Source organism: Eucyclogobius newberryi, unplaced genomic scaffold (assembly GCF_026437365.1).
Source record: "Eucyclogobius newberryi isolate DKJ021-1_F unplaced genomic scaffold, fEucNew1.0.hap1 SCAF_4, whole genome shotgun sequence".
NCBI lineage: Eukaryota > Metazoa > Chordata > Actinopteri > Gobiiformes > Gobiidae > Eucyclogobius > Eucyclogobius newberryi.
This window is the reverse complement of record NW_027316056.1, coordinates 42,519,558-42,661,530: the sequence shown is the minus strand read 5'-3', so window position 1 is coordinate 42,661,530 and position 141,973 is coordinate 42,519,558. Positions and strand designations below refer to the sequence as shown.

General features: G+C 50.1%; 5 protein-coding genes across 7 annotated transcripts in view; 3 read left to right on the top strand and 2 right to left on the bottom strand.

The window, feature by feature from the left end:
* Positions 1-24,512: 24,512 nt before the first annotated feature.
* Positions 24,513-35,136, top strand: cnrip1a (cannabinoid receptor interacting protein 1a). The gene is made up of 3 exons (XM_072463509.1): positions 24,513-24,847; positions 32,971-33,115; positions 34,945-35,136. Exons 1-3 carry the CDS (start codon positions 24,663-24,665, stop codon positions 35,107-35,109), a joined length of 495 nt encoding a protein of 164 aa, XP_072319610.1. The 5' UTR covers positions 24,513-24,662; the 3' UTR covers positions 35,110-35,136.
* Positions 35,137-42,482: 7,346 nt separating this feature from the next.
* Positions 42,483-66,228, top strand: ero1b (endoplasmic reticulum oxidoreductase 1 beta). Of its 3 annotated transcripts, none has more exons than XM_072463501.1 (17): positions 42,483-42,531; positions 42,873-43,026; positions 43,105-43,124; positions 47,157-47,276; positions 51,015-51,098; positions 52,252-52,293; positions 52,495-52,568; positions 53,143-53,216; positions 54,786-54,906; positions 56,456-56,514; positions 56,599-56,625; positions 59,695-59,787; positions 60,480-60,714; positions 61,452-61,521; positions 61,590-61,676; positions 65,111-65,244; positions 65,427-66,228. In XM_072463501.1, the coding sequence occupies exons 2-17, from the start codon at positions 42,885-42,887 to the stop codon at positions 65,485-65,487; spliced, it is 1,443 nt and encodes a 480-aa protein (XP_072319602.1). In that variant the 5' UTR covers positions 42,483-42,531; positions 42,873-42,884; the 3' UTR covers positions 65,488-66,228. The 3 variants fall into 3 exon arrangements, with proteins under 3 accessions (XP_072319602.1, XP_072319600.1, XP_072319601.1); XM_072463499.1 differs by having other exon boundaries at positions 42,873-42,997; positions 43,088-43,124; positions 65,427-66,227; XM_072463500.1 differs by lacking the exons at positions 42,483-42,531; positions 42,873-43,026; positions 43,105-43,124 and adding an exon at positions 44,163-44,253 and having other exon boundaries at positions 65,427-66,224.
* Positions 66,229-67,783: 1,555 nt separating this feature from the next.
* Positions 67,784-69,035, bottom strand: gpr137bb (G protein-coupled receptor 137Bb). The gene is made up of 2 exons (XM_072463512.1): positions 68,870-69,035; positions 67,784-68,060 (listed from the first exon to the last, which is right to left on the bottom strand). The coding sequence occupies exons 1-2, from the start codon at positions 68,897-68,899 to the stop codon at positions 67,845-67,847; spliced, it is 246 nt and encodes an 81-aa protein (XP_072319613.1). The 5' UTR covers positions 68,900-69,035; the 3' UTR covers positions 67,784-67,844.
* A 19,642-nt stretch (positions 69,036-88,677) lies between these two features.
* Positions 88,678-108,489, bottom strand: LOC140377880 (uncharacterized). The gene is made up of 3 exons (XM_072463488.1): positions 108,124-108,489; positions 90,773-91,110; positions 88,678-90,403 (listed from the first exon to the last, which is right to left on the bottom strand). Exons 1-3 carry the CDS (start codon positions 108,216-108,218, stop codon positions 88,824-88,826), a joined length of 2,013 nt encoding a protein of 670 aa, XP_072319589.1. The 5' UTR covers positions 108,219-108,489; the 3' UTR covers positions 88,678-88,823.
* A 7,049-nt stretch (positions 108,490-115,538) lies between these two features.
* LOC140377869 (nidogen-1-like) overlaps positions 115,539-141,973 on the top strand; it is a 59,623-nt gene continuing 33,188 nt past the window's right edge. Inside the window, exons 1-3 of the mRNA XM_072463474.1 lie at positions 115,539-115,954; positions 137,514-137,786; positions 138,149-138,378. Of these exons, the coding sequence (XP_072319575.1) occupies positions 115,760-115,954; positions 137,514-137,786; positions 138,149-138,378 (698 nt within the window). The 5' untranslated portion in view covers positions 115,539-115,759. The remainder of the gene's footprint in view (positions 115,955-137,513; positions 137,787-138,148; positions 138,379-141,973) is intronic.

Sequence of the window (141,973 nt, the reverse complement as noted above, 5' to 3'; positions counted from 1 at the left end):
TGAAGTCTGACCCCTGGACTGTTGAAGCCTCTGACCCCTGGACTGTTGAAGTCTGACCCCTGGACTGTTGAAGCCTCTGACCCCTGGACTGTTGAAGCCTCTGACCCCTGGACTGTTGAAGCCCGACCCCTGGACTGTTGAAGCCTGACCCCTGGACTGTTGAAGTCTGACCCCTGGACTGTTGAAGTCTGACCCCTGGACTGTTGAAGCCTCTGACCCCTGGACTGTTGAAGCCTGACCCCTGGACTGTTGAAGCCTCTGACCCCTGGACTGTTGAAGCCTCTGACCCCTGAACTGTTGAAGCCTGACCCCTGGACTGTTGAAGTCTGACCCCTGGACTTTTGAAGCCTCTGTCCCCTGGACTGTTGAAGCCCGACCCCTGGACTGTTGAAGCCTGACCCCTGGACTGTTGAAGTCTGACCCCTGGACTGTTGAAGCCTGACCCCTGGACTGTTGAAGCCTCTGACCCCTGAACTGTTGAAGCCTCTGACCCCTGGACTGTTGAAGTCTGACCCCTGGACTGTTGAAGCCTGCCCCTGGACTGTTGAAGTCTGACCCCTGGACTGTTGAAGCCTGACCCCTGGACTGTTGAAGCCTCTGACCCCTGGACTGTTGAAGTCTGACCCCTGGACTGTTGAAGTCTGACCCCTGGACTGTTGAAGCCTCTGACCCCTGGACTGTTGAAGCCTCTGACCCCTGGACTGTTGAAGCCCGACCCCTGGACTGTTGAAGCCTCTGACCCCTGGACTGTTGAAGCCTGACCCCTGGACTGTTGAAGTCTGACCCCTGGACTGTTGAAGCCTCTGACCCCTGGACTGTTGAAGCCTCTGACCCCTGGACTGTTGAAGCCTCTGACCCCTGGACTGTTGAAGCCTCTGACCCCTGGACTGTTGAAGTCTGATCCCTGGACTGTTGAAGTCTGACCCCTGGACTGTTGAAGCCTCTGACCCCTGGACTGTTGAAGCCCGACCCCTGGACTGTTGAAGCCTCTGACCCCTGGACTGTTGAAGCCTGACCACTGGACTCTTGAAGCCTCTGACCCCTGGACTGTTGAAGCCCGACCCCTGGACTGTTGAAGCCTGAGCCCTGGACTGTTGAAGCCTGACCCCTGGACTGTTGAAGCCTCTGACCCCTGAACTGTTGAAGCCTGACCCCTGGACTGTTGAAGCCTCTGACCCCTGGACTGTTGAAGCCTCTGACCCCTGGACTGTTGAAGCCCGACCCCTGGACTGTTGAAGCCTGACCCCTGGACTGTTGAAGCCTGACCCCTGGACTGTTGAAGCCTCTGACCCCTGAACTGTTGAAGCCTCTGACCCCTGGACTGTTGAAGTCTGACCCCTGGACTGTTGAAGCCTCTGACCCCTGGACTGTTGAAGTCTGACCCCTGGACTGTTGAAGTCTGACCCCTGGACTGTTGAAGTCTGACCCCTGGACTGTTGAAGCCTGACCCCTGGACTGTTGAAGTCTGACCCCTGGACAGTTGAAGCCTTTGACCCCTGGACTGTTGAAGTCTGACCCCTGGACTGTTGAAGCCTGACCCCTGGACTGTTGAAGCCTCTGACCCCTGGACTGTTGAAGCCTCTGACCCCTGATCTTTTGAAGCCTGACCCCTGGACTGTTGAAGCCTCTGACCCCTGGACTGTTGAAGCCTCTGACCCCTGGACTGTTGAAGTCTGACCCCTGGACTGTTGAAGTCTGACCCCTGGACTGTTGAAGCCTCTGACCCCTGAACTGTTGAAGCCTCTGACCCCTGGACTGTTGAAGTCTGACCCCTGGACTGTTGAAGCCTGCCCCTGGACTGTTGAAGTCTGACCCCTGGACTGTTGAAGCCTGACCCCTGGACTGTTGAAGCCTGACCCCTGGACTGTTGAAGCCTCTGACCCCTGAACTGTTGAAGCCTCTGACCCCTGGACTGTTGAAGCCTCTGACCCCTGGACTGTTGAAGTCTGACCCCTGGACTGTTGAAGTCTGACCCCTGGACTGTTGAAGCCTCTGACCCCTGGACTGTTGAAGCCTCTGACCCCTGGACTGTTGAAGCCCGACCCCTGGACTGTTGAAGCCTCTGACCCCTGGACTGTTGAAGTCTGACCCCTGGACTGTTGAAGCCTGACCCCTGGACTGTTGAAGTCTGACCCCTGGACTGTTGAAGCCTCTGACCCCTGGACTGTTGAAGTCTGACCCCTGGACTGTTGAAGCCTGACCCCTGGACTGTTGAAGCCTCTGACCCCTGGACTGTTGAAGCCTCTGACCCCTGGACTGTTGAAGCCTCTGACCCCTGGACTGTTTAAGTCTGACCCCTGGACTGTTGAAGCCCGACCCCTGGACTGTTGAAGCCTCTGACCCCTGGACTGTTGAAGCCTGACCACTGGACTGTTGAAGCCTCTGACCCCTGGACTGTTGAAGTCTGACCCCTGGACTGTTGAAGCCCGACCCCTGGACTGTTGAAGCCTGACCCCTGGACTGTTGAAGCCTGACCTCTGGACTGTTGAAGCCTCTGACCCCTGGACTGTTGAAACCTCTGACCCCTGGACTGTTGAAACCTCTGACCCCTGGACTGTTGAAGTCTGACCCCTGGACTGTTGAAGTCTGACCCCTGGACTGTTGAAGCCTCTGACCCCTGGACTGTTGAAGCCCGACCCCTGGACTGTTGAAGCCTCTGACCCCTGGACTGTTGAAGCCTCTGACCCCTGAACTGTTGAAGCCTGACCCCTGGACTGTTGAAGCCTCTGACCCCTGGACTGTTGAAGCCTCTGACCCCTGAACTGTTGAAGCCTCTGACCCCTGGACTGTTGAAGCCTCTGACCCCTGGACTGTTGAAGCCTCTGACCCCTGGACTGTTGAAGCCTCTGACCCCTGGACTGTTGAAGCCTCTGACCCCTGAACTGTTGAAGCCTCTGACCCCTGGACTGTTGAAGTCTGACCCCTGGACTGTTGAAGCCTGACCCCTGGACTGTTGAAGCCTCTGACCCCTGGACTGTTGAAGCCTGACCCCTGGACTGTTGAAGCCCGACCCCTGGACTGTTGAAGCCTGACCCCTGGACTGTTGAAGCCTCTGACCCCTGGACTGTTGAAGCCCGACCCCTGGACTGTTGAAGCCCGACCCCTGGACTGTTGAAGCCTGACCCCTGGACTGTTGAAGCCTGACCCCTGGACTGTTGAAGTCTGACCCCTGGACTGTTGAAGTCTGACCCCTGGACTGTTGAAGCCTCTGACCCCTGGACTGTTGAAGTCTGACCCCTGGACTGTTGAAGCCTCTGACCCCTGGACTGTTGAAGCCTCTGACCCCTGGACTGTTGAAGCCTCTGACCCCTGGACTGTTGAAGTCTGATCCCTGGACTGTTTAAGTCTGACCCCTGGACTGTTGAAGCCCGACCCCTGGACTGTTGAAGCCTCTGACCCCTGGACTGTTGAAGCCTCTGACCCCTGGACTGTTGAAGTCTGACCCCTGGACTGTTGAAGCCCGACCCCTGGACTGTTGAAGCCTGACCCCTGGACTGTTGAAGCCTGACCTCTGGACTGTTGAAGCCCGACCCCTGGACTGTTGAAGCCTCTGACCCCTGGACTGTTGAAGCCTCTGACCCCTGGACTGTTGAAGCCTGACCCCTGGACTGTTGAAGCCCGACCCCTGGACTGTTGAAGCCTGACCCCTGGACTGTTGAAGCCCGACCTCTGGACTGTTGAAGCCTCTGACCCCTGGACTGTTGAAACCTCTGACCCCTGGACTGTTGAAGCCTCTGACCCCTGGACTGTTGAAGTCTGACCCCTGGACTGTTGAAGCCCGACCCCTGGACTGTTGAAGCCTCTGACCCCTGGACTGTTGAAGCCTCTGACCCCTGAACTGTTGAAGCTTGACCCCTGGACTGTTGAAGCCTCTGACCCCTGGACTGTTGAAGCCTCTGACCCCTGGACTGTTGAAGCCTCTGACCCCTGGACTGTTGAAGCCTCTGACTCCTGGACTGTTGAAGCCTCTGACCCCTGGACTGTTGAAGCCTCTGACTCCTGGACTGTTGAAGCCCGACCCCTGGACTGTTGAAGCCTCTGACCCCTGGACTGCTGAAGCCTCTGACCCCTGAACTGTTGAAGCCTCTGACCCCTGGACTGTTGAAGTCTGACCCCTGGACTGTTGAAGCCCGACCCCTGGACTGTTGAAGCCCGACCCCTGGACTGTTGAAGCCTCTGACCCCTGGACTGTTGAAGCCTGACCCCTGGACTGTTGAAGCCCGACCCCTGGACTGTTGAAGCCTGACCCCTGGACTGTTGAAGCCTCTGACCCCTGGACTGTTGAAGCCCGACCCCTGGACTGTTGAAGCCTGACCCCTGGACTGTTGAAGCCTCTGACCCCTGGACTGTTGAAGTCTGACCCCTGGACTGTTGAAGTCTGACCCCTGGACTGTTGAAGCCTGACCCCTGGACTGTTGAAGCCTCTGACCCCTGGACTGTTGAAGCCTCTGACCCCTGGACTGTTGAAGCCTGACCCCTGGACTGTTGAAGCCTCTGACCCCTGGACTGTTGAAGCCTCTGACCCCTGGACTGTTGAAGCCTGACCCCTGGACTGTTGAAGCCTGACCCCTGGACTGTTGAAGTCTGACCCCTGGACTGTTGAAGCCTCTGACCCCTGGACTGTTGAAGCCTCTGACCCCTGGACTGTTGAAGTCTGACCCCTGGACTGTTGAAGCCTCTTACCCCTGGACTGTTGAAGCCTCTGACCCCTGGACTGTTGAAGCCCGACCCCTGGACTGTTGATGCCTGACCCCTGGACTGTTGAAGCCCGACCCCTGGACTGTTGAAGCCTGACCCCTGGACTGTTGAACACTGACCCCTGGACTGTTGAAGTCCTACCCCTGGACTGTTGAAGCCTCTGACCCCTGGACTGTTGAAGTCTGACCCCTTGACTGTTGAAGCCTCTGACCCCTGGACTGTTGAAGTCTGACCCCTGGACTGTTGAAGCCTCTGACCCCTGGACTGTTGAAGCCTGACCCCTGGACTGTTGAAGCCTCTGACCCCTGGACTGTTGAAGCCCGACCCCTGGACTGTTGAAGCCTGACCCCTGGACTGTTGAAGCCTCTGACCCCTGGACTGTTGAAGCCTCTGACCCCTGGACTGTTGAAGTCTGACCCCTGGACTGTTGAAGCCCGACCCCTGGACTGTTGAAGCCCGACCCCTGGACTGTTGAAGCCTCTGACCCCTGGACTGTTGAAGTCTGACCCCTGGACTGTTGAAGTCTGACCCCTGGACTGTTGAAGCCTGACCCCTGGACTGTTGAAGCCTCTGACCCCTGGACTGTTGAAGCCTCTGACCCCTGGACTGTTGAAGCCTGACCCCTGGACTGTTGAAGCCTCTGACCCCTGGACTGTTGAAGCCTCTGACCCCTGGACTGTTGAAGCCTGACCCCTGGACTGTTGAAGCCTGACCCCTGGACTGTTGAAGTCTGACCCCTGGACTGTTGAAGCCTCTGACCCCTGGACTGTTGAAGCCTCTGACCCCTGGACTGTTGAAGTCTGACCCCTGGACTGTTGAAGCCTCTTACCCCTGGACTGTTGAAGCCTCTGACCCCTGGACTGTTGAAGCCCGACCCCTGGACTGTTGATGCCTGACCCCTGGACTGTTGAAGCCCGACCCCTGGACTGTTGAAGCCTGACCCCTGGACTGTTGAACACTGACCCCTGGACTGTTGAAGTCCTACCCCTGGACTGTTGAAGCCTCTGACCCCTGGACTGTTGAAGTCTGACCCCTTGACTGTTGAAGCCTCTGACCCCTGGACTGTTGAAGTCTGACCCCTGGACTGTTGAAGCCTCTGACCCCTGGACTGTTGAAGCCTCTGACCCCTGGACTGTTGAAGCCCGACCCCTGGACTGTTGAAGCCTGACCCCTGGACTGTTGAAGCCCGACCCCTGGACTGTTGAAGCCTCTGACACCTGGACTGTTGAGGTCTAACCCCTGGACTGTTGAAGCCTGACCCCTGGACTGTTGAAGCCTCTGACCCCTGGACTGTTGAAGCCTCTGACCCCTGAACTGTTGAAGCCTGACCCCTGGACTGTTGAAGTCTGACCCCTGGACTGTTGAAGCCTCTGACCCCTGGCTGTTGAAACCCGACCCCTGGACTGTTGAAGCCTCTGACCCCTGGACTGTTGAAGTCTGACCCCTGGACTGTTGAAGCCTCTGACCCCTGGACTGTTGAAGCCCGACCCCTGGACTGTTGAAGCCCGACCCCTGGACTGTTGAAGTCTGACCCCTGGACTGTTGAAGCCTCTGACCCCTGGACTGTTGAAGCCTGACCCCTGTGGTCACTCCGAGTCAAAAAATGACAAAATAAGAATTTGCCTACCGTCCGAGCCACTTGAAAAATTTTGACTTGGGTTACAGCAAACAGACAATTTATTTGGGGCAGCCTGAAGAGGCAACGTTTCGGCAAATGGGCCTTCTTGGGCATTTGCCTGATGAAGGCCCAGTTGCCTCTTCACTATTAAACTTTTATTTTGCAAGTAAGACAGTGTGCGGGATTTCTTTCCCCATTACTGATACATAAAGGTCAAAGCACCAAAATGCTTCTGTTCCCAGAGATCTGAAACTTGACACAGATGTTGTCATGACAACAGCATGTGCAGTGAACAGCATAAACACACAATGAAGTATGTCCTGCTCAGGACCATTACACACGGACAATATTCAGGCGAGACTAAAAAAAGGATGTTTTGTTTATGTTTGTGCTTCTGTAGTGTGAGTTCTGAAGCCCTGACAGTGTGACATGTGCACATCTGCAGAAACTAGAAGGCCTAAGCTTTCCCATGATGCATCACACTCACATGTGGAACATAAGATCCTCTTTTAATAAGCAATGACATGTGGGTCTGACCAGTGTGCGCAGGTCTGACCAGTGTGCGCAGGTCTGACCAGTGTGCGCAGGTCTGACCAGTGTGCGCAGGTCTGACCAATGTGCGAAGGTCTGACCAGTGTGCACAGGTCTGACCAGTGTGCGCAGGTCTGACCAATGTGCGAAGGTCTGACCAGTGTGCGCAGGTCTGACCAGTGTGCGCAGGTCTGACCAATGTGCGAAGGTCTGACCAGTGTGCGCAGGTCTGACCAGTGTGCGCAGGTCTGACCAGTGTGCGCAGGTCTGACCAATGTGCGAAGGTCTGACCAGTGTGCGCAGGTCTGACCAATGTGCGCAGGTCTGACCAGTGTGCGCAGGTCTGACCAATGTGCGAAGGTCTGACCAGTGTGCACAGGTCTGACCAGTGTGCGCAGGTCTGACCAATGTGCGCAGGTCTGACCAGTGTGCGCAGGTCTGACCAGTGTGCGCAGGTCTGACCAGTGTGCGCAGGTCTGACCAGTGTGCGCAGGTCTGACCAATGTGCGCAGGTCAAATAGGCGGATGGAAACAGGTCTGTATTGTTTATTTTAAAGGATTTAAAGACATTTTTATTTCCTTGTAATAAAACAACTTCAAATAAAATACCTGAACTCTTGTGTTTGGAGGGATTATTGTGATTATTATAATGTTTTACGTCTTATCACCGAGTTCAAGAGAAAACCTAAAAATGTATCAGACTTTCACTTTTACCTGAACAAACCACGTCCAGACCTTGAGGAGAGGAAGAGTCTGTGTCTATGTCACACAGTCAGAGCTGATCTTCCACACACGACTCTGTGGAAAATCACCTCTTCTTTCTACAGAAACCGCAGAGCCACAGTCCAGGTCTCGACACACAGCAGCTGTGGCCCCCAGGTCCCAGAGGTCAAAGGTCGCCTCTCGTCTCCACTCTCCTCTGTGTTTCACCTGCACAGTCCCAGCACAGCGACTGGCTCCTCCCACCAGCCTGAGCGGCTCTGAACAGACAAGAGACAGAGTGAGCCCCGCCCCTTTACCTGAGCAGCTGAGGCCCCGCCCCTTTATCTGAGCAGCTGAGGCCCCGCCCCTTTATCTGAGCAGCTGAAGCCCCGCCCCTTTACCTGAGCAGCTGAGGTTGACAGCGGCTCTAGAGGAGCAGGTCCTTGAGCTGGAGCGGGGACAGTCCCTCAGAGCAGACTCATGGCCCTCACAGTAGAACGTCTGCAGTCCCAGAGGAGAGACCGCCCCCTGGAGGAGAGAAGGAGCCCCACAGCCCAGCTCCCTGCACAGCACCTCTGCACCCTGAAGGTCCAAGGCCTCTTCACAGAGCCAGGTCCAGGACTGATCCCAGATCTGCACTGATCCTGAGCACAGGCCGGACCCCGAGACCAGCCGCACCCAGTCTGTGGACACATGTGACATCACCGCTCTGAGCCAATAGGACACACACATGTGTGACATCACCGCTCTGAGCCAATAGGACACACACATGTGTGACATCACCGCTCTGAGCCAATAGGACACACACATGTGTGACATCACCGCTCTGAGCCAATAGGACACACACATGTGTGACATCACCGCTCTGAGCCAATAGGACACACACATGTGTGACATCATCACTCTGAGCCAATAGGACACACACATGTGTGACATCATCACTCTGAGCCAATAGGACACACACATGTGTGACATCACTGCTCTGAGCCAATAGGACACACACATGTGTGACATCATCACTCTGAGCCAATAGGACACACACATGTGTGACATCATCACTCTGAGCCAATAGGGCACACACATGTGTGACATCATCACTCTGAGCCAATAGGACACACACATGTGTGACATCATCACTCTGAGCCAATAGGACACACACATGTGTGACATCACCGCTCTGAGCCAATAGGACACACACATGTGTGACATCACCGCTCTGAGCCAATAGGACACACACATGTGTGACATCACCGCTCTGAGCCAATAGGACACACACATGTGTGACATCACCGCTCTGAGCCAATAGGACACACACACATGTGTGACATCATCGCTCTGAGCCAATAGGACACACACATGTGTGACATCACCGCTCTGAGCCAATAGGACACACACATGTGTGACATCATCGCTCTGAGCCAATAGGACACACACATGTGTGACATCACCGCTCTGAGCCAATAGGACACACACATGTGTGACATCATCACTCTGAGCCAATAGGACACACACATGTGTGACATCATCACTCTGAGCCAATAGGACACACACATGTGTGACATCATCACTCTGAGCCAATAGGGCACACACATGTGTGACATCACCGCTCTGAGCCAATAGGACACACACATGTGTGACATCACCGCTCTGAGCCAATAGGACACACACATGTGTGACATCATCGCTCTGAGCCAATAGGGCACACACATGTGTGACATCATCGCTCTGAGCCAATAGGACACACACATGTGTGACATCATCGCTCTGAGCCAATAGGACACACACATGTGTGACATCATCACTCTGAGCCAATAGGACACACACATGTGTGACATCATCGCTCTGAGCCAATAGGACACACACATGTGTGACATCATCGCTCTGAGCCAATAGGACACACACATGTGTGACATCACCGCTCTGAGCCAATAGGACACACACATGTGGGACATCATCACTCTGAGCCAATAGGACACACACATGTGTGACATCACCGCTCTGAGCCAATAGGACACACACATGTGTGACATCATCACTCTGAGCCAATAGGACACACACATGTGTGACATCATCACTCTGAGCCAATAGGACACACACATGTGTGACATCACTGCTCTGAGCCAATAGGACACACACATGTGTGACATCATCACTCTGAGCCAATAGGACACACACATGTGTGACATCATCACTCTGAGCCAATAGGGCACACACATGTGTGACATCATCACTCTGAGCCAATAGGACACACACATGTGTGACATCACCGCTCTGAGCCAATAGGACACACACATGTGTGACATCACCGCTCTGAGCCAATAGGACACACACATGTGTGACATCACCGCTCTGAGCCAATAGGACACACACATGTGTGACATCATCACTCTGAGCCAATAGGACACACACATGTGTGACATCACCGCTCTGAGCCAATAGGACACACACATGTGTGACATCATCGCTCTGAGCCAATAGGACACACACATGTGTGACATCACCGCTCTGAGCCAATAGGACACACACATGTGTGACATCATCGCTCTGAGCCAATAGGGCACACACATGTGTGACATCATCGCTCTGAGCCAATAGGACACACACATGTGTGACATCATCGCTCTGAGCCAATAGGACACACACATGTGTGACATCATCACTCTGAGCCAATAGGACACACACATGTGTGACATCACCGCTCTGAGCCAATAGGACACACACATGTGTGACATCATCGCTCTGAGCCAATAGGGCACACACATGTGTGACATCATCGCTCTGAGCCAATAGGACACACACATGTGTGACATCATCGCTCTGAGCCAATAGGACACACACATGTGTGACATCATCGCTCTGAGCCAATAGGACACACACATGTGTGACATCACCGCTCTGAGCCAATAGGACACACACATGTGTGACATCACCGCTCTGAGCCAATAGGACACACACATGTGTGACATCACCGCTCTGAGCCAATAGGACACACACATGTGTGACATCATCACTCTGAGCCAATAGGACACACACATGTGTGACATCATCACTCTGAGCCAATAGGGCACACACATGTGTGACATCACCGCTCTGAGCCAATAGGACACACACATGTGTGACATCACCGCTCTGAGCCAATAGGACACACACATGTGTGACATCATCGCTCTGAGCCAATAGGGCACACACATGTGTGACATCATCGCTCTGAGCCAATAGGACACACACATGTGTGACATCATCGCTCTGAGCCAATAGGACACACACATGTGTGACATCATCACTCTGAGCCAATAGGACACACACATGTGTGACATCATCGCTCTGAGCCAATAGGACACACACATGTGTGACATCATCGCTCTGAGCCAATAGGACACACACATGTGTGACATCATCGCTCTGAGCCAATAGGACACACACATGTGTGACATCATCGCTCTGAGCCAATAGGACACACACATGTGGGACATGGAGGATGTGAGTGACAGAACGTGGATGAAGAGGGGAAAGAAGAGTAAAGCTCTCAGCTGTAAACTTAGAAAGGTTCACAGCTGTTGATCAAGCAGAGATAACTTCAGCCATTATGTCCTCTAAAAGCTCAACTTGTGTCCTAGACCCCATTCCAAGCTCCTCAAAGACATTCTTCCCCTAATTATAGACCCTATTCTTAATATAATAAATACTTCACTCCAAAGTGGCTATGTTCCACAGTCCTTCAAACATGCAGTCATTAAACCTCTTCTGAAAAAGCCTAATCTAGATCCCGACCTATTGGTAAACTACAGACCTATTTCAAATCTTCCCTTCGTCTCTAAAATCCTTGAAAAAGTTGTAGTAAAACAGCTTTGTCGCCACCTGCAGGACAATAACTTATTTGAAGTTTTCCAGTCAGGGTTCAGAGCCCACCACAGCACTGAAACTGCACTAGTTAAAGTCACAAATGATTTGTTATTAGCCGCTGACGATGGACTGGTCTCAGTCCTGGTTCTGTTGGACCTCAGCGCAGCGTTTGACACCATCGACCACAACATTCTACTGCAGAGGTTAGAATGTGATGTAGGTGTTGGAGGAACAGCCCTCAGCTGGTTTAAATCCTATCTATCTGATAGGTTCCAATTTGTTAATGTAAACCAGAGCTCCTCACCAAGCTCTAAAGTAATTTACGGTGTGCCACAGGGTTCAGTACTCGGTCCAATTCTGTTTACTCTTTATATGCTGCCATTAGGCAACATTATCAGAAAGCATGACATTAACTTCCACTGCTATGCAGACGACACTCAGCTGTATTTATCAATGAAACCTGATCAGAGCGATCAAGTAGACAGACTTAGTACTTGTGTGAAGGAGATAAAAACCTGGATGACACTAAACTACCTGCTTCTTAACCCTGAAAAAACCGAGGTCATTGTGCTTGGCCCTAAGCATCTACGAGACGCTCTATCTGAGCAGATAGTCACACTGGACAATGTCAGTGTAGCCTCCAGTTCTACTGTAAGAAACCTCAGAGTCTTATTTGACCAGGAGCTCTCATTTAAAGCTCATATAAATCAAGCTTGTAAAACAGCCTATTTCCATTTGCGCAACAAGAGCCAAAATAAGAAGAATCCTGCCTAAAAGTGATGCCGAAAAACTTATCCATGCATTTGTAACGACTAGATTAGACTACTGTAACTCCCTGCTTGCAGCGTGTCCTAAAAGCTCCATAAAAAGCTTTCAACTGGTTCAAAATGCAGCAGCAAGATTACTAACAGGAACAAAAAGAAGAGAGCACATTACTCCAGTGCTGAAGTCTCTTCACTGGCTCCCCGTCGAGTCCAGAATCAAATTCAAAATTCTACTCTTGACCTACAAAGCCATAAATGACATGGCCCCATCCTACCTCAAAGATGCTATAGAACCATATCATCCAAACAGAGCTCTTCGCTCTCAGAATGCTGGCCTTCTGGTGGTGCCAAGAGTCTCTAAAAGTACTGTAGGAGGTAGAGCGTTTAGCTACCAAGCTCCTGTGTTATGGAATCAGCTCCCGACCCATGTTAAATATGCTGACACAGTCTCTTCATTTAAGTCCAGGCTTAAAACGTTCCTCTTCGAAATCGCTTATGGTCAGAGTAGTTAGGAACAGAAACATAAACCCACAGCTTCAGCTACGCTGCCCTAGGAGTAACTGTGCTGGGGGAAGTATGACAACTTGAGCACTATCCTCTTCTTCTGACTACTTATGCTATCAAACAATATTTATTTTTTGATTCCACTTGCAAACTGTTCACCGCCTTCTTTTTCTTTCTCTCACTCCTGAGGACCTGTGGACCCAGATGTCCCTCCCCTGGTGAAGTGGTCCCTGCCCTGTGTGGACGGTCCCTCATCTGCCTGAAGAGTGGGTCCAGCTCGACTCAGACGGTCCCTCTTCTGCCTGAAGAGTGGGTCCAGCTCGACTCAGACGGTCCCTCTTCTGCCTGAAGAGTGGGTCCAGTTCGCCTCAGTCGGTCCCTCTTCTGCCTGAAGAGTGGGTCCAGCTCGACTCAGACAGTCCCTCTTCTGCCTGAAGAGTGGGTCCAGCTCCAGTCTCCTCGTGTCCGTCTGTCCGTCTGTGAGAGTCGGATCTCTCCTTCACTGGAACTCCTCCAGGTTTCTACGCTTTTTTCCCAAAGAGGTTTTTTTTGTAGTTTTTCCTGGCCGAGAAGGAGAGTCTAAGGACAGAGGACCCTGGGACATCGTCCCTCGCCACCACAGACATTGTCTGACTTCATCGCCACCACAGACATTGTTGATTCATTTCTCCCTGTGGCCCTCAGAGGCAACTGTTGTTGTGATTTTGGGCCTTACAAAAATAAATTGATTTGATTTGAAGAGGAGCAGAGAGCAGAGGTCAAAGGTCGCCTCTCGTCTCCACTCTCCTCTGTGTTTCACCTGCACAGTCCCAGCACAGCGACTGGCTCCTCCCACCAGCCTGAGCGGCTCTGAACAGACAAGAGACAGAGTGAGCCCCGCCCCTTTACCTGAGCAGCTGAGGCCCCGCCCCTTTATCTGAGCAGCTGAGGCCCCGCCCCTTTATCTGAGCAGCTGAAGCCCCGCCCCTTTACCTGAGCAGCTGAAGACCCGCCCCTTTATCTGAGCGGCTGAAGCCCCACCCCTTTACCTGAGCAGCTGAGGCCCCGCCCCTTTATCTGAGCAGCTGAAGCCCCGCCCCTTTACCTGAGCAGCTGAAGACCCGCCCCTTTATCTGAGCGGCTGAAGCCCCACCCCTTTACCTGAGCAGCTGAGGCCCCGCCCCTTTACCTGAGCAGCTGAAGACCCGCCCCTTTATCTGAGCAGCTGAAGCCCCACCCCTTTAACTGAGCAGCTGAGGCCCCGCCCCTTTATCTGAGCAGCTGAAGCCCCGCCCCTTTATCCGAGCAGCTGAAGGTCCGCCCCTTTACCTGAGCAGCTGTTACCTGAGCAGCTGAAGCCCCGCCCCTTTATCTGAGCAGCCGAAATCCCGCCCCTTTATCTGAGTGGCTGAAGCCCCGCCCCTTTACCTGAGAAGCTGAAACCCCGCCCCTTTACCTACATACATTTACATTTGCAGAACGCTGATTCTGTCTCATTGGATTCAGTGGAAATATGTGATAAAAGTCTGATGTTTGTTGGTGGCAAACAGCTGATAAATAAATAATTGAGACTTTTGGAAGTGCTGCGGTGGTGGAGTGTTTGAGGTGACAGCACATGTGCTAAATAAAGCCTTCCATATAAAATAAAGATACTAAAATGAGTTGTTTTGCTTCTAACTTTGACGTTTAAAAAGCTGAATTGTGTCTTGTATGTGATCCATGTGTGCAGGGCCGGCCCTTCCACTAGGCCGGATGGGCGGGTGCCTGGGGCGGCAAAAAAAAAAAAAAGTTTTTGCTTGGCGGAGTTTTTTGCGCCCCCTTCTATGTATCCAAACACTATTTTGGAATTGACAAATAAATCTAACGAATGGGGAAAATTACCCAAAAATCAAAAGCAGTCGGTGTGTTACGACGACAAAGTTATTATAATAAATGCAACACGTGCATAAAAGAGCGCATATTTTTCCGCACTTTTTTAATGGAATTGAAATGATCATTACTTTGGTTTTATTAGGTGGATTTACATGAAACAATCAGTCAAATGTAGCTTCGGCTCTCCACTTCCGCATGACGTCGTGACTACGTGACTTGGTTTTCATGCTGCAGGGTCCTAAAGCCGACCACGTTTGTATTGCTCTGCGGATCAGTGCAACACTGCCAGTAACGGTAGCCTCAGCTGAGAGGAGTTTTCCAAATTAAAACTGCTGAAGACTTACCTGAGGTCAAGCATGGCCCAAGAAGGCCTCACTGGTCTGGCTTTGATCAGTATAAACCATGAGGTTGGTAGTCAGATTTCGTACAATGATGTCATCAATGACTTTGCAGGGAGGAAGGCCAGAAAAACTGCACTGTAACCCTTGATGTAAATAGTTCATAGTTTAGTGTTAATAGTAGAAAAAGCTTCAGTTGTTTCATCTGGACTCAGTTTGAAAAAGTAGACGTTTCGACTCTCATCCAAGAGTCATTGTCAATAAAAGAATTTAGATCGAGAACTCCGATATTAATACTGTTCTGTGGTAAGCCCCGCCCATTGGGAGGAGCCTTCCTGAAGTAGAAAGAGTTGTTTGTTTCAACAGAAACTCCCCCCTTGTATCTACCGAGCCTATTCAGAATCTTAATGGGCTATTAGAGTCCTCTTTGTCTTTGTGAGACCCTGGCTCAACCACCCTGAGGACCTGTTCACCTGCATCCCGACCTCTGAGGCAGTAGCTGCAGTGAGGACCAGACTGCAGGAGGACACCACCTACAGGAAAGGACCAAACTGACTCCTGAACACATATGTAAACTGTTGGACATCTGTCTGAACACCACTTACTTTCAATTCCGGGGACAATTTTACAGATTCATGGCTGTGCCATGGGCTCGCCCGTCTCTCCCATAGTGGCCAACCTGTACATGGAGCACTTTGAGAAGAAGGCACTGGCCTCTTTCTCAGGCTCCGCCCCAAAGCTGTGGCTTCGCTATGTCGATGATACTTTTGTAACAATCAAGAAACAAGAGCTGGAAACCTTAAGGAGAACCGCTTGGCCTTTCTTGATTGTTCCACGATCAGAGGAGAGGACGGGAAACTCCAAATAGAAGTATAAAGGAAACACACACACACGGACCAGTATCTGCTCTTTGGTTCCACCCACTACAGCACAAGCTGTGATCAGAACCTTACAACACAGAGGACTCAGAGGAGCTCAGAGGGCAAGAAGAAAGAGGAAAAACATGTGTGAAACGCCCTCTCAGCCTGTGGTTACCCCGCTTGGGCTCTCAACAGAGTGAAGAGAACCAAGAAGCAGGACAAAAGGGAAACTGAACAGAGAAGGAAGGTGTTTCTATCCCTTATGTGTCTGGCCTCTCGGAAAAACTGCAGAGAATTTTTAGACAACACGAAGTCCCTGTTTATTTTAAACCAGGAAACACTTTAAGACAAAAACTGGTTCATCCTAAGGACATGTTGCCGACTCAAAAACAGAGCAATGTAGTTTATTCGATCCAATGCAGTGAAGAAAGCTGTAAAGAACGTTACATAGAGAGACTAAACAGCCTCTGCACAAGAGGCTTTATCAGCACAGAAGACACTGGAGTTCAGGACCACAGAGCGCCGTGCATCTCCATCTTGAAGCCTCTAATCACTCGTTTGAAGACGTGAGGTGAAGGTTTAAGCAGGAGAAAAGATGGTTTGAAAGAGGAGTCAAGGAAGCTATTTTTGTTAAAAAAGAAAGACCTTCTTTAAACAGAAATGGAGGGTTAAGGTTTAATCTTCCTGTTATTTATAATGGGATTCTGAACCCCTGGAAAGGTAAAGGACATTCAGATGCTAATCAGGTCCTCAGGGTGGTTGAGCCAGGGTCTCACAAAGACAAAGAGGACTCTAACAGCCCATTAAGATTCTGAATAGGCTCGGTAGATACAAGGGGGGAGTTTCTGTTGAAACAAACAACTCTTTCTACTTCAGGAAGGCTCCTCCCAATGGGCGGGGCTTACCACAGAACAGTATTAATATCGGAGTTCTCGATCTAAATTCTGTTATTGACAATGACTCTTGGATGAGAGTCGAAACGTCTATTTTTTCAAACTGAGTCCAGATGAAACAACTGAAGCTTTTTCTACTAAGGGGGGGGAGTAGCTCGCCTAGGGCACCAATTGTGCTGGGGCCGGCCCTGCGTGTGTGATATAAATCAAAGTCCTTTGTCCCAGCGCCTCATTCCGACTCGAGTTGCGCTCAAGGCCGTTTTTCCGAGTGGGATGTGGGATCTACAGAGTTTCCGAGATCACGTGAACGCAGCATCTCTGAGTGCGTGACTGTGGCAGAGTGGTTAACCTCAGTGTGGGTGTCTTTGCCTGCTGAGCTGTTGTTTTCAGACAGGACCCCTGCACAAAGAAAAGTCATGTCACAAGATGGAGGTCGCATGACACAAAATGGCTGCTTTCTCAGTCAGTGACGCACACATTTTATCAGCTTGATGGAAACAGGAAGCTCACTATCGCTCTGATCAAACTCTGAGGTTTGAGACACGTTTATTCACTTTTTCTTAAGACACATTTTCCCTCATACAACACGTGAAGAACATTTAAGGACTAATGTTCCTCGGTGTGTTTCCTCCTTCAGCTTTAGCCTGGCCCAGAATGTGCTCAGTGTTGTGCAAAAGGAGGACAGAGTTTTGGAGCAGTGTATGAAACATGAAATGTGAGTCCTGTTTATGAGAAAGGACTTCAAGCAGATGGAGTCAAGTCAACGGCAACAAGAGTTTGATCTGAGCACAAAAAGGTTCAAAGTGTTTCAGACGCTGCATGTCCCACATAAAGGATGAAACATGGTATTACTGGCCCCTTTTGCTGTTATTTAGACAAATATGCAGAAAGTCCCACTCTTCCTCTTCCGCTCATTTTAGGACCACATGGGATTTGATGAGCTCCAAACCTCCTGTGGAATCTGACTTCAAACATGTCAAACGCATCATCCCGACACATGCAAGAGAAAACAACATTTTAATGTTGGGGAACAAACAAACACATCATTTGACACATTTCATCAAGTCCAAACGCTGTGATGAAAAGAAGCTGAAAAGACAATAATGTGCAGGTCTAAAGTGAGGCTGCTTTAGACTCATGTTTGAATCAAACAGAACATTCACGATTAACGATTGTGATCGATGTGAAATATGACTCCCACAATGTCCCTCTGACAACACAAGAAAATGTCTGTGTTTTTCATCTCAAAAGTCTGAACATGATTCCACTTTTGAGGTGAAAATGTGTTCATGGAAGTCAATGTGACATAATGAGGCTTTAAGAGCGATGAGTGTGAGGATCTGTGTGTTTTTATGAACAAACACCAGGAATATATTTCATCCTCCTGACATTAGAAACAACATGTTTTAAAAATATTTCCAGGAAGTTAAAGACAGCGACTCTCACAGCCACAAACCAAGAGAAAAGACGTGTCACTTTCCCGAAAAGAAGAAGCACAAAACCAGGAGCAGCGCCAGAGCCATGTCCAGGAACCAGGACTAAAGCAGGACTAAAGCAGGACTAAAGCAGGACTAAAGCAGGACTAAAGCAGGACTAAAGCAGGACTAAAGCAGGACTAAAGCGGGACTAAACCAGGACTAAAGCAGGACTAAAGCAGGACTAAAGCAGGACTAAACCAGGAGTAAAGCAGGACTAAACCAGGACTAAAGCAGGACTAAAGCAGGACTAAAGCAGGACTAAACCAGGACTAAAGCAGGACTAAACCAGGACTAAAGCAGGACTAAACCAGGACTAAAGCAGGACTAAACCAGGACTAAAGCAGGACTAAAGCAGGACTAAACCAGGAGTAAAGCAGGACTAAACCAGGACTAAAGCAGGACTAAACCAGGACTAAAGCAGGACTAAACCAGGACTAAAGCAGGACTAAAGCAGGACTAAACCAGGAGTAAAGCAGGACTAAACCAGGACTAAAGCAGGACTAAACCAGGACTAAAGCAGGACTAAACCAGGACTAAAGCAGGAGTAAAGCAGGACTAAACCAGGACTAAAGCAGGACTAAAGCAGGAGTAAAGCAGGACTAAAGCAGGACTAAACCAGGACTAAAGCAGGAGTAAAGCAGGACTAAAGCAGGACTAAAGCAGCACTAAAGCAGGACTAAACCAGGACTAAACCAGGACTAAACCAGGACTAAACCAGGACTAAACCAGGACTAAACCAGGACAAAACCAGGACTAAACCAGGACCTAACTCAGGACTAAAACCGGTCTGAGTCTGGTCTGTGAAAGTTTCCTGTTTTTGACACATTTTTATCTCTTCATCGTTTGTGGTTTTCCTCGTTCAAACCCAGAGCTTGGCCAGAATCTGATGTTTGACAATATTTAAAGGTGCCATAACATGCCTTTTTTCACGTTTCATAGTCTATCCTAAGTGTATCATTGATAATAATAAGTGTTGTGCAACACCCTTAACATGAGAGTTCAGAAATATCACCCAGACCTTGGACCCTTCACCAACCCGGAAATGCAAAGGGCTTGCTTTGATATTCGCCCCCACCCTTGTGAAGAGCCATCTGGCTCCCCCGCCCAACCCGTGACGTAGTCCCACAGCTGGAGAGGGGGGAGGGGGGATGATGACGCGTGCTTGCCCTTATGACGCGGTCCTGTGAACACCCCCGTCAGTTTGGAGATTGGAGGGAAGGAGATAGTCTGTAATGTAGCTAAACACTTCGGGAATCAATAAAAAAACACTCTGGACATATATGAAGCACAAAAAGCAATGTAAGAAGGTTAAAAGCTCTGAAAAGTCGATTTTGCATGTTATGGGACCTTTAAGTGTTTATTGAACCTTAAGGCACGACGCAAGAGAGAACCATTTATTTATTTTATTAAACCAGTGAGGAGGCACGAGTCCAGTGTGAACTAAACCAGTGAGGAGGCACGAGTCCAGTGTGAGCTAAACCAGTGAGGAGGCACGAGTCCAGTGTGAGCTAAACCAGTGAGGAGGCACGAGTCCAGTGTGAGCTAAACCAGTGAGGAGGCACGAGTCCAGTGTGAGCTAAACCAGTGAGGAGGCACGAGTCCAGTGTGAGCTAAACCAGTGAGGAGGCACGAGTCCAGTGTGAGCTAAACCAGTGAGGAGGCGCGAGTCCAGTGTGAGTTAAACCAGTGAGGAGGCACGAGTCCAGTGTGAACTAAACCAGTGAGGAGGCACGAGTCCAGTGTGAGCTAAACCAGTGAGGAGGCACGAGTCCAGTGTGAACTAAACCAGTGAGGAGGCACGAGTCCAGTGTGAGTTAAACCAGTGAGGAGGCACGAGTCCAGTGTGAGCTAAACCAGTGAGGAGGCACGAGTCCAGTGTGAGCTAAACCAGTGAGGAGGCACGAGTCCAGTGTGAGTTAAACCAGTGAGGAGGCACGAGTCCAGTGTGAGTTAAACCAGTGAGGAGGCACGAGTCCAGTGTGAGCTAAACCAGTGAGGAGGCACGAGTCCAGTGTGAGTTAAACCAGTGAGGAGGCACGAGTCCAGTGTGAGCTAAACCAGTGAGGAGGCACGAGTCCAGTGTGAGTTAAACCAGTGAGGAGGCACGAGTCCAGTGTGAACTAAACCAGTGAGGAGGCACGAGTCCAGTGTGAGTTAAACCAGTGAGGAGGCACGAGTCCAGTGTGAGCTAAACCAGTGAGGAGGCACGAGTCCAGTGTGAGCTAAACCAGTGAGGAGGCACGAGTCCAGTGTGAGCTAAACCAGTGAGGAGGCACGAGTCCAGTGTGAGCTAAACCAGTGAGGAGGCACGAGTCCAGTGTGAACTAAACCAGTGAGGAGGCACGAGTCCAGTGTGAGCTAAACCAGTGAGGAGGCACGAGTCCAGTGTGAGCTAAACCAGTGAGGAGGCACGAGTCCAGTGTGAGCTAAACCAGTGAGGAGGCACGAGTCCAGTGTGAGTTAAACCAGTGAGGAGGCACGAGTCCAGTGTGAGCTAAACCAGTGAGGAGGCGCGAGTCCAGTGTGAGTTAAACCAGTGAGGAGGCACGAGTCCAGTGTGAGCTAAACCAGTGAGGAGGCACGAGTCCAGTGTGAGCTAAACCAGTGAGGAGGCACGAGTCCAGTGTGAACTAAACCAGTGAGGAGGCACGAGTCCAGTGTGAGTTAAACCAGTGAGGAGGCACGAGTCCAGTGTGAGTTAAACCAGTGAGGAGGCACGAGTCCAGTGTGAACTAAACCAGTGAGGAGGCACGAGTCCAGTGTGAGTTAAACCAGTGAGGAGGCACGAGTCCAGTGTGAGCTAAACCAGTGAGGAGGCACGAGTCCAGTGTGAGCTAAACCAGTGAGGAGGCGCGAGTCCAGTGTGAGCTAAACCAGTGAGGAGGCGCGAGTCCAGTGTGAGTTAAACCAGTGAGGAGGCGCGAGTCCAGTGTGAGCTAAACCAGTGAGGAGGCACGAGTCCAGTGTGAACTAAACCAGTGAGGAGGCACGAGTCCAGTGTGAGCTAAACCAGTGAGGAGGCACGAGTCCAGTGTGAGTTAAACCAGTGAGGAGGCACGAGTCCAGTGTGAGTTAAACCAGTGAGGAGGCACGAGTCCAGTGTGAGCTAAACCAGTGAGGAGGCACGAGTCCAGTGTGAGTTAAACCAGTGAGGAGGCACGAGTCCAGTGTGAGTTAAACCAGTGAGGAGGCACGAGTCCAGTGTGAGCTAAACCAGTGAGGAGGCACGAGTCCAGCGCTTTTTACAGTTAAGAAAGAGTTCTCGATCTGGTTAAATAAAGGGTTTTAATCAATTAAATAAAATAATTTTTACTCGTGCTCTTTTGTATGATTGTTGTTATTGCATCTCTGACAAATACATATCGATTGATTGATAATGTTTTTGGACATTTTCAGCGTCACTTTTAGGAAACTTATCTCGATGTCACGCACGAGTTAAAAGTCTCTTATCAAACATCAGACATCAGCCTCAGAGCGTCCGAGGACAACATGGAACCACAGGCCGGTTTGAAGCCTGGTCTTAAATGAAGAGACTGTGTCGGCCTCTTTAACATGGACAGGAGCTGATTCCAAAACACAGAAGGCTCTACCTCCTTCTGTGCTTTTAGAGACTCTTGGCACCACCAGAAGGCTCTACCTCCTTCTGTGCTTTTAGAGACTCTTGGCACCACCAGAAGGCTCTACCTCCTACTGTGCTTTTAGAGACTCTTGGCACCACCAGAAGGCTCTACCTCCTACTGTGCTTTTAGAGACTCTTGGCACCACCAGAAGGCTCTACCTCCTACTGTGCTTTTAGAGACTCTTGGCACCACCAGAAGGCTCTACCTCCTACTGTGCTTTTAGAGACTCTTGGGACCACCAGAAGGCTCTACCTAGTAATAACACCCTCTAATAACGCCCACCTGCTGGGGCTCGGGCCTAAAAACACCCACCTGCTGGTGCTAGGGCCTAATAACGTCCTCTTACTGGTAATAGGAACTAATAACACCCTCCTGCTGGTGCTAGGGCCTAATAACGCCCTCCTAATGGGGCTCGGGCCTAATAACGCCCTCCTGCTGGTGCTAGGGCCTAATAATGCCCTCCTGCTGGTGCTAAGGCCTAATAACGCCCTCCTGCTGGTGCTAAGGCCTAATAACGCCCTCCTGCTGGTGCTAAGGCCTAATAACGCCCTCCTGCTGGTGCTAAGGCCTAATAACGCCCTCCTGCTGGTGCTCTGGCGCCTAATAACGCCCTCCTGCTGGTGCTAGGGCCTAATAATGCCCTCCTGCTGGTGCTAGGGCCTAATAATGCCCTCCTGCTGGTGCTAGGGCCTAATAATGCCCTCCTGCTGGTGCTAAGGCCTAATAACGCCCTCCTGCTGGTGCTAAGGCCTAATAACGCCCTCCTGCTGGTGCTAAGGCCTAATAACGCCCTCCTGCTGGTGCTAAGGCCTAATAACGCCCTCCTGCTGGTGCTCTGGCGCCTAATAACGCCCTCCTGCTGGTGCTAGGGCCTAATAATGCCCTCCTGCTGGTGCTAAGGCCTAATAACGCCCTCCTGCTGGTGCTAAGGCCTAATAACGCCCTCCTGCTGGTGCTCTGGCGCCTAATAACGCCCTCCTGAGGGGAGTGGCCTCCTGCCTCCCACTTGAGGTCCTGGTGATGGTGGCTCCCACTTGATGAGGCTGGTGTCGTCGTGGTGATGAGGCTGGTGTCGTCGTAGCGATGAGGGTGGTGTCGTCGTGGCGATGAGGGTGGTGTCGTCGTGGTGATGAGGGTGGTGTCGTCGTGGTGATGAGGCTGGTGTCGCCGTGGTGATGAGGCTGGTGTCCTCGTGGCGATGAGGGTGGTGTCGTCGTGGCGATGAGGGTGGTGTCGTCGTGGCGATGAGGGTGGTGTCGTCGTGGCGATGAGGGTGGTGTCGTCGTGGCGATGAGGGCGGTGTCGTCGTGGTGATGAGGGTGGTGTCGTCGTGGCGATGAGGGTGGTGTCGTCGTGGCGATGAGGGCGGTGTCGTCGTGGCGATGAGGGTGGTGTCGCCGTGACGATGAGGGTGGTGTCGTCGTGGCGATGAGGGTGGTGTCGTTATGGCGATGAGGCTGGTGTCGCCGTGGTGATGAGGGTGCTGTCGCCGTGGCGATGAGGGTGGTGTCGTTATGGCGATGAGGCTGGTGTCGCCGTGGCGATGAGGGTGGTGTCGTCGTGGTGATGAGGCTGGTGTCGTCATGGTGATGAGGGTGGTGTCGCCGTGGCGATGAGGGTGGTGTCGTCATGGTGATGAGGGTGGTGTCGTTATGGCGATGAGGGTGGTGTCGTCGTGGCGATGAGGCTGGTGTCGTCATGGCGATGAGGGTGGTGTCGTCGTGGTGATGAGGGTGGTGTCGTCGTGGTGATGAGGGTGATGTCGTCGTGGTGATGAGGCTGGTGTCGTCGTGGTGATGAGGGTGGTGTCGTTATGGCGATGAGGGTGGTGTCGTTGTGGCGATGAGGCTGGTGTCGCCGTGGCGATGAGGGTGGTGTCGTCATGGTGATGAGGGTGGTGTCGTCATGACGATGAGGGTGGTGTCGTTGTGGCGATGAGGCTGGTGTCGTCGTAGCGATGAGGGTGGTGTCGTCGTGGTGATGAGGGTGGTATCGTCGTGGCGATGAGGGTGGTGTCGCCGTGGCGATGAGGGTGGTGTCGTCGTGGCGATGAGGGTGGTGTCGTCGTGGTGATGAGGGTGGTGTCGTCGTGGTTGGAGGTGCAGCAGTTTGTCACAGGGAGAAGAGCAGGGGGGAAAGTACACAGCCCTGTGGAGATCCTGTGCTGATGGTCCCAGTGTCTGAGACGTTCTTCTCCCGCCGCACACACTGACTCCATCAGGAGGCTCCACCTTTCCACCAAGTACCACCAGATCCAAACAGGTCCAAACCAGGTCTAAACCAGGACTAAACCAGGTCTAAACCAGGTCTAAACCAGGACTAAACCAGGTCTAAACCAGGTCTAAACCAGGTCTAAACCAGTTCCAAACCAGGACTAAACCAGGACTAAACCAGGTCTAAACCAGGTCTAAACCAGTTCCAAACCAGGACTAAACCAGGACTATAAGAGGACATCTTCAGGTCTAAATTAGGGCTAAACTCGTCTAAAAAGGACTGCATCATTGCTACAGTAAAGTTGAAGTAAAGAAGAACAAACATCTTCTTTCCAGAGTACCACCGAGTACAAGTTCCACAGTTTGAGAAACTCTTAAGGAAACTCTTAAGGAAACTACATAAAACATGGTTAAATGTTCATTGGACCTTTGAACGTCCCAAAAAGTCTTTAATTGACTCTGAACAAAAGTAAACGATGTGTTCTTTATCATTCGGATTCTTCCACGGCTTCTTCTGAAAACACCAGGAGACAGCTTCCGGTTTTATTTTGAAGGGCGGAAGTGCCCATTCCCAAACACGCACACTTTACGCACGCTCAGCATCCTCCATCCGCAGAGACCCGGACTAGACCCGGACTAAACCCGGACTAAACCCGGACTAAACCCGGACCAGAGCAGGCCAGACAGAGGGACGGACCCGGGACTGAAGCAGGACGGACCCGGGACTGAAGCAGGACGGACCCGGGACGATGGAAGGCGACGGCGTGCCCTCGATCCTCGACATCTCCATCGCGCTCGGGCTGCAGCCGAACGACGGCCCGGTGTACTTTAAGGTGGACGGGACGCGCTTCGGCCAGTGCCGGACCATCAAGCTCCTGACCGGCTCCAAGTACAAGGTGTCCGTGGTGATGAAGCCCGGCTGCGTCCAGGCCACGTAAGTCCCGGGGGCTGTTGTCACGGAGCCGCGCGGCTTTATGTGGGAAAAGGCTCATTTTAAATCACGTTTATTTGTCATTAACTCAACTGTTCAATGAAACGGACATTTGCTCATTTGCATAAACGGGCCCGTGCGCGTCACACGCACCCGGGCACGCGCCTCACACTTCAACTGTGGATGAAGGCTTCCCGCTGTCTCCCGATGTCTCCCGCTGTCTCCCGGTGTCTCCCGATGTCTCCCGCTGTCTCCCGCTGTCTCCCGGTGTCTCCCGATGTCTCCCGCTGTCTCCCGATGTCTCCCGATGTCTCCCGCTGTCTCCCGGTGTCTCCCGATGTCTCCCGATGTCTCCCGCTGTCTCCCGATGTCTCCCGATGTCTCCCGCTGTCTCCCGATGTCTCCCGATGTCTCCCGCTGTCTCCCGATGTCTCCCGATGTCTCCCGATGTCTCCCGCTGTCTCCCGATGTCTCCCGCTGTCTCCCGATGTCTCCCGATGTCTCCCGGTGTCTCCCGGTGTCCCTCGGTGTCCCTCGGTGACAGACGCGGAAGGAGGCGCCTCTGCTCCATGGATCTGCTCCGGTTACAGTGTCCAGGGGGCGGAGTCTGATCACACGTGACATGAGTGGATCTTCTGCTCCATGTTTAGTCCTGACTCTGGCACCAGCAGGAGGCCGGTCCATGTTTAGTCCTGACTCTGGCACCAACAGGAGGCCGGTCCATGTTTAGTCCTGACTCTGGCACCAGCAGGAGGCCGGTCCATGTTTAGTCCTGACTCTGGCACCAGCAGGAGGCCGGTCCATGTTTAGTCCTGACTCTGGCACCAGCAGGAGGCCGGTCCATGTTTAGTCCTGACTCTGGCACCAGCAGGAGGCCGGTCCATGTTTAGTCCTGACTCTGGCACCAGCAGGAGGCCGGTCCATGTTTAGTCCTGACTCTGGCACCAGCAGGAGGCCGGTCCGTGTTTAGTCCTGACTCTGGCACCAGCAGGAGGCCGCTCCATGTTTAGTCCTGACTCTGGCACCAGCAGGAGGCCGGTCCATGTTTAGTCCTGACTCTAGCACCAGCAGGAGGCCGGTCCATGTTTAGTCCTGACTCTGGCACCAGCAGGAGGCCGGTCCATGTTTAGTCCTGACTCTGGCACCAGCAGGAGGCCGCTCCATGTTTAGTCCTGACTCTGGCACCAGCAGGAGGCCGGTCCATGTTTAGTCCTGACTCTGGCACCAGCAGGAGGCCGGTCCATGTTTAGTCCTGACTCTGGCACCAGCAGGAGGCCGGTCCATGTTTAGTCCTGACTCTGGCACCAGCAGGAGGCCGGTCCATGTTTAGTCCTGACTCTGGCACCAGCAGGAGGCCGGTCCGTGTTTAGTCCTGACTCTGGCACCAGCAGGAGGCCGCTCCATGTTTAGTCCTGACTCTGGCACCAGCAGGAGGCCGGTCCATGTTTAGTCCTGACTCTAGCACCAGCAGGAGGCCGGTCCATGTTTAGTCCTGACTCTGGCACCAGCAGGAGGCCGGTCCATGTTTAGTCCTGACTCTGGCACCAGCAGGAGGCCGCTCCATGTTTAGTCCTGACTCTGGCACCAGCAGGAGGCCGGTCCATGTTTAGTCCTGACTCTGGCACCAGCAGGAGGCCGGTCCATGTTTAGTCCTGACTCTGGCACCAGCAGGAGGCCAGTCCATGTTTAGTCCTGACTCTGGCACCAGCAGGAGGCCGGTCCGTGTTTAGTCCTGACTCTGGCACCAGCAGGAGGCCGGTCCATGTTTAGTCCTGACTCTGGCACCAGCAGGAGGCCGCTCCATGTTTAGTCCTGACTCTGGCACCAGCAGGAGGCCGGTCCATGTTTAGTCCTGACTCTGGCACCAGCAGGAGGCCGGTCCATGTTTAGTCCTGACTCTGGCACCAGCAGGAGGCCGGTCCATGTTTAGTCCTGACTCTGGCACCAGCAGGAGGCCGCTCCATGTTTAGTCCTGACTCTGGCACCAACAGGAGGCCGGTCCATGTTTAGTCCTGACTCTGGCACCAGCAGGAGGCCGCTCCATGTTTTGTCCTGACTCTGGCACCAGCAGGAGGCCGGTCCATGTTTAGTCCTGACACTGGCACCAGCAGGAGGCCGGTCCATGTTTAGTCCTGACTCTGGCACCAGCAGGAGGCCGCTCCATGTTTAGTCCTGACTCTGGCACCAGCAGGAGGCCGCTCCATGTGTAGTCCTGACTCTGGCACCAGCAGGAGGCCGGTCCATGTTTAGTCCTGACTCTGGCACCAGCAGGAGGCCGGTCCATGTTTAGTCCTGACTCTGGCACCAGCAGGAGGCCGCTCCATGTTTAGTCCTGACTCTGGCACCAGCAGGAGGCCGCTCCATGTTTTGTCCTGACTCTGGCACCAGCAGGAGGCCGGTCCATGTTTAGTCCTGACACTGGCACCAGCAGGAGGCCGGTCCATGTTTAGTCCTGACTCTGGCACCAGCAGGAGGCCGCTCCATGTTTAGTCCTGACTCTGGCACCAGCAGGAGGCCGCTCCATGTGTAGTCCTGACTCTGGCACCAGCAGGAGGCCGGTCCATGTTTAGTCCTGACTCTGGCACCAGCAGGAGGCCGGTCCATGTTTAGTCCTGACTCTGGCACCAGCAGGAGGCCGCTCCATATTTAGTCCTGACTCTGGCACCAGCAGGAGGCCGGTCCATGTTTAGTCCTGACTCTGGCACCAGCAGGAGGCCGGTCCATGTTTAGTCCTGACTCTGGCACCAGCAGGAGGCCGGTCCATGTTTAGTCCTGACTCTGGCACCAGCAGAAGGCCGGTCCATGTTTAGTCCTGACTCTGGCACCAGCAGGAGGCCGCTCCATGTTTAGTCCTGACTCTGGCACAAGCAGGAGGCCGGTCCATGTTTAGTCCTGACTCTGGCACCAGCAGGAGGCCGGTCCATGTTTAGTCCTGACTCTGGCACCAGCAGGAGGCCGCTCCATGTTTAGTCCTGACTCTGGCACCAGCAGGAGGCCGCTCCATGTGTAGTCCTGACTCTGGCACCAGCAGGAGGCCGGTCCATGTTTAGTCCTGACTCTGGCACCAGCAGGAGGCCGGTCCATGTTTAGTCCTGACTCTGGCACCAGCAGGAGGCCGCTCCATGTTTAGTCCTGACTCTGGGCACCAGCAGGAGGCCGGTCCATGTTTAGTCCTGACTCTGGCACCAGCAGGAGGCCGCTCCATGTTTAGTCCTGACTCTGGCACCAGCAGGAGGCCGGTCCATGTTTAGTCCTGACTCTGGCACCAACAGGAGGCCGGTCCATGTTTAGTCCTGACTCTGGCACCAGCAGGAGGCCGCTCCATGTTTTGTCCTGACTCTGGCACCAGCAGGAGGCCGGTCCATGTTTAGTCCTGACACTGGCACCAGCAGGAGGCCGGTCCATGTTTAGTCCTGACTCTGGCACCAGCAGGAGGCCGCTCCATGTGTAGTCCTGACTCTGGCACCAGCAGGAGGCCGGTCCATGTTTAGTCCTGACTCTGGCACCAGCAGGAGGCCGGTCCATGTTTAGTCCTGACTCTGGCACCAGCAGGAGGCCGCTCCATATTTAGTCCTGACTCTGGCACCAGCAGGAGGCCGCTCCATATTTAGTCCTGACTCTGGCACCAGCAGGAGGCCGCTCCATATTTAGTCCTGACTCTGGCACCAGCAGGAGGCCGCTCCATATTTAGTCCTGACTCTGGCACCAGCAGGAGGCCGCTCCATGTTTAGTCCTGACTCTGGCACCAGCAGGAGGCCGGTCCATGTTTAGTCCTGACTCTGGCACCAGCAGGAGGCCGGTCCATGTTTAGTCCTGACTCTGGCACCAGCAGGAGGCCGGTCCATGTTTAGTCCTGACTCTGGCACCAGCAGGAGGCCGGTCCGTGTTTAGTCCTGACTCTGGCACCAGCAGGAGGCCGGTCCGTGTTTAGTCCTGACTCTGGCACCAGCAGGAGGCCGCTCCATGTTTAGTCCTGACTCTGGCACCAGCAGGAGGCCGGTCCATGTTTAGTCCTGACTCTAGCACCAGCAGGAGGCCGGTCCATGTTTAGTCCTGACTCTGGCACCAGCAGGAGGCCGGTCCATGTTTAGTCCTGACTCTGGCACCAGCAGGAGGCCGCTCCATGTTTAGTCCTGACTCTGGCACCAGCAGGAGGCCGGTCCATGTTTAGTCCTGACTCTGGCACCAGCAGGAGGCCGGTCCATGTTTAGTCCTGACTCTGGCACCAGCAGGAGGCCGGTCCATGTTTAGTCCTGACTCTGGCACCAGCAGGAGGCCGGTCCATGTTTAGTCCTGACTCTGGCACCAGCAGGAGGCCGGTCCGTGTTTAGTCCTGACTCTGGCACCAGCAGGAGGCCGCTCCATGTTTAGTCCTGACTCTGGCACCAGCAGGAGGCCGGTCCATGTTTAGTCCTGACTCTAGCACCAGCAGGAGGCCGGTCCATGTTTAGTCCTGACTCTGGCACCAGCAGGAGGCCGGTCCATGTTTAGTCCTGACTCTGGCACCAGCAGGAGGCCGGTCCATGTTTAGTCCTGACTCTGGCACCAGCAGGAGGCCGGTCCATGTTTAGTCCTGACTCTGGCACCAGCAGGAGGCCGGTCCATGTTTAGTCCTGACTCTGGCACCAGCAGGAGGCCAGTCCATGTTTAGTCCTGACTCTGGCACCAGCAGGAGGCCGGTCCGTGTTTAGTCCTGACTCTGGCACCAGCAGGAGGCCGGTCCATGTTTAGTCCTGACTCTGGCACCAGCAGGAGGCCGCTCCATGTTTAGTCCTGACTCTGGCACCAGCAGGAGGCCGGTCCATGTTTAGTCCTGACTCTGGCACCAGCAGGAGGCCGGTCCATGTTTAGTCCTGACTCTGGCACCAGCAGGAGGCCGGTCCATGTTTAGTCCTGACTCTGGCACCAGCAGGAGGCCGCTCCATGTTTAGTCCTGACTCTGGCACCAACAGGAGGCCGGTCCATGTTTAGTCCTGACTCTGGCACCAGCAGGAGGCCGCTCCATGTTTTGTCCTGACTCTGGCACCAGCAGGAGGCCGGTCCATGTTTAGTCCTGACACTGGCACCAGCAGGAGGCCGGTCCATGTTTAGTCCTGACTCTGGCACCAGCAGGAGGCCGCTCCATGTTTAGTCCTGACTCTGGCACCAGCAGGAGGCCGCTCCATGTGTAGTCCTGACTCTGGCACCAGCAGGAGGCCGGTCCATGTTTAGTCCTGACTCTGGCACCAGCAGGAGGCCGGTCCATGTTTAGTCCTGACTCTGGCACCAGCAGGAGGCCGCTCCATGTTTAGTCCTGACTCTGGCACCAGCAGGAGGCCGCTCCATGTTTTGTCCTGACTCTGGCACCAGCAGGAGGCCGGTCCATGTTTAGTCCTGACACTGGCACCAGCAGGAGGCCGGTCCATGTTTAGTCCTGACTCTGGCACCAGCAGGAGGCCGCTCCATGTTTAGTCCTGACTCTGGCACCAGCAGGAGGCCGCTCCATGTGTAGTCCTGACTCTGGCACCAGCAGGAGGCCGGTCCATGTTTAGTCCTGACTCTGGCACCAGCAGGAGGCCGGTCCATGTTTAGTCCTGACTCTGGCACCAGCAGGAGGCCGCTCCATATTTAGTCCTGACTCTGGCACCAGCAGGAGGCCGGTCCATGTTTAGTCCTGACTCTGGCACCAGCAGGAGGCCGGTCCATGTTTAGTCCTGACTCTGGCACCAGCAGGAGGCCGGTCCATGTTTAGTCCTGACTCTGGCACCAGCAGAAGGCCGGTCCATGTTTAGTCCTGACTCTGGCACCAGCAGGAGGCCGCTCCATGTTTAGTCCTGACTCTGGCACAAGCAGGAGGCCGGTCCATGTTTAGTCCTGACTCTGGCACCAGCAGGAGGCCGGTCCATGTTTAGTCCTGACTCTGGCACCAGCAGGAGGCCGCTCCATGTTTAGTCCTGACTCTGGCACCAGCAGGAGGCCGCTCCATGTGTAGTCCTGACTCTGGCACCAGCAGGAGGCCGGTCCATGTTTAGTCCTGACTCTGGCACCAGCAGGAGGCCGGTCCATGTTTAGTCCTGACTCTGGCACCAGCAGGAGGCCGCTCCATGTTTAGTCCTGACTCTGGGCACCAGCAGGAGGCCGGTCCATGTTTAGTCCTGACTCTGGCACCAGCAGGAGGCCGCTCCATGTTTAGTCCTGACTCTGGCACCAGCAGGAGGCCGGTCCATGTTTAGTCCTGACTCTGGCACCAACAGGAGGCCGGTCCATGTTTAGTCCTGACTCTGGCACCAGCAGGAGGCCGCTCCATGTTTTGTCCTGACTCTGGCACCAGCAGGAGGCCGGTCCATGTTTAGTCCTGACACTGGCACCAGCAGGAGGCCGGTCCATGTTTAGTCCTGACTCTGGCACCAGCAGGAGGCCGCTCCATGTGTAGTCCTGACTCTGGCACCAGCAGGAGGCCGGTCCATGTTTAGTCCTGACTCTGGCACCAGCAGGAGGCCGGTCCATGTTTAGTCCTGACTCTGGCACCAGCAGGAGGCCGCTCCATATTTAGTCCTGACTCTGGCACCAGCAGGAGGCCGCTCCATATTTAGTCCTGACTCTGGCACCAGCAGGAGGCCGCTCCATATTTAGTCCTGACTCTGGCACCAGCAGGAGGCCGCTCCATATTTAGTCCTGACTCTGGCACCAGCAGGAGGCCGGTCCATGTTTAGTCCTGACTCTGGCACCAGCAGGAGGCCGGTCCATGTTTAGTCCTGACTCTGGCACCAGCAGGAGGCCGCTCCATGTTTAGTCCTGACTCTGGCACAAGCAGGAGGCCGGTCCATGTTTAGTCCTGACTCTGGCACCAGCAGGAGGCCGGTCCATGTTTAGTCCTGACTCTGGCACCAGCAGGAGGCCGCTCCATGTGTAGTCCTGACTCTGGCACCAGCAGGAGGCCGGTCCATGTTTAGTCCTGACTCTGGCACCAGCAGGAGGCCGGTCCATGTTTAGTCCTGACTCTGGCACCAGCAGGAGGCCGCTCCATGTTTAGTCCTGACTCTGGGCACCAGCAGGAGGCCGGTCCATGTTTAGTCCTGACTCTGGCACCAGCAGGAGGCCGCTCCATGTTTAGTCCTGACTCTGGCACCAGCAGGAGGCCGGTCCATGTTTAGTCCTGACTCTGGCACCAACAGGAGGCCGGTCCATGTTTAGTCCTGACTCTGGCACCAGCAGGAGGCCGCTCCATGTTTTGTCCTGACTCTGGCACCAGCAGGAGGCCGGTCCATGTTTAGTCCTGACACTGGCACCAGCAGGAGGCCGGTCCATGTTTAGTCCTGACTCTGGCACCAGCAGGAGGCCGCTCCATGTGTAGTCCTGACTCTGGCACCAGCAGGAGGCCGGTCCATGTTTAGTCCTGACTCTGGCACCAGCAGGAGGCCGGTCCATGTTTAGTCCTGACTCTGGCACCAGCAGGAGGCCGCTCCATATTTAGTCCTGACTCTGGCACCAGCAGGAGGCCGCTCCATATTTAGTCCTGACTCTGGCACCAGCAGGAGGCCGCTCCATATTTAGTCCTGACTCTGGCACCAGCAGGAGGCCGCTCCATATTTAGTCCTGACTCTGGCACCAGCAGGAGGCCGCTCCATATTTAGTCCTGACTCTGGCACCAGCAGGAGGCCGCTCCATGTTTAGTCCTGACTCTGGCACCAGCAGGAGGCCGCTCCATGTTTAGTCCTGACTCTGGCACCAGCAGGAGGCCGCTCCATGTTTAGTCCTGAATGTTGTTCATGTCTGGAAAACAGATGAATTAAGCCTGTGCAAGTTCATGTTCTTTGTGCTTTTGAGTCAGTATGTGGTCAGTATGTGGTCAGTATGTGGTCAGTATGTGGTCAGTATGTGGTCAGTATGTGGTCAGTATGTGGTCAGTTGTTTGGTCAGTATGTGGTCAGTATGTGGTCAGTATGTGGTCAGTATGTGGTCAGTATGTGGTCAGTTGTTTGGTCAGTATGTGGTCAGTATTTGGTCAGTTGTTTGGTCAGTATGTGGTCAGTATGTGGTCAGTATGTGGTCAGTTGTTTGGTCAGTATGTGGTCAGTATGTGGTCAGTATGTGGTCAGTATGTGGTCAGTTGTTTGGTCAGTTGTCTGGTCTTTCTCTCTGTGCAGGAACATGAACATCGGGGGTGTGGTGTTTCCTCTGGAGGAACAGTCCAGAGACGAGCAGAGCGTCGTTTACCAAGGAAAGTACGACACCGAGGGAGTTCCACACACCAAGAGTGGAGACCGTCAACCTGTGCAAGTCAGCATCGAGGTCAGAGGGTCAGAGGGTCAGAGGGGAGTGACCTGTGCAAGTCAGTATCGAGGTGAGAGGGTCAGAGGGTCAGAGGGGAGTGACCTGTGCAAGTCAGCATCGAGGTCAGAGGGTCAGAGGGTCAGAGGGGAGTGACCTGTGCAAGTCAGCATCGAGGTCAGAGGGTCAGAGGGGAGTGACCTGTGCAAGTCAGCATCGAGGTGAGAGGGTCAGAGGGTCAGAGGGGAGTGACCTGTGCAAGTCAGCATCGAGGTGAGAGGGTCAGAGGGTCAGAGGGTCAGAGGGGAGTGACCTGTGCAAGTCAGCATCGAGGTCAGAGGGTCAGAGGGGAGTGACCTGTGCAAGTCAGCATCGAGGTGAGAGGGTCAGAGGGTCAGAGGGGAGTGACCTGTGCAAGTCAGCATCGAAGTCAGAGGGTCAGAGGGTCAGAGGGGAGTGACCTGTGCAAGTCAGCATCGAGGTCAGAGGGTCAGAGGGTCAGAGGGGAGTGACCTGTGCAAGTCAGCATCGAGGTGAGAGGGTCAGAGGGGAGTGACCTGTGCAAGTCAGCATCGAGGTCAGAGGGTCAGAGGGGAGTGACCTGTGCAAGTCAGCATCGAGGTCAGAGGGTCAGAGGGTCAGAGGGGAGTGACCTGTGCAAGTCAGTATCGAGGTCAGAGGGTCAGAGGGGAGTGACCTGTGCAAGTCAGCATCGAGGTCAGAGGGTCAGAGGGGAGTGACCTGTGCAAGTCAGCATCGAGGTCAGAGGGTCAGAGGGGAGTGACCTGTGCAAGTCAGCATCGAGGTGAGAGGGTCAGAGGGTCAGAGGGGAGTGACCTGTGCAAGTCAGCATCGAGGTCAGAGGGTCAGAGGGTCAGAGGGGAGTGACCTGTGCAAGTCAGCATCGAGGTCAGAGGGTCAGAGGGTCAGAGGGGAGTGACCTGTGCAAGTCAGCATCGAGGTCAGAGGGTCAGAGGGTCAGAGGGGAGTGACCTGTGCAAGTCAGCATCGAGGTGAGAGGGTCAGAGGGTCAGAGGGGAGTGACCTGTGCAAGTCAGCATCGAGGTGAGAGGGTCAGAGGGTCAGAGGGTCAGAGGGGAGTGACCTGTGCAAGTCAGCATCGAGGTCAGAGGGTCAGAGGGGAGTGACCTGTGCAAGTCAGCATCGAGGTGAGAGGGTCAGAGGGTCAGAGGGGAGTGACCTGTGCAAGTCAGCATCGAGGTCAGAGGGTCAGAGGGTCAGAGGGGAGTGACCTGTGCAAGTCAGCATCGAGGTCAGAGGGTCAGAGGGTCAGAGGGGAGTCACCTGTGCAAGTCAGCATCGAGGTCAGAGGGTCAGAGGGGAGTGACCTGTGCAAGTCAGCATCGAGGTGAGAGGGTCAGAGGGTCAGAGGGGAGTGACCTGTGCAAGTCAGCATCGAGGTGAGAGGGTCAGAGGGTCAGAGGGTCAGAGGGGAGTGACCTGTGCAAGTCAGCATCGAGGTCAGAGGGTCAGAGGGGAGTGACCTGTGCAAGTCAGCATCGAGGTCAGAGGGTCAGAGGGTCAGAGGGGAGTGACCTGTGCAAGTCAGCATCGAGGTGAGAGGGTCAGAGGGTCAGATCATCTTTCAAATGCATGTCCAGAAAGAAGCAGAGGCTTGAAGATGACCTGTTGTTGTTGACATTGTTGTTGTTGTTGTTGTTTTGCAGTTTGACGTTGTTGTTGTTGTTGTTTTGCAGTTTGACATTGTTGTTGTTGTTGTTTTGCAGTTTGACATGGTTGTTGTTGTTGTTTTGCAGTTTGACATAGTTGTTGTTGTTGTTGTTGTTTTGCAGTTCGACATAGTTGTTGTTGTTGTTGTTGTTTTGCAGTTCGACAGAGCCGGCACGTTCGAGACCGTGTGGCAGGCAAAGTTCTACAACTACTACAAGCGCGACCAGAGTCAGTGCGGAAACAAGTTCAGCTCCATCGACTACGAGTGCAAACCCAACGAGACCAGGACGCTCATGTGGGTCAACAAGGAGGCCTTCAACTGAGCCCGCCCCCATTTCAACTGAGCCCGCCCCCATTTCAACTGAGCCCGCCCCCATTTCAACTGAGCCCGCCCCCACAGGGACACGCCCCCGCCCTCTGTGTAAACTGAGACCTCAAATCCCACTTCTTCCTAAATCCTCCTTTAGTGAATAAACATGAGCCAAGTGTGTGTGATGTAAGGGTCTGTGGGCCTCGTCGCGGTCTGTGGGCCTTGTGGTCTGTGGGCCTCGCGGTCTGTGGGCCTCGCCGCGGTCTGTGGGCCTCGTCGCGGTCTGTGGGCCTTGTGGTCTGTGGGCCTCGCGGTCTGTGGGCCTCGCCGCGGTCTGTGGGCCTCGTCGCGGTCTGTGGGCCTCGCAGCGGTCTAAGGGCCTCGCGGTCTGTCGGTCCCACAGTCTAAGGGCCTCGCGGGCTGTGGGCCTCATCGTGGTCTGTGAGTCTCACGGTCTGTGGGCCTCGCGGTCTGTGAGTCTCACGGTCTGTGGGCCTCGAGGTCTGTGGGCCTCGTTGTGGTCTGTGGGCCTCGCGGTCTGTGAGTCTCACGGTCTAAGGGCCTCGCGGTCTGTCGGTCCCACAGTCTAAGGGCCTCATCGCGGGCTGTGGGCCTCGTGGTCTGTGGGCCTCGCTGCGTTCATAAGACTCACAATGGTCAGTTACAGAGTTACAGTCCGTTTAGACCTGGGGTGGGCAAGCTACGGCCCGCGGGCCACATACGGCCCGTTTGTCTTTATAATCCGGCCCTCCAAACATGCCAAGTAATATTTAAAAAATAAATAAATACATTAAAAAAAATTTGCCTTTAGACTCTGATAGTTCCATGTGAAGCCCCGCCTCCTTCACCTCAGTGTGGAGCGGTGCATGCTGGGATAGCGTGACCACATGTACCGAATACACGCTCCAGTTTAACGAGACGTTTCAGCCCCTCAGAGTAGTGTTCAAAAGGTCAAAGGTGAGTCATGAACACAGCAGCAGGCCTCATCCTCCAATCACAAGTGTGTATGTGAAGCGGTGGGCGGGTCTCTGATTGGACGTGTACGTTGGTGCTTTCCTGAGCCCTGATTGGCTGTTTGCTGGTTTCATGTTCGTGATTCTGTTCTTTTCGAGCAGCAGTTTTATGTGTCGTGTGTTTATGTATAATTCACACAAACTGTGGGAGTTCAGGCGCCGCTCTGGATCGTCCCTAGAGGGCGCTCTGCAGCAGCGTGTCACAAGAAGCACAACATGACAAATAAAAACACAGTTAGCCTTTAGCTCAGATCACACACTCATCAGTGACTTAAACGAGGATTTGAACGTGCTCAATAGGTTCATACCGGAGAGCTAATGCTAACAGCTAACGTCAACAGCTAATGCTAAGGGATAATGCTAACTGCTAATGCTAACTGCAAACGGAGTGAAACCTGAAGACTTCCTGGATTAGCCGAGTTGCTAAGTAAACATGAAGTTGAAATGCATTCTAAACGTGTCCGGCCCTGTCAGTGGCCCTGTCAGTGGCCCTGTCAGTGGCCCTGTCAGTGGCCTGTCAGTGGAACTCTAAGCTCAGAGTTTGGGGTCTCAGCTCTAAACTTGAACTGTGTTTCCTCTTCCTGCTGCTCGCTCTCCTCTCAACACTCACTCAATATTGTTTTGGCCAAATGTGATTTATTTCTTTATTTATTGACGGGTTTTACGAAGAATCTTCTGCCGTTTCTTTTGTGAATAAATCTCATAATCCAGAACACGTTTGTTGTTTTTATTTACCAACACAGCAAACATGCAACAACACGTGTAAGTATTTATATATGTCCCATGTCACATGTGACATGGGACTCATAACATTGGCTCTACCTCCCTAGGAGACTCAGGTCTTTTGGAGTGACAGGGCCGCTCCTGTCACTCCTGAAGACCTTCTCCTCCTCTGTGGTGCATCAGCTCCTGTAGGTGTGGTCATCACAGAGAGGGAGAAGCTGGACAAAGCTCCGTCCTGGACTGTCCTCTGGACTCGGTGCAGGAGGTGGGGGACAGAAGGGTCCTGGCTAAACTCACATCTATGCTGGACCATGAGTGTCGCCCCCTGCAGGACACACTGTCCACCGCAGGACCCTCTGTCCCCTGCAGGACACTTTGTCCACTCTGGAGAGACGCTTCAGTGACTGATCCACCCTCGCTGTGTGAACGAGACGTTTCACACTCTGTCCTTCTGCTGCTGTCACACTCTACAACAAACACTGTCATACCCATGTGCAATACTGTCATACCCATGTGCAATACTGACATACCCATGTGCAATACTGTCATACCCATGTGCAATACTGACATAGCCATGTGCAATACTGACATACCCATGTGCAATACTGTCATAGCCATGTGCAATACTGACATACCCATGTGCAATACTGTCATACCCATGTGCAATACTGTCATACCCATGTGCAATACTGACATAGCCATGTGCAATACTGACATACCCATGTGCAATACTGTCATAGCCATGTGCAATACTGACATACCCATGTGCAATACTGTCATAACCATGTGCAATTCTGATATATTCATGTGCATTACTTTCATATGCAATAGTGACAATCATGTGCAATACTGTCATAACCATGTGCAATACTGACATATTCATGCGCAATACTGACACAACCATGTGCAATACTGTCATAATCATGTACAATACTGTCATAATCATGTGCAATACTGACATATTTATGTGCAATACTAACATAATCATGTGCAAAACTGACTTAATCATGTGCAATACTGACCTAATCATGTGCAATACTGACTTAATCATGTGTAATACTGACATATTCATGTGCAATACTGACATATTCATGTGCAATACTGACATAATCCCGTGCAATACTGACTTAATCATGTGCAATACTGATATAGTAATGTGCAATACTGTCACAATCATGTGCAATACTGACCTAATCATGTGCAATACTGACATATTCATGTGCAATACTGACATATTTATGTGCAATACTAACATAATCATGTGCAATACTGACTTAATCATGTGCAATACTGACATATTCATGTGCAATACTTTCATGTGCAATACTGACATAATCATGTGCAATACTGACATAATCATGTGCAATACTGGTATTATCATGTACAATACTGATATATTCATGTGCAATACTTTCATGTGCAATACTGACATAATCATGTGCAATACTGGCATAATTATGTGCAATACTGACTTAATCATGTGCAACACTGACATATTCATGTGCAATACTGACATAATTATGTGCAATACTGACTTAATCATGTGCAACACTGACATATTCATGTGCAATACTGACTTAATCATGTGCAATACTGATATATTCATGTGCAATACTGTCATACCCATGTGCAATACTGACATAATCATGTGCAATACTGACATAATCATGTGCAATACTGGTATTATCATGTACAATACTGGCATAATTATGTGCAATACTGACTTAATCATGTGCAACACTGACATATTCATGTGCAATACTGATATATTCATGTGCAATACTGACTTAATCATGTGCAATACTGATATATTCATGTGCAATACTGACTTAATCATGTGCAATACTGATATATTCATGTGCAATACTGTCATACCCATGTGCAATACTGACATAATCATGTGCAATACTGACTTAATCATGTGCAATACTGACATATTCATGTGCAATACTTTCATGTGCAATACTGACATAATCATGTGCAATACTAACATAATCATGTGCAATACTGACTTAATCATGTGCAATACTGACATATTCATGTGCAATACTTTCATGTGCAATACTGACATAATCATGTGCAATACTGACATAATCATGTACAATACTGATATATTCATGTGCAATACTTTCATGTGCAATACTGACATATTCATGTGCAATACTGACATAATTATGTGCAATACTGACTTAATCATGTGCAACACTGACATATTCATGTGCAATACTGACTTAATCATGTGCAATACTGATATATTCATGTGCAATACTGTCATACCCATGTGCAATACTGACATAATCATGTGCAATACTGACATAATCATGTGCAATACTGGTATTATCATGTACAATACTGGCATAATTATGTGCAATACTGACTTAATCATGTGCAACACTGACATATTCATGTGCAATACTGATATATTCATGTGCAATACTGACTTAATCATGTGCAATACTGATATATTCATGTGCAATACTGACTTAATCATGTGCAATACTGATATATTCATGTGCAATACTGTCATACCCATGTGCAATACTGACATAATCATGTGCAATACTGACTTAATCATGTGCAATACTGATATATTCATGTGCAATACTGTCATACCCATGTGCAATACTGACATAATCATGTGCAATACTGACATAATCATGTGCAATACTGACAAACCCATTTGCAATACTATCATACCCATGTGCAATACTGTCATACCCATGTGCAATACTGACATACCCATGTGCAATACTGTCATACCCATGTGCAATACTGTCATACCCATGTGCAATACTGACATACCCATGTGCAATACTGTCATACCCATGTGCAATACTGACATAGCCATGTGCAATACTGACATACCCATGTGCAATACTGTCATAGCCATGTGCAATACTGACATACCCATGTGCAATACTGTCATACCCATGTGCAATACTGTCATACCCATGTGCAATACTGACATAGCCATGTGCAATACTGACATACCCATGTGCAATACTGTCATAGCCATGTGCAATACTGACATACCCATGTGCAATACTGTCATAACCATGTGCAATTCTGATATATTCATGTGCATTACTTTCATATGCAATAGTGACAATCATGTGCAATACTGTCATAACCATGTGCAATACTGACATATTCATGCGCAATACTGACACAACCATGTGCAATACTGTCATAATCATGTACAATACTGTCATAATCATGTGCAATACTGACATATTTATGTGCAATACTAACATAATCATGTGCAAAACTGACTTAATCATGTGCAATACTGACCTAATCATGTGCAATACTGACTTAATCATGTGTAATACTGACATATTCATGTGCAATACTGACATATTCATGTGCAATACTGACATAATCCCGTGCAATACTGACTTAATCATGTGCAATACTGATATAGTAATGTGCAATACTGTCACAATCATGTGCAATACTGACCTAATCATGTGCAATACTGACATATTCATGTGCAATACTGACATATTTATGTGCAATACTAACATAATCATGTGCAATACTGACTTAATCATGTGCAATACTGACATATTCATGTGCAATACTTTCATGTGCAATACTGACATAATCATGTGCAATACTGACATAATCATGTGCAATACTGGTATTATCATGTACAATACTGATATATTCATGTGCAATACTTTCATGTGCAATACTGACATAATCATGTGCAATACTGGCATAATTATGTGCAATACTGACTTAATCATGTGCAACACTGACATATTCATGTGCAATACTGACATAATTATGTGCAATACTGACTTAATCATGTGCAACACTGACATATTCATGTGCAATACTGACTTAATCATGTGCAATACTGATATATTCATGTGCAATACTGTCATACCCATGTGCAATACTGACATAATCATGTGCAATACTGACATAATCATGTGCAATACTGGTATTATCATGTACAATACTGGCATAATTATGTGCAATACTGACTTAATCATGTGCAACACTGACATATTCATGTGCAATACTGATATATTCATGTGCAATACTGACTTAATCATGTGCAATACTGATATATTCATGTGCAATACTGACTTAATCATGTGCAATACTGATATATTCATGTGCAATACTGTCATACCCATGTGCAATACTGACATAATCATGTGCAATACTGACTTAATCATGTGCAATACTGACATATTCATGTGCAATACTTTCATGTGCAATACTGACATAATCATGTGCAATACTAACATAATCATGTGCAATACTGACTTAATCATGTGCAATACTGACATATTCATGTGCAATACTTTCATGTGCAATACTGACATAATCATGTGCAATACTGACATAATCATGTACAATACTGATATATTCATGTGCAATACTTTCATGTGCAATACTGACATATTCATGTGCAATACTGACATAATTATGTGCAATACTGACTTAATCATGTGCAACACTGACATATTCATGTGCAATACTGACTTAATCATGTGCAATACTGATATATTCATGTGCAATACTGTCATACCCATGTGCAATACTGACATAATCATGTGCAATACTGACATAATCATGTGCAATACTGGTATTATCATGTACAATACTGGCATAATTATGTGCAATACTGACTTAATCATGTGCAACACTGACATATTCATGTGCAATACTGATATATTCATGTGCAATACTGACTTAATCATGTGCAATACTGATATATTCATGTGCAATACTGACTTAATCATGTGCAATACTGATATATTCATGTGCAATACTGTCATACCCATGTGCAATACTGACATAATCATGTGCAATACTGACTTAATCATGTGCAATACTGATATATTCATGTGCAATACTGTCATACCCATGTGCAATACTGACATAATCATGTGCAATACTGACATACCTATGTGCAATACTGACATAATCATGTGCAATACTGACAAACCCATTTGCAATACTATCATACCCATGTGCAATACTGTCATACCCATGTGCAATACTGTCATACCCATGTGCAATACTGTCATACCCATGTGCAATACTGACTAATTCATGTGCAATAATGTCATACCCATGTGCAATACTGTCATACCCATGTGCAATACATAATGTCAATCATATTGGTGCAATATTCTCCGTCCGTATAACTGCTGTAAATAAGAGTGTTACTATTGTTACTATTATTATTTTTACTTTTTATTAAGAATATTAGAGCTTTTCTATCAAGAGTGTTTTTTTTTTTAGTCTTCTATAAGTTATCTGTTCTTTTATTTCCGTGCCTTCTTTCTGTTGCAACACTGTAATTTCCCCATCGTGTGTCAAATAAAGGCTTATCTCATATAGTCTGAAGAACAGTCTAAAGTCTAAAACCTGAGTACTCCAGTAGGGGGCGGTAATGTGACACTTGGATACAACCGCCAGAAAACACCGAAGAAGAAGCAGAAGCAGAAGAAGAAGAAGCTCCGCCGCCGCTGCTCTGAACTTCCCCGGGAATGTCGCCTGTTTTCGGGATGTCGTCGCGTGTTCGGGGCTGGTTTCCGTGTCTTTCCCTCCTTGTCTCCGCAGAGTGTTGCGGCCGCTCACTTTAACGCCTTCTACCGGACTGTTGTCTGCGCTGTTTGTCCCGGTAACCCTCCCGGGACAGTCTCCCTGCTGCGGCCGCGCTCGGAGCCTCTCTCCCCCGGGCCTCGGAGCCTCTCTCCCCCGGGCCTCGGAGCCTCTCTCCCCCGGGCCTCGGAGCCTCTCTCCCACGGGCCTCGGAGCCTCTCTCCCACGGGCCTCGGAGCCTCTCTCCCCCGGGCCTCGGAGCCTCTCTCCCCCGGGCCTCGGAGCCTCTCTCCCCCGGGCCTCGGAGCCTCTCTCCCACGGGCCTCGGAGCCTCTCTCCCCCGGGCCTCGGAGCCTCTCTCCCCCGGGCCTCGGAGCCTCTCTCCCCCGGGCCTCGGAGCCTCTCTCCCACGGGCCTCGGAGCCTCTCTCCCCCGGGCCTCGGAGCCTCTCTCCCCCGGGCCTCGGAGCTCCGCGGGCGGCATGTGGAGTGCGCGGGCCGTGGCGGTGCTGCTCGTGTCGTGGCTGTTCGGGAGCTGCGTTTGGTGCTGGTTTCAGACGAACGGCGCCGTCAAACCGCAGACGCAGCACAGCGGGGACCGGAGCAGCGGGGACCGGAGCAGCGGGGACCGGAGCAGCGGGGACCGGAGCAGCGGGGACCGGAGCAGCGGGGACCGGAGCAGCGGACACCGGAGCAGCGGACACCGGAGCTGCTTCTGCCATGTAAGCCCCGCAAACCCCCACGCGTCCTTTCCACGCTCAGACCCGCGTCACTTTTAACGTTAGAACGCGAGAAGAAGCGGAACCGGGCTATTTCCGGGTTCGCGTTGCCCTGGAAACCTTCTAGAACCTTCGTGCGTCATGAAGTTACGTGAAAAACTGCACGTATTCCCAATGTATCGACAACAACAACAACTCCACAGTATTTTCTGACAGTTCGTCTTTAGAACGACAGTTTACGCACGAGAAAAGAAAACGGGCTGAAATGATTCTCCCGAGAAACAGGAAATGCGCTTGAATCAACGTGAAAAGTCTCAGACGCGACGCGCCGGCGCCGTCACGTCAAAGCGCGCGCAGTGACGCGTCTTTAGTCGCGTTTGTTGCCCGTGTTTTTTCGCTTAAACGGGTTTAAAAGTGTAAATAAGCGTGGTGTAACGTGATTGGCCGCCGTCGCCAGCGTCACGGCGCCGTCGGGAAACTACACACCGTGATTGGCTGGGAGGGGCGTGGGCGTGGCCACAGCGCTGACTGACGCAGAGTCACGCACGGGACTGGAGCGTAACAAACTCCTGAACTTGTGACTCACTACAGACGCTAATGAGGCGCTCAGGTGGAGTTTGGTGCTAGAATCAGGATCATGTCGTGTCAAAAGCGGGATTTAAAGTACAAAAGATTCAATTTAGCTTCATATGGACTTTAAATGTGACTAAATCTGGACTAAGTTTAGTTGTTTATTAAGAAAATGTCAGTTAAATCTGTTGTTGCGCTCGGACGAAATGTGCTCAGAGGATTCTAACCAAACTGGACCTGAACCGGGACTTAAATATCGTGCGGTCCAAGTGAAATATCGTGCGGTCCAAGTGAAATATCGTGCGGTCCAAGTGAAATATCGTGCGGTCCAAGTGAAATATCGTGCGGTCCAAGTGAAATATCGTGCGGTCCAAGTGAAATATCGTGCGGTCCAAGTGAAATATCGTGCGGTCCAAGTGAAATATCGTGCGGTCCAAGTGAAATATCGTGCGGTCCAAGTGAAATATCGTGCGGTCCAAGTGAAACGGCGTGTGAAATGTTGCGTGTTGCCGTGGCGATGCTTCTGCCTTTAGCGCTGATGAGGACGACGCTGTGGACGCAGGTGAGTGGCTTCCATATGCTCCCGATCACCACGGCGACGCGAGGGTCTACCGTGTACCGGAGAAGAGAGAGGGAGAGACATTCAACATTATTGCTGTTAATACAACATTTTATACTTTACTTTTTTAAACAAACTTTTTACATTGAGAATTTTAGTTCTGTCCTTCATTTAGAACTTTATTTTTTGCACAGAAAAATAAAATGTATCGTCATAATCGATCATTAATGAGTAACGATGTATTTCTTGACGTTTTTCTTTCCTTTTTCTCTTCTTTTTACAACTTTGTACGACAATCTGTGTCGGAGGCGGGGCCTGTGTCGGAGGCGGGGCCTGTGTGGGCGAGGCCTGTGTCGGAGGCGGGGCCTGTGTGGGCGGGGCCTGTGTGGGCGGGGCCTGTGTGGGCGGGGCCTGTGTAACTCAGATGTTTGTCATTCTCACTTTTGTTTTTGCCCTTTTTAATCTTCTCAAAGTTCTTCACTGACACGATCTCGACTCAAGAATGTGACTTTAGTTTATTTGTGCGACAGGAGCACCAGCGATCAGAGACATGACCCTGACGCCTGACCCTGACGCCTGACCCTGACGCCTGACCCTGACGCCTGACCCTGACCCTGACGCCTGACCCTGACGCCTGACCCTGACGCCTGACCCTGACGCCTGACCCTGACGCCTGACCCTGACGCCTGACCCTGACCCTGACGCCTGACCCTGACGCCTGACCCTGACGCCTGACCCTGACGCCTGACCCTGACGCCTGACCCTGACCCTGACGCCTGACCCTGACGCCTGACCCTGACGCCTGACCCTGACGCCTGACCCTGACCCTGACGCCTGACCCTGACGCCTGACCCTGACGCCTGACCCTGACGCCTGACCCTGACGCCTGACCCTGACGCCTGACCCTGACGCCTGACCCTGACGCCTGACCCTGACGCCTGACCCTGACCCTGACCCTGACCCTGACGCCTGACCCTGACGCCTGACGCCTGACCCTGACGCCTGACGCCTGACCCTGACCCTGACGCCTGACCCTGACCCTGACGCCTGACCCTGACGCCTGACCCTGACCCTGACGCCTGACCCTGACCCTGACGCCTGACCCTGACGCCTGACGCCTGACCCTGACGCCTGACCCTGACGCCTGACCCTGACGCCTGACCCTGACCCTGACGCCTGACCCTGACGCCTGACCCTGACCCTGACGCCTGACCCTGACGCCTGACCCTGACGCCTGACCCTGACGCCTGACCCTGACGCCTGACCCTGACCCTGACGCCTGACCCTGACGCCTGACCCTGACGCCTGACCCTGACCCTGACGCCTGACCCTGACGCCTGACCCTGACCCTGACGCCTGACCCTGACGCCTGACCCTGACGCCTGACCCTGACGCCTGACCCTGACGCCTGACCCTGACCCTGACGCCTGACCCTGACGCCTGACCCTGACCCTGACGCCTGACCCTGACGCCTGACCCTGACCCTGACGCCTGACCCTGACGCCTGACCCTGACGCCTGACCCTGACGCCTGACCCTGACGCCTGACCCTGACGCCTGACCCTGACCCTGACGCCTGACCCTGACGCCTGACCCTGACCCTGACGCCTGACCCTGACGCCTGACCCTGACGCCTGACCCTGACCCTGACGCCTGACCCTGACGCCTGACCCTGACGCCTGACCCTGACGCCTGACCCTGACGCCTGACCCTGACCCTGACGCCTGACGCCTGACCCTGACCCTGACGCCTGACCCTGACGCCTGACCCTGACGCCTGACCCTGACCCTGACGCCTGACCCTGACGCCTGACCCTGACCCTGACGCCTGACCCTGACGCCTGACCCTGACCCTGACGCCTGACCCTGACGCCTGACCCTGACCCTGACGCCTGACCCTGACCCTGACGCCTGACCCTGACCCTGACGCCTGACGCCTGACCCTGACGCCTGACCCTGACGCCTGACCCTGACGCCTGACCCTGACCCTGACGCCTGACCCTGACGCCTGACCCTGACGCCTGACCCTGACCCTGACGCCTGACCCTGACGCCTGACCCTGACGCCTGACCCTGACGCCTGACCCTGACCCTGACGCCTGACCCTGACGCCTGACCCTGACGCCTGACCCTGACGCCTGACCCTGACGCCTGACCCTGACGCCTGACCCTGACGCCTGACGCCTGACCCTGACGCCTGACCCCGACGCCTGACCCTGACGCCTGACCCTGACGCCTGACCCTGACGCCTGACCCTGACGCCTGACCCTGACGCCTGACGCCTGACCCTGACGCCTGACCCTGACGCCTGACCCTGACGCCTGACCCTGACGCCTGACCCTGACGCCTGACGCCTGACCCTGACGCCTGACGCCTGACCCCTGACCCCTGACCCCTGACGCCTGACTCCTGACGCCTGACCCTGACGCCTGACCCTGACCCTGACGCCTGACCCTGACTCCTGACGCCTGACGCCTGACTCCTGACGCCTGACCCCTGACGCCTGACCCCTGACGCCTGACCCTGACGCCTGACGCCTGACCCTGACCCCCGACGCCTGACCCCCGACGCCTGACCCTGACCCCCGACGCCTGACAGAAGTGCAGGGCTGTAACGATATACATACGCTCGCGGTGACGTCATACAGCTGGGACTTCCCCATGGCGGCCATTTTGAAAGGGGCACGCGATCTATATAAACCACCACGACTGCGTCCTTTTCCACGACATAACGAGCTAGGAATACTTTTACTATGTAGTCGACGTGCTGTTGTGCCCCTTTCAAAATGGCGGACTCGGTTGCTACTGCACAAGTTCCCAGATGTGCGAACGCATGTATGCAAATGTCTTTGGGTCATGTGAACGAGCTCTGGACACGTGGATTCTACAGACTGTGGTTGGTGTTTGCAGTTGACCGGAGAGCTGGACGACTGCTTCTGCGACGTGGAGAGCATCGACCTCTTCAACAACTTCAAGATCTACCCCAAGATCAAGAAACTCACCGAGAGGGACTACTTCAGATACTACAGGGTAAGAACCGGGTCTAAAGTGGGACTAAAGTGGGACTAAAGTGGGTCTAAAGTGGGTCTAAAGTGGGTCTAAAGTGGGTCTAAAGTGGGTCTAAAGTGGGACTAAAGTGGGTCTAAAGTGGGTCTAAAGTGGGACTAAAGCGGGACTAAAGCGGGACTAAAGCGGGACTAAAGCGGGACTAAAGCGGGACTAAAGCAGGTCTAAAGCAGGACTAAAGCGGGACTAAAGCGGGTCTAAAGCGGGTCTAAAGCGGGTCTAAAGCGGGTCTAAAGCGGGTCTAAAGCGGGTCTAAAGCGGGTCTAAAGCGGGTCTAAAGCGGGACTAAAGCGGGACTAAAGCGGGTCTAAAGCGGGTCTAAAGCGGGACTAAAGCGGGACTAAAGCGGGTCTAAAGCGGGACTAAAGCGGGACTAAAGCGGGTCTAAAGCGGGTCTAAAGCGGGTCTAAAGCGGGTCTAAAGCGGGTCTAAAGCGGGTCTAAAGCGGGTCTAAAGCGGGTCTAAAGCGGGACTAAAGCGGGACTAAAGCGGGACTAAAGCGGGACTAAAGCGGGACTAAAGCGGGTCTAAAGCGGGTCTAAAGCGGGACTAAAGCGGGTCTAAAGCGGGACTAAAGCGGGTCTAAAGCGGGTCTAAAGCGGGTCTAAAGCGGGTCTAAAGCGGGTCTAAAGCGGGACTAAAGCGGGACTAAAGCGGGACTAAAGCGGGACTAAAGCGGGACTAAAGCGGGTCTAAAGCAGGACTAAAGCAGGACTAAAGCGGGTCTAAAGCGGGTCTAAAGCGGGTCTAAAGCGGGTCTAAAGCGGGACTAAAGCGGGACTAAAGCGGGACTAAAGCGGGACTAAAGCGGGTCTAAAGCGGGTCTAAAGCGGGACTAAAGCGGGACTAAAGCGGGTCTAAAGCGGGACTAAAGCGGGACTAAAGCGGGACTAAAGCGGGTCTAAAGCGGGTCTAAAGCGGGTCTAAAGCGGGACTAAAGCGGGTCTAAAGCGGGACTAAAGCGGGACTAAAGCGGGACTAAAGCGGGTCTAAAGCGGGACTAAAGCGGGACTAAAGCGGCTCTCAAGTGGTTTCACTGCTTTACAGAGGACCTTTACTTCCTCCTCAGAACAGGAAGTGGCTCAATGCCACTTCCTGTTCTGAGGAGGAAGTAAAGGTCCTGTTGCCTTTAGTGCTTCTGTGGTTGTCGTGTCTTTTCGGAGCTCGTTTGGCGTCAGTTTGGATCCAGTTTGGCCTCATTCCTCGGCCTCAGTCGGAGCTGCTGCACCTCCACAGCTCGAGTGTCATAACATTACGCACATGTACGTCATTAAAACAAAACACAAACTCAACAGACTTAATCAAGGCTCAGTCATTTTAAACGGCACATTTCAGTCCGACTGAAGCGCTCGTTATTGCAGTGTTTTAATGCCAGACAAACATTTCAGTTATTTTGAAATTGTAATAATAAAATATAAACTAGATCATGTGCAATGGCTGAAGCCATTGCGAGTGTCTGCGTTCTTACGTAAAAGTACATGTGTGTAAGTAGTACTGGTAGTACTACAACAAATAACATTAAAACTAGCGCTAGCGGCTCACGCCTTCCGCCTGTCCATGTTTTCTGCTGCGTTTTGCTTCAAAACCAACGAGTAATTCAGTTGATGGTTGTGTTTGGAGATGGAATTGAGGCTAATTTAGTACTTAAATAAAAAATCTGCCTTTTTAATGAAAGAAAAGACCATTATTATTGGTACTTGGGGACGTGTACCGCGACGATGGACCGGATCTGGACTTGTAAAAACGTTTCGGTTCAGGTCCAAAAAAAACGAAACCCGGTAATTCGGTTCTGGACTCATATAAAATATAACATATTATATCCTTTTTGTTCGACATAAGTTTAAAGATGCGAGAGACGGGAGCGCCTCGTACGTGTGAGAGACGGGAGCGCCTCGTACGTGTGAGAGACGGGAGCGCCTCGTACGTGTGAGAGACGGGAGCGCCTCGTACGTGTGAGAGACGGGAGCGCCTCGTACGTGTGAGAGACGGGAGCGCCTCGTACGTGTGAGAGACGGGAGCGCCTCGTACTTGTGAGAGACGGGAGCGCCTCGTACGTGTGAGAGACGGGAGCGCCTCGTACGTGTGAGAGACGGGAGCGCCTCGTACGTGTGAGAGACGGGAGCGCCTCGTACTTGTGAGAGACGGGAGCGCCTCGTACGTGTGAGAGACGGGAGCGCCTCGTACTTGTGAGAGACGGGAGCGCCTCGTACGTGTGAGAGACGGGAGCGCCTCGTACGTGTGAGAGACGGGAGCGCCTCGTACGTGTGAGAGACGGGAGCGCCTCGTACGTGTGAGAGACGGGAGCGCCTCGTACGTGTGAGAGACGGGAGCGCCTCGTACGTGTGAGCGTGTCAGCGTGGTAAAGGGGCGGGGTCAGCGTGGTAAAGGGGCGGGGTCAGCGTGGTAAAGGGGCGGGGTCAGCGTGGTCTTTGATCTGGGTGTAAATATGAATGAAATAACTGTATTAATAATATAGTATAATAAAGTGTTATGTTGCGGTGTGATGTATTTGACATTAAGTAAATACAAAGTAAAGTTAAAGTAATATTGCTTAATTGCTGCAGTCATGCATTAGAGTTTATATTTTGTAATAGTATTTGTATTCTACAGTTGTTAAATATGGTCTGGTGTTTAATGCTGATAACATGATGTATTATTTTGATTTGTTGTGTAAAATATTTTCGTATTCTACTTTTGATACTGCTAAGTTGATGCTTTATTATAAACTAGACAAGTTGAGTTTATTTCACTGCAGTTAAGCCTTGTGTTTGGTAGTCGTCCTTGTTCAAGTGTCTTCAACTTAATTTAGCCTGAAGTGTCTTGTGTTTCGCTCTTATAACATGATGTAAATATGACATGTTCAGGTCTGAACCTGAACCTGGCTTTAGCTCTGCATCGCCATTCGTACTAGAGCTGACTTTACATCTGACCAGTCGCCCCCCCCCCCCCCCCGAGAGTCGCCCCCCCCCCGAGAGTCGCCCCCCCCGAGAGTCCCCCCCCCCGAGAGTCCCCCCCCCGAGAGTCCCCCCCCCGAGAGTCCCCCCCCCGAGAGTCGCCCCCCCGAGAGTCGCCCCCCCCGAGAGTCGCCCCCCCGAGAGTCCCCCCCCCGAGAGTCGCCCCCCCGAGAGTCCCCCCCCCGAGAGTCCCCCCCCGAGAGTCCCCCCCCCCCCCCCCCGAGAGTCCCCCCCCCCGAGAGTCGTCCCGCCGAGAGTCGTCCCCCCGAGAGTCGTCCCCCCGAGAGTCGTCCCCCCGAGAGTCGTCCCGCCGAGAGTCGTCCCCCCCGAGAGTCGTCCCCCCCCCGAGAGTGTCCCCCCCGAGAGTCCCCCCCCCAGAGAGTCCCCCCCCCAGAGAGTCGTCCCGCCGAGAGTCCCTCCCCCCCGAGAGTCCCGTCCCCCCGAGAGTCCGTCCCCCCGAGAGTCTCCCCCCCCCGAGAGTCTCCCCCCCCGAGAGTCTCCCCCCCCCGAGAGTCTCCCCCCCCGAGAGTCTCCCCCCCCCGAGAGTCCCCCCCCCGAGAGTCTCGTCCCCCCGAGAGTCGTCCCCCCGAGAGTCTCGTCCCCCCGAGAGTCTCGTCCCCCCGAGAGTCTCGTCGTCCCGAGAGTCTCGTCGTCCCGAGAGTCGTCGTCCCCTAGAGTGTTCTCCTCACGCTCTCCTCACGCTCTCCTCACGCTCTCCTCACGCTCTCCTCACGCTCTTGTGTTCCAGGTGAATCTGAAGCGACCTTGTCCGTTCTGGGCTGATGACAGTCACTGCTCCATCAAAGATTGTCACGTGGAGGCCTGCCCCGAGGCAAGTTACGCAGAAAGACTGCCACAAATACACATGACCAATTACAGCCCTGCTCATTCTCTCTCTGACCAATCATAGCCGCCGTCCCCTCATGTGACCTTTTTTCTCTACACAATACACCACAAAGAACCTCTTGCTCCCTCGGAAAGGACCTCTTGCTCCCTCGGAAAGGACCTCTTGCTCCCTCGGAAAGGACCTCTTGCTCCCTCGGAAAGGACCTCTTGCTCCCTCGGAAAGGACCTCCTGCTCCCTCGGAAAGGACCTCCTGCTCCCTCGGAAAGGACCTCCTGCTCCCTCGGAAAGGACCTCTTGCTCCCTCGGAAAGGACCTCTTGCTCCCTCGGAAAGGACCTCTTGCTCCCTCGGAAAGGACCTCTTGCTCCCTCGGAAAGGACCTCTTGCTCCCTCGGAAAGGACCTCTTGCTCCCTCGGAAAGGACCTCTTGCTCCCTCGGAAAGGACCTCTTGCTCCCTCGGAAAGGACCTCTTGCTCTTTCAGAAAGGACTTCTTGCTCCCTCAGAAAGGACCTCTTGCTCCCTCGGAAAGGACCTCTTGCTCCCTCGGAAAGGACCTCTTGCTCCCTCGGAAAGGACCTCCTGCTCCCTCGGAAAGGACCTCCTGCTCCCTCGGAAAGGACCTCCTGCTCCCTCGGAAAGGACCTCCTGCTCCCTCGGAAAGGACCTCCTGCTCCCTCGGAAAGGACCTCCTGCTCCCTCGGAAAGGACCTCCTGCTCCCTCGGAAAGGACCTCCTGCTCCCTCGGAAAGGACCTCCTGCTCCCTCGGAAAGGACCTCCTGCTCCCTCGGAAAGGACCTCTTGCTCCCTCGGAAAGGACCTCTTGCTCCCTCGGAAAGGACCTCTTGCTCCCTCGCTCCCTCGGAGAGGACCTCTTGCTCCCTCGCTCCCTCGGAGAGGACCTCTTGCTCCCTCGGAGAGGACCTCTTGCTCCCTCGGAAAGGACCTCTTGCTCCCTCGGAAAGGACCTCTTGCTCCCTCGGAAAGGACCTCTTGCTCCGTAAGGGTTTGTTCCTTCTTACGCCTTGTGAGCTGTAACTCTTATTTCCAAATAGATCCATTGAGTTTGTTCCTGTTTGTTTCCTTTCTGTGTGTGACATTTGTTTGTTTGTTTGTTTGTTTGTTTGTGTGCGTTTCAGAGCAAAGTCCCAGTGGGAATCAAGTCTGGGAACTACAACAAGGTGAGAAGAGTCGTCTTTAGAGCAGATTCATATCTGCAGCACTTTAAAGAGGATCATTTATAAAAACAGAAGCATCGTTGGGTTAATCGATAAATCTGATTATTATGTCACAATATCATAAGAATCATAATTAATATAATAATATTATTATTAATGGTGGTGTTGGTCTCTGTCCTGATTGGTTTATTCAATGTTTTTCAGTATTCTGAAGCGGCAAACTCTGAGTCTGAGTGTGAACAAGCCAACGAGCTGGGAGCCATCAACAGCACTCTGAGGTCTGGAGCCTAAAGCGGGACTAAAGCGGGACTAAAGCGGGTCTAAAGCGGGACTAAAGCGGGACTAAAGCGGGACTAAAGCGGGTCTAAAGCGGGACTAAAGCGGGACTAAAGCGGGACTAAAGCGGGACTAAAGCGGGTCTAAAGCGGGACTAAAGCGGGTCTAAAGCGGGTCTAAAGCGGGACTAAAGCGGGACTAAAGCGGGACTAAAGCGGGACTAAAGCGGGTCTAAAGCGGGACTAAAGCGGGTCTAAAGCGGGTCTAAAGCGGGACTAAAGCGGGACTAAAGCGGGACTAAAGCGGGACTAAAGCGGGACTAAAGCGGGACTAAAGCGGGACTAAAGCGGGTCTAAAGCGGGTCTAAAGCGGGACTAAAGCGGGACTAAAGCGGGACTAAAGCGGGACTAAAGCGGGTCTAAAGCGGGCCTAAAGCGGGCCTAAAGCGGGACTAAAGCGGGCCTAAAGCGGGCCTAAAGCGGGCCTAAAGCGGGCCTAAAGCGGGCCTAAAGCGGGCCTAAAGCGGGCCTAAAACATGTTGAGATGTTCTTCTCTGAGGGTGTTTGTGTTTGACAGTAACCAGAGTAAGAAGGCGTTTGCTGATTGGGCGAGACACGACGACGCCCAAGAACACTTCTGTGAGCTGGACGGTGAGACGGGAGGGCCTCTGACACACAGGGCGGGGCCTCTGACGCACAGGGCGGGGCCTCTGACGCACAGGGCGGGGCCTCTGACTCACAGGGCGGGGCCTCTGACTCACAGGGCGGGGCCTCTGACTCACAGGGCGGGGCCTCTGACGCTTCACAGGGCGGGGCCTCTGACGCTTCACAGGGCGGGGCCTCTGACTCACAGGGCGGGGCCTCTGACGCTTCACAGGGCGGGGCCTCTGACGCCGCACAGGGCGGGGCCTCTGACGCCGCACAGGGCGGGGCCTCTGACGCCGCACAGGGCGGGGCCTCTGACGACTCACAGGGCCGGGGCGGGGCCTCTGACACAGAGGGCCGGGGCGGGGCCTCTGACACACAGGGCGGGGCCTCTGACACACAGGGCGGGGCCTCTGACACACACAGGGCGGGGCCTCTGACACACACACAGGGCGGGGCCTCTGACACACACACAGGGCGGGGCCTCTGACACACACAGGGCGGGGCCTCTGACACACACAGGGCGGGGCCTCTGACACACACAGGGCGGGGCCTCTGACACACACAGGGCGGGGCCTCTGACACACACAGGGCGGGGCCTCTGACACACACAGGGCGGGGCCTCTGACACACAGGGCGGGGCCTCTGACACACAGGGCGGGGCCTCTGACACACAGGGCGGGGCCTCTCACACACACAGGGCGGGGCCTCTGACACACACAGGGCGGGGCCTCTGACACACAGGGCGGGGCCTCTGACACACACAGGGCGGGGCCTCTGACACACACAGGGCGGGGCCTCTGACACACACAGGGCGGGGCCTCTGACACACACACAGGGCGGGGCCTCTGACACACACACAGGGCGGGGCCTCTGACACACACACACAGGGCGGGGCCTCTGACACACACACACAGGGCGGGGCCTCTGACACACACACACAGGGCGGGGCCTCTGACACACACACACAGGGCGGGGCCTCTGACACACACACACAGGGCGGGGCCTCTGACACACACACACAGGGCGGGGCCTCTGACACACACACACAGGGCGGGGCCTCTGACACACACACACAGGGCGGGGCCTCTGACACACACACACAGGGCGGGGCCTCTGACACACACACACAGGGCGGGGCCTCTGACACACACACACAGGGCGGGGCCTCTGACACACACACAGGGCGGGGCCTCTGACACACGCACAGGGCGGGGCCTCTGACACACACAGGGCGGGGCCTCTGACACACACAGGGCGGGGCCTCTGACACACACACAGGGCGGGGCCTCTGACACACACACAGGGCGGGGCCTCTGACACACACACAGGGCGGGGCCTCTGACACACACACAGGGCGGGGCCTCTGACACACACAGGGCGGGGCCTCTGACACACACAGGGCGGGGCCTCTGACACACACACAGGGCGGGGCCTCTGACACACACAGGGCGGGGCCTCTGACACACACAGGGCGGGGCCTCTGAGACACAGAGGGCCGGGGCGGGGCCTCTGACACACACAGGGCGGGGCCTCTGACACACAGGGCGGGGCCTCTGACTCTCTCTCTCTCAGATGAAACGTCTCCAGATGCAGAGTACGTGGATCTGCTGCTGAATCCAGAACGTTTCACTGGATACAAGGGAAAGTCGGCCTGGAGAGTGTGGAACAGCATCTACGAGGAGAACTGCTTCAAGTGAGCCGGGACCAGGACCGGGATTGTGATCGGGACCAGGACTGGGACCGGGACCAGGACCGTAACCGGGACCAGGACCGTAACCAGGACCAGGACTGTGACCGGGACCAGGACTGTAACCAGGACCGTGACCAGGACCGGGACCAGGACCGGGACCAGGACCAGGACTGGGACCAGGACTGTAACCAGGACCGGGACCAGGACCAGGAGTGGAACCAGGACCGGGACCAGGACCAGGACTGGAACCAGGACCGGGACCAGGACCAGGACCAGGACTGGAACCAGGACCGGGACCAGGACCAGGACTGGAACCAGGACCGGGACCAGGACCAGGACCGGGACCAGGACCGGGACCAGGACCAGGACTGGGACCAGGACCGGGACCAGGACCAGGACCAGGACTGGAACCAGGACCGGGACCAGGACCAGGACTGGAACCAGGACTGTAACAAGAAGGTGTGGAACAGCATCTACGAGGAGAACTGCTTCAAGTGAGCCGGGACCGGGATTGTGATCGGGACCAGGACTGGGACCGGGACCAGGACCGTAACCAGGACCAGGACTGTGACCGGGACCAGGACCGTAACCAGGACCGTGACCAGGACCGGGACCAGGACCAGGACTGTGACCGGGACCAGGACCAGGACCGGGACCAGGACCAGGACTGGAACCAGGACCGGGACCAGGACCAGGACCGGGACCAGGACCAGGACTGGAACCAGGACTGTGACCGGGACCAGGACTGTAACCAGGACCGTGACCAGGACCGTAACCAGGACCGTGACCAGGACCGGGACCAGGACCGGGACCAGGACCAGGACTGTGACCGGGACCAGGACCAGGACTGGGACCAGGACTGTAACCAGGACCAGGACCAGGACTGGAACCAGGACCGGGACCAGGACCAGGACTGGGACCAGGACCAGGACCAGGACTGGAACCAGGACCGGGACCAGGACCAGGACCAGGACTGTAACCAGGACCGGGACCAGGACCAGGACTGGAACCAGGACCGGGACCAGGACCAGGACTGGAACCAGGACTGTAACAAGAAGGTGTGGAACAGCATCTATGAGGAGAACTGCTTCAATTGAGACAAGTCTATAGTTCCTCCTCGGTCTATAGTTCCTCCTCGGTCTATAGCTCCTCCTCGATCTATAGTTCCTCCTCGGTCTATAGTTCCTCCTCGATCTATAGTTCCTCCTCGGTCTATAGTTCCTCCTCGATCTATAGCTCCTCCTCGGTCTATAGTTCCTCCTCCTCGGTCTATAGTTCCTCCTCCTCGGTCTATAGTTCCTCCTCCTCGGTCTATAGTTCCTCCTCCTCGGTCTATAGTTCCTCCTCCTCGGTCTATACTTCCTCCTCCTCGGTCTATAGTTCCTCCTCCTCGGTCTATAGTTCCTCCTCGATCTATAGCTCCTCCTCCTCGGTCTATAGTTCCTCCTCGGTCTATAGTTCCTCCTCCTCGGTCTATAGTTCCTCCTCCTCGGTCTATAGTTCCTCCTCCTCGGTCTATAGTTCCTCAGTCTCAGCGGTGCTTGTGTTTCAGGCCTCGCTCCGTGTATCGGCCCCTGAACCCTTTGGCCCCGAGCCGAGGTGATGATGACGGTGAGTGAAGCACAGTTGAACACATTTATGACGTTTATGACGTTTGACGTTTATGACGTTTCTTTCTTGACTCGTGTTTTGCAGGAGAAGTTTTCTACAACTGGCTGGAAGGTTTGTGTTTGTGTCGTCGTCATCACTGCATCATCATCACTGCATCATCATCACTGCATCATCATCACTGCATCATCATCATCACTGCATCATCATCATCACTGCATCATCATCATCATCACTGCATCATCATCATCACTGCATCATCATTATCACTGCATCATCATCACTGCATCATCATTACTGCATCATCATCGCATCATTACTGCATCATCATCATCATAATCACTGCATCATCATCATCATCACTGCATCATCATAGCATCATCATCACTGCGTCATCATTACTGCATCATCATCGCATCATTACTGCATCATCATCACTGCATCATCACTATCACTGCATCATCACTGCATCATCATTACTGCATCATCATCGCATCATTACTGCATCATCATCATCACTGCATCATCATAGCATCATTACTGCATCATCATCACTGCATCATCATCACCACTGCATCATCATCACTGCATCATCACTGCATCATCATTACTGCATCATCATCGCATCATTACTGCATCATCATCGCATCATTACTGCATCATCATCACTGCATCATCATCACTGCATCATCATCACCACTGCATCATCATCACCACTGCATCATCATCACCACTGCATCATCATCATCACTGCATCATCATCATCACTGCATCATCATCATCATCACTATCACTGCATCATCATCACTATCACTGCATCATCATCACTATCACTGCATCATCATCATCATCACTGCATCATCATCATCATCATCACTGCATCATCATCACTGCATCATCATCACTGCATCATCATCATCATCACTGAATCATCATCATCATCACTGCATCATCATCATCATCACTGCATCATCATCATCATCACTGCATCATCATCATCACTGCATCATCATCGCATCATTACTGCATCATCATTACTGCATCATCATCACTGCATCATCATTACTGCATCATCATCACTGCATCATCATCATCATCTCTGCATCATCATAGCATCATCATCACTGCGTCATCACTGCGTCATCACTGCGTCATCATTACTGCATCATCATCGCATCATTACTGCATCATCATCACTGCATCATCACTATCACTGCATCATCACTGCATCATCATTACTGCATCATCATCGCATCATTACTGCATCATCATCATCACTGCATCATCATCACTGCATCATCATCACCACTGCATCATTATCACTGCATCATCACTGCATCATCATCACTGCATCATCATAGCATCATTACTGCATCATCATCGCATCATTACTGCATCATCATTACTGCATCATCACCACTTCATCATCATCACTGCATCATCATCATCACTGCATCATCACTGCATCATCATCACTGCATCGTCATCACTGCATCATCATCATCATCATCATCACTATCACTGCATCATCATCACTATCACTGCATCATCATCATCATCACTATCACTGCATCATCATCATCATCACTATCACTGCATCATCATCATCATCACTATCACTGCATCATCATCATCATCACTATCACTGCATCATCATCACTGCATCATCATCACTGCATCATCATCATCACTGCATCATCATCATCACTGCATCATCACCACTGCATCATCATCACTGCATCATCATCATCACTGCATCATCACTGCATCATCACTGCATCATCACTGCATCATCACTGCATCATCACTGCATCATCACTGCATCATCACTGCATCATCATCATCACTGCATCATCATCATCACTGCATCATCATCATCACTGCATCATCATCATCACTGCATCATCATCATCACTGCATCATCACTGCATCATCATTACTGCATCATCATCGCATCATTACTGCATCATCATCATCACTGCATCATCATAGCATCATTACTGCATCATCATCACCACTGCATCATTATCACTGCATCATCATCACCACTGCATCATTATCATCACTGCATCATCATCATCACTGCATCATCATCATCACTGCATCATCACTATCACTGCATCATCACTGCATCATCATTACTGCATCATCATCGCATCATTACTGCATCATCATCATCACTGCATCATCATAGCATCATTACTGCATCATCATCACCACTGCATCATTATCACTGCATCATCATCACCACTGCATCATTATCACTGCATCATCACTGCATCATCATCACTGCATCATCATAGCATCATTACTGCATCATCATCGCATCATTACTGCATCATCATTACTGCATCATCATTACTGCATCATCACCACTTCATCATCATCACTGCATCATCATCATCACTGCATCATCATCACTGCATCGTCATCATCATCACTATCACTGCATCATCATCATCATCACTATCACATCATCATCATCATCACTGCATCATCATCATCATCACTGCATCATCATCACTGCATCATCATCATCATCACTGCATCATCATCATCATCACTGCATCATCATCACTGCATCATCATCATCATCACTGCATCATCATCATCACTGCATCATCATCATCACTGCATCATCATCATCACTGCATCATCATCATCATCACTGCATCATCACCACTGCATCATCATCACCACTGCATCATCATCACCACTGCATCATCATCATCACTGCATCATCATCATCACTGCATCATCATCACTGCATCATCATCACTGCATCATCATCATCACTGCATCATCACTGCATCATCACTGCATCATCACTGCATCATCATCATCACTGCATCATCACTGCATCATCATCACTGCATCATCATCATCACTGCATCATCATCACTGCATCATCATCATCATCACTGCATCATCATCATCATCATCACTGCATCATCATCATCATCGTCACTGCATCATCATCATCATCGTCACTGCATCATCATCATCACTGCATCATCATCATCACTGCATCATCACTGCATCATCGTCACTGCATCATCATCATCATCACTGCATCATCATCATCATCATCACTGCATCATCACTGCATCATCATCATCATCACTGCATCATCATCACTGATCAGCCTCTTTCACTCGAGCTTTAAACTTGTTGTTTCTCCAGGTCTGTGTTTGGAGAAGAGAGTCTTTTACAGACTCATCTCTGGCCTCCACAGCAGCATCAACATCCACCTGAGCGCAGAGTACCTGCTCGATGGTATTACACTGTTATTACACTGTTATTACACTGTTATTACACCTGAGCGCAGAGTACCTGCTCGATGGTATTACACTGTTATTACACCTGAGCGCAGAGTACCTGCTCGATGGTATTACACTGTTATTACACTGTTATTACACCTGAGCGCAGAGTACCTGCTCGATGGTATTACACTGTTATTACACTGTTATTACACCTGAGCGCAGAGTACCTGCTCGATGGTATTACACTGTTATTACACTGTTATTACACCTGAGCGCAGAGTACCTGCTCGATGGTATTACACTGTTATTACACTGTTATTACACCTGAGCGCAGTACCTGCTCGATGGTATTACACTGTTATTACACCTGAGCGCAGAGTACCTGCTCGATGGTATTACACTGTTATTACACCTGAGCGCAGAGTACCTGCTCGATGGTATTACACTGTTTATTACACTGTTATTACACCTGAGCGCAGAGTACCTGCTCGATGGTATTACACTGTTTATTACACTGTTATTACACCTGAGCGCAGAGTACCTGCTCGACGGTATTACACTGTTATTACACCTGAGCGCATGGTTTATGACCCTTTGTCTTGGTTTATGACTCTCTTTGTCTCTGGTTTATGACAGTTTATGACTCTCTTTGTCTTGGTTTATGACTCTTTGTCTTGGTTTATGACTCTTTGTCTCTGTGGTCAGAGGGCTGGGGCCGCTCGGTCTGGGGGCCAAACCCGGCAGAGTTCCGGCGCAGGTTCGACTCGTTGGAAGGGACGCGGCGGCTGAAGAACTTGTACTTCCTGTTCCTGATCGAGCTGCGAGCGCTGTTCAAAGTGGCTCCGTACTTCGAGCGCTCTGTGGTTCATCTCTACACGGGAAAGAGTCAAGAAGATCAGAGGACCAAAGATCTGCTGCTGCGGCTCTTCACCGAGATCGGGTCAGAACGCACACGCTGACATACGCGCGCTGACACAAGCACGCGCTAACACACACACACAGCATGCTAACACCCCACCCTACTAGCATGCTACAGCATGCTAACACCCTACTAGCATGTTACAGCATGCTAACACCCTACTAGCATGTTACAGCATGCTAACACCCTACTAGCATGTTACAGCATGCTAACACCCTACTAGCATGTTACAGCATGCTAACACACTACTAGAATGCTACAGCATGCTAACACCCTACTAGCATGTTACAGCATGCTAACATCCTACTAGCATGTTACAGCATGCTAACACACTACTAGAATGCTACAGCATGCTAACACCCTACTAGCATGCTACAGCATGCTAACACCCTGCTAACACCCTACTAGCATTATTTTATTATTATAATCTTATCTTTATCTTTTTGTTTTTATTTATCTTTTTATTTTATTTCCCCCCCTCCATTCCCTATTAAGATATGAGAGGAGTTTTGTTCATAAGAGTTTTTCTTCTATTAAGAGTGTTTTTTTGAAACTTCCTATAATCTGTCCTTTCCTCCTGTTTCTACTGCAGTCGCCTCTGAGGCCGAATGAACAATGTCTGTCAACAACCACATGTCCCTGTGTGGACAACATGTCCCTGTGTGGACAACATGTCCCACATGTCCCTGTGTGGACATTAAAGGATTATCTTATCTTATGGGTGTGAATATATTAAAGGTCTGTGTGTCTGCACTTAGGGCTTTTCACATGCACTTTGACGAGAAGTCCATGTTCGCCGGGAACACTCTGGAGGCCAAGACCCTGAAGGTGAGACCAGGACCAGGACCAGGACCAGGACCTTCTGAAAGAGTCTAAAGGTCTTTGTTCTTCTGCAGGAGGAGTTCAGGCTTCACTTCAAAAACATCTCCAGGATCATGGACTGTGTCGGCTGCAGCAAGTGTCGTCTGTGGGGGAAACTACAGGTCTGAACCGGGCGAGGGGGGCGGGGCCAAGAGGGGGCGGGGCCAAGAGGGGGGCCGGCGAGAGGCTGTAAAATGTAAATTATGTTCTGGTCCTGGGTCTGGTCCTGGGTCTGGTCCTTGTCCTGGTCTAGACCATCTGCTTTTGACACCGTGGACCCTCCTCCATCGCCTCCGATCAATAGTTGGACTTTCTGGACCACTCGACTGGTTCTGGTCATGTCTCACGGGCAGGACAGAGTTTGTGACCCCAGGGCAGCTCAAGTCATTACCACATACAGTCGGCTGCGGGGGCCTCAAGGGCCGGTCCTCGGGCTGACCCTCTTCACCCTCTTCACCCCCCCATGACCTTCATCATGACCTTCATCATGACCTTCATCATGACCTTCATCATGACCTTCATCATGACCTTCATCATGACCTTCATCATGACCTTCATCATGACCGACCCTCATGATCTTCATCATGACCCTCATCATGACCTTCATCATGACCGACCCTCATGACCGACCCTCATGACCTTCATCATGACCATCATGACCCTCATCATGACCTTCATCATGACCATCATGACCCTCATCATGACCTTCATCATGACCGACCCTCATGACCCTCATCATGACCTTCATCGTGACCCTCATCATGACCTTCATCATGACCTTCATCATGACCGACCGTCATGACCCTCATCATGACCTTCATCATGACCCTCATCATGACCGACCCTCATGACCCTCATCATGACCTTCATCATGACCCTCATCATGACCCTCATCATGACCTTCATCATGACCTTCATCATGACCCTCATCATGACCGACCCTCATGACTGACCGTCATGACCCTCATCATGACCTTCATCATGACCCTCATCATGACCTTCATCATGACCTTCATCATGACCCTCATGACCTTGATCATGACCCTCATCATGACCTTCATCATGACCCTCATCATGACCTTCATCATGACCTTCATCATGACCCTCATGACCCTCATCATGACCCTCATCATGACCCTCATCATGACCCTCATGACCTTCATCATGACCCTCATCATGACCTTCATCATGACCCTCATCATGACCTTCATCATGACCTTCATCATGACCCTCATGACCTTCATCATGACCCTCATCATGACCCTCATCATGACCTTCATCATGACCCTCATGACCTTCATCATGACCCTCATCATGACCCTCATCATGACCTTCATCATGACCTTCATCATGACCTTCATCATGACCCTCATCATGACCCTCATCATGACCCTCATCATGACCCTCATCATGACCCTCATCATGACCTTCATCATGACCCTCATCATGACCCTCATCATGACCCTCATCATGACCTTCATCATGACCCTCATCATGACCTTCATCATGACCCTCATGACCTTCATCATGACCCTCATCATGACCCTCATCATGACCTTCATCATGACCCTCATCATGACCTTCATCATGACCCTCATCATGACCCTCATCATGACCTTCATCATGACCTTCATCATGACCCTCATCATGACCTTCATCATGACCCTCATCATGACCTTCATCATGACCCTCATCATGACCCTCATCATGACCCTCATCATGACCCTCCTCATGACCTTCATCATGACCCTCATCATGACCTTCATCATGACCCTCATCATGACCTTCATCATGACCCTCATCATGACCCTCATCATGACCCTCATGACCCTCATCATGACCCTCATCATGACCCTCATCATGACCTTCATGACCCTCATCATGACCTTCATCATGACCCTCATCATGACCTTCATCATGACCTTCATCATGACCCTCATCATGACCTTCATCATGACCCTCATCATGACCTTCATCATGACCTTCATCATGACCCTCATCATGACCCTCATGACCTTCATCATGACCCTCATCATGACCCTCATCATGACCCTCATCATGACCCTCATCATGACCCTCATCATGACCCTCATCATGACCCTCATGACCTTCATCATGACCCTCATCATGACCTTCATCATGACCCTCATCATGACCTTCATCATGACCCTCATCATGACCTTCATCATGACCTTCATCATGACCCTCATCATGACCTTCATCATGACCCTCATCATGACCTTCATCATGACCCTCATCATGACCCTCATCATGACCCTCATCATGACCCTCATCATGACCTTCATCATGACCTTCATCATGACCCTCATCATGACCTTCATCATGACCCTCATCATGACCTTCATCATGACCTTCATCATGACCCTCATCATGACCTTCATCATGACCCTCATCATGACCCTCATGACCCTCATCATGACCCTCATGACCTTCATCATGACCCTCATGACCTTCATCATGACCCTCATGACCCTCATCATGACCTTCATCATGACCCTCATGACCTTCATCATGACCCTCATCATGACCCTCATCATGACCTTCATCATGACCCTCATCATGACCCTCATGACCTTCATCATGACCCTCATGACCCTCATCATGACCTTCATCATGACCCTCATCATGACCCTCATCATGACCTTCATCATGACCCTCATCATGACCTTCATCATGACCCTCATCATGACCCTCATCATGACCCTCATCATGACCCTCATCATGACCTTCATCATGACCCTCATCATGACCTTCATCATGACCCTCATCATGACCTTCATCATGACCTTCATCATGACCCTCATCATGACCTTCATCATGACCCTCATCATGACCCTCATCATGACCCTCATGACCTTCATCATGACCCTCATGACCCTCATCATGACCTTCATCATGACCCTCATCATGACCCTCATCATGACCCTCATCATGACCTTCATCATGACCCTCATCATGACCCTCATGACCTTCATCATGACCCTCATGACCCTCATCATGACCCTCATCATGACCTTCATCATGACCTTCATCATGACCCTCATGACCTTCATCATGACCTCTTTCTGTCCATTACAAACCTCGGTGTCAGATTTGATTCACATCTCACTTTGGACTCCCACCTCCGTCACCTCCTGTGAGGTCTCTTTCCTCCACATTAAAACATTGCATAGCTCCGCCCCTCCCTCGCCCGACGCCTTTGTCTCCTCCTGATTGGACCAGGGCAATGTCCTCGTCAGGATCCTGGTCAAACTCTACAAAAGCTGCAACTGGTCCTGACGAGGAGGCGCACCTGGTCCTGACGAGGAGGCGCACCTGGTCCTGACGAGGAGGCGCAAATATGACCCCATCACTCCAGGCCTCAGATCCGTCATTAGCAACAAAGAATTCAATACAAACTCTTGTCTCCTCAGCTACCAGGTCACACATGGAACTGCAGTCCATTGGAATGTAAAGCACATTACAAATAAAATTTCCTCCTCCTCCTCCTCCTCCTCCTCCTCCTCCTCCTCCTCCTCCTCCTCCTCCTCCTCAGACTGAGGGCCTGGGCACGGCTCTGAAGATCCTGTTCTCAGAGCGTGAGATCCAGAGTCTCTCTGAACACAGTCCATCCAGAGGATTCCAGCTCAGCCGCCAGGAGATCGTGGCTCTGGTCAACGCCTTCGCCAGGTGAGGAGGAGGGGAGAGAGAGGAGAGAGGAGGAGAGAGGAGGAGAGAGGAGGAGAGAGAGGAGAGAGGAGGAGAGAGGAGGAGAGAGGAGGAGAGAGGAGAGAGAGGAGAGAGGAGGAGAGAGAGGACAGAGGGGAGAGGGGAGAGGAGAGTGACTCATTTGGACTGTCTCTGTTTCACAGATTGTCCACGAGTATTCACCAGCTGCACGACTTCCGCTCGATGTTGAACGAGGAGACGTGACATCATCAGAAGGGGGCGGGGAAAGTGCGGTGGGAGGATCCAAAATGGCTGCTGTGAGGGCTTCATAGGAAGAACATGTGTCTCAGAGCGTTCTCTGGACTTTGGAGGACAGAAGAGGACTTTAGGACCGTCTGCTCTTCACAGCCTCTGCTGGTGTCAACATGAACTGCACTGTGCCACGCCCTGTGCCACGCCCGACTTTTCTGCTGTTTTAGACCAATAGGAAGCTTCCACGTGAATCTGGTCACAATGTTTGCACTTTTAGGAACTAAACCAGGACAAAACTTTACAAGGAATTAACCAGGACTAAACCGGGACTAAACCAGGACTAAACCAGGTCTAAACCAGGACAAAACTTTACAAGGAATTAACCAGGACTAAACCGAGACTAAACCAGGTCTAAACCAGGACTAAACCAGGACTAAACCAGGTCTAAACCAGGTCTAAACCGGGACTAAACCAGGTCTAAACCAGGTCTAAACCAGGTCTAAACCGGGACTAAACCAGGACTAAACCAGGTCTAAACCAGGACAAAACTTTACAAGGAATTAACCAGGACTAAACCGAGACTAAACCGAGACTAAACCAGGTCTAAACCAGGACTAAACCGGGACTAAACCAGGACTAAACCAGGTCTAAACCAGGTCTAAACCGGGACTAAACCAGGTCTAAACCAGGTCTAAACCGGGACTAAACCAGGTCTAAACCAGGTCTAAACCGGGACTAAACCAGGTCTAAACCAGGACTAAACCAGGTCTAAACCAGGACTAAACCAGGTCTAAACCGGGACTAAACCAGGTCTAAACCAGGACTAAACCAGGACTAAACCGGGACTAAACCAGGTCTAAACCAGGTCTAAACCAGGTCTAAACCAGGACTAAACCAGGACTAAACCAGGTCTAAACCAGGACTAAACCAGGTCTAAACCAGGTCTAAACCAGGTCTAAACCAGGACTAAACCAGGTCTAAACCAGGTCTAAACCAGGACTAAACCGGGACTAAACCGGGACTAAACCGGGACTAAACCAGGTCTAAACCAGGTCTAAACCAGGTCTAAACCAGGTCTAAACCAGGACTAAACCCGGACTAAACCGGGACTAAACCAGGTCTAAACCAGGACTAAAGCTTTAAGTCCAGACGCTGCAGGTGAAACAGAAAATATCTAAAGTTAAATTTAAAGATCTTTTTTAAAAAAAAAAAAAATCTTTTAAAGATCTCAAAGTGAAACTTCTTCTCCAAAATGAAGACATTTTCTGTGTAAAAACGACCGAAACGGCTCATATTTGGGACGTTTAAATGTCTTCTTTTTGTCCACATTTTAGACACAAACACATTTACAGAGGATTTTGTATTTCTGATGGAGTTTGTGACAAATCTGGCCTCATTTATCAGACTTGAGCGTCTCTGTGGGAGGAGCATGTCTCTGTGGGAGGAGCATGTCTCTGTGGGAGGAGCATGTCTCTGTGGGAGGAGCATGTCTCTGTGGGAGGAGCATGTCTCTGTGGGAGGAGCATGCAGCGTCTGGCCTTCGTTTTAGGATTGTTCAAACTGATATAGGACTAAAAACCTGAAGGGCCCCCCTGGAGAGCCCCCTGGAGAGCCCCCCTGGAGAGCCCCCCTGGAGAGCCCCCTGGAGAGCCCCCTGGAGAGCCCCCTGGAGGGCCCCCCTGGAGAGCCCCCTGAAGGGCCCCCCTGGAGAGCCCCCTGGAGGGCCCCCCTGGAGAGCCCCCTGGAGGGCCCCCCTGGAGAGCCCCCTGGAGGGCCCCCCTGGAGAGCCCCCTGAAGGGCCCCCCTGGAGGGCCCCTGCTGCCTGTTCTCTGCTGAAGAGAAGACTTTATAGGATTTAGACAGAATCGTGTCTTTGTTGCGTCGTTTCAGACTCAATCGTCTCAAATGAAGGAAAAATGTGTTCAACAACAACAACAACAACAAGCAGGAAAAACGGACCAAAGACGTAAAAAGCATTTGCCTTTTCTTTGTTTTCTTTGTGGTTATTTTGTGGTTTTAATTCTCTTTTTGCTTTTATTGTAAAAAAGTGGAGAAAGTGTAAAAAGCTAAAGCCCTGAAACTAAAACATTTAAATTCTTGGTTTTGTTTGCGGTTTGTTTTCATTTCTTGGGCTGGTTTTGCTGAATGTGGAAAAAGTGTGAAAAAATATTAAAAAAATGTTTTTCCAAACTAATGTTAAAGATTGAGTTCTTTATTTGGTTAAATGTGTTTAAAATCTTAAACAAAAATAAGAAACGACAGAATCATAAAGTGTTCTTTTAATCAGACAAAACAAGAGCCTCTGGTGGACGGAGGGGGGACTGCAGCGTGAGAGAGGATGAAGGAGGTAGGAGACGAGGAGGTAGGAGTCATGGATAAGGGTGCGGGTTGAGACCAGGTTGAAGAGGGTTCAGTCCAGGTCTTACCTGGTCTGTGACGTGGTACCAGTGGGCCTGGCTTGGGCCTGGGCCGGACCCTGGACTGTGGTCAGTCAGGCTCAGGACAGTGAGGTTGTACGAGGTCCTGGAGCCGGAGACCAGAACCAGGGCAAGACCCACCAGAGTCAGCTGACACGCCGAGGGTCCCTGGACCAATCAGAGAAGAGACGCGTCACTCACAGACTGCGGCCTCAGAAGCGTCCAGTTTACATTCAAAGTCGATGGAAACGCACGTCGAACGCGTCCTGCGTTTTCCGCACGGCACTCGCTTTGTCAAGAGCCATAATCTGATATTAAAGCGTCTGACATTAGCATTAGCATTAGCATGACATAAAGAGAGGTTCAAACGCGGCTTTAAGAGAAGTCAAAGAAATGAGGCAAAACTGTTCCTGTGCACGCTCACTTTAGCCACGCCCCTCACACACACAAACTTGGAAATACTAAATGTCGATTTTTGTGAATCGTTCAGATCGACCTTTAGACATTTAGATCTGATTTGATAAAACGTGACCAGAGCAAAAATAAGTTAGAAACAGACGTCAACTAAGAAAGAAACACAAATAAGTTCAAATAAAAGTCCCATTTGGTCCAGACTCAAATGTGTCTAAATTAAGTCTGAATGTCATTTCTCCATTTGCCTGATGTCTGTTCCTATCTCAGTCCAGTCCTTGATCATTGGTGATGTTTGCCTCCAAAATGAGACCTTTGACCTTTGACCTGGAGTTATGAAGAAAATTGGCGCATCTCTGTCCCACATAAGGACATGACAGTGTGGACTTCCTCCGGGCTGGACGTGTTCACACTCTTCAGACGATGTGCCCTTGAGGTAATAGTATTTGTAGTACTCATAGTATTTGTAGTACCACTTGTAGTACTCGCAGTATTTGTAGTACTCATAGTATTTGTAGTACCACTTGTAGTACTCGCAGTATTTGTAGTACTCGCAGTATTTGTACCTTTGAGTGGAGTCCGATGGCGAGCGACATTCGTGCAACTTTGTGGAGACAGAACGCCAGAGCCGCGGCGCAGAGGACGAACAGAGAGTCGTTGACCAGAACCCGGACCAGAACCAGGACTCGGACCGGTCCAAGGTCTGACCTGGACCGGACCAGGAGGCCACGGACCAGGAGCCCACAGACCAGGTTCACCACCACGAAAAGGAGCGCAGAGAAGAAGAAGAGCAAATACAGGAGCGTTCTGAGGAGACAAAGGTTTAAGTTAGGAAAGAGGAGGGAAGAGGAGGGAGGAGGGGGTGTGGTCAGTACCTGTGCTGCGTCAGAGCTGGACTGGATTTGGACTTGGCTTTGACATAAACCTGAAATGCAAAAAAAAGGATTAAAATAAAACTTTTAGCTATTTTTAAAAAGACCTGGTCTAAAGCAGGTCTAAAGCAGGTCTAAAGCAGGTCTAAAGCAGGTCTAAAGCGGGTCTAAAGCAGGTCTAAAGCAGGACTAAAGCAGGACTAAAGCAGGTCTAAAGCAGGTCTAAAGCAGGACTAAAGCAGGACTAAAGCAGGTCTAAAGCAGGACTAAAGCAGGACTAAAGCAGGACTAAAGGAGGTCTAAAGCAGGACTAAAGCAGGACTAAAGGAGGTCTAAAGCAGGACTAAAGCAGGACTAAAGGAGGTCTAAAGCAGGACTAAAGCAGGACTAAAGGAGGTCTAAAGCAGGACTAAAGCAGGACTAAAGCAGGTCTAAAGCAGGACTAAAGCAGGTCTAAAGCAGGACTAAAGCAGGTCTAAAGCAGGTCTAAAGCAGGTCTAAAGCAGGTCTAAAGCAGCACTAAAGCAGGTCTAAAGCAGGACTAAAGCAGGTCTAAAGCAGGACTAAAGCAGGACTAAAGCAGGTCTAAAGCAGGACTAAAGCAGGACTAAAGCAGGACTAAAGCAGGTCTAAAGCAGGTCTAAAGCAGGACTAAAGCAGGACTAAAGCAGGTCTAAAGCAGGACTAAAGCAGGTCTAAAGCAGGACTAAAGCAGGTCTAAAGCAGGACTAAAGCAGGTCTAAAGCAGGACTAAAGCAGGTCTAAAGCAGGACTAAAGCAGGACTAAAGCAGGTCTAAAGCAGGACTAAAGCAGGTCTAAAGCATGTCACCAATTTGTGACAGTTCGGAGGGGACAAGGCGCTAAGCGCCGAACCTCAGAGCGCCGTGAGCTTCACGTCTATAATAGGTTTTCTCCCCTCAGCGATCACACGCCCGCTGAACACACGAGAGAAACTCTTGTAATCGGGAGTTCTATTGTTAGAGACGTGAAGCTGCCAGCTGCTAGCGTTAGGTGTTACCCGGGGGCCAGAATGGGTGACATCGAAGGAAACCTTAGGATCTTAAAGCATTGACCACAACATTCTACTGCAGAGGTTAGAATGTGATGTAGGTGTCAGAGGCCCCGCCCTCAGAGGCCCCGCCCTCAGCTGGTTTAAATCCTATCTATCTGATAGGTTCCAATTTGTTAATGTAAACCAGAGCTCCTCACCAAGCTCTAAAGTAATTTACGGTGTGCCACAGGGTTCAGTACTCGGTCCAATTCTGTTTACTCTTTATATGCTGCCATTAGGCAACATTATCAGAAAGCATGACATTAACTTCCACTGCTATGCAGACGACACTCAGCTGTATTTATCAATGAAACCTGATCAGAGCGATCAAGTAGACAGACTTAGTACTTGTGTGAAGGAGATAAAAACCTGGATGACACTAAACTACCTGCTTCTTAACCCTGAACAAACCGAGGTCATTGTGCTTGGCCCTAAGCATCTACGAGACACTCTATCTGAGCAGATAGTCACACTGGACAATGTCAGTGTAGCCTCCAGTTCTACTGTAAGAAACCTCAGAGTCTTATTTGACCAGGAGCTCTCATTTAAAGCTCATATAAATCAAGCTTGTAAAACAGCCTATTTCCATTTGCGCAACAAGAGCCAAAATCAGAAGAATCCGGCCTAAAAGTGATGCCGAAAAACTTATCCATGCATTTGTAACGACTAGATTAGACTACTGTAACTCCCTGCTTGCAGCGTGTCCTAAAAGCTCCATAAAAAGCTTTCAACTGGTTCAAAATGCAGCAGCAAGATTACTAACAGGAACAAAAAGAAGAGAGCACATTACGCCGGTGCTGAAGTCTCTTCACTGGCTCCTGTCGAGTCTAGAATCAAATTCAAAATTCTACTCTTGACCTACAAAGCCATAAATGACATGGCCCCATCCTACCTCAAAGATGCTATAGAACTGTAACATATGATTTTATTTAATATTAATTTCTGTTTGATTTACTTGGGGAATTTATTATTTGATTATAGTGTGTTGCACCTATTTTATTTTGGGAACATTTATTCTGTATATTGTTTCAGTACAACCCTTTTTGTTGACGCACAAGAATTCGAGTGGAGAGCACGTGAAATAAAGAGACGGCTGCTCAAACACTGTCCTGCCGTGTTGGTCTATTTTAGCACAGGAAAATAACAGAAAACCCACAACATTAAAAACTCAACTGTAACCCGCAATACCCACTGCCTCAGAGACTGGTGAGCCACAAGAAATAAGGGTTACACAACCATCTCATCCAAACAGAGCTCTTCACTCTCAGAATGCCGGCCTTCTGGTGGTGCCAAGAGTCTCTAAAAGTACTGTAGGAGGTAGAGCGTTTAGCTCCCAAGCTCCTGTGTTATGGAATCAGCTCCTGTCCTTGTTAAAGAGGCCGACACAGTCTCTCATTTAAGTCCAGGCTTAAAACGTTCCTCTTTGAAATGACTTATGGTCAGACCAGTTATAACATAAATATAAACCCACAGCTTCAGCTCCGCTGCCCTAGCAGCAACTGTGCTGGGGGAAGTATGACAGCTCGAGCTCTGTCCTCTTCTTCTGACTTATTCTATCAAACAATATTTAATTTTTAATTCCACTTCCAAACTGTTCACCTCCTTCTTTGTCTCACTCCTGAGGACCTGTGGACCCAGATGTCCCTCTCCTGGTGAAGTGTCCCTGCCCTGTGTGGACGGTCCCTCATCTGCCTGAAGAGTGTCTCCAGCTCCAGTGTCTCACGTCTGTGAGAGTCACATCCTCCTTCACTGGAACTAACACAGGGACATACTTTGTCTCAAGGAGGTTTTTTGTAGTTTTTCCTGCAGGAGGAGGAGCTAAGGACAGAGGGAGGAGCTAAGGACAGAGGGAGGAGCTAAGGACAGAAGGAGGGTCTAAGGACAGAAGGAGGAGCTAAGGACAGAGGGAGGGTCTAAGGACAGAGGGAGGAGCTAAGGACAGAGGGAGGGTCTAAGGACAGAAGGAGGGTCTAAGGACAGAGGGGACAGAGGACTCTGGGACATCGTCTCTCGCCACCAGAGACATTGTTGATTCGGCCTCAGAGGCGACTGTTGTTATGATTTTGGGCCTGACAAAAATAAATTGATTTGATTTGTCTAAAGCAGGTCTAAAGCAGGACTAAAGCAGGGCTAAAGCAGGACTAAAGCAGGACTAAAGCAGCGCTAAAGCAGGACTAAAGCAGGACTAAAGCAGGTCTAAACCAGGACTAAAGCAGGACTAAAGCAGGACTAAAGCAGGGCTAAAGCAGGACTAAAGCAGGACTAAAGCAGGTCTAAAGCAGGACTAAAGCAGGACTAAAGCAGGTCTAAACCAGGTCTAAAGCAGGACTAAAGCAGGACTAAAGCAGGTCTAAAGCAGGTCTAAAGCAGGGCTAAAGCAGGACTAAAGCAGGTCTAAACCAGGTCTAAAGCAGGACTAAAGCAGGACTAAAGCAGGACTAAAGCAGGACTAAAGCAGGTCTAAAGCAGGACTAAACCAGGTCCAAACCAGGACTAAACCAGGACTAAACCAGGACTAAACCAGGACTAAACCAGGTCCAAACCAGGACTAAACCAGGACTAAACCAGGTCCAAACCAGGACCAAACCAGGACTAAACCAGGACTAAACCAGGTCCAAACCAGGTCTAAATCGGGCCATACCATTCAGTCGCTTCACATTTTAGAGTCAGATCCGTTGCTGCCTCACGCGGCTGAGTGAGTGTGTGAGTGTGTGAGTGTGTGAGGAGTTAAACAGCTGATTGTGCACGTGGGTGCAGTGGACATGCGGCGGGAACAGACTGAAGTTTTGAAAAAAGACTTCTTGAAGTTATTCGACGTGTTTGATAAAATGGAAATCAAAACTTTCATAAGTGGACCTCTTCCAAACATCGACAGGAGGATAAACAAGTTTAGCCGGCTTCTTCAGCTGAACACATGGCTGTCCAAAGAGTGTTCACCGAGAGGACTACACTACATTGAGAACTTCTATCTATTCTGGAAACGAGAGGACCTGTTTAAGAGAAATGGCCCCCACCTATGCAGAGGTGGAGTGAGGGTGCTGACAGAGAACCTGCTCCACGCTCTGAGGCATTGGACTGGGCCTGGACAGGGTCCTGAGCAGATAGTTAGAGAAGAGAGGAATGAGAGAAGAATTCCTGCTCCATCAGCCAGAGACCGAGCCAATGTTTCAACATCAAAAGCATCACAACCTCAGCCTCCACCAAAGGATTCATCAGCAGCTGCTCCACATTCACCTCCACCGCCTCCAGCAAAGGAACAATCTTCAAAGGCCTTGGACCCATCTGTGACAAGCCCAACAACATCCCTGTCATCGCCCCTGCCTTCACACCAGCCCTGGGTTCCCCCTGCAACATCTACTCCCACTAAAGATTCATCATTCTCCTTCTCATCTCCACTCTCACCCATGGGCCTTCCCAGCCATTTTGAAAGTCTGATCAAATCAGGCATTAAGATGGCTCCACTCACGCCCAATATAGCAAGGGCTATGTCAATACTTATCAACTCTTCCCTGCACAAGCCGACTACACCAACAAAAGCCCCACCACCCATCCCCCCTCGTCTCTCACCTGGTATCTCCCATAGCTAGGATGCACTGGGTCTCAGCGTTGCCGGGATTTATTGTCACATTAAAAATCAAACCAACCCGCGGCCCTATGTAAAAAGAGCCCCCCCTAGTGCTATTTCTGTAGTCACATCATCACACAGATGGAAAAACAAAATGCGAGTCAGGCCCAATCTGAGAAATGTGATTCATATTCCGTGTGAAAAGATAAAGCCCAGTCTCACTGAAACTAGTCTGAAACTTGCTGTGCTAAATGTCAGATCCTTATGTAACAAATCTCTCTTAATTAATAATTTTATTTCTTCTTATAATCTTGATTTTATGTTTTTAACTGAAACATGGCTTGACAAAAACACAGGAAATGTAGTTCTGATAGAATCTGCTCCACCCAACTTTAAGTTTGAATCTGAAACACGAGAAAACAAAAAAGGGGGTGGAGTCTGTGCTGTCTTTAGAGATGAAATAATGACCCGCAGGTTGTCTTTTGGGGTGTTTTCATCATTTGAGTATGTATCCTTTAAAATGGAGCTAAAACGGTCTCCATCCATTCTCTTCATTGTTTTATACAAGCCTCCCCAGCACTGCCAAAGTTTTATTGATGATTTTACTGAGATGCTTTCAGTCATATGCACAGACTTTGATGGTTTGGTCATTACAGGTGATTTCAATGTGCATGTTGATAATATTTGTGACAGAAACGCTAAAGAGCTTGATGCTGTCCTTGAAACCTTCAGTCTTACTCAGCCACAGCAAAGGACACACTCTAGATCTCATAATCACAAAGGGGGTGATTCGGTCAGGGCACAGAAAAGGCCGCAGGGCCGAACGGAAATGGCGCAAGTCAAAGCTCCAGGTTCAAAAAGAAATTTACAAAGAGAAGCTGAACATGTACAACCTAATCTTATGTAGAACTAGAAAGATATTTCTCTGAAATAATTGGAAGCTGCAGTAACAAGGGGCGTGTCCTGTTTGCCACAGTAAACAGATTAACAAACCCTCCAGCTCAGCTGCCGTTAGAACTCATTTCCACATCCAAGTGTAATGAGTTTTCATTATTCTTTAATGACAAAGTTCAGGGCATTAAAAATGCTATAAATCCCACAATGCAAAAAATTACCCTAAAACCACCAAGACACTTAGAGCTCACTCACTTTGCACCAGTAACTGACAAAACTGTCCATGAGATCATCACCAGTCTGAGTTCATCTACATGCTGCCTTGATGTGTTACCCACCAAATTTCTAAAGTCTGTGCTGAACAGTTTGTTAGCACCACTCACTCACATAGTTAACATGTCGCTTCAATCTGGAACATTCCCAATGTCTTTGAAAACTGCGGTCATAAAGCCTCTCCTAAAGAAGAGCAGTCTTGATGCCGCAGTACTGAGTCATTACCGGCCCATCTCTAATCTGACATTTTGGGGCAAAGTCCTTGAAAAGGTTGTTTACAACAGCTCACAGATTTCCTCTTAATAAACAACTCATTTGATGTTTTTCAGTCAGGTTTTAGACCTCATCACAGCACTGAGACTGCTCTTGTCAAGGTGACAAATGACATCCGCCTGAACACTGACACGGGCAAAGCCTCAGTCTTAATTCTGTTAGATCTGAGTGCTGCTTTTGACACTGTCGATCATGGGATCCTCTTACAGCAACTAGAGGACTGGGTGGGCATCACTGGCACTGCTCTAAACTGGTTAAGGTCCTATCTGGAAGACAGGAAGTACTTTGTTGAAATTGGTAGCTGTGTCTCAGACCACATGACCCTGACCTGTGGAGTGCCCCAAGGGTCAGTCCTGGGTCCCCTTCTGTTCAACCTCTACATGCTGCCGTTAGGACACATTTTCACTGCGTATCAACTGACCTATCACAATTATGCAGACGACACTCAGATCTATGTTTCACTATCGGCAGGTGACTATGGACCAGTAGATTCACTCTGTCACTGCATCCAACAGATCAGTTTGTGGAGCAAAACAACTTTCTCCAGCTGAACTCAGACAAGACTGAAATAATCGTCTTTGTCACAGAAACAAAGAGAAAGTGTTAGCGTCACCTCCAGAGTCTCGCTCTAAAACCTACAAACCAAGTTAGAAATCTGGGGGTAATAATGGACTCAGACTTGAACTTTAATAGCCACGTCAAATCAATAACATCAGCAGCTTTTTACCATCTAAAAAACATTGCCAAAATCAAAAATATAGTGTCAAAACCAGATTTAGAGAGACTTATCCATGCGTTTGTCTCCAGTAGATTAGACTGTAACGGCCGCTAACTGTCTCTCCAAACGAGCTGTAAAACAGCTGCAGTACATCCAGAACGCTGCTGCTCGGGTCCTGACTAGAACCAGGAAGTACCATCACATTAGTCCTGACCAGAACCAGGAAGTATGATCACATTAGTCCTGTTCTCAGGTCTCTGCACTGCCCCCTGTGGCTCAGAGAATAGACTTTAAAGCAGCTCTGCTTGTGTACAAGTCTCTCCATGGCCTAGCACCAAAGTACATCTTGGATATGTTAGTGCCATATGAACCATCTCGGACTCTGAGGACCTCAGGGACCGGCCTCCTGCTGGTGCCAGAGTCAGGACTAAACATGGACCGGCCTCGTGCTGGTGCCAGAGTCAGGACTAAACATGGACCGGCCTCGTGCTGGTGCCAGAGTCAGGACTAAACATGGACCGGCCTCCTGCTGGTGCCAGAGTCAGGACTAAACATGGACCAGCCTCCTGCTGGTGCCAGAGTCAGGACTAAACATGGAGCGGCCTCCTGCTGGTGCCAGAGTCAGGACTAAACATGGAGCGGCCTCCTGCTGGTGCCAGAGTCAGGACTAAACATGGACCGGCCTCCTGCTGGTGCCAGAGTCAGGACTAAACATGGACCAGCCTCCTGCTGGTGCCAGAGTCAGGACTAAACATGGAGTGGCCTCCTGCTGGTGCCAGAGTCAGGACTAAACATGGAGCGGCCTCCTGCTGGTGCCAGAGTCAGGACTAAACATGGAGCGGCCTCCTGCTGGTGCCAGAGTCAGGACTAAACATGGAGCGGCCTCCTGCTGGTGCCAGAGTCAGGACTAAACATGGAGCGGCCTCCTGCTGGTGCCAGAGTCAGGACTAAACATGGAGCGGCCTCCTGCTGGTGCCAGAGTCAGGACTAAACATGGAGCGGCCTCCTGCTGGTGCCAGAGTCAGGACTAAACATGGAGCGGCCTCCTGCTGGTGCCAGAGTCAGGACTAAACATGGACCGGCCTCCTGCTGGTGCCAGAGTCAGGACTAAACATGGACCGGCCTCCTGCTGGTGCCAGAGTCAGGACTAAACATGGACCGGCCTCCTGCTGGTGCCAGAGTCAGGACTAAACATGGACCGGCCTCCTGCTGGTGCCCAGAGTCAGGACTAAACATGGACCGGCCTCCTGCTGGTGCCCAGAGTCAGGACTAAACATGGACCGGCCTCCTGCTGGTGCCAGAGTCAGGACTAAACATGGAGCGGCCTCCTGCTGGTGCCAGAGTCAGGATTAAACATGGACCGGCCTCCTGCTGGTGCCCAGAGTCAGGACTAAACATGGAGAATCTGCGTTTCAGTTTTATGCAGCTAAAATCTGGAACATTCTTCCTGAAGATGTGAGACAGGTTCTACTCTGACAATGTTCAAATCTAAGCTAAAAACAGTTTTGTTTAGCTGTGTTTGACTGAAAGGATTTTTTCTTTGCACTCTTCTCTTTTGTTTGTGATTTTATTAGTTTAGACAATCAGTTGGATTGATAATTTTTAATTTAGTTAATTTTATTGTATTTCTGTTTCTGTAATTTCTTTGTGATTTTAATACATGTTTCCTGCTGTGAAGCACTTTGAATTGCCTTGTGTATGAAATGTGCGACACAAATAAACTTGCCTTGACTTCTGTGCCACGGATTGTCCAGAACGAACACCATGTTCAAGCACAAGGTCCATCAGGTCACATGACACCAGGACACAGGAGGTCAATGATCCACTTTGTCAGGGTCTTCAACTCTCACCTCCAGGAGCTCTTGTCCCAGGGTCAGAGGACATGAAGTCCCTCTTGTCCTCTCCAGGTGGGTGGAGTCCTTGTCCTCTCCAGGTGGGTGGAGTCCTTGTCCTCTCCAGGTGAGTGGAGTCCTTGTCCTCTCCAGGTGGGTGGAGTCCTTGTCCTCTCCAGGTGGGTGGAGTCCTTGTCCTCTCCAGGTGAGTGGAGTCCTTGTCCTCTCCAGGTGGGTGGAGTCCTTGTCCTCTCCAGGTGGGTGGAGTCCTTGTCCTCTCCAGGTGAGTGGAGTCCTTGTCCTCTCCAGGTGAGTGGAGTCCTTGTCCTCTCCAGGTGGGTGGAGTCCTTGTCCTCTCCAGGTGGGTGGAGTCCTTGTCCTCTCCAGGTGGGTGGAGTCCTTGTCCTCTCCAGGTGAGTGGAGTCCTTGTCCTCTCCAGGTGGGTGGAGTCCTTGCCCCAAGTGGAGGAGTTCAAGTATGTCGGGGTCTTGATGGAGCGTGTGATTGACAGTTGGATCTGTTGTGATGAAGAAGGAGCTGAGTCCAAAGACAAAGCTCTGGATTTATGGGTCACTCTACGTTCTGACCTCACCTATGGTCATGAGCTTTAATGACCCAAAGGACAAGATCACAGATACAAGCGGTTGAAATAAGTGTCCTCTGCCGGGTGGCTGGGCGCTCCCTTAGAGACAGGGGGAGGAGCTCAGTCACACGCTCATGCCTCCTGGTGCTTTCCTGGGGAGGTGTTTCAGGTGTGTCCCACTGGGAAGAGGCCCCGGGGAAGACCCAGGACCCAAGACACAGGTTTTCTAGCCGTTTTCTAGCCATGTTAGCCATGTTAGCCTCATTAGCTTGTACTGCAGGGTTTTTCCAATGGGGCCGTGGCCCGTCAGCTTTGTTTGTTTTGGTCCCGTAGCTTTTCAGACTTGTGTCTTCCTTGTTTGCTCATCTTTTGTTCTTCTTTGGGATTAGGTGGGTCAAACGATGATTTTAATGCCAGCTTTTGCAGCAGCGGTGGGAAGAGCATCTGCTCAAAGCGCCACCTTAATCAGAAGTCCAAAATAGACAAATTTAACAAAACAAAATTTAAGATTTAATATGTTTTATCACTTCTTTTCTTTGGAATCTATTCCCTTATTTCCTGCTTTAATTCTTATCTCGTGTTCTTTCTGGCCCTGTCTGGCTCTTTTTTTCAGTTTGTTTTTGTTCATTTTCTACCGCTTGTTCCCTTTCGGGGTCGCGGCTGACTGCAGCCAATCCCAGTGACTTTGGGCCTTAGGCGGGGTACACCCTGGACAGGGGCCAACTCGTCGCAGGGGCCAACACAGAGACATAGACATTACAGGGCCAATTTAGAGTTTCCAATCTTACCTAAGACATGCTTGTCTTTCGACGGTGGGAGGCGCCGGAGAGAACCCGGAGAGAACCCACGGTAACACGGGGAGAACCCACGGTAACACGGGGAGAACCCACGGTAACACGGGGAGAACCACCCAGAGAGATCATGTGATGTTGGTCTGACCCGTAATCTCCTTCTTGGGAGGCGAGAGCACCAACCGCTCTGTTATGTTTATGAACGACTGAAAACTGAACATCCACAAAGACAAAATCAAGTGAAATATGACAAAAACACTTTATATTACTTTGAAAATAATCATGATTATATTATGAATAACCACGATTATTGATTAACCGAATAATCTTGACATCCTTAGTCTCAGACCACATGCCCCTGACCTGTGCCGCCCCCCCCCATAATGGAAGTCAACGTGTTGATTATTTCATGTTTTAAGGTTTCAAATTTGCAACGTTTTATTCAAATTTCAGCTTTAAACTTTGTTTTAAAGTTTCCAGTCCCGTTCGTGACGCCGTGTTGTGGCTTTTCTATAGACACAAATAAAAACTAAAGCAGTCGTCAATTGTCCAATCATGATGACAAGTAAAAACAAATCTGTCAAAACAGGAAACATACATTTAATACCAAACCATGGGGTGAATGCCACGTCTAGAGTAAAGAAACCAGAAACAGAAAAGAACAACTCAGCATTTCCTGTCATGTGACCACAGGCAATGGACATTTAGTATCTGGACATTAAAGATTTTTAAACTTTATTGTGGCAAGACAACAATTGTCCAGAGTAATATATTTATTTCACGGTTCTCATTCTCTGGTAAATGGGGCCCCTGGCACCATTGTGGGCCCCGACTCACAGCTGCACGGGAGCGTTTACAGCCTTTCATCTATGATCATTATCATGGATCAAATCCTTTACTCAAGTCAAAATCTTTTACTCGAGGATTTCTAATGGTGCGTCCAAATTCTCACCGGACGCCCAAGTGTGACACCTGCACTTTTTCAGGACGGCCTGGACGGCCAGGACGCTTGTAAACTGACCGCAGACGTCTGTCCGAGGAGTGCAGTGGAGGAGTGCTTTTGTTTCCCTTGGTTCGATGGCAGAGAAAGTGGCTTTGGTATATTTGATTTACAAAGTCCAAAAACGGAGTCGATCGGCCCTGGGGGCTCAGAGTCGATCGGCCCTGGGGGCTCAGAGTCGATCGGCCCTGGGGGCTCAGAGTCGATCGGCCCCGGGGCCGAGAAGTTAGAGCTGCGTCTGGACGTCATTCAGCTTTAACTTCTGCATCGGACGCTCAAACGCACTGGATGCGCCGCGTCAAAAAAAGAATGCACAACAGGCAAGAGCGAAGCCCATTACAGCGGCTCAGTGAAGTACTCTCTGTGAAGTACTCTCTGTGAAGTACTCTCTGTGAAGTACTCTCTGTGAAGTACTCTCTGTGAAGTACGAAGTACTCTCTGTGAAGTACGAAGTACTCTCTGTGAAGTACGAAGTACTCTCTGTGAAGTACGAAGTACTCTCTGTGAAGTACTCTCTGTGAAGTACGAAGTACTCTCTGTGAAGTACTCTCTGTGAAGTACGAAGTAGTCTCTGTGAAGTACTCTCAGAAAGTCTTCTAGAGGATGTGAATGCAGCATTTACAGCCATCACTGAAACCAATGAGCTGATATACAACTCAGCAACAGTGAGGCCCAGAGAGGTGCAATGCGAAAGCAAGTACCAAAGAGGTACAATCTGAGACCCAAACCTGAAGCACTCGAAACAAAGCCTCAGCCGCCTAAAGAGGAACACGAGAGAGAATGAAGCCAGGAGTTGTGCTCGTCTCAACCGGCAAAAGTGTAGCTCAATGGCAGAAAGTGTAGCTCAATGGCAGGGTAATAACAGCAGAACAGACCCAAGGTTGGAAACTGAACAGTACTGGAAAGACATATGGGAGACGGAAGCGTCCCACAACCGAGATGCTCAGTGGCATCGGCAAAAATACCAAAGGTGCGAAACATCAGCTCCTGGTACAGAACAGTCACATGGGACTGAACCCGACACACCCGACAAACCTCACACCCGACACACACCCGACACACACCCGACTGGATCCATTACAAGAAAGCCTACGACTCAATGCCACACACTTGGATCATTGAATGCTTGGAGTTGTACAACATCAATGGGGCTCTAAGAGCCTTCAGAGGGAACTCGATGAGGTTGTGGAAAACCACCTTTGAGGCCAATGTGACCGTCAAATGTGGCATATACCAGGGTGATGCCCTGTCCCCACTGCTGTTCTGCAGAGGTCTGAACCCCTTCACTGCTGTTCTGCAGAGGTCTGAACCCCTCACTACTGTTCTGCAGAGGTCTGAACCCCCCCACTGCTGTTCTGCAGAGGTCTGAACCCCCCCACTGCTGTTCTGCAGAGGTCTGAACCCCCTCACTGCTGTTCTGCAGAGGTCTGAACCCCCTCACTGCTGTTCTACAGAGGTCTGAACCCCCTCACTGCTGTTCTGCAGAGGTCTGAACCCCCTCAGCCAAATAATCAGACTGGCTATGGATACCGACTCAGGAATGGAGCTCCCATCAGTCTCCTCCTCTACATGGATGACGTCACGCTGGATGCTAAGAGCGAGCGGGACATTCACTCCACCACCAGGATCTACAGCTCAGATATCGGAATGTCATTGGGACGAGAGAAGTGTGGTGATGGTGACTAAGAGAGGGAAGGTGGTCCACACAGAGGGACGGTGGTCCACACAGAGGGAAGGTGGTCCACACAGAGGGAAGGTGGTCCACACAGAGGGAAGGTGGTCCACACAGAGGGAAGGTGGTCCTCACAGAGGGAAGGTGGTCCACACAGAGGGACGGTGGTCCACACAGAGGGAAGGTGGTCCACACAGAGGGACGGTGGTCCACACAGAGGGACGGTGGTCCACACAGAGGGACGGTGGTCCACACAGAGGGACGGTGGTCCACACAGAGGGAAGGTGGTCCACACAGAGGGAAGGTGGTCCACACAGAGGGACGGTGGTCCACACAGAGGGACGGTGGTCCACACAGAGGGAAGGTGGTCCACACAGAGGGAAGGTGGTCCACACAGAGGGAAGGTGGTCCAGGAGAACGAGCGGACAACAGCAGGGCATGGAGAACGCAGGAGAGCGAGCGCGGACAAGGTAAAGCAACGCCTGATTAAACTGCGTTTCTGTCTAAATGTAAAGTTGGAGCTGTGACATCATAATGATGTAATAAGAGGGGGATTCATTCAGGTCTGACTGTGTATGACCTCACTGAAGGCCCAAGCCCCAGACCCACGGCCCACCACTGCCACACAGAGGGGGTCTCACTCCCAGAAGGAACGAGAGCAGACATTGAGGACAGTTACAAGTACCTGGGAATCCCACAGGCAAATGGCAACATCGAAGAGGTAACGAGGAAAGAAGCTACGGCCAAATACTACAACGAGTGAGGCAAGTCCTGAAGCAGCTCAAGGGCAAGAACAAGTCCCGGGCAATAAACAGCTACGCCCTGCCAGTGATCAGACCCTGCCACGCCCTGCCAGTGATCAGACCCTGCCACGCCCTGCCAGTGATCAGACCCTGAAGGAGGAGATACAGACCACAGATGTTAAGACACGAAAGCTCCTGACCATGGAGGGTTCATCCCAAATCCAGCACCCTGAGACTGTCCACTAGCACCCTGAGACTGTCCACTAGCACCCTGAGACTGTCCCTGAGACTGTCCACTAGCACCCTGAGACTGGACACTAGCACCCTGAGACTGGACACTAGCCGTAAGGAAGGAGGCCGAGGACTAGTGAGCGTGAGAGCCACTATCCAGGATCACGGGATCACGAAATCCTACCAATGGCTAGAAAGAGCCGGTCTGAAGGACAGAGGCCCTGATCTACCACACCAGACAAGACCCAAGGTGGAGGCTATGCAAAAGGGGCCCTGAGACCATCCTGCGCATAACTGCAGGTGCAGATGCTGCAGGTGCAGATGCTGCAGGTGCAGATGCTGCAGGTGCAGATGCTGCAGGGACAGATGCTGCAGGGACAGATGCTGCAGGTGCAGATGCTGCAGGGACAGATGCTGCAGGGACAGATGCTGCAGGGACAGATGCTGCAGGGACAGATGCTGCAGGGGCAGATGCTGCAGGGACAGATGCTGCAGGTGCAGGTGCTGCAGGTGCTGCAGGTGCAGGTGCTGCAGGTGCAGGTGCTGCAGGTGCAGATGCTGCAGGGACAGATGCTGCAGGGACAGATGCTGCAGGGACAGATGCTGCAGGGGCAGATGCTGCAGGGGCAGATGCTGCAGGTGCAGGTGCTGCAGGTGCTGCAGGTGCAGATGCTGCAGGTGCTGCAGGTGCAGATGCTGCAGGTGCAGATGCTGCAGGTGCAGATGCTGCAGGTGCAGATGCTGCAGGGACAGATGCTGCAGGTGCAGATGCTGCAGGGACAGATGCTGCAGGTGCAGATGCTGCAGGTGCAGATGCTGCAGGGACAGATGCTGCAGGGACAGATGCTGCAGGTGCAGATGCTGCAGGGACAGATGCTGCAGGGACAGATGCTGCAGGTGCAGATGCTGCAGGGACACATTTCTGCAGGGACAGATGCTGCAGGTGCAGATGCTGCAGGGACAGATGCTGCAGGTGCAGATGCTGCAGGGACAGATGCTGCAGGGACAGATGCTGCAGGGGCAGATGCTGCAGGGACAGATGCTGCAGGGACAGATGCTGCAGGGGCAGATGCTGCAGGTGCAGATGCTGCAGGGACAGATGCTGCAGGGACAGATGCTGCAGGGACAGATGCTGCAGGGGCAGATGCTGCAGGGACAGATGCTGCAGGTGCAGATGCTGCAGGTGCAGATGCTGCAGGGACAGATGCTGCAGGGACAGATGCTGCAGGGACAGATGCTGCAGGGACAGATGCTGCAGGGGCAGATGCTGCAGGGACAGATGCTGCAGGGACAGATGCTGCAGGGACAGATGCTGCAGGGACAGATGCTGCAGGGACAGATGCTGCAGGGACAGATGCTGCAGGTGCAGATGCTGCAGGGACAGATGCTGCAGGTGCAGATGCTGCAGGGACAGATGCTGCAGGTGCAGATGCTGCAGGTGCAGATGCTGCAGGTGCAGATGCTGCAGGGACAGATGCTGCAGGGACAGATGCTGCAGGGACAGATGCTGCAGGTGCAGATGCTGCAGGGACAGATGCTGCAGGGACAGATGCTGCAGGTGCAGATGCTGCAGGGACACATTTCTGCAGGGACAGATGCTGCAGGTGCAGATGCTGCAGGGACAGATGCTGCAGGTGCAGATGCTGCAGGGACAGATGCTGCAGGGACAGATGCTGCAGGGGCAGATGCTGCAGGGACAGATGCTGCAGGTGCAGATGCTGCAGGGACAGATGCTGCAGGGGCAGATGCTGCAGGTGCAGATGCTGCAGGGACAGATGCTGCAGGGACAGATGCTGCAGGGGCAGATGCTGCAGGTGCAGATGCTGCAGGGGCAGATGCTGCAGGGACAGATGCTGCAGGTGCAGATGCTGCAGGTGCAGATGCTGCAGGGACAGATGCTGCAGGGACAGATGCTGCAGGGACAGATGCTGCAGGGACAGATGCTGCAGGGGCAGATGCTGCAGGGACAGATGCTGCAGGGACAGATGCTGCAGGGACAGATGCTGCAGGGACAGATGCTGCAGGGACAGATGCTGCAGGGACAGATGCTGCAGGTGCAGATGCTGCAGGTGCAGATGCTGCAGGGACAGATGCTGCAGGTGCAGATGCTGCAGGGACAGATGCTGCAGGGACAGATGCTGCAGGGACAGATGCTGCAGGGACAGATGCTGCAGGGACAGATGCTGCAGGGACAGATGCTGCAGGTGCAGATGCTGCAGGGACAGATGCTGCAGGGACAGATGCTGCAGGTGCAGATGCTGCAGGGACAGATGCTGCAGGGACAGATGCTGCAGGGACAGATGCTGCAGGTGCAGATGCTGCAGGGACAGATGCTGCAGGGACAGATGCTGCAGGTGCAGATGCTGCAGGGGCAGATGCTGCAGGGACAGATGCTGCAGGTGCAGATGCTGCAGGTGCAGATGCTGCAGGGACAGATGCTGCAGGGACAGATGCTGCAGGGACAGATGCTGCAGGGACAGATGCTGCAGGGGCAGATGCTGCAGGGACAGATGCTGCAGGGACAGATGCTGCAGGGACAGATGCTGCAGGGACAGATGCTGCAGGTGCAGATGCTGCAGGTGCAGATGCTGCAGGGACAGATGCTGCAGGTGCAGATGCTGCAGGGACAGATGCTGCAGGGACAGATGCTGCAGGGACAGATGCTGCAGGGACAGATGCTGCAGGGACAGATGCTGCAGGTGCAGATGCTGCAGGGACAGATGCTGCAGGGACAGATGCTGCAGGTGCAGATGCTGCAGGGACAGATGCTGCAGGGACAGATGCTGCAGGGACAGATGCTGCAGGGACAGATGCTGCAGGTGCAGATGCTGCAGGGACAGATGCTGCAGGGACAGATGCTGCAGGGACAGATGCTGCAGGGACAGATGCTGCAGGTGCAGATGCTGCAGGTGCAGATGCTGCAGGGACAGATGCTGCAGGGACAGCACACATGGAGCTCCATCACCAGGAGCTGACATAGTGTAAGAAACATCTGAGCAGAGCACGGGCTGGAGACCCCAAGGACAAGGTGGGAAACACCTCTAAAGGTGGAGAACGCCTGAGTCAAGGTCCTCTGGGACTTCCAGATACAGACAGAATGGTAATGGAACCAAAAGGACATAGTGGTGGTCTCAAGGGTCAGAGGAGCCGTGGTGTTGGACATTGCAGTGCATCATGGGATGGAAACATCCGGTAAAACGAACATGAGAAACTAGAGTAATACCAAGGCCTCAGAGAGGAGCTGGAGAAGGTCTGGAACGTGAAGGTGGTGCCCATAGTGACCGGAGAACTTGGGGCAGTGACCCCCAAACTGGAGGACTGACCCCCAAATTGAGCAGATTCCAGGACATCTCTGTCCAGAAAGTGCAGTGCTAGGAACAGCAAAGATACTGCGTCAAACTCCCAGGCCAATGACCCGAGCTTGAAAGGGGGATAAATAGAGACCACCCGCGGAGGGTGAGAATGTTTTTTATATATTTAAATATAAATTATATATAATTACATACATATTATATAATCATATTATATAATATCCTCACTGCTGCTACTGCCTCAGTGGTCGGGATGCAGGCGAAAAGGGACCCAACATCATATGAAATCATGAGGTCATTCATATGATGTCGTGTCCCTCTTCACCTGCATCTGACCTCTGACCTCTGAGGCAGTAGCTGCAGTGAGGACCAGACTGCAGGAGGACACCACCTACAGGAAAGGACCAAACTGACTCCTGAACACATATGTAAACTGTTGGACATCTGTCTGAACACCACTTACTTTCAATTCCGGGGACAATGTTACAGATTCATGGCTGTGCCATGGGCTCGCCCGTCTCTCCCATAGTGGCCAAACTGTACATGGAGCACTTTGAGAAGAAGGCACTGGCCTCTTTCTCAGGCTCCGCCCCAAAGCTGTGGCTTCGCTATGTCGATGATACTTTTGTAACAATCAAGAAACAAGAGTTGGAAACCTTAAGGAGAACCGCTTGGCCTTTCTTGATTGTTCCACGATCAGAGGAGAGGACGGGAAACTCCAAATAGAAGTATAAAGGAAACACACACGGACCAGTATCTGCTCTTTGGCCTGTCGGGAAAAACTGCAGAGAATTTTTAGACAACACAAAGTCCCTGTTTATTTTAAACCAGGAAACACTTTAAGACAAAAACTGGTTCATCCTAAGGACAAGATGCCGACTCAAAAACAGAGCAATGTAGTTTATTCTGTCCAATGCAGTGAAGAAAGCTGTAAAGAACGTTACATAGAGAGACTAAACAGCCTCTACACAAGAGGCTTTATCAGCACAGAAGACACTGGAGTTCAGGACCACAGAGCGACGTGCATCTGCATCTTGAAGCCTCTAATCACTCGTTTGAAGACGTGAGGTGAAGGTTTAAGCAGGAGAAAAGATGGTTTGAAAGAGGAGTTAAAGAAGCTATTTTTGTTAAAAAAGAAAGACCTTCTTTAAACAGAAATGGAGGGTTAAGGTTCAATCTTCCTGTTATTTATAATGGTCCTGAACCCCTGGAGAGGTAGAGGACCAGGTAGAGGACATTTAGATGTGAATCAGGTCCTCAGGGTGAGCCAGGGTCTCACAAAGACAAAGGGGAGACTAAGAGCCCATTAAAGGGCTGAATAGGCTCGGTAGATACAAAGAGGGGAGTTTGTGTCGAAACAAACAACTCTTTCCTCTTCAGGAGGCTCCGCCCAATGGGCGGGGCTTACCACAGAATAGTACAAATATCGGAGTTCTCCACCTAAATTCTTTTATTGACAATGACTCTTGGATGAAGTCGAAACAACTATTTTTTTCTAACTGAGTCCAGATGAAACAACTGAAGCTTTTTCTACAATGGAACACGCCTGGACCAATGAGGGACACGCCCACATATTTATATATACACATTTTTTTCTTCAAATTTATAACACACAAAAACAATAGACATCCTACAAATAATAAAATAAGAGAAGTCATGGCACACAAATCCCATAGAAAACGTTCCCTTTAGTCCAAAGTGTCAAATGTATCAACTTTCAAATAAAGTCTGGATGTAATTCTTTTACAAATGTCCATTATAACGTTAGTCCAGTCCTTGATTGTTGGTGCATTTTGTGTCATCCATTTTTTATGAGGGCCTTTTTTGCTTCAGCCAGTGTCCATGGCAGGAGTCCTGAGGCCCAAATACAGAGTCCTGAGGCCCAAAGACAGAGTCCTGAGGCCCAAAGAGAGTCCTGAGGCCCAAATACAGAGTCCTGAGGCCCAAAGACAGAGTCCTGAGGCCCAAAGAGAGTCCTGAGGCCCAAAGACAGTCCTGAGGCCCAAAGACAGAGTCCTGAGGCCCAAAGACAGAGTCCTGAGGCCCAAAGACAGAGTCCTGAGGCCCAAAGACAGAGTCCTGAGGCCCAAATACAGAATCCTGAGGCCCAAAGACAGAGTCCTGAGGTCCAAAGACAGAGTCCTGAGGCCCAAAGACAGAGTCCTGAGGCCCAAATACAGAGTCCTGAGGCCCAAAGACAGTCCTGAGGCCCAAAGACAGAGTCCTGAGGCCCAAAGACAGAGTCCTGAGGCCCAAAGACAGAGTCCTGAGGCCCAAAGACAGAGTCCTGAGGCCCAAATACAGAATCCTGAGGCCCAAAGACAGAGTCCTGAGGTCCAAAGACAGAGTCCTGAGGCCCAAAGACAGAGTCCTGAGGCCCAAATACAGAATCCTGAGGCCCAAAGACAGAGTCCTGAGGCCCAAAGACAGAGTCCTGAGGTCCAAAGACAGAGTCCTGAGGCCCAAAGACAGAGTCCTGAGGCCCAAAGACAGAGTCCTGAGGCCCAAAGACAGAGTCCTGAGGCCAAAATACAGAGTCATGAGGCCCAAATACAGAGTCCTGAGGTCCAAAGACAGAGTCCTGAGGCCCAAAGACAGAGTCCTGAGGCCCAAATACAGAGTCCTGAGGCCCAAATACAGAGTCCTGAGGCCCAAACACAGAGTCCTGAGGCCCAGTCGGAGTGTTCAATTCCAAATGAAACAAACTGGGCTATACTCCCTCGTGGGTTCTCATATGTTGGGTAAGATTTCCTGCGACTATAAAACTTTTCTGACAAACTGAACACTTGTGAGGACGCTCTCCCGTGTGGGTTCTCATGTGTATTTTAAGACTTCCTGTCTCTATAAAGCGTTTCTCACAAACAGAACACTTGTGAGGACGCTCTCCCGTGTGAGTTCTCATGTGTTTCTTAAGATTTCCTGTGACTATAAAACGTTTTGCACAAACAGAACACTTGTGAGGACGCTCTCCCGTGTGGGTTCTCATGTGTATTTTAAGATTTCCTCTCTCTATAAAGCTTTTCTCACAAACAGAACACTTGTGAGGACGCTCTCCTATGTGGGTTCTCATGTGTTTCTTAAGATTTCCAGTGTCTATAAAGCTTTTAGCGCAGATAGAACACTTGTGAGGACGCTCTCCCGTGTGAATTCTCATGTGTGTTTTAAGATTTCCTGTGTCTATAAAACTTTTGGCACAAACAGAACACTTGTGAGGACGCTCTCCCGTGTGGATTCTCATGTGCATTTTAAGATGTCCTTTCTCGATAAACCCTTTCTGACAAACAGAACACTTGTGAGGACGCTCTCCCGTGTGAACGGTCATGTGTCGTCTTAAATTGGCGTCGTTTGAAAATGTTTTCCCACATTCTGCACAGGATTTGATCAAAGTCACATCTTTTGAATGAGTTTTCAGGTGTTCATTTAGTTCGATCTGGTCTTGGAATCCCTCCTCACAAACTGGACAAATGTGATGTCGAACTCTCACATGTTGAGTGAGACTGCTTTGACTATAATAGCCTCGCTCACACATTGAACATTTGTGCGGCTTCTCTTCCGAGTGAATCAACATGTGTTGTTTAAAATTTGAATTATATCGATAGCTCTTCCCACACTCTGAGCAGCTGTAAGGTCTGTCGCAGTTGTGAGACTTCAGAATGGACTGGTCCATACTTCTGTCTTCTATGTGAGTCTTTAGATGTTCCTTCAGATTCATGTTGTCAGGGAAACAGACCTCACACACTGTGCACATGAAATGGACAGTTCTCAGATGTTTTCTAAGACTACCTTTTTCTGTAAAACGTTTGTCACAAACTGAGCATTTGTGCGGCTTCTCTCCTGTGTGACTCAACATGTGCTGCTTTAAATAAGATTTTCTTATAAACTTCTTGCCACACTCTAGACATTCATGTGGCCTCTCTCCTGAGTGCCTTATCATGTGCTCCTGCAACTGGGACTTCCACCTGTAGTTCTTCCCACACTCTGAACAGCTGTATGGTGTGTGGTCAGGAGGAACCATGGCGTAGCTCCTCTTGCTGTGGGCCTGTTGTTGACTATAGTCTTCTGAGTGCTCGGTGTCTTCAGAGCTGTCAGTGTGCTCCTCACTATCTGAGTGGAACTGTGTGAGTGGATCTGAGCTGCAGCCTGCTTCTGTCACATTAGTTTCCTCTCTGTCCTCCTCAGTTGCTCTTTGATGAAGCACAAAGTCTTCATCATCAGTCTTCATAGAGACAGGAGCGACGGGAGCGACAGGAGCGACGGGGAGCTTCTGTTTCACTGATTGAAACCAAAAATCTTAAAAAGAAACAACAAGATACTTGTTAATACTGAGCAGTCATAATATTCGTTCTCTGCATTATTTGATGTAAATAAACATAAATAGTACAAGTTGCAGTCGTTCGTTTACGTCTTTCTCATCTCAGGATGAATTCCTGCAGAAACAGGACTTATTGAAGCCGTTTGCGGCTGTAAAGTCTGAACGAAGGATTGATCGTCTCATGAATGCAAATATTGAACACTTCTACTTCCTGGAGCTTTTAGGTCAGTGTCAAAGAGGAACAGAGGTTCAGGGCCCGGGGGGCGGCCCAGTGCGCGGCCCGGGGCGCGGCCCAGTGCGCGGCCCGGGGCGCGGCCCAGGCCTCCACACACACACCTGAGCCTCACCTGGTTTGGGTTCCATCGTGGAGGCGGTTCTTCTCTCGCTCAGTGTCTGTCTGGGCGGAGCCTCCCACTCCCAGCTCCAGTCTGACTCCGCCCCATCGTCCCCTCCATTCAGGTGCTCCTCCTCCACTTTCAGCTGCTCTTCTTCACAGAAGGAGCTGCAGCCTGCTTCTGTCACATTAGTTTCCTCTCTGTTCTCCTCAGTTGCTCTTTGATGAAGCACAGAGGACTTGTCTTCATCCTCTTCACTTTTCACACGGACCATGTGAAAAGGAAACTCTTGCGGCTCCTGCTTGATGCACAGCTCTGGCTCCTCCTCTTTCAGGTGGGCGGGCTCCACACTGGACACAAACGGTTCAAATGTAATAATATTCTGATTTTGGATCAAATCAGGGGAGTCAAGGATGTGACTCACACGCCGTCTCCGGCCAACAAAACTATTTGAATTTATATTTATTAATCTCCACCAATGAAACATACACAAAAACAAAACTGTAATAGAAAGTTGCTAATAGTAGATGCTGAGGAAGCCTTTAATTATGTCAGCTGGACTTAAAGTACTGAGCAAATTTAATATAGATGATTTAATAATGAAAATGATCAAGGTTCTTTACGATAGCCCAACATCAAGAATCAACAGCTCATATAACACAGTGAAGGAAAACAAGACCAGAGAGAGAACAGACATGAATCAAAAACAGTGGATGGACGGATGGACGGATGGACCCTCTTAGGGCAATGAATGCCCGCAGTGCGTTGATAAAGACGTCAGTGGTTAAATCATGTGCTCTGGAGCACATGCAAGTGAGCAACAATCCATAGCGCTTTAACTCCTTCCTGCCTTCCTTTGCTTCTCAGTACACCTTCTGAACTTTCTACACTTAAATATCTGTAGATGTGAGACGATACAACTTTGCTACATCCGAGGATCCAATTTCCATTTGCTCAAAGTGCATTCATAGTAATCCCTCGTCCTTGATATGTTCCCTCATGATAATGTTTGACAAGTAAGGTTGATACATGACTGTCTCTTGGCAGGATCGCTGGGTGCTTGACATTCGAGTGCAAGGCAGCATGCGTGAAGCGTCTTCCAACTCAACGTATGCCTTGGTCACCCAGGAATGGGCATCATTTATGTAGCTAGTTAACTTTGTCTTTGGTCTGGATTACATTGTGATGAAGGGATTTTATTTCCTTTGAGAAAGGCAGCATTTTGAGAGCTGTCCACTTGGCTTCCCTTCTCTCTTCTAAGCTACTGACTTCACAGGATCTAGCTTTGCAAGGCACTTGAGTCTGGGAATGGCCTTGATCATTTGTGACCAGTCAGAGAGCTTGTACAAATGATCCAGAAGTGATCTTTGTTCTTTAACTTGTGTCTTGAGAACTTGAACTTTCTTTACTTCTGGGTCAGTGCTTGATTACTCTCCCACCTTGACTTCACCACTGGACACGTCTTTCTGCCAGAGAAGCTCTGGGCTTTTAAACCAGTTTGAGGCTACGAGTGGAGGCGTGGTCTGCCGGGTTCTTCAGATGCCACATACCTCCATTGTGTAGACTGTGTACTTTGTTTGATACATTCAACTCTGTTTGCGACAAACGCGTGGAATCTTCTGGATTCATTTCCAATATATTCGAGGACAACCTTTGAGTCCGTCCAGTATGTTCCTTGTGAGTGTTCAATTTCCAGTTCCTTTTTTAGCATGTCACCAGTGCGATCAGCGACAACAGCAGCTGACAACTCAAGTCGTGAAATGGTTGTGACTTTAGCTGGTGGAACACTCGATCTTCCCATCGCCAATGAACAGTGGACTTCTCCAGATGTGCTTACTGCTCTGAGGTAGGTGCTCATACCATATCGCGTTTTCAGAGCTGTTCGTTCTTAGAGCCTTTTACCGATTAATCCACGAATTATACACACTATTTACGCATCATATACACAAAAGTGAACGTTTGATTTCTCCGCAAACAATCCGGAGCCTCAAGCCGCTCACTTTTCAGTATTTCGTGGATTAAAAGCCCTCCTCACTCTCTAGCTCCAGCCTGAACTAGCCTAGCGTAGCCTAGCCGCTAGCGTCATGGCTGGATCTACCTTTACCTGTTTGAGCTGTCATATGTCGAGTCAGAACCCTGGCTCCTTCTCTGATGATAGGTGCGTGAAGTGCAGTGTAGTGGTAGTTTTGGAGGCCAGGGTTACAGAGTTAGAAGCGCGGATCCGCTGTTTAGAGGAGCTTAAGTCCAGTTATAGTTCGGTTTTAGCGCGAGGGCTACCGGACCGCGCTGCAGGGCGTAGCATTAGCATTAGCAGTAGCAGTAAGGCCGAGCTCAGCCCCTCAGCGTCTCCCGTGCAGCCGGGACTAGACCAGGAACAGAATAGGCACCAATTTGTGACAGTTCGGAGGGGACAAGGCGCTAAGCGCCGAACCTCAGAGCGCCGTGAGCTTCACGTCTATAATAGGTTTTCTCCCCTCAGCGATCACACGCCCGCTGAACACACGAGAGAAACTCTTGTAATCGGGAGTTCTATTGTTAGAGACGTGAAGCTGCCAGCTGCTAGCGTTAGGTGTTACCCAGGGGCCAGAATGGGTGACATCGAAGGAAACCTTAGGATCTTAAAGCGGAGTAGGACCCGTTTCCGGCGAGTCGTGGTTCACGCAGGCGGTAACGACGCCCGGCGGAGACAATCAGAGGTGCTCAAAGTTCAAGTAGCCGCGGTGTGTGACCTAGCGAAGTCGATGTCGGACACTGTAATATTTTCTGGTCCCCTGCCCAATCGGATCAATGCTGAATTGTACAGCCGTCTCTCAGCATTCAACAACTGGTTATCCAGATGGTGCCCTCAAAACAACGTTGTCTTTATTGATAACTGGAGTGCGTTTTGGGGAAAGCCCGGGCTCATACGCAGGGATGGCATCCATCCGACTTCGGAGGGTACATCCCTATTAGTTCGGAATTTGACCGATAGTCTTAGTCGTGTTAAGTGACCATCTAGGGATGAGCCCCAGGTGCAGAGCAGCAGTTTAAGACGCTCCTCTGTCGCTGAACTCTCGCCCGTTCTGTTACCTGTGAAGTGTTCAGATTCAAGACAGATAGAGACTGTGTGTGTCCCTCGTGTCCCTCGTACAAATAATGCCAAAAAGTCACATCTCAGAAAAAATATTTCAGGCGTCAGACCAAATAACTTAAGGAAAATAACAATCACAAATGACACAAATACACAAATGAATAAACACGTAAAATGTGGACTGCTAAACATTAGAGCAATTTCCTCCAAATCGCTCTTAGTTAATGAAATAATTAGTGACTATAACATAGATCTTCAGCTCCAACTGAAACGTGGCTTCAACAAGACGACTACGTCAGACTAAATGAGTCCACCCCACCCACCCATGTTAACCCCACCCACCCATGTTAACCCCACCCACCCATGTTAACCCCACCCACCCCTGTTCACTTTCAGACTGCCAGGAGCACAGGCCGAGGTGGTGGTGTGGCAGTGATCTCACACTCAAGCCTACTCATGAGCCCTAAAACTAACAATGCATTTCACTCATTTGAAAGCCTTATGCTGTCGATCACATGTCCAAATATGAAAAACCAAAAAGGAGTTTTGTTCATAGTTATCTACCGACCTCCTGGTCCCTACTCAGAGTTTTTAACAGAGTTTTCTGACTTTATATCAAACTTAGTGTTAGCCTGGGATAAAATAGTTATAGTTGGAGACTTTAATATCCACGTGAACATGAGTGATGACTCTCTCAGTAATGCCTTCAGCGCCTTGTTAGACAGCATTGGTTTCACTCAGAATGTAAATAAACCGACTCACACTCACAAGAACACTCTGGATCTTGTCCTAACGTATGGAACAGAGATTAGTGACCTCATTGTCCTCCCTCAAAACCCTATATTGTCAGATCATTTCCTAATTACCTTTCAGTTTATTCTTAAAGATCATCCAGTCCCACAAAATAAAGTTATAATGAAAAGGACAATATCTGAAAAATCTATCTCAAAATTCAAAGAAATAATAGCGCCAATATTCAGTGACATGTCATGTGATCCTGCTGAGAACAGCTTTAGTCCCAGTTTAAGTGATCAATTTGTCGACTTGACCATGAATTCTCTGAAGTCTGCTCTTGACGTTGTCGCGCCGTTAAAACAGAAGGTCATTAGGCCAAAGCGCGCCTCCCCATGGTACAACCAAGAACTGCGTTCACATAAACAAAGAGTTAGAAAGTTAGAGGGATTATTTCGTCGCTCTCACACCGAAGAATCCCTAAAAGCAGGAAAAGTTGCTCCTGTCCTGTCAGCAGCTCCGTGTGAGGCCCAAACCAGATATTATTCAAATCTAATAGAAGTCAACAAAAGTAACACTATATTCCTTTTCAGCACTGTAGCTAGGCTAACAAACTGTCACAGTGCAGTAGAGCCCTCAATCCCAGCTACACTTAGCTCTGATGATTTCCTCCTATTTTTTAATAATAAAATAAAAACAATCAGAGATATATTAGATGAAATTACCCCCGCTATTAGCCCTGAACTAGCCCAAGCTGTAAATCTAACGTCCCATATAAATCCACCTGTAAACTTAGAAAGGTTCACAGCTGTTGATCAAGCAGAGATAACTTCAGCCATTATGTCCTCTAAAAGCTCAACTTGTGTCCTAGACCCCATTCCAAGCTCCTCAAAGACATTCTCCCCCTAATTATAGACCCTATTCTTAATATAATAAATACTTCACTCGAAAGTGGCTATGTTCCACAGTCCTTCAAACATGACGTCATTAAACCTCTTCTGAAAAAGCCTAATCTAGATCCCGACCTATTGGTAAACTACAGACCTATTTCAAATCTTCCCTTCGTCTCTAAAATCCTTGAAAAAGTTGTAGTAAAACAGCTTTGTCGCCCCCTGCAGGACAATAACTTATTTGAAGTTTTCCAGTCAGGGTTCAGAGCCCACCACAGCACTGAAACTGCACTAGTTAAAGTCACAAATGATTTGTTATTAGCCGCTGACGATGGACTGGTCTCAGTCCTGGTTCTGTTGGACCTCAGCGCAGCGTTTGACACCATCGACCACAACATTCTACTGCAGAGGTTAGAATGTGATGTAGGTGTTGGAGGAACAGCCCTCAGCTGGTTTAAATCCTATCTATCTGATAGGTTCCAATTTGTTAATGTAAACCAGAGCTCCTCACCAAGCTCTAAAGTAATTTACGGTGTGCCACAGGGTTCAGTACTCGGTCCAATTCTGTTTACTCTTTATATGCTGCCATTAGGCAACATTATCAGAAAGCATGACATTAACTTCCACTGCTATGCAGACGACACTCAGCTGTATTTATCAATGAAACCTGATCAGAGCGATCAAGTAGACAGACTTAGTACTTGTGTGAAGGAGATAAAAACCTGGATGACACTAAACTACCTGCTTCTTAACCCTGAAAAAACCGAGGTCATTGTGCTTGGCCCTAAGCATCTACGAGACGCTCTATCTGAGCAGATAGTCACACTGGACAATGTCAGTGTAGCCTCCAGTTCTACTGTAAGAAACCTCAGAGTCTTATTTGACCAGGAGCTCTCATTTAAAGCTCATATAAATCAAGCTTGTAAAACAGCCTATTTCCATTTGCGCAACAAGAGCCAAAATAAGAAGAATCCTGCCTAAAAGTGATGCCGAAAAACTTATCCATGCATTTGTAACGACTAGATTAGACTACTGTAACTCCCTGCTTGCAGCGTGTCCTAAAAGCTCCATAAAAAGCTTTCAACTGGTTCAAAATGCAGCAGCAAGATTACTAACAGGAACAAAAAGAAGAGAGCACATTACTCCAGTGCTGAAGTCTCTTCACTGGCTCCCCGTCGAGTCCAGAATCAAATTCAAAATTCTACTCTTGACCTACAAAGCCATAAATGACATGGCCCCATCCTACCTCAAAGATGCTATAGAACCATATCATCCAAACAGAGCTCTTCGCTCTCAGAATGCTGGCCTTCTGGTGGTGCCAAGAGTCTCTAAAAGTACTGTAGGAGGTAGAGCGTTTAGCTACCAAGCTCCTGTGTTATGGAATCAGCTCCCGACCCATGTTAAATATGCTGACACAGTCTCTTCATTTAAGTCCAGGCTTAAAACGTTCCTCTTCGAAATCGCTTATGGTCAGAGTAGTTAGGAACATAAACATAAACCCACAGCTTCAGCTACGCTGCCCTAGGAGTAACTGTGCTGGGGGAAGTATGACAGCTTGAGCACTGTCCTCTTCTTCTGACTACTTATGCTATCAAACAATATTTATTTTTTGATTCCACTTGCAAACTGTTCACCGCCTTCTTTTCTTTCTCTCACTTCTGAGGACCTGTGGACCCAGATGCCCCTCCCCTGGTGAAGTGGTCCCTGCCCTGTGTGGACGGTCCTTCATCTGCCTGAAGAGTGGCTCCAGTTCGCCTCAGTCGGTCCCTCATCTGCCTGAAGAGTGGGTCCAGCTCGCCTCCGACGGTCCCTCTTCTGCCTGAAGAGTGGGTCCAGCTCGACTCAGACGGTCCCTCTTCTGCCTGAAGAGTGGGTCCAGCTCGACTCAGACGGTCCCTCTTCTGCCTGAAGAGTGGCTCCAGTTCGCCTCAGTCGGTCCCTCTTCTGCCTGAAGAGTGGGTCCAGCTCGACTCAGACGGTCCCTCTTCTGCCTGAAGAGTGGCTCCAGTTCGCCTCAGTCGGTCCCTCTTCTGCCTGAAGAGTGGGTCCAGCTCGACTCAGACGGTCCCTCTTCTGCCTGAAGAGTGGGTCCAGCTCCAGTCTCCTCGTGTCCGTCTGTCCGTCTGTGAGAGTCGGATCTCTCCTTCACTGGAACTCCTCCAGGTTTCTACGCTTTTTTCCCAAAGAGGTTTTTTTTGTAGTTTTTCCTGGCCGAGAAGGAGAGTCTAAGGACAGAGGACCCTGGGACATCGTCCCTCGCCACCACAGACATTGTCTGACTTCATCGCCACCACAGACATTGTTGATTCATTTCTCCCTGTGGCCCTCAGAGGCAACTGTTGTTGTGATTTTGGGCCTTACAAAAATAAATTGATTTGATTTGATTTGATTTGATTTGATATCCAGACGCACTCGCATTGGAGAAATTATGCAGTTCAAAATAATGGGCCTTAAAGTGAGCTGGAGTGTTGCATCTTTGAATATTCAACCCTGCTAGGTTCCTCAGGTCAAGCGGCAAAGATTTCCACTGAGGTCAAAGACTGTCAGGTAAGGTGTCATCCCAGCGGAGTTTATCTCAACACATTTGTTTGCAAGCTCTGCTTTTTCGCAAGGCAGAGGGTAACAAATCCAAGTGGATTGAATATGGACGCACTTGTGGACAAAACTCCTCGTTGAGTGAGTGGATTTTCTTTAACAGTCACTCTAAACTGGAACTGATCTGATTCCACACACCATTGAACACCAAATGCTCTCTCCATGTGTACTTCACTCAATGCCACGTCCAAAAAACGAATAAATTGCGCCGCGGATAACGCACTACGTGCTCGACACGCGTTTACCATAGACTTTGAATGTAAACTGGGCGCTTCGGCCGCGGCGGTGTGGAAGCCGCTTAAGATGAAGGTTGTGACACTCTGTATCAAGGAGTTCCAGCTGAAACCCACACTGGAATGATTGAGGATGTGTGAGTATCCCTGGCGTTCTGAATTACTCTGTTGGATGTTGCTCTCGCTCGATTGTGCTTTGTCCGAGTTCTTTCCTCTTTAGTGCGAGTGTCATGAAGACATGTTGGATGTTTTTTCTTACCAGTGTCACAGACTTCTCTGCTTTCACAATCTTTGGAGCGATGGCCAGATTTGCGGCAGCCAAAGCATAACTTCTTCTCTTGCACAAACTTGAGTCTTTTCTACTGATCGATGTACTTCCAACACTTGAAAATACTGTGGCCTGCTCTCTCACAGTACCCACAACCCCTTTCATTGGAATTTATCGCCATGACTTTTGCTCCATGACTCACCTTTGTCTTTTCAACTTCACTTGGTTTCAGAGCGTAGAGATGTTATGGGGTTACATGCGATTTTGGCTTCACGCGAACTTGGAAACTGAAACTTGGGAACGCGTTAGTCTGTTCTTGAACTTCTGTTGCTTTTTGTGTTCCACCTTGATGTGAGCCAGTCAGGAAGTTTTGGAGAGCGTTTTTCGGTTTTCATTGCAGTCATTGAGTACTTCGAGACCTTTAAACTGCGACATGGTTGCTTTACAACTGCGAAGAAAGTCAGCAAACTCTTGGAAGTTCTACACTGTCTTGGGAATGTATCTTTGGCCATGCATCGAGTTAGTCTCTGAAGGCTTTGGCGATGAGAATTGGATTGCCATACCTTTCTTCAAGGACTGTCCATGCTTCATTGTAGGCTGACTCAGTGCCAAGCAGAAAGTAGCTTTCTATAGCTTTTCTAGCAGGTCCACTCACATTGCAATTCATACAATAAATTCATACAACTACATACTTTTCTTCTCTTCAGTTGGTATGCATTTCCTGTCAATGAGAGTCTGAAAGGATCACTGTATCCGAGTGGGTCGCCATTGAACATTTTAGGCTCTGGGAAGAGACGACTTGAACTGACAGATTCTGCAAAGGCCTTCATCAGCTCTGTTGTGTTTGCTTCTTGTGTCGGTGTCACATTTTGAGGTACAAATGGCCGTCTGAGGGGTGAGCCATGGATTTCAGACCTGAATTCATACTCTTTGTCAGAGAGATCATATATTTCTTCATCTGAACTGTGAACAGTCGCTCTACTTTCAACTTCCTTTGTTTTTGTGCAGTTTCTGCTGCTTGTTTTTCCAATTTCCTTTAATTGATTTTCTTGTTCAAGTAGAACTTCCAAAGCAGCTGCATCTTGTCTTTTAATAGAGGGCCTGCTTGAGTGTATCAATGAGGTCCTTGAATGAGAAGAGAGTGTGGTGAGACTTGAACCAGGGCTCAGATGAAGGGTTTTCTCTTGTATAGCAGCAGCTGCTAAACAATCCGTTTAAAAACAAAAATTGTATAGCAATTTGATAAGTTGCATAGCAAAACACGAAAATGACTAATAATCTATATATTTTGTTACAATATGTAACAAGATTATTTGTTTCAAATGTATTTGTAAATATTCTATTTAAAAAAAAAAAAAAAACTTAAATTCACTTTTACACTAACATTTTTCAAAATAAAACAGAAAACTTGCAAATAAAATTCGTTGTTGACCAAATTAAAGTCAGATGGCCTTATTTACAACTTTCTCCCACATCATCATCAGATGACGCATGAGTCTCATTTACATATTAATTGTCTTTAGACTCACAAGTTACATATCACCACCAGAGTCGTCATGACGATGAGCTGTTTGTATCACAATGACTTCTCTTACACACGTAACATGTCTTGGTTTTGTCCTGGACATGAGTGAGTTTGACTCCTTCGAATTCCACATCCTCGGGCTTCTCAGAAGCCACCGGGAAAGTGGCTCCTCCCTCTCTCCCGGTGGCTCCTCCCGCTCTCCCGGTGGCTCCTCCCGCTCTCCCGGTGGCTCCTCCCGCTCTCCCGGTGGCTCCTCACCCACCCACACGGAGCAGAAGAGGTCTCACCCTCGAGGACTCAGCATGGGCACGAGGTAGAGACTAGGCTTTTAGATGAGGGCCGTCTTCCCATATTTTGAACGGGGTATTTTGAAATGTGGACGGGCATTTTCGAGTGCAGGGACGGGGTCATTTTATTAATAAATCTTAGAAAAAAAGGGAATATTATCATTAAATCGGGTCGGGAAGTAGTCCGCCATTACAGTTGACTAATTACAAGTGAAAATTTGCCTGCTGCGCGCTGATTGGTCGACGGAATTTGTGTGCTTGGCTCTGATTGGCTGCAGAGTCGTGATCAGGAGAATGCCGAAGCTACCCGTTTTTTGCTACCCGTCCTCTACTCTTCCGTTTGGGCCCCTCAAAGGGCCCGTGTCCCTCTAGAGCAGTGCAGTGCTGCACATCTCGTGTTGTTGCAAGATTCGTGGTGTAAAACGTAGAATTCCGCTCGGTTTAGCACATTTCAGACGAGAACAATGACACTCGGCTACAGCGTGTTCACGGTGTGACGACACTGATTTTACAACCGCTCTTAAAGCATCGGTTACCAAGGCGGTTGCTATGGCGTTTTCTCGGGTGTGGCTGAATTAACTCGTGATTTTTTTTGTCATTGGTCAAAACGAACCGTCCAGACTTCGTTGTGATCAAATGAAAGCTTTATTAAACTTATTAACAGACAATGCAGTTCATCTGTAAATTGACGAAGATCACCGAAACTAAGTAAGGCGCCATTTATTTGCCAGAGCGCCGCCTGGCGTAAATTACAACGCTCGTTTAAGGCGAACGAGAAAACGTCAGACGGCGTTAACGGCGGTTAAAAGCGCTGCTTTATTTTGTAAAAGCGTTGTAAAAATACGCCGCTCCTAAGTGGCAGAGTGTGCTCATATTGGCTTTCCATAACGACCACGAGCGGCGAAGGCGCGAGCGCATCTTTTTAAAGTACGTTTTATTAGTCCGGAGAATGCTGAAGCTACTCGTATTTCGCCTAGTTGGCCGTGTTTTCAAATCCCAGCTAAAAGCCGGGAAGAGACAACAGGGTTTTATTCTTTTCTTGAAAACCCGTGTGAACTGGTCACAAAAGGAAACAAAACAAATTGAACCCATTTGGTACTTTTACATCCATTAATGACAAATTACACAGAACAAAAGTACACAAACCTCGCGCGCCGACATCCTCGAGGGGCAAATTGCTCGTCTAAGGCTTCGGTTTGTCTTCTTCTTTGTTCTTATCCGTTGTTTGCTCGTTATGAATTCAAAATACGCTCGAGATCTGCAAAATGTGGCAGCATCACGCGGAAAGCTGCACCTAATTAGAGCCGGGCGGAACCTTAATCTGAAGTGATTCGCTGCGGATCATTTCACCACCAGATGGCGTAAAAACGATACACGACAAGCACCAACTTAAACAACAGAGACAGTTACACAAATGATAGTGTGCTGCTGCCACATCCTCTCCAACAGTCTGTCTCCTGCTGCCACATCCTCTCCAACAGTCTGCCTCCTGCTGCCACATCCTCTTCAACAGTCTGCCTCCTGCTGCCACATCCTCTCCAACAGTCTGCCTCCTGCTGCCACATCCTCTCCAACAGTCTGCCTCCTGCTGCCACATCCTCTTCAACAGTCTGCCTCCTGCTGCCACATCCTCTCCAACACTCTGCTCCTGCAGCCACATCTTCTCCAACAGTCTGTCTCCTGCTGCCACATCTTCTCCAACAGTCTGTCTCCTGCTGCCACATCCTCTCCAACAGTCTGCCTCCTGCTGCCACATCCTCTTCAACAGTCTGTCTCCTGCTGCCACATCCTCTCCAACAGTCTGCCTCCTGCTGCCACATCCTCTTCAACAGTCTGCCTCCTGCTGCCACATCCTCTCCAACAGTCTGCCTCCTGCTGCCACATCCTCTCCAACAGTCTGCCTCCTGCTGCCACATCCTCTCCAACAGTCTGCCTCCTGCTGCCACATCCTCTTCAACAGTCTGTCTCCTGCTGCCACATCCTCTCCAACAGTCTGCCTCCTGCTGCCACATCCTCTCCAACAGTCTGCCTCCTGCTGCCACATCCTCTCCAACAGTCTGCCTCCTGCTGCCACATCCTCTCCAACAGTCTGTCTCCTGCTGCCACATCCTCTCCAACAGTCTGCCTCCTGCTGCCACATCCTCTCCAACAGTCTGTCTCCTGCTGCCACATCCTCTCCAACAGTCTGCCTCCTGCTGCCACATCCTCTCCAACAGTCTGTCTCCTGCTGCCACATCCTCTCCAACAGTCTGTCTCCTGCTGCCACATCCTCTCCAACAGTCTGTCTCCGGCTGCCACATCCTCTCCAACAGTCTGTCTCCTGCTGCCACATCCTCTCCAACAGTCTGTCTCCTGCTGCCACATCCTCTCCAACAGTCTGTCTCCTGCTGCCACATCCTCTCCAACAGTCTGCCTCCTGCTGCCACATCCTCTCCAACAGTCTGTCTCCTGCTGCCACATCCTCTCCAACAGTCTGTCTCCTGCTGCCACATCCTCTCCAACAGTCTGCCTCCTGCTGCCACATCCTCTCCAACAGTCTGCCTCCTGCTGCCACATCCTCTCCAACACTCTGCTCCTGCTGCCACATCCTCTCCAACAGTCTGCCTCCTGCTGCCACATCCTCTCCAACAGTCTGCCTCCTGCTGCCACATCCTCTCCAACAGTCTGCCTCCTGCTGCCACATCCTCTCCAACACTCTGCTCCTGCAGCCACATCTTCTCCAACAGTCTGTCTCCTGCTGCCACATCTTCTCCAACAGTCTGTCTCCTGCTGCCACATCCTCTCCAACAGTCTGCCTCCTGCTGCCACATCCTCTTCAACAGTCTGTCTCCTGCTGCCACATCCTCTCCAACAGTCTGCCTCCTGCTGCCACATCCTCTCCAACAGTCTGCCTCCTGCTGCCACATCCTCTTCAACAGTCTGCCTCCTGCTGCCACATCCTCTCCAACAGTCTGCCTCCTGCTGCCACATCCTCTCCAACAGTCTGCCTCCTGCTGCCACATCCTCTCCAACAGTCTGCCTCCTGCTGCCACATCCTCTTCAACAGTCTGTCTCCTGCTGCCACATCCTCTCCAACAGTCTGCCTCCTGCTGCCACATCCTCTCCAACAGTCTGCCTCCTGCTGCCACATCCTCTCCAACAGTCTGCCTCCTGCTGCCACATCCTCTCCAACAGTCTGTCTCCTGCTGCCACATCCTCTCCAACAGTCTGCCTCCTGCTGCCACATCCTCTCCAACAGTCTGTCTCCTGCTGCCACATCCTCTCCAACAGTCTGCCTCCTGCTGCCACATCCTCTCCAACAGTCTGTCTCCTGCTGCCACATCCTCTCCAACAGTCTGTCTCCTGCTGCCACATCCTCTCCAACAGTCTGTCTCCGGCTGCCACATCCTCTCCAACAGTCTGTCTCCTGCTGCCACATCCTCTCCAACAGTCTGTCTCCTGCTGCCACATCCTCTCCAACAGTCTGTCTCCTGCTGCCACATCCTCTCCAACAGTCTGCCTCCTGCTGCCACATCCTCTCCAACAGTCTGTCTCCTGCTGCCACATCCTCTCCAACAGTCTGTCTCCTGCTGCCACATCCTCTCCAACAGTCTGCCTCCTGCTGCCACATCCTCTCCAACAGTCTGCCTCCTGCTGCCACATCCTCTCCAACACTCTGCTCCTGCTGCCACATCCTCTCCAACAGTCTGCCTCCTGCTGCCACATCCTCTCCAACAGTCTGCCTCCTGCTGCCACATCCTCTCCAACAGTCTGCCTCCTGCTGCCACATCCTCTCCAACAGTCTGCCTCCTGCTGCCACATCCTCTCCAACAGTCTGTACCTCCTGGAAGCTCCTGCGGCCACGCTCAGAGATGCACTTTATTTCAGGGGGTTTTACAGAGTTTACAGCTCTTAAAGGAGAAGGATGATTGTCCCGATGACGTCCTGCTCTGTGGGATTGTCCCGATGACGTCCTGCTCTGTGGGATTGTCCCGATGACGTCCTGCTCTGTGGGATTGTCCCGAAGACGTCCTGCTCTGTGGGATTGTCCCGAAGACGTCCTGCTCTGTGGGATTGTCCCGAAGACGTCCTGCTCTGTGGGATTGTCCCGAAGACGTCCTGCTCTGTGGGATTGTCCCGATGACGTCCTGCTCTGTGGGATTGTCCCGATGACGTCCTGCTCTGTGGGATTGTCCCGATGACGTCCTGCTCTGTGGGATTGTCCCGATGACGTCCTGCTCTGTGGGATTGTCCCGATGACGTCCTGCTCTGTGGGATTGTCCCGATGACGTCCTGCTCTGTGGGATTGTCCCGATGACGTCCTGCTCTGTGGGATTGTCCCGATGACGTCCTGCTCTGTGGGATTGTCCCGATGACGTCCTACTCTGTGGGATTGTCCCGAAGACGTCCTGCTCTGTGGGATTGTCCCGAAGACGTCCTGCTCTGTGGGATTGTCCCGATGACGTCCTGCTCTGTGGGATTGTCCCGATGACGTCCTGCTCTGTGGGATTGTCCCGATGACGTCCTGCTCTGTGGGATTGTCCCGAAGACGTCCTGCTCTGTGGGATTGTCCCGATGACGTCCTGCTCTGTGGGATTGTCCCGAAGACGTCCTGCTCTGTGGGATTGTCCCGAAGACGTCCTGCTCTGTGGGATTGTCCCGAAGACGTCCTGCTCTGTGGGATTGTCCCGAAGACGTCCTGCTCTGTGGGATTGTCCCGATGACGTCCTGCTCTGTGGGATTGTCCCGATGACGTCCTGCTCTGTGGGATTGTCCCGATGACGTCCTACTCTGTGGGATTGTCCCGATGACGTCCTGCTCTGTGGGATTGTCCCGATGACGTCCTGCTCTGTGGGATTGTCCCGATGACGTCCTGCTCTGTGGGATTGTCCCGATGACGTCCTACTCTGTGGGATTGTCCCGAAGACGTCCTGCTCTGTGGGATTGTCCCGAAGACGTCCTGCTCTGTGGGATTGTCCCGATGACGTCCTGCTCTGTGGGATTGTCCCGATGACGTCCTGCTCTGTGGGATTGTCCCGATGACGTCCTGCTCTGTGGGATTGTCCCGATGACGTCCTGCTCTGTGGGATTGTCCCGATGACGTCCTGCTCTGTGGGATTGTCCCGATGACGTCCTACTCTGTGGGATTGTCCCGAAGACGTCCTGCTCTGTGGGATTGTCCCGAAGACGTCCTGCTCTGTGGGATTGTCCCGATGACGTCCTGCTCTGTGGGATTGTCCCGATGACGTCCTGCTCTGTGGGATTGTCCCGATGACGTCCTGCTCTGTGGGATTGTCCTGATTTGGTTTGAGGAGCCTCATGTCACTGCTGCTGCTGTTTAGTCTCTGTATAAATGTACTGAGCGGTTCAGGGGCAAAGTTATTAATACATTTGAAACATAATTTCAGAAAACATGATTTCATAAGTTTGAAATTTGAGAGAGCAGCGTGTACTGCAGCGTGTACAGCAGCGTGTACAGCAGCGTGTACAGCAGTACTGCAGCGTGTACAGCAGTACAGCAGTACAGCAGCGTGTACTGCAGTACTGCAGCGTGTACTGCAGCGTGTACAGCAGTACAGCAGCGTGTACAGCAGTACAGCAGCGTGTACTGCAGTGTGTACTGCAGCGTGTACAGGAGCGTGTACTGCAGCGTGTACAGCAGTACAGCAGCGTGTACAGCAGTACAGCAGCGTGTACTGCAGCGTGTACTGCAGCGTGTACTGCAGCGTGTACTGCAGCGTGTACTGCAGCGTGTACTGCAGCGTGTACAGCAGTACAGCAGCGTGTACAGCAGTACAGCAGCGTGTACTGCAGCGTGTACTGCAGTGTGTACTGCAGCGTGTACAGGAGCGTGTACTGCAGCGTGTACAGCAGCGTGTACAGCAGCGTGTACTGCAGCGTGTACTGCAGCGTGTACAGCAGCGTGTACAGCAGCGTGTACAGGAGCGTGTACAGGAGCGTGTACAGGAGCGTGTACTGCAGCGTGTACTGCAGCGTGTACAGGAGCGTGTACAGGAGCGTGTACAGGAGCGTGTACAGGAGCGTGTACAGGAGCGTGTACTGCAGCGTGTACTGCAGCGTGTACTGCAGCGTGTACAGGAGCGTGTACAGGAGCGTGTACAGGAGCGTGTACTGCAGCGTGTACAGCAGCGTGTACTGCAGCGTGTACAGCAGTACTGCAGCGTGTACAGGAGCGTGTACTGCAGCGTGTACAGCAGCGTGTACTGCAGTACTGCAGCGTGTACAGGAGCGTGTACTGCAGCGTGTACAGCAGTGTGTACTGCAGTGTGTACTGCAGTACTGCAGCGTGTACAGCAGTGTGTACTGCAGTACTGCAGCGTGTACAGCAGTGTGTACTGCAGTGTGTACTGCAGTACTGCAGCGTGTACAGCAGTGTGTACTGCAGTACTGCAGCGTGTACAGCAGCGTGTACAGCAGTGTGTACTGCAGTACTGCAGCGTGTACAGCAGTGTGTACAGCAGTGTGTACTGCATTGTGTACTGCAGTACTGCAGCGTGTACAGCAGTGTGTGCAGCAACGTGTACTGCAGTACTGCAGCGTGTACAGCAGTGTGTACTGCAGTGTGTACTGCAGTACTGCAGCGTGTACAGCAGTGTGTACAACAGCGTGTACTGCAGTACTGCAGCGTGTACAGCAGTGTGTACAGCAGCGTGTACTGCAGTACTGCAGCGTGTACAGCAGTGTGTACAGCAGCGTGTACTGCAGTACTGCAGCGTGTACAGCAGTGTGTACAGCAGAGTGTACTGCAGTACTGCAGCGTGTACAGCAGTGTGTACAGCAGCGTGTACAGCAGCGTGTACTGCAGTACTGCAGCGTGTACAGCAGCGTGTACTGCAGTACTGCAGCGTGTACAGCAGTGTGTACAGCAGTGTGTACAGCAGCGTGTACTGCAGTACTGCAGCGTGTACAGCAGTGTGTACAGCAGTGTGTACTGCAGTACTGCAGCGTGTACAGCAGCGTGTACTGCAGTACTGCAGCGTGTACAGCAGTGTGTACAGCAGTGTGTACAGCAGCGTGTACTGCAGTACTGCAGCGTGTACAGCAGTGTGTACAGCAGCGTGTACAGCAGCGTGTACTGCAGTACTGCAGCGTGTACAGCAGCGTGTACTGCAGTACTGCAGCGTGTACAGCAGTGTGTACAGCAGTGTGTACAGCAGAGTGTACTGCAGTACTGCAGCGTGTACAGCAGTGTGTACAGCAGCGTGTACTGCAGTACTGCAGCGTGTACAGCAGTGTGTACAGCAGAGTGTACTGCAGTACTGCAGCGTGTACAGCAGTGTGTACAGCAGCGTGTACAGCAGCGTGTACTGCAGTACTGCAGCGTGTACAGCAGCGTGTACTGCAGTACTGCAGCGTGTACAGCAGTGTGTACAGCAGTGTGTACAGCAGCGTGTACTGCAGTACTGCAGCGTGTACAGCAGTGTGTACAGCAGCGTGTACTGCAGCGTGTACAGCAGTGTGTACAGCAGCGTGTACTGCAGTACAGCAGCGTGTACAGCAGGGCCGCTTTGGGAGATACAGTCTGATTAGATTAAAACAATTTAGATTTCTTTGTATCGTTTTGGATATTTTCGTATGTGTTTGTCACATTTGAGTTGGGGTCCAGTTCCAGCCCGAGATATTTGAATTCATCAACTGTAATTTTTCAGTTTGAAGATTGATTTGAAATGTATGGTCCAAATTATTACTATTTTTAATGGAAAAACACAGTGTCTTATTTTGAGTCAGCCACTGACTAAAGCCAAGCTAAGTTAGACACTTACGCGTCACTGTGTGTGTCCTCCGCGGGCCCCCAGGAGCCACAGGGGCCCCGGGGCTCCCACAGTTCCGTCTCCTCCTTCAGCTTCACTTCTGCCATGTCTCACTGCTCTGTCCCCGGGGCTGTTTGTCTCACACTGAGCGTCGATAGCGTCGTTAGCATCGTTAGCTTCGTTAGCTCCGGAGCTAGTGACTTAGCTGACCACTTCCCGGTGCCGTTGTTTCTTCGGTTTGGTGTTCTAATGTTTCCAGCTCGTTATCTTCGGCTCTCACGTAGAAATATCGAGTCTCTTGATCTGAACTCGTTATTAAAACGGATAAAACCGGTGGAATTTACCGCAGCCTGACAGAAAGTATCGAGCTAGCATCATCCCGGAAGTGCGGGGCTAAGCTAGCATCATCCCGGAAGTGCGGGGCTAAGCTAGCATCATCCCGGAAGTGCGGGGCTAATGTTAAAGGGCTTCTTCAAAACAAAACACGACAAAACGTTTCAAGACAATATAATTTCATGACGTGAGATAATATGAAATTCTATTCACAAATACAAAGCCGGCAAGTAAAAAATGATAATAATCAAGTAAATTCATGTTCAAAAACATTTATATAGCAACAATAATGTCACATTAAATCTGCTCATTCAAAACTCCACAAACACATTTAATCTTTTTATTCACGATCAAAGATGCAACAATAAATGATCTCTCTGTGTTTTTCATCTTTATTTTAAATAAAAAAGAAGGCGTGTGATTCAAAACCCCACACCAAGAGGTCAAGAGGTCAAATGTCTGATGGTGTTTGTTTGATGGTGTTTGTTTGATGGTGTTTGTCTGATGGTGTTTGTTTGATGGTGTTTGTCTGATGGTGTTTGTTTGATGGTGTTTGTCTGATGGTGTTTGTTTGATGGTGTTTGTCTGATGGTGTTTGTTTGATGGTGTTTGTCTGATGGTGTTTGTCTGATGGTGTTTGTCTGATGGTGTTTGTCTGATGGTGTTTGTCTGATGGTGTTTGTTTGATGGTGTTTGTCTGATGGTGTTTGTTTGATGGTGTTTGTCTGATGGTGTTTGTTTGATGGTGTTTGTTTGATGGTGTTTGTCTGATAGTGTTTGTTTGATAGTGTTTGTTTGATGGTGTTTGTTTGATGGTGTTTGTCTGATAGTGTTTGTCTGATAGTGTTTGTCTGATGGTGTTTGTTTGATAGTGTTTGTTTGATAGTGTTTGTCTGATAGTGTTTGTCTGATAGTGTTTGTCTGATAGTGTTTGTCTGATGGTGTTTGTCTGATGGTGTTTCTCTGATTGTGTTTGTTTGATGGTGTTTGTCTGATGGTGTTTGTCTGATGGTGTTTGTCTGATGGTGTTTGTTTGATGGTTTTTGTCTGATAGTGTTTGTTTGATAGTGTTTGTTTGATAGTGTTTGTTTGATGGTGTTTGTTTGATAGTGTTTGTTTGATAGTGTTTGTTTGATAGTGTTTGTCTGATGGTGTTTGCCTGATGGTGTTTGTCTGATTGTGTTTGTTTGATGGTGTTTGTCTGATGGTGTTGTCTGATGGTGTTTGTTTGATGGTGTTTGTCTGATGGTGTTTGTCTGATGGTGTTTGTCTGATGGTGTTTGTCTGATGGTGTTTGTTTGATGGTGTTTGTCTGATGGTGTTTGTCTGATAGTGTTTGTTTGATAGTGTTTGTTTGATAGTGTTTCTCTGATGGTGTTTGTTTGATGGTGTTTGTCTGATGGTGTTTGTCTGATGGTGTTTGTCTGATAGTGTTTGTCTGATGGTGTTTGTCTGATGGTGTTTGTCTTGTCTGATGGTGTTTGTCTGATAGTGTTTGTCTGATGGTGTTTGTCTGATGGTGTTTGTCTGATGGTGTTTGTCTGATGGTGTTTGTCTGATGGTGTTTGTTTGATAGTGTTTGTCTGATGGTGTTTGTTTGATGTCATTTCTCTTTCTCCATATGGATGTGTTTTGTGCGTTACCCGGAGCAACAGGCAGGGGGCGCTAACACCCCTGATACAGTTAAATCTGCCTGTGGTTCCAGAGTGTGTTCTAACAGAGCTTTTGACCTTTTGACCTGTGGATTATCTGTATGAAATATAAAAGGATTTTGTCCGTGACGTTTCACACAGAATATGAGTTTAGCATCATTGTTCATCAAAGATAAGTGGGACAGTCAAAGAGGTGTGTCGCCCCCTTGTGGTCTTTGTGGGGACAGTCAAAGAGGTGTGTCACCCCCATATGGTCTTTGTGGGGACAGTCAAAGAGGTGTGTCACCCCCTTGTGGTCCTTGTGGGGACAGTCAAAGAGGTGTGTCACCCCCATATGGTCTTTGTGGGGACAGTCAAAGAGGTGTGTCACCCCCTTGTGGTCTTTGTGGGGACAGTCAAAGAGGTGTGTCGCCCCCTTGTGGTCTTTGTGGGGACAGTCAAAGAGGTGTGTCGCCCCCTTGTGGTCTTTGTGGGGACAGTCAAAGAGGTGTGTCACCCCCATATGGTCTTTGTGGGGACAGTCAAAGAGGTGTGTCACCCCCTTGTGGTCTTTGTGGGGACAGTCAAAGAGGTGTGTCGCCCCCTTGTGGTCTTTGTGGGGACAGTCAAAGAGGTGTGTCGCCCCCTTGTGGTCTTTGTGGGGACAGTCAAAGAGGTGTGTCACCCCCATATGGTCTTTGTGGGGACAGTCAAAGAGGTGTGTCACCCCCTTGTGGTCTTTGTGGGGACAGTCAAAGAGGTGTGTCGCCCCCTTGTGGTCTTTGTGGGGACAGTCAAAGAGGTGTGTCACCCCCATATGGTCTTTGTGGGGACAGTCAAAGAGGTGTGTCACCCCCTTGTGGTCCTTGTGGGGACAGTCAAAGAGGTGTGTCACCCCCTTGTGGTCTTTGTGGGGACATTCAAAGAGGTGTGTCACCCCCATATGGTCTTTGTGGGGACAGTCAAAGAGGTGTGTCACCCCCTTGTGGTCTTTGTGGGGACAGTCAAAGAGGTGTGTCACCCCCATATTGTCTTTGTGGGGACAGTCAAAGAGGTGTGTCACCCCCTTGTGGTCCTTGTGGGGACAGTCAAAGAGGTGTGTCATCCCCTTGTGGTCTTTGTGGGGACAGTCAAAGAGGTGTGTCGCCCCCTTGTGGTCTTTGTGGGGACAGTCAAAGAGGTGTGTCGCCCCCTTGTGGTCTTTGTGGGGACAGTCAAAGAGGTGTGTCGCCCCCTTGTGGTCTTTGTGGGGACAGTCAAAGAGGTGTGTCGCCCCCTAGTGGTCTTTGTGGGGACAGTCAAGAGGTGTGTCCCCCTTGTGGTCTTTGTGGGACAGTCAAAGAGGTGTGTCGCCCCTTGTGGTCTTTGTGGGGACAGTCAAAGAGGTGTGTCGCCCCTTGTGGTCTTTGTGGGGACAGTCAAAGAGTAGAGGTGTAGCCACCTTGTGGTCTTTGTGGGGACAGTCAAGAGGTGTGTCGCCCCCTTGTGGTCTTTGTGGGGACAGACAAAGAGGTGTGTCGCCCCCTTGTGGTCTTTATGGGGACAGTCAAAGAGGTGTGACACCCCCTTGTGGTCTTTGTGGGGACAGTCAAAGAGGTGTGTCGCCCCCTTGTGGTCTTAATGGGGACAGACAAAGAGGTGTGTCACCCCCTTGTGGTCTTTGTGGGGACAGACAAAGAGGTGTGTCGCCCCCTTGTGGTCCTTGTGGGGACAGTCAAAGAGGTGTGTCATCCCCTTGTGGTCTTTGTGGGGACAGTCAAAGAGGTGTGTCGCCCCCTTGTGGTCTTTGTGGGGACAGTCAAAGAGGTGTGTCGCCCCCTTGTGGTCTTTGTGGGGACAGTCAAAGAGGTGTGTCGCCCCCTTGTGGTCTTTGTGGGGACAGTCAAAGAGGTGTGTCGCCCCCTTGTGGTCTTTGTGGGGACAGTCAAAGAGGTGTGTCACCCCCCATATGGTCTTTGTGGGGACAGTCAAAGAGGTGTGTCACCCCCTTGTGGTCTTTGTGGGGACAGTCAAAGAGGTGTGTCGCCCCCTTGTGGTCTTTGTGGGGACAGTCAAAGAGGTGTGTCGCCCCCTTGTGGTCTTTGTGGGGACAGTCAAAGTGAGGACAGTCAAAGAGGTGTGTCGCCCACTTGTGGTCTTTGTGGGGACAGTCAAAGAGGTGTGTCGCCCCCTTGTGGTCTTTGTGGGGACAGACAAAGAGGTGTGTCGCCCCCTTGTGGTCTTTATGGGGACAGTCAAAGAGGTGTGACACCCCCTTGTGGTCTTTGTGGGGACAGTCAAAGAGGTGTGTCGCCCCCTTGTGGTCTTAATGGGGACAGACAAAGAGGTGTGTCACCCCCTTGTGGTCTTTGTGGGGACAGACAAAGAGGTGTGTCGCCCCCTTGTGGTCTTTGTGTGGACAGACAAAGAGGTGTGTCGCCCCCTTGTGGTCTTTGAGGGGACAGACAAAGAGGTGTGTCGCCCCCTTGTGGTCTTTGTGTGGACAGACAAAGAGGTGTGTCGCCCCCTTGTGGTTTTTGTGGGGACAGACAAAGAGGTGTGTCGCCCCCTTGTGGTCTTTGTGGGGACAGTCAAAGAGGTGTGTCACCCCCTTGTGGTCTTTGTGGGGACAGACAAAGAGGTGTGTCGCCCCCTTGTGGTCTTTGTGGGGACAGACAAAGAGGTGTGTCACCCCCTTGTGGTCTTTGTGGGGACAGTCAAAGAGGTGTGTCGCCCCCATATGGTCTTTGTGGGGACAGTCAAAGAGGTGTTTCGCCCCCTTGTGGTCTTTGTGGGGACAGACAAAGAGGTGTTTCGCCCCCTTGTGGTCTTAATGGGGACAGTCAAAGAGGTGTGTCACCCCCTTGTGGTCTTTGTGGGGACAGACAAAGAGGTGTGTCGCCCCCTTGTGGTCTTTGTGGGGACAGACAAAGAGGTGTGTCACCCCCTTGTGGTCTTTGTGGGGACAGTCAAAGAGGTGTGTCGCCCCCATATGGTCTTTGTGGGGACAGTCAAAGAGGTGTTTCGCCCCCTTGTGGTCTTTGTGGGGACAGACAAAGAGGTGTTTCGCCCCCTTGTGGTCTTAATGGGGACAGTCAAAGAGGTGTGTCACCCCCTTGTGGTCTTTGTGGGGACAGACAAAGAGGTGTGTCACCCCCTTGTGGTCTTTGTGGGGACAGTCAAAGAGGTGTGTCGCCCCCATATGGTCTTTGTGGGGACAGTCAAAGAGGTGTGTCGCCCCCTTGTGGTCTTTGTGGGGACAGACAAAGAGGTGTGTCGCCCCCTTGTGGTCTTTGTGGGGACAGACAAAGAGGTGTGTCACCCCCTTGTGGTCCTTGTGGGGACAGTCAAAGAGGTGTGTCATCCCCTTGTGGTCTTTGTGGGGACAGTCAAAGAGGTGTGTCGCCCCCTTGTGGTCTTTGTGGGGACAGTCAAAGAGGTGTGTCGCCCCCTTGTGGTCTTTGTGGGGACAGTCAAAGAGGTGTGTCGCCCCCTTGTGGTCTTTGTGGGGACAGTCAAAGAGGTGTGTCGCCCCCTTGTGGTCTTTGTGGGGACAGTCAAAGAGGTGTGTCACCCCCCATATGGTCTTTGTGGGGACAGTCAAAGAGGTGTGTCACCCCCTTGTGGTCTTTGTGGGGACAGTCAAAGAGGTGTGTCGCCCCCTTGTGGTCTTTGTGGGGACAGTCAAAGAGGTGTGTCGCCCCCTTGTGGTCTTTGTGGGGACAGTCAAAGTGAGGACAGTCAAAGAGGTGTGTCGCCCACTTGTGGTCTTTGTGGGGACAGTCAAAGAGGTGTGTCGCCCTCTTGTGGTCTTTGTGGGGACAGTCAAAGAGGTGTGTCGCCCCCATATGGTCTTTGTGGGGACAGTCAAAGAGGTGTGTCGCCCCCTTGTGGTCTTTGTGGGGACAGTCAAAGAGGTGTGTCGCCCCCATATGGTCTTTGTGGGGACAGTCAAAGAGGTGTTTCGCCCCCTTGTGATCTTTGTGGGGAGAGTTAAAGAGGTGTTTCGCCCCCTTGTGGTCTTTGTGGGGACAGACAAAGAGGTGTGTCGCCCCCTTGTGGTCTTTATGGGGACAGTCAAAGAGGTGTGACACCCCCTTGTGGTCTTTGTGGGGACAGTCAAAGAGGTGTGTCGCCCCCTTGTGGTCTTAATGGGGACAGACAAAGAGGTGTGTCACCCCCTTGTGGTCTTTGTGGGGACAGACAAAGAGGTGTGTCGCCCCCTTGTGGTCTTTGTGTGGACAGACAAAGAGGTGTGTCGCCCCCTTGTGGTCTTTGAGGGGACAGACAAAGAGGTGTGTCGCCCCCTTGTGGTCTTTGTGTGGACAGACAAAGAGGTGTGTCGCCCCCTTGTGGTTTTTGTGGGGACAGACAAAGAGGTGTGTCGCCCCCTTGTGGTCTTTGTGGGGACAGTCAAAGAGGTGTGTCACCCCCTTGTGGTCTTTGTGGGGACAGACAAAGAGGTGTGTCGCCCCCTTGTGGTCTTTGTGGGGACAGACAAAGAGGTGTGTCACCCCCTTGTGGTCTTTGTGGGGACAGTCAAAGAGGTGTGTCGCCCCCATATGGTCTTTGTGGGGACAGTCAAAGAGGTGTTTCGCCCCCTTGTGGTCTTTGTGGGGACAGACAAAGAGGTGTTTCGCCCCCTTGTGGTCTTAATGGGGACAGTCAAAGAGGTGTGTCACCCCCTTGTGGTCTTTGTGGGGACAGACAAAGAGGTGTGTCGCCCCCTTGTGGTCTTTGTGGGGACAGACAAAGAGGTGTGTCACCCCCTTGTGGTCTTTGTGGGGACAGTCAAAGAGGTGTGTCGCCCCCATATGGTCTTTGTGGGGACAGTCAAAGAGGTGTTTCGCCCCCTTGTGGTCTTTGTGGGGACAGACAAAGAGGTGTTTCGCCCCCTTGTGGTCTTAATGGGGACAGTCAAAGAGGTGTGTCACCCCCTTGTGGTCTTTGTGGGGACAGACAAAGAGGTGTGTCACCCCCTTGTGGTCTTTGTGGGGACAGTCAAAGAGGTGTGTCGCCCCCATATGGTCTTTGTGGGGACAGTCAAAGAGGTGTGTCGCCCCCTTGTGGTCTTTGTGGGGACAGTCAAAGAGGTGTGTCACCCCCTTGTGGTCTTTGTGGGGACAGACAAAGAGGTGTGTCGCCCCCTTGTGGTCTTTGTGGGGACAGACAAAGAGGTGTGTCACCCCCTTGTGGTCTTTGTGGGGACAGTCAAAGAGGTGTGTCGCCCCCATATGGTCTTTGTGGGGACAGTCAAAGAGGTGTTTCGCCCCCTTGTGGTCTTTGTGGGGACAGTCAAAGAGGTATTTCGGGGGTCCTGAGTTCCTGTGGACACAAACTGACCCCTGTGGACACAAACTGTGGACATAGACTTGACTTATCTTTAGAGTTGCGGTTCATTTCCTGCAGTTCATCTGTTTTCATGTCAAACTGACCCTTTTATCTCTCTTTATTTGATTAAACTGACCTTGTGTCCCCTGCGACAGAAGCAGCGTGATAAACTGGCCCTTCAGCGGTGTCCTCGAGGCCCCGGGCCCCTGCTCCGGGCCCCTGCTCCTCCCCCTGAGCGGCCCCTGCCCTTCTCCCGGCTCCTCTCCGGGCTCCAGCTCCAGTCCCCGGCCGCTCTCGCTCTCTCTGGCCGCTCTGCTCTCGCCTCTCGCGGCTTCACTGTGACAGAAGAGCCGCTCTTTGCTCCGGAGCTTCTGATGGAGCCGTGTCCGCTCCTGCTGCTCCTCTGCGGGGCCGTGCTCTCCGGGGCCCGGGCTCTGGAGCTCCGGGACCTGTTCCCGTTCGGAGAGGACGCCGGGGATGCGACGCTCTCTCCCGGGTCAGACTCTTCCGCGGAGCTCGCCGTGGACCCGGAGCTCCGGTTCTTCAGCGGAGCCTTCAGCCACATCCACGTGAGGCGCTGTTGTGTGATTGTGTGTTTGTGTGTTTGTGTGTTTGTGTGTTTGTGTGTTTGTGTGATTGTGTGATTGTGTGTTTGTGTGTTTGTGTGATTGTGTGATTGTGTGTTTGTGTGATTGTGTGATTGTGTGTTTGTGTGTTTGTGTGATTGTGTGTTTGTGTGTTTGTGTGTTTGTGTGATTGTGTGATTGTGTGATTGTGTGTTTGTGTGTTTGTGTGATTGTGTGTTTGTGTGTTTGTGTGATTGTGTGATTGTGTGTTTGTGTGATTGTGTGTTTGTGTGATTGTGTGATTGTGTGTTTGTGTGATTGTGTGATTGTGTGTTTGTGTGTTTGTGTGTTTGTGTGTTTGTGTGATTGTGTGATTGTGTGTTTGTGTGTTTGTGTGATTGTGTGTTTGTGTGTTTGTGTGTTTGTGTGTTTGTGTGATTGTGTGTTTGTGTGTTTGTGTGATTGTGTGTTTGTGTGTTTGTGTGATTGTGTGATTGTGTGTTTGTGTGTTTGTGTGTTTGTGTGTTTGTGTGATTGTGTGTTTGTGTGTTTGTGTGTTTGTGTGATTGTGTGTTTGTGTGTTTGTGTGTTTGTGTGTTTGTGTGTTTGTGTGATTGTGTGATTGTGTGTTTGTGTGATTGTGTGTTTGTGTGTTTGTGTGTTTGTGTGTTTGTGTGATTGTGTGTTTGTGTGATTGTGTGATTGTGTGTTTGTGTGTTTGTGTGTTTGTGTGATTGTGTGTTTGTGTGTTTGTGTGATTGTGTGTTTGTGTGTTTGTGTGATTGTGTGTTTGTGTGTTTGTGTGTTTGTGTGTTTGTGTGTTTGTGTGATTGTGTGTTTGTGTGATTGTGTGTTTGTGTGTTTGTGTGATTGTGTGTTTGTGTGTTTGTGTGTTTGTGTGTTTGTGTGTTTGTGTGTTTGTGTGATTGTGTGTTTGTGTGATTGTGTGTTTGTGTGTTTGTGTGATTGTGTGTTTGTGTGATTGTGTGTTTGTGTGATTGTGTGATTGTGTGATTGTGTGATTGTGTGATTGTGTGTTTGTGTGATTGTGTGTTTGTGTGTTTGTGTGTTTGTGTGATTGTGTGTTTGTGTGTTTGTGTGTTTGTGTGTTTGTGTGATTGTGTGTTTGTGTGATTGTGTGATTGTGTGTTTGTGTGTTTGTGTGTTTGTGTGATTGTGTGTTTGTGTGTTTGTGTGTTTGTGTGATTGTGTGTTTGTGTGTTTGTGTGTTTGTGTGTTTGTGTGATTGTGTGATTGTGTGTTTGTGTGTTTGTGTGATTGTGTGATTGTGTGTTTGTGTGATTGTGTGTTTGTGTGTTTGTGTGTTTGTGTGTTTGTGTGTTTGTGTGTTTGTGTGATTGTGTGTTTGTGTGATTGTGTGTTTGTGTGTTTGTGTGATTGTGTGTTTGTGTGATTGTGTGATTGTGTGATTGTGTGTTTGTGTGATTGTGTGATTGTGTGTTTGTGTGTTTGTGTGTTTGTGTGTTTGTGTGATTGTGTGATTGTGTGTTTGTGTGTTTGTGTGATTGTGTGATTGTGTGTTTGTGTGATTGTGTGATTGTGTGATTGTGTGTTTGTGTGTTTGTGTGTTTGTGTGATTGTGTGTTTGTGTGTTTGTGTGTTTGTGTGATTGTGTGTTTGTGTGATTGTGTGATTGTGTGTTTGTGTGTTTGTGTGTTTGTGTGATTGTGTGATTGTGTGATTGTGTGTTTGTGTGTTTGTGTGTTTGTGTGTTTGTGTGTTTGTGTGTTTGTGTGATTGTGTGTTTGTGTGTTTGTGTGTTTGTGTGATTGTGTGTTTGTGTGATTGTGTGATTGTGTGTTTGTGTGTTTGTGTGTTTGTGTGATTGTGTGATTGTGTGATTGTGTGTTTGTGTGTTTGTGTGTTTGTGTGTTTGTGTGTTTGTGTGTTTGTGTGATTGTGTGTTTGTGTGTTTGTGTGTTTGTGTGATTGTGTGTTTGTGTGTTTGTGTGTTTGTGTGTTTGTGTGATTGTGTGATTGTGTGTTTGTGTGATTGTGTGTTTGTGTGTTTGTGTGTTTGTGTGATTGTGTGTTTGTGTGTTTGTGTGTTTGTGTGATTGTGTGTTTGTGTGATTGTGTGATTGTGTGATTGTGTGTTTGTGTGATTGTGTGATTGTGTGATTGTGTGATTGTGTGATTGTGTGATTGTGTGTTTGTGTGATTGTGTGTTTGTGTGTTTGTGTGTTTGTGTGATTGTGTGTTTGTGTGTTTGTGTGTTTGTGTGTTTGTGTGATTGTGTGTTTGTGTGATTGTGTGATTGTGTGTTTGTGTGTTTGTGTGTTTGTGTGATTGTGTGTTTGTGTGTTTGTGTGTTTGTGTGATTGTGTGTTTGTGTGTTTGTGTGTTTGTGTGATTGTGTGATTGTGTGTTTGTGTGTTTGTGTGATTGTGTGATTGTGTGTTTGTGTGATTGTGTGTTTGTGTGTTTGTGTGTTTGTGTGATTGTGTGATTGTGTGTTTGTGTGTTTGTGTGTTTGTGTGTTTGTGTGTTTGTGTGATTGTGTGATTGTGTGATTGTGTGTTTGTGTGTTTGTGTGATTGTGTGTTTGTGTGTTTGTGTGTTTGTGTGATTGTGTGATTGTGTGATTGTGTGTTTGTGTGATTGTGTGTTTGTGTGATTGTGTGATTGTGTGATTGTGTGATTGTGTGATTGTGTGATTGTGTGTTTGTGTGTTTGTGTGTTTGTGTGTTTGTGTGATTGTGTGTTTGTGTGTTTGTGTGATTGTGTGTTTGTGTGTTTGTGTGATTGTGTGTTTGTGTGTTTGTGTGATTGTGTGTTTGTGTGTTTGTGTGATTGTGTGATTGTGTGTTTGTGTGTTTGTGTGATTGTGTGATTGTGTGATTGTGTGTTTGTGTGTTTGTGTGTTTGTGTGTTTGTGTGATTGTGTGATTGTGTGTTTGTGTGTTTGTGTGTTTGTGTGTTTGTGTGATTGTGTGATTGTGTGTTTGTGTGATTGTGTGTTTGTGTGTTTGTGTGTTTGTGTGTTTGTGTGATTGTGTGTTTGTGTGTTTGTGTGTTTGTGTGATTGTGTGTTTGTGTGTTTGTGTGTTTGTGTGTTTGTGTGATTGTGTGATTGTGTGATTGTGTGTTTGTGTGTTTGTGTGATTGTGTGTTTGTGTGATTGTGTTTGTGTGTTTGTTTATTCATCTGGAACTTTAAATAAATCAATGTTGCACTAAACTGGTCATGACGTCATTAGATGAGCAACTGCAACAATGAAAGATGGAAACAGAAGTTAAGAGACGTTTGGAGCAGATCCTGGTTTAGTCCTGGTTTAGACCAGGTCTAAACCAGGACTAAACCAGGTCTAAACCAGGTCTAAACCAGGTCTAAACCAGGACTAAACCAGGTCTAAACCAGGTCTAAACCAGGTCTAAACCAGGACTAAACCAGGTCTAAACCAGGTCTAAACCAGGTCTAAACCAGGACTAAACCAGGTCTAAACCAGGTCTAAACCAGGTCTAAACCAGGTCTAAACCAGGTCTAAACCAGGTCTAAACCAGGACTAAACCAGGTCTAAACCAGGTCTAAACCAGGTCTAAACCAGGTCTAAACCAGGACTAAACCAGGTCTAAACCAGGTCTAAACCAGGTCTAAACCAGGTCTAAACCAGGACTAAACCAGGTCTAAACCAGGTCTAAACCAGGTCTAAACCAGGACTAAACCAGGACTAAACCAGGACTAAACCAGGACTAAACCAGGATTAAACCAGGTCTAAACCAGGTCTAAACCAGGACTAAACCAGGACTAAACCAGGACTAAACCAGGACTAAACCAGGACTAAACCAGGACTAGACCAGGACTAAACCAGGTCTAAACCAGGACTAAACCAGGTCTAAACTAGGACTAAACCAGGACTAAACCAGGACTAAACCAGGCCCCGCAGAGTCCGGACTCTGGACTTGTTTCCGGTCTTAGATGAGGATAATTAGAGTAAACAGTGTCTGTCTGAGCGAGGGCCCCGGGGCCTCTGTGTGGGGCCCCTGCAGAGAAGATGACTCTTGAGTCCCAGTGCACAGGGTCTGATCATGGGTGTCCTGAGCAGAAAGGCTCTGTGGATCTGAGCGTGTGCGGTGGATCTGAGCGTGTGCAGTGGATCTGAGCGTGTGCGGTGGATCTGAGCGTGTGCGGTGGATCTGAGCGTGTGCGGTGGATCTGAGCGTGTGCGGTGGATCTGAGCGTGTGCAGTGGATCTGAGCGTGTGCGGTGGATCTGAGCGTGTGCGGTGGGTTAGTGGGCCGAGGCCCCTCGGAGCACCTGATGCCCCTCCCACTGCGGGTCATGTGCGTAATGGGAGCGGCCGCACTGCAGGTCCAGTTCCTGTGGAGTCTCAGCAGGAGAAACATCTGGTCAAGATCAGAACGTGTGAGACTCAGAGCCACGCCTCAGATTCCTCTGACCAAACTGTGGTCCCGGTTTAGACCTGGTTTAGTCCTGGTTTAGTCCTGGTTTAGTCCCGGTTCAGACCTGGTTTAGTCCTGGTTTAGTCCTGGTTTAGACCTGGTTTAGACCTGGTTTAGACCTGGTTTAGACCCGGTTTAGTCCCGGTTTAGACCTGGTTTAGTCCTGGTTTAGACCTGGTTTAGACCTGGTTTAGTCCTGGTTTAGTCCTGGTTTAGACCTGGTTTAGACCTGGTTTAGTCCTGGTTTAGTCCTGGTTTAGTCCCGGTTTAGACCTGGTTTAGACCTGGTTTAGACCTGGTTTAGACCCGGTTTAGTCCCGGTTTAGACCTGGTTTAGTCCCGGTTTAGACCTGGTTTAGACCTGGTTTAGACCTGGTTTAGACCTGGTTTAGACCTGGTTTAGTCCTGGTTTAGTCCCGGTTTAGACCTGGTTTAGTCCTGGTTTAGACCTGGTTTAGTCCCGGTTTAGACCTGGTTTAGACCTGGTTTAGACCTGGTTTAGACCCGGTTTAGTCCCGGTTTAGACCTGGTTTAGTCCTGGTTTAGACCTGGTTTAGTCCTGGTTTAGTCCTGGTTTAGACCTGGTTTAGACCTGGTTTAGTCCTGGTTTAGTCCTGGTTTAGTCCCGGTTTAGACCTGGTTTAGACCTGGTTTAGACCTGGTTTAGACCCGGTTTAGTCCCGGTTTAGAGCTGGTTTAGTCCTGGTTTAGACCTGGTTTAGACCTGGTTTAGTCCTGGTTTAGTCCTGGTTTAGACCTGGTTTAGACCTGGTTTAGTCCTGGTTTAGTCCTGGTTTAGTCCCGGTTTAGACCTGGTTTAGACCTGGTTTAGTCCTGGTTTAGACCTGGTTTAGACCTGGTTTAGACCTGGTTTAGTCCCGGTTTAGACCTGGTTTAGACCTGGTTTAGTCCTGGTTTAGACCTGGTTTAGACCCGGTTTAGTCCTGGTTTAGACCTGGTTTAGACCTGGTTTAGACCTGGTTTAGTCCCGGTTTAGACCTGGTTTAGACCTGGTTTAGACCTGGTTTAGACCTGGTTTAGTCCCGGTTTAGACCTGGTTTAGACCTGGTTTAGACCTGGTTTAGACCTGGTTTAGTCCTGGTTTAGACCTGGTTTAGACCTGGTTTAGTCCTGGTTTAGTCCTGGTTTAGTCCTGGTTTAGACCTGGTTTAGACCTGGTTTAGTCCTGGTTTAGTCCTGGTTTAGACCTGGTTTAGTCCTGGTTTAGTCCCGGTTTAGACCTGGTTTAGTCCTGGTTTAGACCTGGTTTAGTCCTGGTTTAGACCTGGTTTAGACCTGGTTTAGTCCTGGTTTAGACCTGGTTTAGACCTGGTTTAGTCCTGGTTTAGTCCCGGTTTAGACCTGGTTTAGTCCTGGTTTAGACCTGGTTTAGACCTGGTTTAGTCCTGGTTTAGTCCTGGTTTAGACCTGGTTTAGACCTGGTTTAGACCTGGTTTAGTCCCGGTTCAGACCTGGTTTATATCTTTCCAGGTTTAGTTCTGTAAATGAAAACTAGACTCGTCCATCTTCTTCTTCTTGTCCCGGGTCGCGGGGGCAGCAGTCTGAGCAGGGACTCCCAAACTTCCTTCTCCCCAGACACTTCCTCCAGCTCCTCCCGAGGCGTTCCCAGGACACAGAGAGACATAGTCCCTCCAGTGTGTCCTGGGTCGTCCCCGGGGCCTCTTCCCGGTGGGACATGCCCGGAACTCCTCCCCAGGGAGGAGCAGCTGCTCTACTCCGAGCTCCCCCCGTGTGACTGAGCTCCTCCCCCTGTCTCTAAGGGAGCGCCCAGCCACCCGGCAGAGGACACTTATTTCAACCGCTTGTATCTGTGATCTTGTCCTTTGGGTCATTAAAGCTCATGACCATAGGTGAGGTCAGAACGTAGAGTGACCCATAAATCCAGAGCTTTGTCTTTGGACTCAGCTCCTTCTTCATCACAACAGATCCAACTGTCAATCACACGCTCCATCAAGACCCCGACATACTTGAACTCCTCCACTTGGGGCAAGGACTCCACCCACCTGGAGAGGACAAGGACTCCACTCACCTGGAGAGGACAAGGACTCCACCCACCTGGAGAGGACAAGGACTCCACCCACCTGGAGAGGACAAGGACTCCACTCACCTGGAGAGGACAAGGACCCCACCCACCTGGAGAGGACAAGGACTCCACCCACCTGGAGAGGACAAGGACTCCACTCACCTGGAGAGGACAAGGACTCCACCCACCTGGAGAGGACAAGGACTCCACCCACCTGGAGAGGACAAGGACTCCACCCACCTGGAGAGGACAAGGACTCCACCCACCTGGAGAGGACAAGGACTCCACCCACCTGGAGAGGACAAGGACTCCACTCACCTGGAGAGGACAAGGACTCCACCCACCTGGAGAGGACAAGGACTCCACCCACCTGGAGAGGACAAGGACTCCACCCACCTGGAGAGGACAAGGACTCCACTCACCTGGAGAGGACAAGGACTCCACCCACCTGGAGAGGACAAGGACTCCACTCACCTGGAGAGGACAAGGACTCCACCCACCTGGAGAGGACAAGGACTCCACTCACCTGGAGAGGACAAGGACCCCACCCACCTGGAGAGGACAAGGACTCCACCCACCTGGAGAGGACAAGGACTCCACTCACCTGGAGAGGACAAGGACTCCACCCACCTGGAGAGGACAAGGACTCCACCCACCTGGAGAGGACAAGGACTCCACTCACCTGGAGAGGACAAGGACTCCACCCACCTGGAGAGGACAAGGACTCCACTCACCTGGAGAGGACAAGGACTCCACCCACCTGGAGAGGACAAGGACTCCACTCACCTGGAGAGGACAAGGACCCCACCCACCTGGAGAGGACAAGGACTCCACCCACCTGGAGAGGACAAGGACTCCACTCACCTGGAGAGGACAAGGACTCCACCCACCTGGAGAGGACAAGGACTCCACTCACCTGGAGAGGACAAGGACTCCACCCACCTGGAGAGGACAAGGACCCCCACCCACCTGGAGAGGACAAGGACTCCACCCACCTGGAGAGGACAAGGACTCCACTCACCTGGAGAGGACAAGGACTCCACCCACCTGGAGAGGACAAGGACTCCACTCACCTGGAGAGGACAAGGACTCCACCCACCTGGAGAGGACAAGGACCCCCACCCACCTGGAGAGGACAAGGACCCCCACCCACCTGGAGAGGACAAGGACTCCAACCACCTGGAGAGGACAAGGACCTCCACCCACCTGGAGAGGACAAGGACCCCCACCCACCTGGAGAGGACAAGGACTCCACCCACCTGGAGAGGACAAGGACCTCCACCCACCTGGAGAGGACAAGGACCCCCACCCACCTGGAGAGGACAAGGACCCCCACCCACCTGGAGAGGACAAGGACCCCCACCCACCTGGAGAGGACAAGGACCTCCACCCACCTGGAGAGGACAAGGACCTCCACCCACCTGGAGAGGACAAGGACCCCCACCCACCAGGTCCTTCTCAACCTTTTTCCGGTTGAGAACCATGACCTCTGATTTGGAGCTGATTCTCATCCCAACAACATCGTCTGTCAACAGCAGAGATGAGATCCTGTGGTCCCCAAACCGGACACACTCTGACCCCTGACCACACCCTCTGACCCCTGACCACACCCTCTGACCCCAAAGGACACCCCGAGGGACACGGTGGAAAGCCTTCTCCAGATCCACAAATCACATGTGACTGTGCAAACTCCCATGAACCCTGGAGCACCCGATGGAGGGTCTAGAGCTGGTTCAGTTCCACCACCAGGACCTAAACCTGCTCATCCTGAATCTGAGGTTTTATCGGTCGGATTCTCCTCCAGGACCTGGAATAGACCTTACCCGGGAGGCTGAGGAGTGTGATCCCTCTGTAGTTGGAACACACCCTCCGGTCCCCCTTCCTGAACAGAGGGACCACCACCCCGGTCTGCCAGTCCAGAGGCACGGTCCCCGAACGCCACGCCCTGTTGCAGAGACATGTCAGCCAAGACAGTCCTACAACATCCAGAGACTTTAGGTCCTCAGGATCTCATCCCGGAGCCACTGAGGAGCCACTGAGGAGCCACTGAGGATTAAGGAGGTCCTCAAAGTCCTTCCACCGTCCGACAACATCCCCAGTCGAGGTCAGCAGGTCTCCACCCGCACTGTAAACGGTGTTGGTGAAGCACTGCTTCCCATCACGTCAGAATTTCTTTGGGGCCGACCAATAGTCCTCCTCCACCAGTGGATCCAACTCACCACCAGGTGGTGCTCTACAGCTCCGCCCCTCTCTTCACCCGTGTGTCCAAGACACGCGGCCGGAGGTCAGAGGTCAGAGGACACGACAACAAAGTGGATCATTGACCTCCTGTGTCCTGGTGTCATGTGACCTGATGGACCTTGTGCTTGAACATGGTGTTCGTTCTGGACAATCCGTGGCACAGAAGTCCAATAACTGACCGCTCGGGTTCAGATCGGGGCTCCTCCCCTCTCCAGGAGTCACTGTCATTGTCCACGTGGGCGTTGAAGTCCCCCAGTAGAACAGAGTCCCCGGTCGGTGCACTGTGCAGTTCCCCTCCCAAGGACTCTGAGAAGACCGTGTCCTCTGCACTGCTGTTCGGCCCGTAGGCCGCCACAACAGTGAGAGACATGTCGCGTGACTTTGATGGTCCCTCATCTGCGACATCTGAGACATGTCCTCTCGTCCACCGGGTGAACCGGGACGTCCACGTGGAGCTGAGGCCGACTATATCGAGTCGATATCGCTCCTCCCCCAGCACAAGTTCAGGCTCCTCCCCCCAGCACAAGTTCAGGCTCCTCCCCCCAGCACAAGTTCAGGCTCCTCCCCCCAGCACAAGTTCAGGCTCCTCCCCCCAGCACAAGTTCAGGCTCCTCCCCCCAGCACAAGTTCAGGCTCCTCCCCCAGCACAAGTTCAGGCTCCTCCCCCCAGCACAAGTTCAGGCTCCTCCCCCCAGAGAGGTGATATTCCATGTCCCCAGAGTTAGTCTCTGTGTCTGGACATCTGGTCGTCAAGGCCCCTGCCGTCGAGGCCCCTGTCGTCGAGGCCCCTGCCGTCGAGGCCCCTGTCGTCGAGGCCCCTGCCGTTGAGGCCCCTGTCGTCGAGGCCCCTGCCGTTGAGGCCCCTGTCATCGAGGCCCCTGCCGTTGAGGCCCCTGTCGTCGAGGCCCCTGTCGTCGAGGCCCCTGCCGTCGACTCTGCAGTTCAGACTCAGTTTAGTCTCAACTCTTATTTTAGTCTCAGTTTATTCTTATATTTCTTTTCTTTAGTCATGTGCTTGTGAACACTGTGTTTGTTCCTGGATGTGTTGATTGTCAGAGACAGGAAGTGACCTCACACATGATGTTTATGAGGTTTGTTCATGTTCAGCGCCCGAGGGACTCGTGTCCTTCCACTCTTATGTCTCCAACGTAAAGCAATATTAGTATTATAGCAATCATTTCATCTACTTCACATAATCATTTGTGTTCATGTCTTAATGTTTTAGTTAAACTGTGTCAAAATAAAACTAAACTAACTCAAGGCACATTTAGTCGGAAAGAGTTAACGCCAAATATTTATTGTGTTGTGATATCGACATTTAAGTGATATTCTGTCCTGGTTTAGTCCTGGTTTAGACCTGGTTTAGTCCTGGTTTAGTCCAGGTTTAGTCCAGGTTTAGTCCTGGTTTAGTCCAGGTTTAGTCCTGGTTTAGTCCTGGTTTAGTCCTGGTTTAGTCCTGGTTTAGTCCTGGTTTAGTCCCGGTTTAGTCCCGGTTTAGTCCTGGTTTAGTCCCGGTTTAGTCCCGGTTTAGTCCAGGTTTAGTCCAGGTTTAGTCCTGGTTTAGTCCAGGTTTAGTCCTGGTTTAGACCTGGTTTAGTCCTGGTTTAGTCCTGGTTTAGTCCTGGTTTAGACCTGGTTTAGTCCTGGTTTAGTCCTGGTTTAGTCCTGGTTTGACGCAGTAACTTAATGCTGTAGTTTTCCAGTGACAAGGAAACGTAACGAGTGACTTTTCATGTGATTCTCTTTTACATCTGGTGAAAAACCTTTGACCTTTGGTCCTCCAGACCTTTTGTCCTCCAGACCTTTGGTCCTCCAGACCTTTTGTCCTCCAGACCTTTGGTCCTCCAGACCTTTTGTCCTCCAGACCTTTGGTCCTCCAGACCTTTTGTCCTCCAGACCTTTTGTCCTCCAGACCTTTTGTCCTCCAGACCTTGTGTCTCAGTTCTATTTGGTACAAAACCTTTGGTCATGAAGTTTGACCAGTTTAAGTCTGTAACACGTGTGTTTAGTTCTGATCAGCTCCTTCCATGTGGTAAGTCTGAGATCAGAGTCACTTTTTACAGATCTTTCTTTACAGTAGTAAAAAGGCCTAAAGATCTAAGATTCCGTTTTACCATTTAAATGGAGAAAGAGAATGTCAGTTTTTTGTACTTTCAGTTTGAATTCAGACGTTGGATGTTTCTGGTTTGGTCAGATATAATAGAACATCATCATCAGCAATGGAATGTTCCGTCCCATCGATTGTCTTTGATTGTCTAATAAACTGGGCCAATGGTTCCAAATACAAAGCGAACAACAGGGGCGACCCAGCACATCCCTGTCCGACCCCTCAGAGTCAGTGGATCGCTCATGTGACCATTGATTTTCATTCTTGATGTTGGACCATCGTAAAGAGACTCAATATCGTCTATTTTAAATGTGTTCATCACTTTAGTCCAGCTCTGAGGTGTGTCTTTAGAGCTTTATACACTCTGAGGTGTGTCTTTAGAGCTTTATAACACTCTGAGGTGTGTCTTTAGAGCTTTATACACTCTGAGGTGTGTCTTTAGAGCTTTATAACACTCTGAGGTGTGTCATTAGAGCTTTATAACACTCTGAGGTGTGTCTTTAGAGCTTTATAACACTCTGAGGTGTGTCTTTAGAGCTTTATACACTCTGAGGTGTGTCTTTAGAGCTTTATACACTCTGAGGTGTGTCTTTAGAGCTTTATAACACTCTGAGGTGTGTCTTTAGAGCTTTATAACACTCTGAGGTGTGTCTTTAGAGCTTTATACACTCTGAGGTGTGTCTTTAGAGCTTTATACACTCTGAGGTGTGTCTTTAGAGCTTTATAACACTCTGAGGTGTGTCTTTAGAGCTTTATAACACTCTGAGGTGTGTCATTAGAGCTTTATAACACTCTGAGGTGTGTCATTAGAGCTTTATACACTCTGAGGTGTGTCTTTAGAGCTTTATACACTCTGAGGTGTGTCATTAGAGCTTTATACACTCTGAGGTGTGTCTTTAGAGCTTTATAACACTCTGAGGTGTGTCATTAGAGCTTTATAACACTCTGAGGTGTGTCTTTAGAGCTTTATAAACTCTGAGGTGTGTCATTAGAGCTTTATAACACTCTGAGGTGTGTCATTAGAGCTTTATAACACTCTGAGGTGTGTCATTAGAGCTTTATACACTCTGAGGTGTGTCTTTAGAGCTTTATAACACTCTGAGGTGTGTCATTAGAGCTTTATAACACTCTGAGGTGTGTCTTTAGAGCTTTATAACACTCTGAGGTGTGTCATTAGAGCTTTATAACACTCTGAGGAGTGTCTTTAGAGCTTTATAACACTCTGAGGTGTGTCTTTAGAGCTTTATAACACTCTGAGGTGTCTTTAGAGCTTTATATACTCTGAGGTGTGTCTTTAGAGCTTTATATACTCTGAGGTGTGTCATTAGAGCTTTATACACTCTGAGGTGTGTCTTTAGAGCTTTATAACACTCTGAGGTGTGTCTTTAGATCTTTATAACACTCTGAGGTGTGTCTTTAGAGCTTCATACACTCTGAGGTGTGTCTTTAGAGCTTTATACACTCTGAGGTGTGTCTTTAGAGCTTCATACACTCTGAGGTGTGTCTTTAGAGCTTTATACACTCTGAAGTGTGTCTTTAGAGCTTTATAACACTCTGAGGTGTGTCTTTAGAGCTTCATACACTCTGAGGTGTGTCTTTAGAGCTTCATACACTCTGAGGTGTGTCTTTAGAGCTTTATACACTCTGAGGTGTGTCTTTAGAGCTTTATACACTCTGAGGTGTGTCTTTAGAGCTTTATACACTCTGAGGTGTGTCTTTAGAGCTTTATACACTCTGAGGTGTGTCTTTAGAGCTTTATACACTCTGAGGTGTGTCTTTAGAGCTTTATAACACTCTGAGGTGTGTCTTTAGAGCTTTATACACTCTGAGGTGTGTCTTTAGAGCTTTATAACACTCTGAGGTGTGTCTTTAGAGCTTTATACACTCTTAGGTGTGTATTTAGAGCTTTATAACACTCTGAGGTGTGTCTTTAGAGCTTTATAACACTCTGAGGTGTGTCTTTAGAGCTTTATAACACTCTGAGGTGTGTCTTTAGAGCTTTATAACACTCTGAGGTGTGTCTTTAGAGCTTTATACACTCTGAGGTGTGTCTTTAGAGCTTTATACACTCTGAGGTGTGTCTTTAGAGCTTTATAACACTCTGAGGTGTGTCTTTAGAGCTTTATAACACTCTGAGGTGTGTCTTTAGAGCTTTATACACTCTGAGGTGTGTCATTAGAGCTTTATACACTCTGAGGTGTGTCTTTAGAGCTTTATAACACTCTGAGGTGTGTCATTAGAGCTTTATAACACTCTGAGGTGTGTCATTAGAGCTTTATAACACTCTGAGGTGTGTCATTAGAGCTTTATACACTCTGAGGTGTGTCTTTAGAGCTTTATACACTCTGAGGTGTGTCTTTAGAGCTTTATACACTCTGAGGTGTGTCATTAGAGCTTTATACACTCTGAGGTGTGTCTTTAGAGCTTTATAACACTCTGAGGTGTGTCTTTAGAGCTTTATACACTCTGAGGTGTGTCTTTAGAGCTTTATAACACTCTGAGGTGTGTCTTTAGAGCTTTATAACACTCTGAGGTGTGTCTTTAGAGCTTTATACACTCTGAGGTGTGTCTTTAGAGCTTTATAACACTCTGAGGTGTGTCTTTAGAGCTTTATACACTCTGAGGTGTGTCTTTAGAGCTTTACACACTCTGAGGTGTGTCTTTAGAGCTTTATAACACTCTGAGGTGTGTCTTTAGAGCTTTAACACTCTGAGGTGTGTATTTAGAGCTTTATAACACTCTGAGGTGTGTCTTTAGAGCTTTATACACTCTGAGGTGTGTCTTTAGAGCTTTATAACACTCTGAGGTGTGTCTTTAGAGCTTTATAACACTCTGAGGTGTGTCTTTAGAGCTTTATACACTCTGAGGTGTGTCTTTAGAGCTTTATAACACTCTGAGGTGTGTCATTAGAGCTTTATAACACTCTGAGGTGTGTCTTTAGAGCTTTATACACTCTGAGGTGTGTCATTAGAGCTTTATAACACTCTGAGGTGTGTCATTAGAGCTTTATACACTCTGAGGTGTGTCTTTAGAGCTTTATAACACTCTGAGGTGTGTCTTTAGAGCTTTATAACACTCTGAGGTGTGTCTTTAGAGCTTTATAACACTCTGAGGTGTGTCATTAGAGCTTTATAACACTCTGAGGAGTGTCTTTAGAGCTTTATAACACTCTGAGGTGTGTCTTTAGAGCTTTATAACACTCTGAGGTGTCTTTAGAGCTTTATATACTCTGAGGTGTGTCTTTAGAGCTTTATATACTCTGAGGTGTGTCATTAGAGCTTTATACACTCTGAGGTGTGTCTTTAGAGCTTTATAACACTCTGAGGTGTGTCTTTAGATCTTTATAACACTCTGAGGTGTGTCTTTAGAGCTTCATACACTCTGAGGTGTGTCATTAGAGCTTTATACACTCTGAGGTGTGTCTTTAGAGCTTCATACACTCTGAGGTGTGTCTTTAGAGCTTTATACACTCTGAGGTGTGTCTTTAGAGCTTTATAACACTCTGAGGTGTGTCTTCAGAGCTTTATACACTCTGAGGTGTGTCTTTAGAGCTTTATACACTCTGAGGTGTGTCTTTAGAGCTTTATACACTCTGAGGTGTGTCATTAGAGCTTTATACACTCTGAGGTGTGTCTTTAGAGCTTTATAACACTCTGAGGTGTGTCTTTAGAGCTTTATACACTCTGAGGTGTGTCTTTAGAGCTTTATAACACTCTGAGGTGTGTCTTTAGAGCTTTATAACACTCTGAGCTGTGTCTTTAGAGCTTTATACACTCTGAGGTGTGTCTTTAGAGCTTTATAACACTCTGAGGTGTGTCTTTAGAGCTTTATACACTCTGAGGTGTGTCTTTAGAGCTTTACACACTCTGAGGTGTGTCTTTAGAGCTTTATAACACTGAGGTGTGTCTTTAGAGCTTTATACACTCTTAGGTGTGTATTTAGAGCTTTATAACACTCTGAGGTGTGTCTTTAGAGCTTTATACACTCTGAGGTGTGTCTTTAGAGCTTTATAACACTCTGAGGTGTGTCTTTAGAGCTTTATACACTCTGAGGTGTGTCTTTAGAGCTTTATACACTCTGAGGTGTGCCTTTAGAGCTTTATACACTCTGAGGTGTGTCTTTAGAGCTTTATACCACTCTGAGGTGTATCTTTAGAGCTTTATACACTCTGAGGTGTGTCTTTAGAGCTTTATACACTCTGAGGTGTGTCTTTAGAGCTTTATACACTCTGAGGTGTGTCTTTAGAGCTTTACACACTCTGAAGTGTGTCTTTAGAGCTTTATAACACTCTGAGGTGTGTCTTTAGAGCTTTATACACTCTGAGGTGTGTCATTAGAGCTTTATACACTCTGAGGTGTGTCTTTAGAGCTTTATAACACTCTGAGGTGTGTCATTAGAGCTTTATAACACTCTGAGGTGTGTCTTTAGAGCTTTATACACTCTGAGGTGTGTCATTAGAGCTTTATAACACTCTGAGGTGTGTCATTAGAGCTTTATAACACTCTGAGGTGTGTCATTAGAGCTTTATAACACTCTGAGGAGTGTCTTTAGAGCTTTATAACACTCTGAGGTGTGTCTTTAGAGCTTTATAACACTCTGAGGTGTGTCTTTAGAGCTTTATAACACTCTGAGGTGTCTTTAGAGCTTTATATACTCTGAGGTGTGTCTTTAGAGCTTTATATACTCTGAGGTGTGTCATTAGAGCTTTATACACTCTGAGGTGTGTCTTTAGAGCTTTATAACACTCTGAGGTGTGTCTTCAGAGCTTTATACACTCTGAGGTGTGTCTTTAGAGCTTTATACACTCTGAGGTGTGTCTTTAGAGCTTTATACACTCTGAGGTGTGTCATTAGAGCTTTATACACTCTGAGGTGTGTCTTTAGAGCTTTATAACACTCTGAGGTGTGTCTTTAGAGCTTTATACACTCTGAGGTGTGTCTTTAGAGCTTTAATACTCTGAGGTGTGTCTTTAGAGCTTTATAACACTCTGAGGTGTGTCTTTAGAGCTTTATACACTCTGAGGTGTGTCTTTAGAGCTTTATAACACTCTGAGGTGTGTCTTTAGAGCTTTATACACTCTGAGGTGTGTCTTTAGAGCTTTACACACTCTGAGGTGTGTCTTTAGAGCTTTATACACTCTTAGGTGTGTATTTAGAGCTTTATAACACTCTGAGGTGTGTCTTTAGAGCTTTACACACTCTGAAGTGTGTCTTTAGAGCTTTATAACACTCTGAGGTATGTCTTTAGAGCTTTATACACTCTGAGGTGTGTCTTTAGAGCTTTATAACACTCTGAGGTGTGTCTTTAGAGCTTTATACACTCTGAGGTGTGTCTTAAGAGCTTTATACACTCTGAGGTGTGTTTAGAGCTTTATACACTCTGAGGTGTGTCTTTAGAGCTTTATAACACTCTGAGGTGTGTCTTTAGAGCTTTATACACTCTGAGGTGTGTCTTTAGAGCTTTATACACTCTGAGGTGTGTCTTTAGAGCTTTATACCACTCTGAGGTGTGTCTTTAGAGCTTTATAACACTCTGAGGTGTGTCTTTAGAGCTTTATACACTCTGAGGTGTGTCTTTAGAGCTTTATACACTCTGAGGTGTGTCTTTAGAGCTTTATACACTCTGAGGTGTGTCTTTAGAGCTTTATACACTCTTAGGTGTGTCTTTAGAGCTTTATACACTCTGAGGTGTGTCTTTAGAGCTTTACACACTCTGAAGTGTGTCTTTAGAGCTTTATAACACTCTGAGGTATGTCTTTAGAGCTTTATACACTCTGAGGTGTGTCTTTAGAGCTTTATAACACTCTGAGGTGTGTCTTAAGAGCTTTATACACTCTGAGGTGTGTTTAGAGCTTTATACACTCTGAGGTGTGTCTTTAGAGCTTTATACACTCTGAGGTGTGTCTTTAGAGCTTTATAACACTCTGAGGTGTGTCTTTAGAGCTTTATACACTCTGAGGTGTGTCTTTAGAGCTTTATAACACTCTGAGGTGTGTCTTTAGAGCTTTATACACTCTGAGGTGTGTCTTTAGAGCTTTATACACTCTGAGGTGTGTCTTTAGAGCTTTATAACACTCTGAGGTGTGTCTTTAGAGCTTTATACACTCTGAGGTGTGTCTTTAGAGCTTTATAACACTCTGAGGTGTGTCTTTAGAGCTTTATAACACTCTGAGGTGTGTCTTTAGAGCTTTATACACTCTGAGGTGTGTCTTTAGAGCTTTAAACTGCTCTTCTGACATTTGAGGACTTCCCCTTTTGCCATGATTTTCTTCCATCAATTTTATTTTTTCTTGTATCTTATCTTAAATCTTTGAGCTTTTTCTCCCTTTGTTTCTTTCTCTGAGGCGATGTCTATAACGTGTCCTCTCAACACGGCTTTGGAAGCGTCCCACAGGAGGCGGAGTCTCATGTTCCTCCAGAGAAGTCTTAATGTTGTTTGGACATTTTGTCCTTAAACAAAGGTCATGACGCAGCTGCATTGAACCTCTGTGTTTTTACATCTTTCCTCCAAATCTACAAATGTAGAGCAGGATCTCTGAGATCTGAGAGTCTGATTTAGATCTGTCTTTATTGAAGATAAAGAAGTAGTTTATTCTGGAATAGATTGTATGTGTTATAAACACGTGACACTGGCGCCCCCTGGTGTTCATCTCCTCCACGTGTCACTCAGTCCTATTTTCTTCAGAGACAGAACTTGTTCTTTCTTGTTCCTCCAGAACTCCCCACGTCTGATGAAGCTGAAGGTTCCACTCTCCTCCACAGATCAGGGGTCAGGGTTCCCTCAGAGTGGTTCAGGGTCAGGGGTCAGGGTTCCCTCAGAGTGGTTCAGGGTCAGGGGTCAGGGTTCCCTCAGAGTGGTTCAGGGTCAGGGTTCCCTCAGAGTGGTTCAGGGTCAGGGGTCAGGGTTCCCTCAGAGTGGTTCAGGGTCAGGGGTCAGGGTTCCCTCAGAGTGGTTCAGGGTCAGGGGTCAGGGTTCCCTCAGAGTGGTTCAGGGTCAGGGGTCAGGGTTCCCTCAGAGTGGTTCACAATCAGCTCCATGACATCAGCACAGAAGGTGATATCGCCCCCTGGTGGAGCTCACACATCTTTACAGACGCACTCTGTTTCAAAACGGTTTGGTTTGAGCCAGTATTGCCCCGCCCTCTTGTGTTTGCCTCTGTGTGATGACTATAACGTATATAATATAACATATAATATATAATATAACATTTAATGTGGGCGTGTCCCTCATTGGTCCAGGCGTGTTCCATTGTAGAAAAAGCTTCAGTTGTTTCATCTGGACTCAGTTTGAAAAAATAGTTGTTTCGACTTCATCCAAGAGTCATTGTCAATAAAAGAATTTAGGTGGAGAACTCCGATATTTGTACTATTCTGTGGTAAGCCCCGCCCATTGGGCGGAGCCTCCTGAAGAGGGAAGAGTTGTTTGTTTCGACACAAACTCCCCTCTTTGTATCTACCGAGCCTATTCAGCCCTTTAATGGGCTCTTAGTCTCCCCTTTGTCTTTGTGAGACCCTGGCTCACCCTGAGGACCTGATTCACATCTAAATGTCCTCTACCTGGTCCTCTACCTCTCCAGGGGTTCAGGACCATTATAAATAACAGGAAGATTGAACCTTAACCCTCCATTTCTGTTTAAAGAAGGTCTTTCTTTTTAACAAAAATAGCTTCTTTAACTCCTCTTTCAAACCATCTTTTCTCCTGCTTAAACCTTCACCTCACGTCTTCAAACGAGTGATTAGAGGCTTCAAGATGCAGATGCACGTCGCTCTGTGGTCTTGAACTCCAGTGTCTTCTGTGCTGATATATATGTATATACATCCTTCTGTGCTATAACTCTGTTATAGTTCAATACAAAGCACCTGAAAAAGCACAATCCGTCCCCAAAATAAATGTTAAAATGTTGACTCGTCATCTTCTCAGGACGAGGTTGTTGTTTGTTGTTGTTGGTGTTGTTGGTTGTTGTTGTTTTTTGTTGGTGTTGTTGGTTGTTGTTGTTTGTTGTTGTTGGTTGTTGTTGGTGTTGTTGGTTGTTGTTGGTGTTGTTGGTTGTTGTTGTTTGTTGTTGTTGGTTGTTGTTGGTGTTGTTGGTGTTGTTGGTTGTTGTTGTTGTTGGTTGTTGTTGTTGTTGTTGGTGTTGTTGTTGTTGTTGTTGGTTGTTGTTGTTGTTGGTGGTTGTTGTTGTTGTTGTTGGTTGTTGTTGTTGGTGTTGTTGTTGGTGTTGGTGGTTGTTGTTAGTGTTGTTGGTTGTTGTTTTTTGTTGGTGTTGTTGGTTGTTGTTGTTTGTTGTTGTTGGTTGTTGTTGGTGTTGTTGGTTGTTGTTGGTGTTGTTAGTTGTTGTTGGTTGTTGTTGTATTTGTTGTTGTTGGTGTTGTTGTTGTTGTTGGTTGTTGTTGTTGTTGGTGGTGGTTGTTGTTGGTGTTGTTGTTGGTGTTGGTGGTGGTTGTTGTTGTTGGTGTTGTTGGTTGTTGTTGGTTGTTGTTGGTGTTGTTGTTGGTGTTGTTGGTTGTTGTTGTTGTTGGTTGTTGTTGGTTGTTGTTGGTTGTTGTTGGTTGTTGTTGGTGTTGTTGGTTGTTGTTGGTGTTGTTGGTTGTTGTTGGTGTTGTTGGTTGTTGTTGGTGTTGTTGGTTGTTGTTGTTGTTGTTGTTTTTGTTGGTGTTGTTGTTGGTGTTGTTGGTTGTTGTTGTTGTTGTTGGTGTTGTTGGTTGTTGTTGGTTGTTGTTGGTTGTTGTTGGTTGTTGTTGGTGTTGTTTGTTGTTGTTGGTGTTGTTGGTGTTGTTGGTTGTTGTTGGTGTTGTTGGTTGTTGTTGTTGGTGTTGTTGGTTGTTGTTGTTCTTGTTGGTGTTGTTGTTGTTGGTGTTGTTGGTTGTTGTTGGTTGTTGTTGGTGTTGTTGGTTGTTGTTGGTGTTGTTGGTTGTTGTTGGTGTTGTTGGTTGTTGTTGGTTGTTGGTTGTTGGTGTTGTTGTTGTTGGTTGTTGTTGGTGTTGTTGGTGTTGTTGGTTGTTGTTGGTGTTGTTGGTGTTGTTGGTTGTTGTTGGTGTTGTTGGTTGTTGTTGGTGTTTTTGGTGTTGTTGGTGTTGTTGTTGTTGTTGTTGGTGTTGGTTGTTGGTGTTGGTTGTTGGTGTTGGTTGTTGGTGGTGTTGTTGTTGTTGGTTGTTGTTGGTGTTGTTGGTGCTGTTGGTTGTTGTTGGTGTTGTTGTTGGTTGTTGTTGTTGTTGGTGGTGGTGGTGTTGTTGTTGTTGTTGGTGTTGTTGGTTGTTGTTGGTATTTTTGGTGTTGTTGGTGTTGTTGTTGGTGTTGTTGTTGTTGTTGTTGGTGTTGTTGTTGGTGTTGTTGGTGTTGTTGGTGTTGTTGGTTGTTGTTGGTGTTGTTGGTTGTTGTTGGTGTTGTTGGTTGTTGTTGGTTGTTGGTGTTGTTGTTGTTGGTGTTGTTGGTTGTTGTTGTTGGTGTTGTTGGTTGTTGTTGGTGTTGTTTGTTGTTGTTGTTTTTGTTGGTGTTGTTGTTGGTGTTGTTGGTTGTTGTTGTTGTTGGTGGTGTTGTTGTTGGTGTTGTTGGTGTTGTTGGTGTTGTTGGTTGTTGTTGGTGTTGTTTGTTGTTGTTGGTGTTGTTGGTGTTGTTGGTTGTTGTTGGTTGTTGTTGGTGTTGTTGGTTGTTGTTGTTGGTGTTGTTGTTGTTGTTGTTGTTGTTGTTGGTGTTGTTGTTGGTGGTGTTATTGTTGTTGTTGTTGTTGTTGTTGGTGTTGTTGGTTGTTGTTGTTTTTTTTGGTGTTGTTGGTTGTTGTTGTTCTTGTTGGTGTTGTTGGTGTTGTTGGTTGTTGTTGGTGTTGTTGGTGTTGTTGGTTGTTGGTGTTGTTGTTGGTTGTTGTTGGTGTTGTTGGTGTTGTTGTTGTTGTTGTTGTTGTTGTTGGTTGTTGGTGTTGTTGTTGTTGGTTGTTGTTGGTTGTTGTTGGTGTTGTTTTTGTTGGTGTTGTTGTTGTTGGTTTTTGTTGTTCTTGTTGGTGTTGTTGTTGTTGGTTGTTGTTGGTGTTGTTGGTTGTTGTTGGTGTTGTTGGTTGTTGTTGGTGTTGTTGGTGTTGTTGGTTGTTGTTGGTTGTTGTTGGTGTTGTTGGTGTTGTTGTTGGTTGTTGTTGGTGTTGTTGGTGTTGTTGGTTGTTGTTGTTGTTGTTGTTGGTGTTGGTGTTGTTGTTGTTGTTGGTGGTGGTGGTGTTGTTGGTGTTGTTGTTGTTGGTGTTGTTGGTTGTTGTTGTTCTTGTTGGTGTTGTTGTTGTTGGTGTTGTTGGTGTTGTTGGTTGTTGTTGTTCTTGTTGGTGTTGTTGGTTGTTGTTGGTGTTGTTGGTTGTTGTTGGTGTTGTTGGTGTTGTTGGTTGTTGTTGTTGGTGTTGTTGGTGTTGTTGGTTGTTGTTGGTGTTGTTGGTTGTTGTTGGTGTTGTTGGTGTTGTTGGTTGTTGTTGTTGTTGTTGGTGTTGTTGGTGTTGGTGTTTGTGTTGGTGTTGTTGGTTGTTGTTGTTGTTGGTGTTGTTGGTGTTGGTGTTGGTGTTGTTGGTGTTGTTGTTGTTGTTGGTGTTGTTGTTGTTGGTGTTGTATTCCAGAGCTGACTCTGGAATAAAGGTCCTTCTGTTTGAATGAGGTCACCTCATGACATCATCAGGTGGAAGACTGCAGTCCGTCTGCTCCAGGCTTGCAGCTATTGTTTTAGCCTGATTTAAACAGTTCCACTCCTCAGTGGTGTGAAATGTTTCTCTATGTTCAGGTCTCGTCTAACGGCCTGGTGTCGGTGCAGCCCCTCCCCCCTCAGCCACAATACCTGGCTCAGACTCCGCCCCCCTTTGGGACAGTGGCGGCGCTCATGGGAGATCTGGACCGGGGCCTGGTGCACTTCAGACTGGACCGGACTCCTGAAGTCCTGGGACGGGCCGAGGCTCTGGCCCACAAGGCCTTTCCTCAAAGAGCGGCCCAGCAGCCAGAGGGCGCCGTGGTGGTCACCTGGGACAAGATGGCCGCCGCAGGGAGCGAGGGCCCGCAGGTGAGACAGGCACCTGTATTTATGTATTTATGTATTTATCTGATTGGCCCGTGTGCTTCTCTCTGATTGGTCCGTGTGCTTCTCTCTGATTGGTCCGTGTGCTTCTCTCTGATTGGTCCGTGTGCTTCTCTCTGATTGGTCCGTGTGCTTCTTTCTGATTGGTCCGTGTGCTTCTCTCTGATTGGCCCGTGTGCTTCTCTCTGATTGGCCCGTGTGCTTCTCTCTGATTGGCCCGTGTGCTTCTCTCTGATTGGCCCGTGTGCTTCTCTCTGATTGGTCCGTGTGCTTCTCTCTGATTGGTCCGTGTGCTTCTCTCTGATTGGTCCGTGTGCTTCTCTCTGATTGGTCCGTTCTCTCCTCAGAGGAACTCTTTCCAGCTGGTCCTGGTGCTGCTGAAGTCCTCGTCGTTGGCGCTGCTGCTTTACCCCGGCTCTGGCCTGCAGTTCCTGTCCTCTCCTGCAGGGGGCGTGTCTCGGACCCTGCAGGCGGGCTTTAGCGAGGGCCTGGTCTCTCATTGGTGGTGGGGGAAGTCTCCGGGAAAGCAGGAGTGGCTCAGCACCGAGGAGGAGGAGTCTGTGCACAGGCTGACACGGTAATACTTCATCTGAACTGCAGGGGGCGTTAGTTTGTCTGGAGAAGGGCAGAGTTTAGTCCTCCTCTGATAAGAGGGGTGGAGCCTTTATATGTTTCACTGCTCTTCCGTTATTAGCTGCAGACAGCACACAGCAGTGTCATTTTGACTGTACAACACAGATTTGACTGAATTATATGAACAAATCAATGGGAACAGCAAATTTGACTAAATAGAGTTAATTTAATTTAAACTGAATTGAGTTCATGACATTTATTGTGTGATAAATATTATCTCTGTCGATATTATATAGACGATATATATATATAATATATAGGTTTATATTATACATATATTTTTAGGCTTGAGTCAAAGGACGAGTATCGTCCCGGTGAGGGACTTATTATAATTGGTACCAGGGGCTGGAAAAACGCAAAAATCGAGTAGTAAACAAAGGTGGATCTGCTCGTGAGTGGCATCGAAAATTAGAACTCCGTGAGCTCTAATTTTGAGTGAAGGTTTCGTGAAAAAGTATTGAAAGACGGCTCAGTAGCGCCGCCTCAAAAATCAAATAACATGGGGCCAATGGGGGCCCGGCGCCACAAACAGTGGCAGTAAAAATATGACGCTCGCTCCAAAAAAACAGTTCATGGGAAGAAATGTAAAAAACAATATTATGACCCCGCCCGAAGTCATACAGGAAGTGGTCCATATTGAGCCTAACACACGCCCCTTGAACATTTAAATGAGGTCAAAAATGTACTTAGACATTCTTCACGAGCAGCGACCACATCTCAGCAAGATGCAAAGTGTTTATTCTCATAAATGAGAAGTAGAAGTAGAAGAGGGAGGGGCACGAAGTCACAAACACAGATGTGTGTGACCTGGACACCTGAACAGTTTAGCCACAGGAAGGGGCAGGAAAGGGGTGTGGTCCTGCTCCAAAACTTAAAGGTGGAATGGACGATTTTTTTCAGCAAATTTTTTATCATATTTCCTCGTGTCGTGGATAAATCATTTGTCCTGCCACGTGTCAATCATAAAACGCACCTGTCGCTCACCTGCAGCCGCGTCAGGCTCGTCCCCACGTTTCCGCGTGCCTATGCGCATGGATCTATCATAATATAGTTCCCTCTGTGTACGGGGCAAAATGAAGACGGAGAAAGACAGTTCGAGCTGACGCAGATGTGGACAGAAATCTACGGGAGACGAGAGATGTGATGCGCTCCGTTGCGCTAATAAACAAACGCACGTGTGTGTTGTATCAGTCCACACGGGGGAGTGGCATGTGCACGGGGGAGGGGCATGTGCACGGGGGAGGGGCATGAGCACGGGGGAGGGGCATGTGCACGGGGGAGGGGCATGTGCACGGGGGAGTGGCATGTGCACGGGGGAGTGGCATGTGCACGGGGGAGTGGCATGCGCACGGGGGGAGTGGCATGAGCACGGGGGAGTGGCATGAGCACGGGGGAGGGGCATGTGCACGGGGGAGGGGCATGAGCACGGGGGAGGGGCATGTGCACGGGGGAGGGGCATGTGCACGGGGGAGTGGCATGTGCACGGGGGAGGGGCATGTGCACGGGGGAGGGGCATGTGCACGGGGGAGTGGCATGCGCACGGGGGGAGTGGCATGAGCACGGGGGAGTGGCATGAGCACGGGGGAGTGGCATGAGCACGGGGGGAGTGGCATGTGCACGGGGGAGGGGCATGAGCACTTCTGCCTGAGTTCTCAAATCGCCGAAAAATCGTCCATTGCTCCTTTAAGATAACAAACTTATCGTCATTTCTTTCCATTTTAAACAAACAAGCCAATGACAGCCTACATCCAGCTGCAAGCATGTTACCATGGCAACATGACAACCACTGCCATAGACGTACAGGCATTTTGAATGGGATTTAAACATTTGTCATTAACAGTTCAAATTAGGCACTAACTCTCCACATCACCGAGCGGGGTTAGAGGGGATGTAGGCCGAGGGGTTAGAGGGGATGTAGGCCGAGGGGTTAGAGGGGATGTAGGCCGAGGGGTTAGAGGGGATGTAGGCCGAGGGGTTAGAGGGGATGTAGGCCGAGGGGTTAGAGGGGATGTAGGCCGAGGGGTTAGAGGGGATGTAGGCCGAGGGGTTAGAGAGGATGTAGGCCGAGGGGTTAGAGGGGATGTAGGCCGAGGGGTTAGAGGGGATGTAGGCCGAGGGGTTAGAGAGGATGTAGGCCGAGGGGTTAGAGGGGATGTAGGCCGAGGGGTTAGAGGGGATGTAGGCCGAGGGGTTAGAGGGGATGTAGGCCGAGGGGTTAGAGGGGATGTAGGCCGAGGGGTTAGAGGGGATGTAGGCCGAGGGGTTAGAGAGGATGTAGGCCGAGGGGTTAGAGGGGATGTAGGCCGAGGGGTTAGAGGGGATGTAGGCCGAGGGGTTAGAGAGGATGTAGGCCGAGGGGTTAGAGGGGATGTAGGCCGAGGGGTTAGAGGGGATGTAGGCCGAGGGGTTAGAGGGGATGTAGGCCGAGGGGTTAGAGGGGATGTAGGCCGAGGGGTTAGAGGGGATGTAGGCCGAGGGGTTAGAGAGGATGTAGGCCGAGGGGTTAGAGGGGATTTAGGCCGAGGGGTTAGAGGGGATGTAGGCCGAGGGGTTAGAGGGGATGTAGGCCGAGGGGTTAGAGGGGATTTAGGCCGAGGGGTTAGAGAGGATGTAGGCCGAGGGGTTAGAGGGGATGTAGGCCGAGGGGTTAGAGGGGATGTAGGCCGAGGGGTTAGAGGGGATTTAGGCCGAGGGGTTAGAGGGGATGTAGGCCGAGGGGTTAGAGGGGATGTAGGCCGAGGGGTTAGAGAGGATGTAGGCCGAGGGGTTAGAGGGGATGTAGGCCGAGGGGTTAGAGGGGATTTAGGCCGAGGGGTTAGAGAGGATGTAGGCCGAGGGGTTAGAGAGGATGTAGGCCGAGGGGTTAGAGGGGATTTAGGCCGAGGGGTTAGAGGGGATTTAGGCCGAGGGGTTAGAGAGGATGTAGGCCGAGGGGTTAGAGGGGATTTAGGCCGAGGGGTTAGAGAGGATGTAGGCCGAGGGGTTAGAGAGGATGTAGGCCGAGGGGTTAGAGGTGATGTAGGCCGAGGGGTTAGAGGGGATGTAGGCCGAGGGGTTAGAGAGGATGTAGGCCGAGGGGTTAGAGGGGATTTAGGCCGAGGGGTTAGAGAGGATGTAGGCCGAGGGGTTAGAGAGGATGTAGGCCGAGGGGTTAGAGGGGATTTAGGCCGAGGGGTTAGAGGGGATTTAGGCCGAGGGGTTAGAGAGGATGTAGGCCGAAGGGTTAGAGGGGATTTAGGCCGAGGGGTTAGAGGGGATTTAGGCCGAGGGGTTAGAGGGGATTTAGGCCGAGGGGTTAGAGGGGATGTAGGCCGAGGGGTTAGAGGGGATGTAGGCCGAGGGGTTAGAGGGGATTTAGGCCGAGGGGTTAGAGGGGATTTAGGCCGAGGGGTTAGAGAGGATTTAGGCCGAGGGGTTAGAGGGGATTTAGGCCGAGGGGTTAGAGGGGATGTAGGCCGAGGGGTTAGAGGGGATTTAGGCCGAGGGGTTAGAGGGGATTTAGGCCGAGGGGTTAGAGAGGATTTAGGCCGAGGGGTTAG

Excerpts from the sequence above, each read along its gene's own strand:
- cnrip1a (XM_072463509.1), top strand. The coding sequence starts at position 24,663 with ATGGAAGGCGACGGCGTGCCCTCGATCCTCGACATCTCCATCGCGCTC. Across the intron at positions 24,848-32,970 it reads CCCGGCTGCGTCCAGGCCAC|GAACATGAACATCGGGGGTG; the intron begins GTAAGTCCCGGG and ends CTCTCTGTGCAG. Across the intron at positions 33,116-34,944 it reads CTGTGCAAGTCAGCATCGAG|TTCGACAGAGCCGGCACGTT; the intron begins GTCAGAGGGTCA and ends GTTGTTTTGCAG.
- ero1b (XM_072463501.1), top strand. The coding sequence starts at position 42,885 with ATGTGGAGTGCGCGGGCCGTGGCGGTGCTGCTCGTGTCGTGGCTGTTC. Across the intron at positions 56,515-56,598 it reads GAGCCGAGGTGATGATGACG|GAGAAGTTTTCTACAACTGG; the intron begins GTGAGTGAAGCA and ends CGTGTTTTGCAG. Across the intron at positions 61,522-61,589 it reads TGGAGGCCAAGACCCTGAAG|GAGGAGTTCAGGCTTCACTT; the intron begins GTGAGACCAGGA and ends GTTCTTCTGCAG.
- gpr137bb (XM_072463512.1), bottom strand. The coding sequence starts at position 68,899 with ATGTCGCTCGCCATCGGACTCCACTCAAAG. Across the intron at positions 68,061-68,869 it reads CCATCGGACTCCACTCAAAG|GGACCCTCGGCGTGTCAGCT; the intron begins GTACAAATACTG and ends TGATTGGTCCAG.
- LOC140377880 (XM_072463488.1), bottom strand. The coding sequence starts at position 108,218 with ATGGCAGAAGTGAAGCTGAAGGAGGAGACGGAACTGTGGGAGCCCCGG. Across the intron at positions 91,111-108,123 it reads GAGGACACACACAGTGACGC|TGTGGAGCCCGCCCACCTGA; the intron begins GTAAGTGTCTAA and ends GTTTGTGTCCAG. Across the intron at positions 90,404-90,772 it reads CACGATGGAACCCAAACCAG|ATTTTTGGTTTCAATCAGTG; the intron begins GTGAGGCTCAGG and ends TTTCTTTTTAAG.